At 52.3% G+C, this 142,016-nt stretch overlaps 1 protein-coding gene and 3 long non-coding RNA genes across 6 annotated transcripts in view; 2 read left to right on the forward strand and 2 right to left on the reverse strand.

Annotated features, from left to right (window-relative positions):
- Nucleotides 1-2,605: 2,605 nt before the first annotated feature.
- Nucleotides 2,606-51,857, reverse strand: FAM20C (FAM20C golgi associated secretory pathway kinase). Its single transcript, XM_025415972.3, has 10 exons — nt 51,100-51,857; nt 49,061-49,239; nt 39,364-39,442; nt 14,416-14,508; nt 13,345-13,460; nt 6,243-6,423; nt 5,561-5,670; nt 5,327-5,408; nt 4,245-4,304; nt 2,606-3,605 (listed from the first exon to the last, which is right to left on the reverse strand). Exons 1-10 carry the CDS (start codon nt 51,696-51,698, stop codon nt 3,356-3,358), a joined length of 1,749 nt encoding a protein of 582 aa, XP_025271757.1. The 5' UTR covers nt 51,699-51,857; the 3' UTR covers nt 2,606-3,355.
- A 39,590-nt stretch (nt 51,858-91,447) lies between these two features.
- LOC125755259 (uncharacterized) lies at nt 91,448-104,358 on the forward strand. 2 transcript variants are annotated; one of them, XR_007411202.1, is made up of 4 exons: nt 91,448-91,554; nt 92,896-92,988; nt 93,391-93,428; nt 103,858-104,358. It is a non-coding gene; the product is annotated as an uncharacterized LOC125755259 (long non-coding RNA). The 2 variants fall into 2 exon arrangements; XR_007411201.1 differs by lacking the exons at nt 92,896-92,988; nt 93,391-93,428.
- Nucleotides 104,359-130,807: 26,449 nt separating this feature from the next.
- LOC112640152 (uncharacterized) lies at nt 130,808-137,934 on the forward strand. Its single transcript, XR_007411203.1, has 2 exons — nt 130,808-134,694; nt 137,388-137,934. It is a non-coding gene; the product is annotated as an uncharacterized LOC112640152 (long non-coding RNA).
- A 3,197-nt stretch (nt 137,935-141,131) lies between these two features.
- Nucleotides 141,132-142,016, reverse strand: part of LOC112640151 (uncharacterized) — a 2,379-nt gene continuing 1,494 nt past the window's right edge. For both annotated transcript variants that reach the window (XR_004817005.2, XR_003123858.3), the window contains exon 2: nt 141,132-141,298. This is a non-coding gene — a long non-coding RNA (uncharacterized LOC112640151). The remainder of the gene's footprint in view (nt 141,299-142,016) is intronic.

Here is a 142,016-nt window from a genome sequence, read left to right on the forward strand (position 1 = left end):
CTTCCTGGCCACGGCCCTCCCACACCCTGCTCTGCCCGCTAAGCCAGGGTGGCACGGACACTCCCCTGCCCACTTTCCTTCTTCCTTGGCTTTCTCCCTGGGTGCCATCCTCCAGCAGTTCCCGTCCAGGCCTGCGTCCTTGTCCAGGGTCCAAGGTCTCCTCGCTGGGTGGTTGGCTGGCCAGGCTGTTGAGGGAATCACCACCTCCCCATAGCTTCCAGCATCACCACCATCACATCCCAATCGTCCAGCTTTGGGAAGTGTTTCCGTGTGTGCTGGGAGTGAGGGGTCTCCTTTCTACCTGACCTGCCTTCCTCCCAGCCAGCTGTCTGCCTTCGAACCTCCGGCTCTGCTTTGCATTGGCCACTGTTAGCAAGAGTCCTTTGAAGTGACTTGAGTGAGAGCCCTGAGCACTCCTGATGCCTGATGGGGGTCCCCATCCTGCACACCCAGGTGGTGTCCGGTTGCCCAGACCCTGCACTTCCTCAGGGGCCTCCTGCCCCTTGTCTGTGAATCCCCACTTTCTGAGCTGTGTCTGAATGGAGCCCAGGGCCACATTGAGGTCTCGTGACCACCGCCACCGTCCTGAGCTGGTGTTCCTTCAACACATCTGCATGTTCTAGTTTCCTCGTGAAGCTGCCTGGCTTTTGAAGGGAAGCAGAGTATGTCACCCCAAAGTGGGCCTCTTTGGCATAAGGATTATTTTGAGCTGGTTATTTTGAGAAATAGCAGACACAGGAGATGCTCTGAAGCGGAGCGGAAGTGACCCTGTAGAGTGGGATGTTCGCATCGAAAAAGGGCACCTCCACATGTAGGGGTGTGTCCTGCTGTGGCCGAGGAGGACCCAGGACTACAGGTCACAGAGGCAGGTTCTGGCTTGAATCTGCATGACAATCACGTGCTTGCTTTCGGTCTTTGCTCAGGCAGCTCCAAAGGACCTGGGGGTTCTGTGTTGGGACCCGAGGAAAAAGGCCAAATGTGTGTTTCCCACGGTGGCACAGGCACGCCGGGCAGCTTGCATGTGGATGTTTATTCTCGCAGTCTGGAAGCTGGACTCCCAAGAGCAGGTGCAGGGCTGGTTTCTGCTCAGGTCTGCTGCCTGTCCCCACATGGCCTGTCCCCACGTGGCCTGTCCTCTGCAGGTGCAGAGAGGGATCTGCAGTGTTCCTTCGTCCTCCTACAAGGACGCCAGTCTTCGGGCATTGGGCCTCACCTCTTGACCCCATTCAACCTGAATCGCCTACTTAACGGCCCATCTCCAAATGCAGTCACAATGGGGGTCGGGCCTCCACCCAGGAACTTGGGAGACGTCTTTGCACGTGGCCTGGCCTGGTGTCTCCATTTCCTCTCTCCCTTCCCCGTCCCTGTTGTGTGGAGGGGTCTAGTTTGTGGTGTACGTATGAGTTGGTCATGTGTCACCCCCTCACTGTCTGGTGGCGAGTCAGGGTCTGCATATAACAGCCGCCCAGCACGTTCTACTGGACTGATGGTGAGTGGACCAAGGGGGCCAAGGAGCCCCTGGGTCAGAGGCTGTGAGAGCAGCACTCTATTCTCTCTGGATGGCCTGGGAGCTGGGGGGATGCGTTTTCCGGGGCAGGGATGGGGAACAGCGGAAGACTGGAGAAGCATGGTGGGCAAGGCCCAAGGTACACAGGTGCCAGCTACTGGCAAGAAGGGGCAGGGATGACTCGGCCAGGGATCACTGGGTGAGTGGTGGGTGGGAAGCCTGCGCCAAGCGGGGGGCTGCGGAGAAGCTGGCTTTGGGGGCCACATTAGCACACCCCCCACTCACTGCCTTTGTAGTCGAGGTTCTTTTGTATTTCTGTGGCAGGCAGGTCTGCCGTACACTGAGTGCAGCTCCAGGTGGGATTCAGGGATGGAGGGGAGGCCTCTGGCCCTGGAGCCAAGGGCATGGCCGTTCCGGAAACCTAACCTGACTTTTGGGCAGAGTGTCAGCCCCTCACTGAGCTTCAGTGTCCCCACCTGTGAAATGAGAAGAAAGCCGACCTTGCAATCTTGCTTTAGAGACAGTGATAATTTATGTTGGCTGGTTTGCAAGGTGCTGGTGCACAAAAAAGGGGCTGCAGGGGGGCTGGGGCATAATGGGATGCAGAGCCCAGGAGGCACCAGCGTGCTCTGCTCCCAGGGATTCTTGAGCTCCAGGGTTTATGTTGGCCCTCAGGGGAGTCCTCTTCTTGGAAGCCCTGGGGCTGGCCTGTCATAGAATCCTGTGCCCACACGGCGCCCCACGCAGACAACAGGCTTGGGGGAGCCTCCAGGAGGGCTCCCGGGAGCATTCAGGCCCTGAATGTCCTGGCTCCTCTGGGCAAACACAGTATGCCCACAGGTGCCAGGGCTGTGTAGGCATGATGCTTACCCTCTGGGACTGACCCTCACCCAGCTCTGTCTGCCACACCAGAAGTGGGACATGTGGCTCGCCCCCTCTTCTTCCTGCCTGCAGGCCCTCCTCCCAGCCACGGTGCCAGCCACGGTGCCAGCCACAGCGCCTGGAAAGCTGAGCCTTGGCTCCACCCAGTTCCAGGACTTACTTCTGTGGAGGGTGGGTGGCAGCGGAGCTCAGGGCATGAGGACCCAGACTCCAACATACATTTGCTCTAGTTTTATTGCACTTTTACCACATTGCAAACTATTCCACAAAAATGCTGCAAAATTCAGCCTGTTGCCGAGGCCCGCAGAGGAGCCCATGTGATGTATTTACACCAACTATCAAAGCAGAGTCAGAAGATGAGCAGCACCCTCAGCCGCCGAGAAAAGTCCAGGTGCTGCTGGGCGGCTCTGAGAAATGGAAGACGTGGTCATTGGCGTCACTCTGAAACTGGGAGTCTGTCCGTCCACCAGCCCATGATGACACCGGGTGCCTTCTGCACTGAGACGGGACTCAGCCATGGGGCTGGGGCCCCAGGAGGGAGAGATGGGGGCTTGTTTCAAGTTAGGTCCAGAGTGAGTGCACCTGGGGGGAGAGTCCGGCCCCAGTGGGCGCGGCCCTCTTGTGTGCATTTGGTAGGTGGTCTGGGGTCTGCATAGGTGTCACTATTTATGTACATAGACACCATGTATAAATACAAAATAGTAAATAAAGGCTTCCTTTCCGTAGAAAAAGGGTGGGTCGCCCCCGCCGCCAGGCCGCCTCGTCCGTGAGCACAGAGCGCCCCCTCCCCAACCTTCTCTGGTCTTGAAAGCGAATACAACGTGTCTTGTCAGACCCACTGCCGAAGGACCTCACGTTCCCGTGGTTCCCCAATTCCCGGAGTGGCCTGTCTGTTCCTGAAATCACCGAATTCACGGTGCAGATGCGCGTGTCCCTCCTCCACGGCAGGCTGGCGGCTCTCGGTCACTACCTGCCGGGGGGCGCTCTGTGCTCGGGGTCCAGGTCATCCTCCACCACGCTGTGGGGCCCGTCCTTCTCCACGCAGTCCCTGATGGCCTGCAGCACGATGCGCAGCCGCCGGTCCAGGGCCTCCAGGTGCGGCCTGTACAGGATGGGGGCCACTCGGTCCTTGCGCAGGGACTCGGCCATCAGCAGACTCAGCCTGTACTCCTCCTTGGCCAGAAGCTGCAGCCGCAGGTAGGTGGACTTCCTGATCCTGCAGTGTAGACAGAGGTCAGTACCTGACCCCCAGAAACTGGGTATGGGGAGGCCGGGATGAGGAGCCGTGTTGGCTCTATGTGGGGTGGTCCCGGGTTGGTCCCTGACCTGCTCAGAGGCACCGTGGTGAGCGTCCTGCCCGGCAGCGCAGGTGGCCACTTGAGACCCGAGGGGTGAGCACAGGGACCCAATACTCCAGGCAGACACAGGGTGGGGAGGGACAGCCCACCCATCCAGGGGACGGTGCCCAGCTCAGCTCTCCACACCTGCCCTGTGGCCTGTTTCATCAACCGTAAAAGGAAGCATGGGTGGGGAGTGTGGGGGGGGTGGAGCCCCACAGAGAGGGTTGCAGAGTGGCACAGAGCGCTGGGGGCAGGACGCTGTCTGAGCCTCACTGTCCTCATCTGTAAGATGGGCCGTTACGGCTGGCATGAGCTGCGTGCCAGGAAGAGCTTTGCAGAGCCGTAGCTCCTGCCGCCAGGTCTCGGGGTGCCAGCCTGTGTGCTGCCGTGCAGTGGGAGTGGGGCTTCGGGGGAGCCCCTCTTCTCTGTATCTTGGCTGGCAGGGATCGGGGGACTCTGCCCAGCCTGTGGCCAGGCTGGGGGCTCCCTAGGGGGGCAGAGGGTGGACACCGTACCTGCAGCACTGCTGTAAAGGCACCAGAATGGACAGCTCGTCATGGGAATATTTTCCAAACCTGCCCAAGGGAAAGCGGGATTGTTGAGGGTGCCATGGGCAGCAGGACTCCTGTGTGCACCACCTCCCACACGCATCCCCCGGGGGACCCCAAGCACTGCAGTGAGCAGCACCTCGTGTGTGCCCTGCCAGGCCACCAGGGCCACGGAAACCAGGCAGTGTGTCCCTGGCAGTCTGTCTCCTGCACCCCTGGGCGTATGTCCTCTAGCAGTGTGTCCCCAGTGCCCCGGGCAATATGTCCCCTGGTAATGTGTCCCTGGGCAGTGTGTCCCCAGCAGTCTGTCCCCAGTGTGTGTCCCCAGCACCCTGGGCAGTATGTCCCCAGTGTCCCAGGCAGTGTGTCCCCGGCAGTCTGTCCCCAGTGTGTGTCCCCAGCAGCCTGGGCAGTATGTCTCTGGGCAGTGTGTCCCGGTCTCTGCTGTCCCCAGCAGCACACGTGGGGCTTGGGATGAGAGAGGCCCCTGAGAGCTGCTTGGTGTTCTGGCCACTGCACTGGGCAGCAGCTCATAGATGTGGGACCTGAGGCAGGCTGAGGGGAGAAGGCACCAGGGTGGGGCAACCCAGGGTCCAGCCGCAGTGCTGTCTTTTACAGCTGGGAATCTGTGGCCCCCACATACAACTGTCCAGGCATCTGAGACCAGCAGCTCTAACCACTTAGGAATGTAGGTCCCTGCATGCACCCCTCTGCTCATAAGGCAGAGGGCTCTCCTAGGTGGCCCAGGCCTGCCCAGAAGCCAGCCAGCAGTGGCCCTCTTCGTAGGGCAGGGAGAGCCATTTGTCCCAGTGAGCCAGTCCCAGATGACTAAGATGCCTTCTGGGCAAGTAGCCTCTCTGGGACTCAGTTTCCCCAGGGTAACAGGAGGACATGACAGGACTCAGCACACAGGGTGACCCTGATGGTCAGGAAGAGTAACACTACAGGCCTTTCCTGCCGACAGGAGCTGCATCACACACAAAGCGTCCCCAGGGGACGGCCACCACCCGCACTCGGACCCCGAGTCCTCCCAGGTCCAGAAGGCTCACCCTCTTCCGTTGTCTAAGTGAATGATAAACGTCTCATTGCCAAACTTCTCAAAAGTCTCATAGTGATGGCGGTCCATGTTCCCTGTGGAGAGAAGCAGACCGAAAACTCAGGGCTGTCCCCCACTGCCCACGTCTGACCCCAAGGCCAGAGCCACGGGGCAAAGCAGGTGTTTGGCCGCAGCAGGGTCACATGTAGGGTGGGAGCTCCCAGTGCAGGCTGGGGCTGCGACATACCCATGAGGAAGTCAAAAATGGTCATGTCCATGATGTCCAGGACGCGGTGGCTGCTGTCATAGGGGGGTGTCTGCTTCACCTCCTCACAGTAGTCAGGGTCCACTTCCCACCTGCAGGGAAGCCAGTGTGAGAAGGCCAGGTGCCTCCTCTGTGTGGACAGGGAGGCCCCAACCAGCTCAGCACAGCAGAATTACTGCAGTGAGGACTGGGGGTGGAAAGAGGTGTCACCACAGAACAGTGCTACAGCTGAGGCTGCATCAACAGGAGTGTGGGGCTGGGAGGTGGTCAAACCACATCTGGAGGGTTGCCATTAAGAAACAGGGCCTGGACAGCAGTCACAGAGATACCTCCATGGCCACCCTTCTGCACAAGGGACAAGAAGGGCAGGGAGTGTGAGTGGAGTTCAAACTCGGACAAGCTGTGTTTCGGGCTGCAGCAGGCCAGTCCGCTCCACTGCGGGGGTGCATCTGATTCTCACCGCCATCTACTCACAAAGGGGAGGTGCCAGCCACGCAGGGGGCAGGCAGGGGGTGTGCCTCCCCTCCCTGATACTCCTTACCCCTGTGGCTGTCAACGGGCCTGAGGCCCCTCTGAGCAAAGTGGGCAGAAGCCTCTCAGACCCCGGGATGTCCGAGTAAGGAGGATGCGGGCCACGCGCAGGGCCTGTCCAGCCGACACTCACTCTGCCTTCTTGCGCTTGTGGTACGAGCGCCGCCAGGGATTCCTCCATGTCTTCCTCTTGGCCAGGGACAGGTCTGGCAGGAAGGCCGCCAGCGAGCCCTCTATCTGGTCCGGCTTCCCGCACAGGGCGTGCTCGGTGGAGCAGTAGTAGGAACACTCGCCATAGAAGCAGATGTTGTTGGCTGGTGGCAGACGGACATACTGGTGAGTGGAGCGGGGGCGGGGGGGGGGCATCAGTAGGGCGGGGGGGAGCATCACCCTCACGCCAGCCCTCCCCACCTGTCTGTCTGGGGCCAGGCCCCGGGGCACACCTTCTGGCAGGCCAGGCTCACCCACCGTCTCACCCCGGCTCTTACGAATTGCTGCAACCCATGCTACAGGACACAGAGGCCCAGAGACAGGAGCTGACCTGCCTGAGGCCACACAGCTGGGGGAGCTGGCGTTCGGATCTCAGACTGGCATCTACTGAGATTCTAGAGTCAGTGTTCAGTGCCTTAAAAAAAAGGCACTCTCACCATGAAGAAAGTGTAAACACTCTACAGTGGGAGAGGATGTTCAAAACTCGTAGCCCTGACAAGGATCTAGCACTCAGCACAGGAGAACTTGTACAACCCCATAATAAAAGGGTAAATAGCCCAACTAATAAATGCCCCCAAGGAGTTCAACAGACTTTTCTCCAAAGAAAATATAGAAATGGCCAACGAGGACATGACAAAGATACTCCATGTCTTTGGTCATTCGGGGAGTGCATGCTGAAACCCCAGTGAGACACTGCTTCTTACCCACCAGGCTAGGTTCAGTCGGGGGAAGAGACATGGACCAGTATTGCTGAGGGTGTGGAGTAGCTGGAGGCACACACGGTGCTGGAGGGACACCAAGTAGTGTAGCCCCCCTGGGAGCCGGGTTGGCAGCTCCTCACTAAGTCTGCCGCACAATGACCACACGACGTGGCAATTCTACGCTCGAGCATCCACGTCGTACAGAGAGGGTCCCAGCAGCTCAGTTCAGTGGCCGAATGCAGACAACCCGCGTGTCCCTCCAGAGGCGAGTGGACAAAATGTGGCTCATCCATAAAATGGAACACTGTTTACCCACAATGGGAAAGTGTCAGCCTTGCTGACACAACAAGGCTCCATCGTGGATGAGCCACAAGAGCGTGATGCTCCGTGACAGAAGCCAGACACGAGGGACCCAGGTTGGCACGCTCCGTGTGTGTGACGTGTCTGTAATGGGCAGATCCATCCAGAAAACAGTGGTGGTCCAGCGGCTGGGGGACCTGGGGGGGGGGCTGCTAACAGGGATGGGGTTCTTTTTGGGGTGAGGATAATGTTCTGGAACTAGTGGTGATGTGGCACTGTATCACGGATGTACTCAAAACCCCTGAATTGCACACTTCAAAATGATGAGTTTCATTAAAAAAATAATAATAAAGCAGGGCAAATTTAACTCAATCTAAGCACAAACGATGGGCACATTATTTAAAGAAAAAGAATAAAGTGCCATGGTCATTTTGTTGCCAAAAAAAAGATGACCAATTGTATAGTATCTGACTCATGTCTCAGTAAGACGAGTCATTGATAAATCGCGCATCACTGGCTGCTGTGCTTTGGTGAGCTGTCGCTGGAGACCCCAACCAGTTGTCCCTGATGTGTGCTTCCCGACGGAGTTCAGTTGCTTTGTGGGTACGGGGGAGAAACCCTCCAGAGCCTGGAGTGTGTAGTAACTCGGCAGCCAGAGGGGCAGGCACCACGCACAAGCCCCCAAAGGTGCAAACAGCCAGTTTCCCAGACGAGGCGTCTCCTCTGCTGCTGCCGCACACCCTGCCCAAGCAACACTCACGAGGCTCCCAGGGTCTTCCAGCCACAGGTTCACTCTCCTCATGGAATGAAAACATGCACGGCAAGGCCCTGCTACGTGGTGGGGGGCACTTGTCTGCTCTCCTGCAAGTGAAGAGTCTCTGCGCCCGGTGAGCAGCCACCCAGAGGAGACGGGAAGGCGCCCTGCTGGCATACGGCGCGTCCCTGCTTGGATCGCCTGTCTCTCTTCCTCCCAGGACCTCGTGACCCCAGAGCCAGCGCTGGATGATCGCCACAGAGGACGATCCAGGAAAGATCAGTCTGTGACCTCGTTTGTCAGCATCCTACCAACACCCAAAACAGCCTCAGCCGAGGCAGCGGCTCCACTTTCAGGAGGAAAGTCTTTCTCTGATCCTGTTGGCCAGAGCCCTGGGGTGTCTAATCTAGGAGCCGGAGCTAGTTTTAGATGGATTCACGCTGGGAGACAAAGGCATGTTGTGAGCACACGGCGTTTTCCTCCTCGGAGATGCAAGTCTGGTTTCTAAAGGGATATCCAGGGTAGGCCCGGAAAGTTTCCCAGGGGTGCAACCCCGGTGGGGTGCTTCTGCCCTGGGCTGCAGTGTCCACACCTGAATGACGGCTCCAGCAGCACCTGCTCAGGGGGCTGGGTGTTAAACACAGTAACCAGGTCAAGTCAGATATGTAGCAGCAAGTCAGGGGCCACTGCATGTGAGCGGTCATTAGCTCGCCCCTGCCCTTGGACAGAAGTGGGCGAGGGAAAGGAAGGAGCAGGGGCCTGTTTCATCTCCGTGATGACAACTGAGATAGACACAGGAAAACCTGCCTTCCCCAGCACTCTAGGCCACTCCTCAACACCTGACACCTTGGGGGAAGACAGGCTGGTCTCTGCACAAGGACTGACGCGTTCCCCCCACCTGTGAGGCCTGAGGGTGGAGACCAGGAGCATTTCAGGGATCTGCCCGGCAAGAAGGTGAGTCCCAAAGAATGGGACGCTTGCTATCCTTGTCCAACCTGGGTGGCTCTGACATGTTGGTGGCTGTCAGGTGGGGCTGGAATGCTGGGGAGCTACCGTCACTCAGGAGTGGCTGAATTTTTCCCACTCATTTTATAGAGGGTGACAAAACATGAGAGACTCCTAACTCTGGGAAATGAACAAGGAGTAGTAGAAGGGAAGGTGGGCAGGAGGATGGGGTGACTGGGTGATGGGTGCTGAGGGGGGCACTTGATGGGAAGAGCACATGTTATACTGTATGTTGGCAAATCGAAATCCAATAAAAAAAATATATATATATATAAAGGAGTGGCCTGAAGACATCTGGGCCCAGCCTGGGACCCCCTCTCACCCTCCACGTGCATTTAAATTGGACATTGTGTCCATAGTGTGTGGGCAGGGTCCCCAGACCCCTGGCCCATGTGGCAGGAACAAGAGCCACTTTAAAGATGTGGGTGGGGGCTGAGTGGCTGGGAGGGGTTCCCAGCTGCTCACATTCTGTGTCTCATCCTGGAGGTGGGCTCCCCTATGGAAACCCATGGATGTGGGCACCTTCCAGGATGTATGAGACGTGTCCACAGATATTTACCGAAAAAGCATAAGGAATTTGTGGGGCTCAGCTCACTGGGTTCTGACCTGTCCTGCCTCTGCACTGCTATGTGGCGGGGGGCACTTGGCTGCTCTCCTGTGAGTTCTGCATCCTGACACCATCCTCCGTACTGACAGGGCCCTGTCTCTGGCGCACAGAAGGACCGCAGTGTACTTGAGCTCAGCCCACCTCCTAGGGTATCAGTCCTCCTGCCAGAGGCTGGCATCAGGCAGGGCTGGGCCAGAGGGTTGCCTGTACCTGCCACAGGCCCCTCCGGCTCTCAGCTGGTGCCAAGCTCCCCTCTTGGTGACTGTGACTTTCCCCTTTCATGACTGACCCCAGAGCAGAACTACTCGGGCCTCTGAGGTGGGAGGAAGATTAACCTCTCCAACATGTGCCTGAAGCTCAAGTGAAGCTTGGCCTCTGTGGCTACTTTGCGACTGGATGGTTCTAGCAATGCAAAGCAGAAGGGGTGCAAGTGAATCTGAATAGACTTTGTTTTCTAGAATGGGGTCGACGCTGGCTCCCACCATCCAGCTGCGTTACAGAAAACCACACACTTCAAAGGGCTTTTGGGAAGAGATCCGGCTGATGGAGTGGCGCTGCGTCCCATCAGGTCCAGACACCAGGAACAGGGATCCAGCCATCTGAGTGGCACCATGGAAGATTCCGGCAATCATGGTGCCGAACGCAGGCATCCTCGCTATCGCCATAGGACACTGGGAACAGGCCAGGGCTGACAGTTGCAGTGCACGGAGCACCAAACCACCACAGTGGGCAGCACGTGTCCTAATGTGCCTGCTCAGAGGAGGGACTGACTCTGGCTTCTGTTGACAGAAAGGAATCCACAACCCATCACCCACCACACGCAGAACATCAGTGCTGGGGCCCTGGATGCTGTGGCTCCGCGGCCCCTTCCTTCCTTGAGAGCCCTGGCACGGCAGCTCCTGAGGGGAGGCCCCTCTGCCCTGAGAAAACTAAATATGGAAACATCCTGATGCATTTTCCTCTCTTGACACTTCAGACTGTAGTTCCTCTCTTCATTTTGGGCAAGTTACTGAGTCCCTTCTGGATGGTGCCTTCAACAGATGACTGCATGACAACGTGCACTGCATCCGTCTGGTGCAACCGGACTCTGACTTAAAAACCAACATGCTGGATACCACACGACCATGCGGATGGATCTCAGAATGGTGCTGCCGAGCCAGAAGACAGACAGACAGACAGACGACAGCACACACCGTGTGCCACTCCCGCTTGTGCAAACTGCAGAAGCAGCGAAGTCACCCTCAGAGATACATAACAGATTGTGTTGTCTCGGAGGATATAGGCCAGGATGGGACCGGGAAGGATGGACCAGTTCTCTGCTTATCAAAACTCATGCAACTTCTCACTGTGACACTATTTACAAAGAGCATGTCAATCACACCTTGATAAAATCGGTTAAAAACGGGGATGACGAAACAATCTGCCCCCCGGTCCTGCCTGAGAGTTACATGAGGAATCCCACAGCGTGCACACAGCAGTGCCTGGCAATAGCAGGTGCTCAGTGATGTACGTGTCCCGTCCCCACCGTGTGATGACTGAGGGGAAGGACGCAGGGCCCAGGGAGCCTCCTTGCAGGCCCCACTGGCAGGCGCAGCCCCGTCTGAGGGGCTTGGGGGCTGCCCACATGGGAATGGGCTAGTTTCTGCCGAGGGGACACAATCCAGCCTGAACGGCCACTCCCCCAAGTATGCCCTTGGCAATAACAGGCATTCTGGCCCATCTCTGCTGACCCTATGTCAGTCCCTCGGTGGGTGTGGGTTCTGTGGTGAAAGCCCCAGAACTAGTCCAGGACAGAAATACAGAGCATCCACCTAACATAGAGGGACACTGGTGAGTGATAAACTGGGCGGTGGGTGTGGGAAGCAGGTATGTTGTAATTTTTGAACACTGAACAACATCACCAGGAATGTTACAATAAAAACCACAAAACCACGGACAAGGAGCAGCCACAGAGCCTGGGCGTCCCGCGGTGTGACCCAGCCTGGACTCGGAAGGCTCGTCAGCACTTGGGGCAGCATGGGTGTGGCGTGTGAGGGTGTGGAGGCCGATCACAGATGCTGGGAATAAGAGCTCCTGGGGTAGGCTGTGGGCAGAGGGAAAGGAGCAGCTCGAGGTCTTGGGGTGGGGGAGGAGGGGGGCGTAATTCCAGCAGAGGGCACTAGAACCCAAGATTGGGGACGCAGGTTTCCACCCTTGCAGAAGGACCTTCCCAGAAGCTCAGGCTGTGCAAACAGGAGCTGAGTTCCCAGTGAGCCGATGAGCTCCCGTCTCTGGGTGTGTAAGCTGCCCAGGATGTATGAGACATGTCCACAGAAATTTACCGAAAGGGCAGGCTTAGACAAGGCTGACCGAGAAGCACCCTTTGGTCTCTGGTCACGGGGTGAGCCGCTGAGGCACAGAGAGCAGGGGCAGGAGATTTCTGTCCTATTTCCCTGTTATGGGGTCAGAGAGGAGGAGCCCCGTGAGGGTGTGCTGAGTTGCGGATGACCGAAATGAAGCCTGGTTAAGCCGTGGGCCTCACCCCAGGCAAATCTGTGAATGCTGTTAAGAAACCATGCAGCCCAAACCACCAGCAGAAGCCAGATGTCGGGGACCCCCGGGCACAGCCAGTCAAGGGCCTTACGTGGGTTTGATGTGCATGAACTAACGGTGTGGCCACGGCGTTCCCACGGACAGGCCCTCACCACCAGGAGGGTCTCTATCCCAGGGTAGGTCCATGCTCATCCTGTGCTCCACTTCTCTGGCATCCCCTGGACACTCTGGCACCTCCAGGAACCGCATACAAGGGACAGATCCCTGAGACTGAAGGTATTCCCCACGCTCAGGCTGAGCAAGCCTGCTAGCAGCCCTGCTGGCTCAAGTTCTCTCAGGGACAGGGATACCTGCTGTCACACAGCACCTGGGACCCATGATTCTGGAGGGTGTGACTTACATTTAGGTGTGCGCTGGAGATTGAGGATATAGTCTTAAAGTTTTCCATAAATGTCAGCCCCTCTCTCTCTGTAGCACATGGTACACGCAGGCCCCTGCCACCCTTGAGGGCACCAGGAGGCAGCCCAGGCCTTGCCACTGGGTGAGGGTCTTGCCAGGGTGTTTCTTACTCCAGGGGACATTTCAGAGAACAGAGGTTCCTCTAGCCCGGCCACCTGGAGAAGACTCTCCAGAGTGGCTGGGAGTTTTCAAAAATGAACTCATTTGGGCAGCCCCGGTGGCTCAGAGGTTTAGCGCCGCTGTCAGCCCAGGGCGTGATCCTGGAGTCCCGGGATCGGGTCCCACGTCAGGCTCCCTGCATGGAGCCTGCTTCTCCCTCTGCTTGTGTCTCTGCCTCTCTCTCTCTCTGTCTCTCACAAATAAATAAATAAAATCTTAAAAAAAAAATGAACTCATGTTGTCTTCGAAAACAAACAAATGGTAGGAAAAACCTCTATACCCAGACCAGGGGATTGATTTAAGGATGGTAACATGGCCATTTGGCAGCCTTTTAAAATTACGATGTAGACACACCCCAACACATAACTGTGTTGTCCAGCAGAAGGGATGCCCTGCATGTGGCCCCATGAAAGCAACGGGCTGGATTATACAACTACTCTTTATAATCCTTCTTCTTCGTCAAAAAGGTAAGTACACACTGGTGGTTACCATGTCATAAGCTGGTTACCTGGGGAAATGAAGAAGGTCCTCCACAGCTTCTTGTCTCTTGTCACATCCCGGATTTCCTTGGTCATGTTGACCATCCTGCCAGCCACGGGGGGCACCCGGCGGAAATCTAGGATCCTGGCGGGAAAGTGACAGGGAAAGGGTTCATGCCCGGGCTGGGGCAGAATGAATACCCATCTCTCTGCGTTGGGCCTAAGGGGTTAGGCCCAACTTGTAGCCCACAGTTCTACCTGGTGCTGTCAGCGACCAGAAGACATGGGCTCCATGAGACTACTTTATTTCTAGCAGAGGCCTGCCAGGTGCCCAGACCCTCCTTTCAGGTCTCAATAAATTAAAATTAATTTGGCCACTTTTTAACGGAATGCCATCTGAACTGCACTGCACTCACCCACTTGCACAGATACGAGCCCCATGTGCTGCCCCCAGATGCCCTCCGAGGGAAGGTGGCTGGGCATGGGTTGCCGGGCGTCCTATATCCCCCTACACACTCCTGCAGGCATGCCCTGCCTGCTATATTTGCCGCCTTGTGTCATAAACAAGCTCTACCTCCCAAGTGAGTGACCCCTGTTGCCTTTGTGGCAACTACTCTTCACAGAAGGGCTCTTTGCTGGGTTTGGGATGCTCAGTAGCTGAAATTGTTGAAAATCTGACTTGGGGTTTCTGTGGCTGCCAAACAGGATTTGTAATCTTTAAAAATACAAAACAAAACAGGCCTTGCAAACTTCAATGTATCGGGGGGTCTTAAGAAAACCCTCATCTGCAAGTCTGGGGGGACCCCGGGGACTCTGCTTTCTACCCAGCCTGGAGGACCGTGAAGCTGCGGCCTGGACTACACCCCAAGCTGGAGGTCCCTGCCATGTAAGCAGGGTAGCTCCAGAAGGCCAAGATGGGGTCCCCCGCCCCCCGGATGCTGGCCCGTGACAACCTCTGGAGGGCACACCTACACGGCCACCCATTACCGCCTGCCCAGCTCCCCAGCAGCAGGCGGCAGTGCGGAGACCAAAAAGGAGTTCATGTTGTGCGCGGTAGAGCCATCCCAGAAGACGGGCGACGGATCTGGGGCACAGCTCACCTGTCCAGGTGGAAGGCAGCGATCTCTGCATTGTGCCTCTCATAGTCAGAGAAATAAAAGAAGTCAGGTGGTGTTTCCTGCTCCCTTGTTTGCCTGGAGAAAATGGGATGAAACAAAGGATTTATCACCGTCAAAACCCTCCAGTGAAAGGGTACAGGTGGCTTTTACCGGCTGGCAAAAACAGACTGTCAAACTTCCAAGAATGTTCTGAGCCAGTTGTTAAAGTCATCCTTAAAAATCAGCTTATATATAAACACACAACCACATAAGTTACATTTAAAAAGTAATAAACATTTAAATCTCATCACTTCCCAGTTATTTCACGGCATCCTACTGTCTGCTCTCGAGGCTGGCTGCTGACTTCTCCTGCGTTTGCAGGTGCAAATAGCATATGATGAGTTGATGCATGTCCCCAAGGCCACCTTCAGTGACCTCTTGCTGGGAACTTCAAATCAGCCAATGAGGAAGTATTTGCACCACAGGATGGGCTTCTTCGTATGGCCCCAGCCCCAGCCGGTGCTGTCCAAACATGCTGTGGAGAAGACCACGTTCTACGTATCACTAGCCACGTGCAGCTCTAGACACACAGTGTGCTAGTGTGGCTGAGGCACCGGCTGATGTGTCTCATTCTGGCCGATCTGGATGTGAGTGGGCGCACCTGGCTAGGGGCCACTGTCCTGGACGGTGCAGCTCTAGTGGGTGAGGCCTGAGGCCTCCCTAGTCCTCGTCCTCTGTGCTGCTTTCCTCACCTAAGCGGAACAGTGGGCCTACCTAGATCCTTCTCTGCCTGCTGTCTCTCTGGCTTTGCCTCTCCAGGGCTGTTTGCATGCCCTTGACCCCGGCAGCTCCTCTGGCCTGATGTGGTTTCTGTCTGCCCTCCAGGTGGGCCAGCTCTATCTGTGGCCACCACCTCCAGGAAGCCCCTCCAGAATAGTTTTTTTCCTTTCAGAGGCCTTTCCTGGTAAATGCACCTGGGGTCTGCATGCATGCATGCTAAGATGGGAGACCCCTCCTGGCTCCCCCAGACCCTGTCTGCAGGAGAACGTTTGTCAGATCTGCCTCCATGGAACAGAGAGCACGTCCCCAGGCCCAGCTCTGCCACTGGCTGGTGTGTGACCCCTCTGGGATACCCAGTTCTACACCCTGAAGGGACAGTGGGCATAGCTGCCTCTTGGGGCTCTGTGGGATGAGGTTCAGTGTGGGCGGGCCTCCAGGGAGGGAGGGTGGGCCTCAAGGACCTCGTCTTCACAGGAGGGCCACTGAAGCCCAGGGAGGGTCACTGATGGCGGGGCCAGGGTCCTGACTGCCTGCTACAGACCACACACGCACACATGTGTACACACATACACACTCGCAAGCACTCCTCGCCAGGACAGGGTGTCAGAAGCATCTCCAAGAGAAGTAGGACCTGGTCTGTTACCTTTTCTCTGGCACAGCCACCCTCCCGCAAAGGAGCCTGTGGTGGCACAGAAGATAGTTTGGCTTCCTTGTGGCAAAAGAGGCTCCAAGCTCAAGCCAGAGATGAGTGACCAGCACAAATCTAGGCATAAGCACATCCCACTGCCCACTGCTCTGCTCTTGGCCTAGAAGCAGAAGGGCAGCCAGGGGCAGGTCCACCCCAGGCTCTGTGGCCAGGCCTCAGCTCCTGCACCCTCAGCCCCAAGGCCTTCTAGCCAGATTAGCATACCTAGGGTTGCGAGCCCTGGGTGAGCACTGAGGGTCCAGGCAGGAGGGAAGCAGAGGGAGCAGCCATGAGAGTGTATGGGGCAGGTGGCCACAGGGTGCTGGCCAGGCTCAGCCTCCCCAAATGGCCCTCATCACCCCATCTCCTTGGTGCCTACCCCCAACCCAGGATTACTGCCACCAGAGACCTCCTGGCTCCCTCTTCAGCTCTGCGCTCCTCTCTCCTCACCCCGGCGCTGCCTCCAGCATCACCACACCTCTCCCAGACCCAGCTCCCCGGACTTCCCCACCTCTGCACCTTTGCCTCTGATGGGCTTTCCACCTATACTGGCCTCCTCCGTCCTTTTCAAGATCAGCCTCAGCCCCCACAGGCTTTCCTTGGCAACCCGGCAGGCCTGCGCTGGCACGCACCTTCTGCAGAGGAACTTGGCATTGCTACATCAGAGCATTGTTCGCAGGGCCTGGGGCAGGAGTGCCTAGCTTTAGAACAGGTGTGCAATAAATAAATGAGTTGATGGAGGGACAGGGAATGGGCGCAAATCGGTCTGCAGCCTCGAGCTCTTCCCTCCCTCATTTCTTCAATATCTACCATCACCACCATCAACACCATCACCACCACCATCATCACCATGTGCAGCGACTTTATCTGTGATGCTAACAAGTGAGCATTTCTACTTGCCAACTCTTTGGCTTTTGTTCCCTCACCCTCACTCCAGCTCATCCCTCTTATCAGGTTGCACACCTGGAAAGCAGGTGGTTCCGAGCCCTGCTACCTGGGAAGCGCCAAGACACTTCCTGGAGGTGGTGTCATCAGGTTCCAGGACAGTTCCTGGTTCCCTCCTGTCTCCCACCTCAGGGCTTTCCAGTGACCTCTGTCCCCAAGCTGTCCACACAAAGAGACAGCTCTTCCCCCCACCCCGAGGCCACACACAGGCCTTCTGCTTGGCTGTCTCAGCTTCCAAATGCCCCTCCCCAGAATGAGGCCGAGTGCAGAGAAGTGGTGATGAAATGCTGTTTGTCTGTATGCTCAGCGACTGTCTTTACCCCTGAGGTGCTTGAGGGGCTCCCGGGGCCTGTGTGCTCCTTGAGCAATGCCTCCAGATGTGTGAAAGACCTGGGCATGGTCTTAAGGCTCCTGTAGGCTGTGAGCAACTTGAGGTAGGGGCTTAGCTTAACCTGTCCTGCTAAGGGTGGGGCTGGGAACTCAGGAAACACCCAAAGGGGAGAGGGCATGTGGCAGGGACGGTGGGCTCTAGGGTGGGCCTCCCCAGGCTTTTGTTTCAGACAGAGTGCCTGTGGGTGGCAGTGAAGGACCCTCGGTTTCCCCAGCTGTGGAATGGGGGTAGTTCTGTGAGTCTCTATCCCCACGAGGTGAGCAGGGCTCTGGGTGCGGCCAGCTGACCCTGGCTCCTGTCATCAGAGTGGCCAAGACTCACACACACAAATGGGCTTGAAGCAGGAAGAATGGCAAGAAGAGGCCCGGACTAAGTGGTAAGGGTACTCGAGACGGGCAGGCTGGCTCTTCCTGCTGACTATCTGGGGAGCAGACACTTGCTAGCTGTGCCCGCCACCCACCTGCACGGTCTGGTGACACGACATGACCCATCAGCTTGCCTCCTGCAGGACATCCTTACCAGCTAATCCCCGCCTGAGAGGAAAAATCAGGGGGTCCCAGAGCTCTTCTCAGGGCTGGGCTGTGGAGCAAGGCACAGCATCAGGGCTTTGGAGGAGGCTCTGGGCACCAGTGGAGGGGAGACAGGGATTTCTCACCTCACCCTGGGCTGGGAGGAGCTGGGCATGGTCCCCTCTGGGGAGGACTGCCAGCTTCCTGCCACGTCCTTGGTGGCACTGGAGAGCAGATGCTGATGCTCACTCAGCCATCTGGGGAGAACACTTTGGAAAAGTTCTGAACTCACTGCACCCGGCAGGAGACCGGACACGGTTGAACCTAGTCGCCTGGCGGCCTCTCCTTCCTCCAGGTGGGTGGCGGAAGCTGGGCCCAGGCAAGGGAGTGGTCTGCCCGGGGTTCTGGCCTTCTTCCTGGGGCGCGGAGCATGGAAATGTGGAAAGAAGATGCTATCAGACAGTCGGGGTTGGCTCGGCACCCGGAGCTTGTGCCTGCCCTGACGAGGGGCGGGGAGCCCAGGCACCTGGGGACGAGTGTGCACCCGGAAGCACAGTGCCAGCAAGTCGCTGTCCTCTCCCGGGGACTGGGAGGGCCCAAGGCGGGCGGCAGCCCCTCCGAGGGGCGCAGGCACAGGAGGAGGCTCCTGGTCTGGCCACCCCCCCCGGGGTCACTGCCCCCACGCAGCGAGCAATCAGAGCTTGGGAGCCCCACTCCAACGGAGGAGTGTCAGCTCACTTTCCTCGGAAAATAGCAGCTAAGGAACCAGGCACCAAGCACAGCCAAGGACATGGTTTCAGGGAAAGGCCCTGGCAGCAGTGACTCAAGGTCAAAGCAGGAAGACGGTGAACTCAGGAGGCCCGGACCCTGGGGGAGGTTATGGTCCTGCTCTCGAGGAAGGCCCCCGAACCTCGTACCTCTGCCTGGCTGGACAACCACACTGAGCCCCACAGGCCATGAGAAACAGGCAGTGGAGGGCAGCCCCCAGGGGAATGCTGAGCATCCTGACACCCTGAAGTCCAGGCCTGCTAAACCCTGACAAGGGGCTGCTCAGGACCAGCTCTTGGGGCCTCCCACTCTTCCACATTCCCTCTTTCCCTCCTCTCCAGAGCCAACCACACCCAAACTCCCTCCCTTTAGAGGAGACTTCCCTTAGCTCAGGAGGAAGCACAGTAAGAGCTGATCATGCATTTTTATACTAAAGTGAGAATGACTACTATGTTGAACTCTCTTAGGAAATCTATGGTCTGAATTTCCTTAAAGGGCAAAAGGAACCTTGCTGATGTGATTAAGTTAGGCATCTTGAGATGGGAAGATTATCCTGTATCATCTGGGGTGTAACGTCATCCCAAGAGTCCATATAAGGAGGCAGAGGGATATCTAACTGCGCAAGAGGCCACAGTGGTGGCTTCAGAGAGAGGCACTGGGAGAGAATCTGTTTCCTGACCTTCCAGCTTCTAGAGGCTTCCTGCCTTTCTCTGCAAGCAAACACATGGCCTTCCAGAGCCTTCAGAAGTAGCACAGTCTGCAGACCTCCAAAACTGTAGGAGAACACGTTCGTGTTGCCTCAAGCCACTCAGCTTCTGGTAATTGGCCACAGTAGCACAGGCCACTGGCACAGAACCTTTGGCACAGGAAAGCACCGGGGAGGACACGGCGATTTAGCAACCTTGGCACAGTTGTGAAATCCGGTCTCTTTCCTCAGATTGGGTCATGCCATCACTGCTACGTTTATTAGACTTTTAAGAACTGATGCAGAACATTTTGAGAGAAGGTGCCTCTGAAGAAGCCAGAGAGGCAGGATCTAGTACAGACCACGTGAGTCCCTCAGGGCTCTGGTCCTTGTTCCCATTTTAATGACAAGGAAATCCAAGGTCAGGAAGGGGGAAAAGCCTGTGCAGAATCACACAGCCAGAAATAGCAGGTCCTGGGTTCTTTCTCCAGGGAGCACCAAGGTCACACGTGGCTCCCGCTGGCCCTGCACGTCTGCCTTTCCTGCCGGATCAGAACCACCTCTGGGGACTAGGACTGGGTCAGGTGCCAGGCTTCATTGGGGACTTGGGGAGGCCATGTGCCGGCTTAGAGGGCTGGCTGCAGGAACGGTCCCCGAGTCCCCAGAAAGGCCCTGGCTCCCAACAACTGTGATTTCTCCATCCCGCTGGCCCTCAGCGCAGTGGGACCACTCCCTTCCTCCCCGCCCAGTCCCTACTGTCGCTATTCACATCTCAATGTTCTTTAAGTTGTGGGAAAACAGAAAACTTGTGCTTGGTTAAAAATAGAGGAAATTGGCAGCTTTTTACTAAAGCCTGTGGGGGAAGAAAATCCAGCAGTATCCAGCTCTTACTATGAGCTAAGCTGTGTATGTGGATCCACTCCCCGCACCTTCATGACAGCCTGTGAAGTGTCCCCATCCACAGCCAGGACACCGCCGGTTAGAAAGGGCTCAGTTTGGGATCCCTGGGTAGTGCAGCGGTTTGGCGCCTGCCTTTGGCCCAGGGCGCGATCCTGGAGACCCGGGATCGAATCCCACATCGGGCTCCCGGTGCATGGAGCCTGCTTCTCCCTCTGCCTGTGTCTCTGCCTCTCTCTCTTTCTCTCTCTGTGACTATCATAAATAAATAAAAAAAATTAAAAAAAAAAAAAACATGTGCGCACTAGAGATAAAATCCAAAAGGCAACTAAAAATCCAAAGAAAGAGTCTTTAGAGCCACAAATCCCCTCCTTAAAAAAAAAAAAAAAAAAAAGAAAGGGCTCAGTTTGCAGATGGCCTTACAGAGGGGGACAGAGGTATGCAGTCCCATGTGAGGGAGCCAAATGCCTGTCCGGTCAGTGGGTTCCATATGGCAGGCATGGGGGCTGAGGCCGATCGGATGGGACACAAGAGCCAGAACAGAGCCAACTGCAAACTCTGAGGTCAGGCTCTGGAGCAGGGATAGCTGTGGGACTGCTCGGGGCACAGACAGCTGTTCCACAACTGTTTTCTCGTCAGAGCTGAGGGCCCCTGAGGTCCCTGAGTGCAGATGGAACACTGAGGCCCGGAGAGAGGTGGGCCACACATGCACCTCTTGTGTATCAGGGGAAAAGCACTCCTAGCCAAACCCGCAGGGCAGAAGCAGAGAAAGAGAACACTTGAGGGGCCCCAGAGAAACCGCTGGGAAGCAAGTTTGCAGATATCACTGCACCTCCACTCAGCTGGAAACGCGCGTGTCCATGCTGGGGCACACAGCAGGCTGCCAGGACTCCCGTGTGCCGGGCTCCCTGCTCACTCTATTGTAGGAACTAACAGAGCCAGTGCTCTCCAACACCCTTACTAGCTGGGGACGTGCAGTGTAGCTGCCTGGATGGCCCCCTCTGGAACCCTCCACCTAAGAGGATCCCATCCAGGGCATGTCCCTAAGCACCACCCACCAGTGTCTCCTACCTGATGACCATGAGCAATGCTGCTCTTGCCACTCCCACTTACCCTAAGAGCACCCACTGCACTCCAATGGACCCCATTATCACGATGTGCACCACCCCCACCCCCACCGCTATGGTCCAAATCCCACTTCTCACCATCTGCCTATTGTGCCTCGAATAGGCTGAACTTGATGGGGTCTCTGTGTTGGAGCCCCAGGCCCTTTGCACTTAACCACTGTTCCCGCTGTCCCCGGAATGCTCGGGCCCCTGACCATCTTTGCTAATGAAAGGCCAAGGCAGGTGTTGGCCAGCTACTACGGTGGAGCAAATCAGCTGGTCTCCTGACCATTGTGTGAGTAGCTTCCTCAGGGCAGTCCCATCACCGTCCCTGGTTCCCCTGCTTCCCTCCTACAAGGACACACAAGGCTGAATTCAGGGCGATCCCCTCACGTCCCGGCACCTGGGACCGGGGTCTGATTCGCTGGGGGCCTGGCTAGCCTCAGGCAGGGAAAACACCAGATAAGGCAAATGCTTTCCCTTTCCTCCTAAACACATAGCACATCCCTGACTCACCAAATGAAGGCAGAGAAGCAAAAATTAGCCTTTCTATCCTGGATAATTTTCCCATCACTCACACAGCAGAAAACAACCACCTTGTCATTAAAGAGATATATTAAGCTGTTTAATATCAGGTTTTCAGCTGGCACATGTTCTAGAAGGGGAGAGAAGGGCCGCTCCTGGCAGCTCCTTCAGCGTGACCTTTTAGCCTTACGGCCCACTGAGTATTTCCTGCCAATTCTGGTCCCATGCAGGTGTGGGGCAATCTGTTTATTTGGTAAAACGTGCCTGTCCTATTCAAAACCTCTGGCACCTGTTCATCTACCTAGACTCTCTGGATCAGACCTGTGTTATTCTGGAGACTCCGTGGCTGCAGAAAGGACAGGCTACCACCCCAATCCATGCCCCCCAGACCTCTCCCTATTCTCCACGCCTGCGGCACGTGCATGCCAGATAAACTTGACGGCCACAGAAAACCCTGGAGGAATGGGCGAGGTACAGACTCGTCATGGGGCGGGAAGACCCTGCATAATGAGTGCCGAGCAGAAGACGCACTCACGCACACTCAGCCCTGGAAAGCATGTCTGTTCCACAAGAATCTGGAGGTGTGAAGGTTACAACGAGAACTGCTAATCCAGGCGTGAAGACAGGCGGGCGGACTGACCTCTGTGGGGCCTGGCGGGGGGGGGGGGGGGGCGGGGGGGCACCCAAGGTGGAGAGCGAGCAGGGCTGCAGGCCGGGCTGTGCCCTTGTGCTGCTCAGAACCTGGCTCTGGTCCTGTCTGTACATGAGACAGTTGGTCGAGATTCCAGTTCAGGATGAGGTGGCCTAGGGAGGGACCTGTACGTTCACGGGACTTTAACCTGTCAAGGCGGCCACCCAGGCCCTGACCATGCCATCAGCTGATGCGGCCTGAGTTGCGGCGCTGTCCAGCGGGCGCAAGCTGGTCTTGGTGGAGGACATGGTGTGTGCCCAGGAGGTCGGCACCTATAGGAAGGCCTTGGTTCTGGCAAGTGGTGGCCAGTGCCTGCTGCTTCCCTGTGGGACACATTCATTTCTGTGGCTCACACCAGCTCTGGAAACCACTGAGAGCCAGTAGCGTGCAGCCACTGTGCACACTGTCCCTGCCACCCTCTCAGGGCCTTCCATGGTACTGGCACCTCAGCTGTGCAGGACAGGGGAGGTGACCTCCAGTCCAAGGGTGCAGAGCTGGCCTGTTGTTGCCATGCTGAGCCATGACGCTGGCCCCAGTGGCCACCACCAAAGTGCCACAGACTCTTGGGGCCTCCCTGACCTGCACAGGGGACCTTAGCCCTCAAGGAGCCGGCCCTTGACAGAAACCCTTGGCATCGCACAGGCTGGAGAGGTTTCTGAGCTTAGCTGCTGAGCCCTTCTCTCCAGAAGCCATGGGATGGGAGTCGCCAAGGCAAGGCAGTGCCCAGGAGTGGGGCTTCCTACCAACTTGGCTTCTATTTTTGTCAAAATTTCTCTGATGGTCATGGGCCTCATCATGACCATAGCTGGTGGATGGGTCCTCCTCCTGCCATCATGTTACTTGGGCACACACCTGCACATGCTCCCAATCAGCTATACTATGAGCCTTGGCCACCTGGGCTTCAGCACCGTAGGTAACTTGCCACTATTCAAGTGACCACAAGGAGCCTCCAGACCTCCCCACAGGTCTCTTCAAGGTAGGCTACATAGGAGAAAGTCACACCTGCTTGGGTGAAAAAATTAACCATCTTATGGCCAACTCAGTAAAAACCAATGTAGAAGTGATTCAAGGTGGGGGGCTGGCTGCTCAAGTCAGTTGAGCATCCGACTCTTGATTTCAGCCCGGGTTGTGATCTCAGGGAGTAGAATCAAGCCCCAGGTTGGGTCCATGCTCAGTGAGGAGTCCGCTTGGGATTCTCTCTTCTTCTCCCTCTGCCCCTCCCTCCCCACTCTCTCTCTAATAAATAAATATTCTTTTTTTTTTTTTTTAAGTGATTCATGGGCAGCCCAGGTGGCTCAGTGGTTTAGCGTCGCCTTCAGCCCAGATCCTGATCCTGGAGACCCGGGATCAAGCCCCACGTCGGGCTCCCTGCATGGAGCCTGCTTCTCTCTCTGCCTCTCTCTCTCTTTCTGTCTCTCTCTCTGTCTTTCATGAATAAATAAATAAAATCTTTAAAAAAATGATTCAAAGATTTGGAACTGTAAAGAAAGCCATTTGATTTCAAGTCAAGGAGGAAAACAACTCATTCGAAAGTTTAAGATCCGCTGTGTTTTAAATACCCTCCTGCCAGCTCATTCAGCGTTCACGGGGATGACTTAACAAATGAAATTAGCATGGACATGGATACACCTTCTGCAGCAGCCCCGAAAACACAGGTGTGCAAGGCCTTGCGGTTCAACACTTTTTTTTTATAGGGAATAAGACAAGATGCTACTGACTCCCGATCCACTAAACCGTGGATATTCAGCACCAAAGTGACTGCTCTGAAAAACAGAAAAACAAACTCATCCAGAGGATGGGGACATTCCAGTTCATTCTCCAAGCTTGTTTTAGGAGACCTAAAGTCTGCAATATTTCCTTCTGGGGCGTAAGAGACAGCTGGACTTGAGAGAAGTCCCTGGCTTCCACTTGCTTCCCCAGCACAAGGAAAATGAAAATCGTATTTTCTTACCCGCCTTTTAATCCTCCCTCTCTTTCAAGACAATTAGAATGACGGCCCACACACTGGCAGGCACCCCAGAGACCATGATAACCACAGAAAAATACAAAAAGACACCCTTGATATTGCTGTTTGGGAGAACATTTTTGGAAGAAATGACTTCCCTTTAAACAAAAGGGATCTTTGCCAGACGCCCCCAAGGAAACATGTGCCGCAGCGAGCCAGGAGCCTGGCTGAGAGGTGGGGTGATGGGTCCTGCTTGGAGTTCCCCACACGGATTTCCACTTCTCCATCTGCACCACAGGGGCAAAGCAGGTGCAGGTTCAGAACCACGCTCTCTGAAGGTTTTATGATGTTTTTACCATTTATTCATCTTCCGCCAGGTTTCTGCAACTGCTTTAGAATTGTTAATAATTTCCTTTCCTTTTTATTTTGCTAAGCAAAGGAATTCCCAGCTGCCAAGTAAGCGCAGGAGAGGATGGTTAGCTTCTGCGGGCAGCCTGAGTTAATGCAGTCTTGGCTAACGGTACAGCAGCAGGGCGCTTGGGGAAGCTGCAGTGACCTCAGCGGCTAGGGAGGCCTGGCCGTGTTGGGACCATGGAAGGGTGAGCCAGCATGAGCACCTGTGGGTGCCACGGAGCAACAATCCCTCGGGGCCACAGCACTGGTGTCCAGCAGCTCTGCCCTTCTGTGGCCGTGGGCAGCAATCTCCGTGCTGAGACTCTGGGTCCCCTCTGTGAACACAGTGCTGAGACATCTGAGCCAGCTCCCAAGAGCTCGAGGCCCTCTTGTAAGGGATGTGCCACATTCTCTGAGTGGGCAGTGCCATGCCAGTCTTCCCGGTGGGCTCAGTGGGCCAGGGGCAGAGCAGGTCACTGTGTCCTCCTCAGTCATGCATGGGGACACTAGGATCCCAGGGAAAATGCTTGCAGGGGACCCCAGGGGAGCTAAGCCGGGGTTGATGGGACTCCCCATATGGCTCCTGGTCACAGCCCCCTGCAGATCAAGAGAGCCCCACTCTGTCCCCATGGCTTCTTATCTTGCTGTCTCTTCTCAGGCTGATGAAATCCAACTTATTCTTGGGGCAGCGGAACTCAGGGTGAACAGTTGTCTTCTGAGGGTGGCACTAGCAAGTGCTATCCAGCAATGGCTGGGGAGGCCCAGGAGAGTCTCCCAAAAGCCTGTTTTGGGTTGTAACTTACTTGTTTTTCAATTAGGAAGGTCCATTTTTTTCCTGACTCTAAAAATAACCCACAAAGCTGGAGACAACCCAAGTGCCCTGCAGCTGAGGGACTATCAAGTAAATGACCATAGGAAATGTGGCATCTGCTCATCACTCCCAGAGACTTGGGAGGTTTGCAGGCTGAGTGCTCCAGAGACACAGGCCAAAGGCCCTAGTGGGACCTGGCACCGCAACAGAAGGGCTCCCACCTGTGCCTGGAGCCTGCCCACAGGTCACTTGAGGGGCCTGTCCATACCCCATATCAGGGACCTCCACCTGCCCCAGATCCAGAGCATCAGGTCCCCGCAACTCTGATTGCTGTATGTGCATGCACTCCCCCATGGCCAGGACAGCCTGGTAGGGTCCTACTCCTTCCAGCGGGGACCATGTGTGGCCCATCCGGTGATCCAGATACCAGGGGAGCCCCATGCACCCCTCACTGGTGGGCTATGCACATTAAACCCCATCAGGTTCTTTGTCCTTCCGTTCATTCATTCACACACTCATTTTATTTTGCACCTACCATGTGGCTTGTGCTACAGACATAGAGTTGAGGAAAAGTAACACAAGACCTGCCCATGTTGCTCCTGGTCTAAGAGAGCACAGATAACAGTTAGACCCCCGATCCCTGTTACTGTAACTGCGTGTGTGCAGGGAGGTACTTGGAAGGATCGAGTGTTCAGTGGGCACCCCCTGACAACAAGACGCTTGCTGGCTGAGCTCTCAGCATCAAACTGCCCGTCTGGGTGGGAGCCTGGTTGCTGCTCCAAGAGAAGACATAGCCCATGTGTGGCCCTAAGCCAACAACCAGCTTCAGGCCAGAGAGGAGCCAGTCCCACAACCTCTGAACCTTGGCTGGGGAGACGAGTGCTGGTCTTGACTTCCTGTGTGCCTACCTGCATGTGCGTGTGCACACATGCACACTCTTGCACTGGGCTGCTCACCATCCCTTGGATGGCCACCCTGGAGCCCCCTCCACTCACCCCTGCAGCCAGCTGGAGAGACCCCTGCTTAGGGCCAGGCCCCAGGGTTTTAGAGCCTCCCAGAGGGTGGAGCGTCAGAAGAAATCTGACTGGCCTCCATCTGGTGCTCAGGTCACTGGGGTTTGGAGCCACTCCCCGGTGGCCCTCTGCTCCCTGCATGGGGGCAATCAGGCCACTTCTCAAAGATTTCCAGGATTCAGGGCCCTGGTGGGAGGCTGATGGTGTCAGCCCACTCACTGCTTTGGACATGTCCAGCAGTGCCTCCTCACCATCAGCCCCCTGGACCTGGCCGGCCCTGGGTTCACACCGCACCAGTGCCTCCTGCCCGTTGCCCACACTAGCCTAAGAGCTTCCTCAGAAACACATGGACCGCAGCACGGCCCTCATCGCTGCTCAGCTTGTTGAGTGGGTCAAGTCTGACCAAGGGTGCTGGCCCGACTCCCCACAAGGGAGGATGCTGGAGCTCCTGGAAGCCAGTCAGAACGAGGGTGGGAAGTGAGCTTGGAGATTGGCCCGAGCAGAGCAGGGACACAAACGGGTCCTTGTTCACCTCTGGTCGGGCCAGGCCTCTGCTGGCCCCACACCCGGGGACTGGCTATTGGGCAATCAGTTTGCCTTTGGGGCCTGGGTCAGTGTACCAGTGCAGACAAAACGTGGATTATTTTGCAGCAGAATGACAAATCCTTGAAACTCCTAACTGCTCACTCACCGAACCTCAAAATCTTTTTATTTTCTGAGCCTTAGTATGTAGGGCATGTGCCTAGCACCCTTCCTGCCTCCAGGAAGAAGTCCTATATACCTATATATACAAGACTTGGCCCAAAGGTCATCTTCATGGTGGTCTGGCAGCCAAGAACCCTTCTTTCCTGCCCTCCCACCTTGTCTGACCTTGTCGTGTGGTCTTGCCTGGGTCTGTGCCACACACCAGCCTAAGCTTTCCCCTCCAGGAGCTGTTTTAGCCCTGAGTCCAGCACAGTGAACACAGGACAGGACAAGACCGAAGGTTCTTACAGGATCAGTGAATCATTCTCAGGATCACCTCTTGTCAGAGTCTCATCTGCTGTTTACACGGCCTCAACTGTGTCGACCCTCAGGCCTCTGGGGTCTCACTACCCACAGAGCCCTCCTGTTGTACTTCTGGGCCTCAGGACCGCGGTGTTCATGGAGGAAACCTGTGGCTTGGGGAGGGTCAGCCTTGCCCCTGCCAGGTGGGTTCACTGTTTGCATCTCTTGCTTGATGAAGGGCTTTCTGCTAGGACATGTGCTGTGCTGTGTGCCTGTCTCTCCAGTTGCTGTGGGTGGGAGCACTGGGGACTCTTCCCTTCACAGCCTGGCCATGCTGTTCCTTCAGTGATTCTGAGGTCACCCCTGGTTCCAATCTGGGCTTACACATCTGTAAGATGCGGGCTGGGCCGGGTCCCATGCTGACTCCTGTCAGCGACCTCACCCCCCCCTTTCCTAGCCCTGCCAGTCAGTAAGCACTGACTTACAGTGGACCCTGGGAGGAAGGAGTGGCCAGCCCCATGCCTGGGCTGAGCCTTGGCTATTGAACATGGGCCGTGCTTGGAGAGCCAGGAGGGGTCAGAGCAGCAGCTGCATGATGCTCACCGATAGGAAGTGTTCTCAGACCCCTGTCACCCTGAGAGACCAGGTATGGAGTTTGGAGGCTGAGGCTCCTCTGAGGTCCCTGGGCCTTGTGCTTACTGGGGACATTACACAGGTCACGTAATAGTGTTAAAGGCCACTCCCAGGGCTCGATGGGGACCAACTGGACAAACTGAAGGCAGTGGGCAGGCCAGTGTGCAGGGCTGAGCTGGGGCCCTCCCTTGGGCAAACAGCTGGCAGAGGTAGTGAGGCCAGGCCAGTGGGGTCAAGACCACCAAAGGGCCCAGCTACACTGTCTGTACTGAATCCTCCTGTGGCCTACGGGTCTGACTTGGGCTGCCTTAATGATGTGTCCCAGCATGTCCCGTGGTGCCCCTGGTACATGACCCCAGTTCACAGAAGAGTATACTGAGGCCCAGGGAGGTTTAGGAGCCTGACCACAGTGGCATCTATGTCTCTGCAGCTATGTGTCTGGACATGAGCTATGTGGCTCAACTAACAGGAATGTGGAATGATGCTAAAAATTGGAGAGATGGGGCAGCCTGGGTGGTTTAGCGGCGCCTTCAGCCCAAGGCCTGATCCTAGAGTCCTAGGATCAAGTCCCATGTCAGGCTCCCTGCATGGAGCCTGCTTTGCCCTCTGCCTGTGTCTCTGCCTCTCTGTGTGTGTCTCTCATGAATAAATAAATAAAATCTTTAAAAAATTTTTAAAAAATAAATAAAAATAAAAATTGGAGAGATGCTGTTTAAGGCATAAACTTGCAGCCAATAGATAGGTGGGTCCTGGGTAGGTAGGATGCAGCCAACCTGCATCCTAACCCTCAGGCTTGGGAAGAAATTAGATCTTAACTGCTCCCACTGCACGGGGTGGTCAGGCCTGCTGACCTATGTTGCCATGTGAATGTATCAGATCAACATGTCGAACCCCCTGAAACTCACATCATGCCACAGCCCAATACTATCACGGTAAAAACGGAATTAAAGCCCATGGCTGTATGTGTCTTCCTCCAGGATGACCGGGCAAACACAAGCTTTCATGGGGCCTCTCTGAGTCCTTGTCCCCATGAACGTGGTAAGGGGAGACAGTGTGCACGGTTTCATGCTTTTACAAAGAAGCTGGAACCCCAGGTTGTGGTTAAATCTGCCGACGGGGCAGGCATCGTGGGGACCATGGAGAGCCCACCACAGCCTCTCTGCCCACGCAAGCCCAGGGGAGGCAGGGGGAAATTGGCACCTCCCAGCCACCAGTCTGTGTCAGAGCTGCAACAGGGACAATTTCTACCCCCTGATGGCCCCAGGGTAGACCCTGCTCTTCTCAGAACTTGGAGTCCCCTGAGGCCTCACATTACACAGAGGATGGGCCTCAGCAAGGGGTAGGCCCCTGCATCAGCAACCCAGAGGAAGCACAAGCACAGGAAGATGGGCCCTGGTGGGCTACGGGTCATGCGGGAAGCCCAAACGTCAATGGGGGGGGGGGGGGCGGATGGTAGGTAAGTGGTCTCCAGTGTGTGGCCCCTTGAGTGGCCCCAGGGCCCCTGGGAAAGTCGATGCTAAGTTTAAGAGTCTCCCAGCTGAACCTGCTTATCCCACAAGGGAATGGGCTGGCCCAGGTTCACTTGGGCCCTCAGTTCATTGGGGAGGCACATGGTTGCAGCCCAGAGCAGGGCCTGGGTCATGAGGAGGGGTCCTGCTCTCCTGCCGGCATGCACTCTGCCTGGTGGACCACACTTGGTCAGAGCATTTTAAGATACCGTCTCGGCCTGCACATTTTCTACAGCTGCCTCTGTGTATGCGTCTTGGCTGCTAGGAATTCCTCGGCCCCAAACAGCTGTTGGCAGATGGCTTCTCTGGGACACAAACACATCCACACACACGTTTCTGTTCTTTGTAAGAGGAAAGAAAAGCAGATGGCCAGTTTGCAGGGTCTGCAGCATGCACAGAACACATGGCCGAGCTGCATCCCCAGCCACAGAGAAGAGGTAAATCAAGGCAGATCGGACATGCAGGGCTGGAGGCCCTGCCCTGCACACCGTCAACACAGCAAAATAGCAGACAGGAGACGAATCAGAGTACTGAGGCCTCTTCACCATGTGTGGTGGTTCCGGAAATCTGCAGGCTGGGAGGATAGCCTAGTGAGTGCCTCCCTGTGGGCACCCCGGTCCCAGCAAGGCAGGCTCCAACTCCCAAGACGGCCCTGCCTCAGCAGCCTATTGCCACTCAAAGGGCCAGGACCTAGTGTCCAAGGTGCTGGACTTGTGCCCTGGCCACCTAGTCACTCCCTGTTGATATTTAAACCCTCTGGATCTTCAGTTTCCTCCTCCTTAAAGGAGAGTTGGCAATAAAAATAAAGCCTACCTCTGTGGTTGAAAAGGTCAGACGACTTGATGCGAGCCACGTAACATCCCCTGTCACCTGCTCCGATGCAGGCCAGAGCAGAGATGGAAAACCCTGATGGACATGCAAAGATGAGGAAATGGCCTTCTTGAGTGTGAGGGTCAAAACTCAGCATGGCTGCCTGGGACGCACGTTCCTTCTACAGCCATGTCAAGACATTAAAGAGGAGGAGGAAGAGAAGTACATGGTGGGGGAAGCAGGGGCACACTCTCCCCATGGGGACAATCGCCACCAACACATGTCCACACTGCACCAAGATACGTGGGTACGGGGTGCCCCAACACCATCCAGTAGTTCTCTCAGATGCAGGAGCCTAGAGCAGGACAGCAGGGAGCCTCCCACCCACCTAGGCAAGGGCAGTGGGGACCCAGGCCTGACCTGGGGATCAGCACATTTGCTGCCTGTGACCTCTCCAGGCTGTGTGGACAACCTCTCATGGGCCTGTGAGGACCCCCTGCAGCCCCACGGCCAGCAGAGACCTCAGCATCCAGCCCAGGCACAAGGCTCCATCCTGGAACCCTCATGCTAGGCTGCTGGAGCACAGACTACCATACAGCCTTTGGACAACTTTGGCAGGACCTACCATAGCCCACTACCACCCCGCCCTGAGACCAAGCACTTCACTCTGAGCATATTGCACCTCCCAAAAACAGGGTCCTCCAAAAGTACAAGAGTGGTCATAGTAGCGTTATTAATAATATTCCCAAACTGGAAGCAAGCTGCACATCCATCAACATGGGGGATGTACTCATACAACGGAACCCAGTTTGGTAAGGGGAGCAGATGTGCTGCAGGTAGCGGCATCTTGCAAGCACAGCACTCAGCATAAGGCATCTGGCATGTTCCACACAAAAAAGGACCAGGGTAAGCTGTCTGCATGCAGGAATTGGATTGTAGCAATGCTTAGGATATTTACTCTTGACCTAATCTAATCTCTCAACACACAGAGAAGGAGGTTGGGGGGTTGGAGGGTGAACAGATGAACAGCAGAGATGAAGAGTCTTTAGTACCTTTGTCAACCCTGATGCTGAGAAGAGGTTTTGGTGAACACGCAGGCCGTGTCTTACCCGGGGGCGCTAACAGGTTGAATTGTCCCCCAAAAGGTACGTCCAAGTCTGAGCCCTGGTACCCACGAACGTGGCCTTACTTGGAAGCAGGGACTCTGAGGTGGTGATGGTTACGTTGAGGTCACGCTGGAGCAGGGTGGGGTCCTCGTGGAGGAGGGGAGCATGGATGTGCACGCATGGAGGAGGCCACGCAGCCAGGAGCTGGACAAGGCAGGAAGGACCCTCCCCTGGAGCCCAGAGAGGGAGCGTGGCCCGGACACCTTGGGTTCATACTTCTGGCCCCAGACACTCAAACAGGGGTGCATATGTAAGTGTAGAATTCAAGTATCATCAATGAGGAATTAGGAAGTTAACCTACATTTTAACAGTATCAGGGACGGTTGTGGTCCTGGGCTGGGGTGCGCCTGCCTTGAGATCTGAGTAGCACCCCAGCTGCGCTGGGGTCAGTTATCTGCATAGCCTATTCCAGCCTCACCTCCTGACTGTGTGGCCTTGGGTGACCTGGGTGCCCTCAGGCATGTCCCCCTGCCACCCTAAACTTTGGTCTGTTCCTCCATGATGGGGTTCTTCAGGGGATCTGTGATACCCTTGCGCCACACCCAAGACCTCAACCTTGTCCACCTTCAGGCCAGGTACAGTGAGCTTCCCGTGGGGAGCTTCCTACCTTCCTCCCGAGGTTTTAGGTTTCCCCAAGCCTTGGATGACAGTCATTAACCCAGCCTCAAAATGACCCATCCCAGACTTCACTGAGCCTGACTTGCAGGGTTTTTCTTGTTTCTCTCTCTCTCTCTTTATTTTTTATTTTTTTGCAAGCAAGGCTAGCCCTCAGAGCACCAGCAATCATAACCCCAGTAATGTCATTCCTGTTGCTGAAGTTAGTTTTCCCTGAGAAGCTACCAATGGGTCATGATATTTCCCCTTCCTCACGGCCTCTGAAGACACTTTGATCCCAAACCGCATATAGGCACAGGAGGCGTTCTAGCCTCTGGTGTGCACTTCACTGAGGGCCTCCGATGCTGAGGGACAGCCCAGTAGTGCTGGTTATGATGGGACCCTCACACTGGCCTCCCGGGCACTGGCTGACCCTAGGAGAAGCGTGTCTGCACTCCTTTTCTGGCCTGCCTGCAGTAGCATCAAATAGTCACCTTCCCTGGGATAGTCAGAACCCAAAACCCCAGAGTGCCCAGAAATCATTGTAGAGCTCGAGTTAACGCTATGGAGGAAACTGTAGGTGACTCCCTGGATCTCCCACCAAACCCAGCACTCAGCCCATGCTGGGCATCAAGTCCTTTTCCTCCCAAGACATGGAGGGACCCTCAGCCTCATGGAATCCAACCTGGGGCCATGTAAGGAAACCGAGGGACAGAGCAGACAAGGGGCATCTGTAACATCACAGGCAAGGGAGCAGCAGATGACATTTGATGCAGGCACGTTTGCTCTGCAAGGCTCCAGGCCACCACATGCACCTCTCTGCTGGGTGCTCCTGCCCCCGGGCAGAACCCTTCACTCACCCTAGCCCTGAATCTACACCACCGCCTCGTCTGACACCCAACAAAGCCCTCCCCCACTCACCACTTGCACCCCTCTGCCAGCAGTAGGCATGGACCTTCTTGCTGACTGGTGCTCCCTGAAGGGAGTCCAGCATTCACCCTCTTCCAGCTCTCAGGTCCCCAGGTCTGGAGTGCTAGGACCTCAACCTCAGGCCTCAGCTGGAGGTCCCTTCTGAGAAGCTATCCAGCTGCCTAACATGCACTCACCAGCCCCCCGTCACACCTGGAGGTGAGGGTGGCTGCCCACATGCTCATGTCTGCCACTGTCCGCCCACCCCCTCATTTGCTCTGTACACACGTACACAGCACCAACTCTGAGTTCAGCCCCCACCCCCGGGGCCATGGTAGGAGCAGACACACACTGCTCTCCATCCCACCTGAGCAGCAGGAGAGTGGGGTCTGCACAGTGTGGGTCCGAGGCACGAGGCCAGGCCCCAGGGCTCTGTGGGCAATTGTGGGATGGCTGTGCATGTTTCTGCCAGGAGGTGCTCACAGTTGGCATCATGCACCTACCTGTATGGCCGTTCTTCAAGAAACAAGTTGGAATTGTTGCAAAGTGCCCATACTCTCTGGCCTGTCCAACTGTCTCCACCTCACATTGCTAAACCACCAGCTCCTCACAGTTGCCTTTGAGAAACGTGGTGCCTGTGGCCACACCACCACCAGGCCTGCTGGCTCTGTGGACAAGCCAGCACTTGCAAACTGCTGTCACTCTCCTCACCTGCATCACGGCATACCTAGTTCACAGAACACTTACATGCTACACTAAAAGCACAGGCACTACCATGCCAAAATAGGCACAGTGGACCCTCAAAATAAAAAGCTCGTGCTTTGAAGGACCCCACATATGTGATGAGGGCTTCATGTGCAAAATAAAGAACTCTTACAACTACTAACCAAACAAGCCAACCAAAAAATAGCAGATCTGAAGAGGCATTTCCCCAAAGAAGATACACAAATGGCCAACAAGGACATGAAAAGATACTTAACATCACAAGTCATTAGAAAAACGTGGGTCAAAACCACAAGGAGAGGATCCCTGGGTGGCTCAGCGGTTTGCGCCTGCCTTTGGCCCAGGGCCCGATCCTGGAGTCCCGGGATCGAGTCCCACGTCGGGCACCCGGCATGGAGCCTGCTTCTCCCTCCTCCTGTGTCTCTGCCTCTCTCTTTCTCTCTCTACATCTATCATGAATAAATAAATAAGTCTTTAAACAAAACAAAACACAAGGAGACACCACTTCACACCAGCAGGGGGGCCAGAATCAGACAGGTAGTAAGTAAGAGGTGCTGGCCAGGGCACAAGGTCGCCGTGCAATGTAAGCGGTGTGCCCCGTGGGAAACACTCTGGCAGCCCCTCAGTTACGTTCAGTTATTATCAGATCCAGAAACTCCAGTCCTAGGCTTAGACCCAAAAGAAATGAAAACACAGGTTCACGCAAACACATGGACATGAAGGTTCACGGCAGCGTTATCTGTAATAGCCCCAAAGTGGAAATAATCCAAATGCCCATTAACTGGTGGAAATACAAATAAAACATGGCCCATCCACAGCATATGCAGTACCATTTGGCCGCAGACAGGAGTAGGGCACCGCCGCCCGCCGTGCGTGGATGAGCCTGGAGCGTGCGATGCGCAGTGAAAGAAGCTGGTCACAAAGAACACATATCCTAGTGTATGTATATGAAATTCCAGAACGTGACTCCACAGACACAGAAGATGGATGGGTGGTGGTCCAGGGGGAGTCGGGGAGGGATGGCAACACAGGGTTCCTTCTGGAGTCACCAAAAGGTTCTACCGTGGATGGTGGTGGTGGACATGCCCTTCTGTGAATAGAGTAAAAGCTACTGAGTCGCAGGCTGTAAGTGGGCGAACTGTGTGAGAGGAGAATTACGTCTTGATGAAGCTGTTGGAAAGCTTACTTACTTAATCCTAAAGCAAGAATGTCCAGAAACAGGAAAAGTACTTCATAATATGCTACTGATAACATAAAGCCATTAGGAGCTCATAGAAGAAAGTTTTTCTTAAAAAGAACTATTAATCATGGATTTTAATTTTGTAATGCTATGGTCATAAACCACAGCTGTTTTCATGTTCAGACCGCAGCACTGGGGACGGGAATGGCGTGTGCAGCCTCCTCAGGTCGTGGGCCTGGGCCCCGGGGTTCCTCAGGGGAGAGCAGGGTGCTGGCAACAGGACCACGATCAATGCCAGACTCAGGACATGGTCAGCGAGGAAGGTCTGGGTGCGAGGAAGCGCTTGGGTCCAAGCCAGCAGAAATAGCAAGAGAACCAGGCGAGAGGGACATCAGAGACCCAACGTGTGTCCACTCTGCCCGGGGCGGGTGGCGGAGGGGGGCGTCGGCTGCCCAGGAACGAGCTGACCTCAGAACACCCACCGTGGCTCTGCCTCCAGCAGTCCAGCTGGCAACCATAAGCATGTGTTTGCCCTTCTTGGCCTCAGTTTCCCCAACTGCCTAGAGACTCTCAACCCTGTTTCCATGGCTACCACTTGGCCTCAACATCCCCATTCAGCCCACAGGTCACACTGGTCTTTGCCGAGCACTGGCACAAGCCCTGCCCCAGACTGTCCACGAGTGGCCTCGGCCTTCGATGCTGGAGAGGCAGGACCAGGCATCCTTCCTGCTCTAAATGGGCTGGGGACTGACAGTTTAGGAGAGAAGGGGCAAAGGTGAGCCACGTAGGCTTCCCAGGGACCCAGGAGCCTGGCTGTCCTACCTGCCAGATCTCTACACTCAGCTCCTCCCGTGACCTTGGGTGCTGCCCACCATGGCTGCCGCAGCTGGGGGTAAGGAGACAGAGAGGAAGGCTGGGGCAGTGGGGTGGGGAAGGCAGGTGGGGGGGGTAGTCAGGGAGACCAAGGGGAGGGGGAGGTGAGGAGGGGGGAGGCAGGTAGAGGGTGGGGGAGGAAGTCAGGGAGATGGGAGGAGGGGGAGGGGGAAGGGAGACTGGGGCAGTGGGGTGGGGAAGGCAGGTGGAGGGGGGGAGTCAGGGAGACCAAGGGGAGGGGGAGGTGAGGGGGGGGAGGCAGGTGGAGGGTGGGGGAGGAGGTCAGGGAGATGGGAGGAGGGGGAGGGGAGGGGAGGGGAGGCTGGGGCAGTGGTGGGGGGAAGGCAGGTGGAGGGGGGGAGTCAGGGAGACCAAGGGGAGGGGGAGGGGAGGGGGGGGAGGCAGGTGGAGGGTGGGGGAGGAGGTCAGGGAGATGGGAGGAGGGGGAGGGGAGGGGAGGGGAGGCTGGGGCAGTGGTGGGGGGAAGGCAGGTGGAGGGGGGGGAGTCAGGGAGACCAAGGGGAGGGGGAGGTGAGGAAGGGGGAGGCAGGTGGAGGGTGGGGGAGGAGGTCAGGGAGATGGGAGGAGGGGGAGGGGGAGGAGAGGGGAGGCTGGGGCAGTGGTGGGGGGAAGGCAGGTGGAGGGGCGGAGTCAGGGAGACCAAGGGGAGGGGGAGGTGAGGAAGGGGGAGGCAGGTGGAGGGTGGGGGAGGAGGTCAGGGAGATGGGAGGAGGGGGAGGGGGAGGGGAGGGGAGGCTGGGGCAGTGGGGTGGGGAAGGCAGGTGGAGGGGGGGAGTCAGGGAGACCAAGGGGAGGGGGAGGTGAGGAGGGGGGAGGCAGGTGGAGGGTGGGGAGGAAGTCAGGGAGATGGGAGGAGGGGGAGGGGGAAGGGAGACTGGGGCAGTGGGGTGGGGAAGGCAGGTGAGGGGGGGAGTCAGGGAGACCAAGGGGAAGGGGAGGTGAGGGGGGGGAGGCAGGTGGAGGGTGGGGGAGGAGGTCAGGGAGATGGGAGGAGGGGGAGGGGAGGGGAGGGGAGGCTGGGGCAGTGGTGGGGGGAAGGCAGGTGGAGGGGGGGAGTCAGGGAGACCAAGGGGAGGGGGAGGGGAGGGGGGGAGGCAGGTGGAGGGTGGGGGAGGAGGTCAGGGAGATGGGAGGAGGGGGAGGGGAGGGGAGGCTGGGGCAGTGGTGGGGGGAAGGCAGGTGGAGGGGAGGGGGGAGGGGGTCAGGGAGACCAGGGGAAAGGGGGCGGTGGGGGAAGGGGGAGCTGGGCAGAGGGGGAGGCCGGAGTGGTGGTGGTCAGGGAGATGAGGGCAGAGGGGGAGGCCAGGTAGCCTGGGCTTTGGGCTCCACCTAGGGCAATCTACGCCATTTCTCCAAGCTCCGGCTTCCTCCTCTTTATGTGGCAGAACAGCAGCAGGAGTAATAATACTTCCTATAACTCCCAGAGGCGTGCTGACGGAACAACAGACCTGCAACCCTTGGCACAGGGCCAGGCCCAAGGGACGCACACGGCAGCCACTCAGGCAACGTTACCATTCCTGCTGTTGTTAGAGCCTACACTGGGCATCCCGACCACAGGTGCTCACACAGGTAATCCCACGGAGGGGCGGGAAGAGCATCCTCGTGGCATCAGGGACCCGGAAGTAGTCCTTCTGCCTCAGCTCCCCTGTGAGAGGCCACACCCTTTCAACTATTTTCCTCAACAGAGGGGCTGAAATCATGAAGAAGCCCAAGGAGCCTAGGATGTTCCATGAGGAGCCCATGCCTGCCCAGGCCTCATTTCTTCCAGAACGTTCCATGAGGAGCCCATGCCTGCCTAGTCCTCAATTCTTTCCAGAATGTTCCACAAGGAGCCCAGGCCTGCCCAGGCCTCATTCCTTCCAGAATGTTCCATGAAGAGCCCATGCCTGCTTAGTTCTCAATTCCTTCCAGAATGTTCCACAAGGAGCCCAGGCTTGCCCAGGCCTCATTCCTTCCAGAATGTTCCAGGAGGAACCCACACCCTGCCCAGGCTACATACCCTCCAGCTGTGTGGACCCTGCCCCAGTCATCCTTCTGGAGGGGGGGGGCTATATGAGCCATGCTGATTGTCCACATTCCTGCATCCAGCCACCTTCCCAAGACAGCCAAGCCCACTGCAGCTCCTTTTTCTATACTGATTCTCCTGAAGGCTCTGTAAAATTCCCTTTCTGCACAGACCCAGAAAGGAGGGGCCTGTACTCACAGACCCCTGACAGCATCACGGGTAGCTTCACTACGCCTTAGTGTGGGGCATTTGCACCTTATCCCAGCAGCCCCAAATCACCCCTTTGGTAACAAGTTACCAACTAGTAGCTGTATTTTGTTGGGTCTCTAAGGTATTTGGAATGTTTCTTAATTAGTTACCAACCTTTTTGAAATTTGAAAATTAGCAGAGAAAGATATCTGTATTTCTAGCTTATCCTGAAAACTGGATATCGGGACAGATGGCCAAGATCTGGCGAGCACAGGCAACTGCCCCTTCTGGTGGAGCCCAGCCCCGGCAGCTTGCCATGAGCTCCCACCACCAGCATGGTCCTCGTGGGCACTGGGAGGTACAACCCACACTTTAAGTGCAACGAACTCTCTCTTGTCAGTTCACAAATGGCCTTGGTGGGGCTAACAGGAGATGGCACAGCGACCTTGGACCACACGGGATACCTATGCCCCAGCATCCTCGGAGCGGACACCAAAAACACGGATGCTCCTCATGAATTTTCTTGCGGTGGCCTGGCTTTCAAATACCCCTTTCTACCACTCCCATAAATTTTCATGTGCCAACAAGTGCCTTAATATTTATTTTGGTAGCACGGTTTCTATTTTATGGAACAGGAAACTACAGTGGTGGGGGGTTTCGATCCAGCCCACCGCTAGTTTTATAAATAAAGCTTTACTGACAGACAGCTATGCCTGTTCATTTATGTATCATTTGGCTGCTTTTGGGCTAGGATAGCAGAGCTGAGGCATGGAGACACAGACCATATAGCCTACAAAACTTAAAATACCTATCAGCTGGCCCTTTATAGAAAAACAGTCTGCTGATCCCTGAGGCATGCAGGAGAGGCGAAAGCCGCCTCCTCTAGGAGCATTCTTTGGTGTCCATATTCAGGCTCCTTGTTTAAAACATTTATGATGCTCACTAGGGTAGGAATGATCTGCCAGTGGGTGAAGGTGGGGATGGGGAGGACTGGGGAGGCCTGGGAGAGGAGGAGGTGAGGATGCAGGACCCCTGCGTTAACTTCTTGCCTTGATGCAGAGAAAGCCCAGAGCAGTCACCCAAAGTTCACCTCAAAACACCTCTGGGAGGAAACACTGCATTTTCCACCAGAAACTTGGTGCTGCACATGCTGGTACAGACCTGTCTCTGCCCCTGGCATCCCAGTCCCAACCAGCCCCCAGCACTTACTTCATGGGTTTGAACAGCGCTTGCCCATAATTCTGGAACGTCATGATGAGCTTGAGCTGCGTGCCCCCCGACTTCATGGCTGCAAGGGAGAGGGAAAGAGATATGGAGTCACTTGCTACCCAAGACTCCTCCTATGGGCAAGTGAGGCCAGCTCCCACTCTGCTCCAACGGCCACTGATGCTGATACACACTCCCACCTGATATTTAGGTGCTGGTGCTGGAGGCAGGATCTCTCAGACAGTCTGACCCAGACACAAAGGGACTGGCTTCTAGAAAGGATGGCCAAGTATATGTACATCCCAGCAATGTCTCCCTCCCCAGACACCTGGATGACCTACTTATACGCCCCCCCCCAACCCCTCCCCACATTACTGCTTGCCCAGTATAAGTTTCTGGGGTTCGATTGCAAGTCTGAGCAGGGTTAGTCTGAGGAGACCCTGGAGACCCCTTGGCCAGAAGCACCTGACTCATCACAGAGGGCTTCAGGGGCTCCACATGGACACTATGGGGGTAGAAGTCTCCAAAAGCATCATTATGGCTTCCCAACTGCCACACCAGCTCAGAAGCTTAAAGATTTTTTGAAAATACCTGCTCTTCCCCAGACTCTGGATCTCCTATATGCTGATGGAGTTGAAGGAAGGAAAATATTCAGGGGTTTCCACAAGATGTGGGGGTGAGAGGCTGGGTTTGGTCTCTGGCCACCTTAGAAGCTGAGCTCACTTACCCACCCCACCTTCTGCATGGCAAGAGCCCCAGACCATGTGAAAGAGGCCACATGGAGGGCCTCTTGCATCCACACCAGGCACGAGCTGTGCTACTGTCACAGGTATGACCAAGGAAGAGGCAAAGTATCCCCACCAGAGTCTGTGTCTGGTATGGCATGACAGCAAGATGACTTCAGGCTTTGGTACAAGAGGACAAAAGGCCCTGGGGAACCCTTAGGAAGGCCTCTCTGAGGAGGTGACACCTAAGCTGCTCTGAGGGAGGAGTAGAGGTTGGCCTGAACACACTACGGAAGGCAGAAGGAATGCACAGGCCTTGAAGAAGGAGAGAACTAGGCACATTTATAGCCTTCGAGGAAGCGCGTGGGCCCCCCCCCCCCATCCCAGTGGGTAGGAGGGAAGTGGGTTGGGGGCCTGGGTATGCAGCAGCTCTCAGAGGGGTCCTTCCAACATGGGGTGAGTGGTTGGTGCTAGGCTGCAGAATAGCCAGGAACCAGGTAAATGCTGTCCCCCACAGTGTAGAGGGCTGGCTACAAGGGTGTAAAGTAGAAGCCAGGGGAAGGAGGCCAAGGCAGCCATAGCAGACAATGGTGGTTTGGATGACAGAGATGGGGATAATGGAAAAATTTAAGAAATATCTGAGGCTCCAAGGAACCATTTAGTGGAGTAGGTGTGGGGTGTGGAGGGGAGAAAGGAACCTAGGATAACCCTTGGATTCCAGTTGGAGCAGTAGATGAATGGGGAGGAATGTGCATGGAGGTGAAGATCAAGGCCAGATGAGTAGAGATGACTGAGGGGTGCCATATTGGAGGGGCACCATACTGGAGGGTGTCATACTGGAGGGCACCATATTGGAGGAATGTCATTGGAGAAGCACCATACTATAGGGCACCATATTGGAGGGGTGCCGTATTGGAGGAGCACCATACTGGAGAGGCACCATACTGGAGGGGCACCATACTCAGAGGGTGCCATAATGGGGGGCTTTGGTATGGAGGAGCCTTGAGGCTGGAGTCTCTGCCCAGCTTCCTATGTCCAGGCGCCTGAGAGGGAGTCTTCACTCTCCCTAATCTTGGTTTCCCCCTTGTATTGGATGGAGCTCAGCAGATGCCTGCCCAGCCTTCTTTATGGCGCTATGGTGAAGGTCAAGACAAATGAGAGCAATGTATTATTTGATCTGACAATGCCTCAGGTTGACCACATGCAGCACGGGGATGACAATCACATCTACCTCGCAAGACTGCTGTCATAATTAAGTGGGTAATGCTTGTGAAGCATCCGGAATGGCACAGGGCACATGGCACATTCAAGATGGCAAACTGCCCCATGAGTGCGAAGAATGACCAGGAGGTCTAAGTTCCCTGAGTGTTTTGAAGGGCTCTCATGGCCTCTGACCTACTCCCTGGGTACCCAACCCAGCCACTTGGCCATTCCTTCCTCTGGAGAGTCTGTGGCTGTGGCAGGGACAGCCTGGCTGCAGTCGGACACGCCCTTGTCTTGGGGTCCAGGAGGTGGAGCTGAAGGCATAGCTCCCCCAAACCAGTGTGAGACTTAGGTCTGTCGGTGATGCCCTTCCAGCCTGTACCCTCTTCAGGAACACAAAGCCAGCGATAAATTCCACTTCACTCCAAAACACTAGAAATAGCCTTTTTAGGCTTTTTCTGCCCAACCCTGGGGGCAGAAGTACAATGCAGGGTAATCTCATGTGAGGGAATACTCTGTAGCCCTCTTAACAGTACCAAAGAATTTCTAATGACACAGCAAAGCAGCTTATGAAGCATTTACGCTCCGTGAGCTGCCTTCTTTGGAAGGTGTGTACGTAAGCGGGTGGGAAAATCTGGATGCAGATACGAAGCTACAGCCCAGTGGTTACCCCCAAGAGTAGAACCACAGATGATTTTAATTTCCTTTTTTCCCTTATCTATGCTTTCTAAATTTCTACAATGAACATTTATTACATTTTTAATAAGATGAAAACAGAAGTGATCATTAAGAAAATTAGTGGCCCGATTAAGCCCCATTCGATGTCCCCATTTCCATGTAATAACTGGGGTCACCGGATTTAATTATTCCTTCCCGGGCCAATCGGGGACAGCACATCAGCTCGTTCCAGGGCCTGTAATCCTGGTTTTCTTGAATAATAAATTATTATGCAAATCTGGTCGGTTTAGTCATTCTTGTTCTGGAAGCGAATCTCAATGCACTGTTGCCCCGTGTTTTCCACTGCACTGCCAGCTCCTCTCCGCGGAGCAAGCACGGAACTAGAGATTAATGGGCCTTAGAGGCTCCGGGTGACTAAGGACTCTGGAAAGGCCAGGATTTTGCTAACTGCCCTGGACACTGCCTTCCTCTTGTCTGAGGACGTGTGCCTTCCCACCTGGGTCCGCCGTTCACTCTGCCAAGCTGGAGTCCAAAACTGGAAGACACTTGGAATTCTGCTTGGAAATGGGGGATGGTGTCCCTGCAAAAACCCACATGCAAACTCCAACTCCTCGAGTCATGGCAAAGGCCAAGTGTTCATCTGGGGTGGGTGACAGGCAGATGGAGCGAGTGGCTTTGCTCTGCTGCTACTGAATGAGCCCAATCTGAAGGCCCAGGTGGCAAAGCCAGGACACTAACTAGGCCTCCAGAAGGAGGCTGTGAGTTTGGGGTTTCTTCCTGAACACAGGCTTGAGGAATCTTGTCCGCCGTGCAGGGTAGGGAGGCGCTGTGGAGCAGAGGCAAACTTCAGAGAGGAGCCCATGTGGGCAGCAAGGACCCCACGTGAGAGGTGGTGGACATGCCCCCACCTGGTCAGGTTTCCGGGTTTCTCGGGGGACAGACGCCTGTCAACACCTGGCCAACCTCAGCCCTGAGGACACCTGGGTGCAGTGAGCCCACCATGGACTCAGGGCCAGGTTAAGACTGGGGCTGTACTGGCACACACCCAGTGGCCATGTCCCCAGAAGACACTCACCCCAAAGAAGCCCCATTTGTCACCTTCTCTCCATCTCCATGGTCCCACCCAAATCTAGGCCTCACTGTCACCAAATCACTAATACACGGTGGCCACCTACCTAGTTGCCTGGCTCCTTTGAGCCTCTTATATAGGCTCTCACCTCCTCAGCCGGCTCCTACAGGCACGTCCCACCATTCAGACCATGGATGTCAGCTCTGTCCTTCCTGCTAACCCTCGAGAGCCATATGCCCCAGCTATGCATTAACATACATTAATTAGCACTGATTAGTGATGATTAATGACACGCAGTAATTATACATATTCATATAAGCTAACAGGACACACTATACTTTGTTCTAATGTTCATGGATGCTATAAATCTCATGACCACTAAGACACTCGGACACTGTGTGGTTTTGCTGTCTTTCCCAAGACACAGCTCCCCTCTGAAGAACTAGAACGGGAACTGCATTTCTTAGGATCCTCCAAGGAAGCATCAAGTAAACCAAGCAAGAAGAGCAGCCTGAGGAGGAGAGAGCAGGGAAGGGAAACGGGGTGCCATCCTGGCCGGGAACCCGAACACTGCCACACCAAGGAGGTGTGAGTAGTGGGAGACGCAGGGCTCTGGGCTCTGCTGTCAGCTATTCCTGCGTCACACACCTTGGTGATTGCAGGGACAAGTGACCTGGGTCCTGACTCACTGGCTGCAGCCCCCACTCATCAATTTGTTTCCCCATGGAAACCAGGGTCAATGCTGCCAGGCTCCCTATTTCTAACAAGAACCCCCAAGTCATATTTTCATTAGCCACCTCCTGATTTTTAAATAATGAATTCTATTCTTAAGACACTTGTGGGCCACACAAACACGCCCACGGGTAAGGCGCTGCCAAGCCACCAGTGGGGCCCTCTGACGTCACTCTCCTTGGCCTCTGTCACCTCGTCTTGGAAGTGGGATCAATGTTTGTCTTCAGGGATCATGGTCAGGCAAGCGCTCCAAATATTTTCACAACCACTGCCTTATTTTTAAGTGTGAGAGGAAAGAAGCGCCTGGCCAAGGATGGCTCAGATTTGAGGACTGTGATGCCAGGAGCACTGAGGTCACCTGTTCTTCTCCACCCATCCCACATGCCTCACCCTTGGTGGGACAGGGATCTAACCAGTGCTCTAGATCCCTTGCCACACAGAGCCCCTTATCCTGCCTGCGGGTATCCAGGATGAGGGCCCTCAGAGAGCAGCGTGGTGTGTGTTCACTTGTCCGTCATTGGTGGACACCCAGGGCTGGCACTGAGGGGGCTGCTCCAAGTGAGGGACCGGAAGAGGCTCTGAGGCCGGGGTTCTCCTGCCTACTTGCTTAGCAGACCTCTACTAAACTTTAGTCCCTCACAGGCACCCCTAGGGTGTTTGAGCTGTCACCACCCCCAGCTTAGACAGCGGTGTAGCCAAGCTCTTTAAGACAGCTCACTTGTGTTATGATAATTAAATTTACTTCGAAAGTAGAGCGCTGCCCTAGCTGGAGACCAGCACCTTCTCTGGAATGAGAAGGAACGCAATCGGAATACATGCCTGTTGGATTCTGGAACCCCCAGTGGCCTGCTCAAGATGAAAAAGCAGGTGCCCAGGCACTCGTGTGGATTTTTGTTCTTGATCTTGGACTAGACAGTGGGAAGGAGAGCTGAGGAAGGGCTCAGCTATTTGCCACCTTCTCTGGTGCACTGCTGGCACCAGATTGTCCTTCCGGATGGTCTGGGGTGGGCTACGTCCTTCCTCCCGGATGACCCTAAATGCCTCCAGTGACTTGAGCATTTTTGGTTATTGGAGAGCCAGCACCTGGAGACAGGGACCCACTGCAGCCACCCACTGTGCCGTCTCTGGGTCTGGAACTGCCTTCCCAAGGAGTCTGCCTCTGACCAATTACACAGGGTGCCCCCCCGGGGGGGCCCTCAGGCAGCTGCCCACCCTGGGCTACCCCAATGACAGTCTTTATTCCTGGAAGCTAGCCGGCCAATTAGTCCTGGATCCTAGCTAGATCATTGAGTGCCCGGGACTTTGGTCCTGTGGAGCGGTTCTCCTTTGTTCACGCACCGACCACAGCTGTGTCCAACCTGGATGGAGCTACGGGGGTGTCTTTCAGCCAGAGGCTGCCTGGATCCTCTCCGTGTTATGTGACTTCTTTTCCTTTTTAAGCGATTCCAAGTACAGAGCAGTTAATTGTGTCATTTATTCTTTGCATCCATAATTGTGCACGATAGCAATTTAATTATCGGCGGCCCGAGCTGAAGGCGCCGCATGCCTGATTTCAAGCTGAATAGAGGTAGATAACGTCCCGAGCCTCTTTAAAGGCAGTGAATGGCCGTTACCAAGCAGCCAGGAGCCCGGCTATAAATAAATCTCTGTCGGCCACAGCAGCTGTACCGAAGGCCACACGTGCTTCATGAAGTGGATCAAGTGGTTCTGAACGGGGAGAGTTAATGGAACCCTTCCGACAGGAAGCTCTGGGAACCTTGCGGCAACTTTTCCCCCTTCCAACAACGTTTCTGGGCTCACGCCTAACAGCGGGATGCACACCTTGGAGGTTAAAGGGACTACTATGGCTGGATGGCTAGGGGACAGAGCTCTGAGCTGGGAGCGGAGATTCGCAAGCCACCCCCAACCCAGGGCCTGTTTCTCTGCTTGCAGAAGGGGTGTTAGAAGTGGGTTGGATCTCCAGTTCTTTAAACTTAGGCTCTTCTCTACACCACCATTGTGGCTCAGTGTGGCTTCAATGTCTCTCTCCCATTTCACGCTCAGGAGGGTGGCGTTGCTGAACCCTGACCCTGAGGCAGCCCTGGGCTCCCCACCACCAGGCCTTCAAAGGCTACATCCTGCTCTGGGTCACAGCCATGCAGATAGCTCCTAGCTAGGGCCTCCATTTCCAAACCTGCCCAGCTGGCTCTGCTAAGCCAAGGGCCCAGCCAGGGGCTGCTATCTCAAGCAGAAGGTTGGGTTCTTGGTCAAAATATCCAACTGGATGTAGGGCAGACTCTGCCCAGAGAGTGTGCATCTCCAAGGGATGCCTGCAGCCTGGCCCAGGGCCAGCCCCTCTCCTGCTGCTCCCTGTAGACCAGGGCTTTTTCACAAGCATGAACTCACCTGGGACCCACTGCAGCCACCCACTGTGACCTCTCTGGGAAGGCAGTTTCCAAAGGGTCCGCCTCTGACCAATGACACCAGACCAGCAGGGACAGTGGGGCCCAGTGTTGGCTGAGGCCTCCCATTGGCTTGTCCGGCACAGGTTGCTCTGGTCAAGGAGGCTCTGGCCTGCCCCCGAAACCCTCGTGCCACACATACACCTACTGGCAGGGACACAGCTTAGGCTCTGTTTTGACCTCTTTCTCTTATTCACTCGCTGAGGTCTCTCAACAACCCCATGATACAGGTTTCACGGGTCCACGCCCGTCATCAAAATCTCTGAGGACAGAAGTACTCATAGATTTCAAAGATTTCAAAAATTTCAGATGACAAAAGGCGCAGGTAATGTGTACATCCCACATATTATGTAACGGCCCAAATGGGTCTGGGCAGAACTCCGTAATTAAACACACTCCTATTTCCTCAGAGGAACATGTGAATATTCGCTCCAAGTGAGAAAAATAAGGATTTATAAATAGCTTTGTCAATTTAGGTTTTGCTCCCATATAAGTTCAGGTTGAGTCAGATTTTGCTGAACAAGTTATGTTTGGATTTCAGATTTGCAAGCCAGAGATGATAGGTACTAGGTTACACCATCTTTATGTTCCATGTGAGAACCCAGAGCATAGAGGTTAATCCACTTGCCCAGACTCACACCACACACAGATGAATCAGTCAACCTTCCAGTACCAATTAGGTCCTACATGGTGACTGGGCAGGACCAGCTTGGCCAGGGCAGTCCAGGCGTGAGTGGCAGAAACACAGACAGCCCACCAGAGACAATGGGCAAGGACACATTCCCAGTCACACCACCAAGCATCCCGCCAGGATGGGATCCCCAGGCACAGGCTCAGTCCACTGTGGTCAGGCAGCCTAGGCACCACTGCCCAGGGCAGTCAGACTACTGTGGGTAGGCGGCGCCTCAAAGACAGGCCCCTGGGGAGACAGAGAGAGGAGGACACTGAGGGTGGGCAACATGCCTGTGAGCCCCAGAGGTCTGTCTTCTCACTCTAGCTGCTCCCTGAGCTGCTGGGCCCTGTCCTCTGCACAGTGGGTGTCCAGGGAGAGCTGCAGGCTGTTTGTTCCCTGAGGGATATGGCGAGCTTGGCCAGCCCTTGAATCCCAAAAGCCCTTCCTCCACCCCAGACCCTGCACTTGAGAGTGGTGACCCTCCAAGCACGCAGTGCAAAAAAAAAAAAAAAAAAAAACTAGTTCATATTTACAAGCTTGGTCATATGCATCATCTTATTAGAACAAATGCAATGTACCTGAGTAGCCACAAGCCCATTTGACAGATGGGGAGACTGAGGCAAAGAGAGGTGCCACAGACAGCAGCAGCGCAGGTTCCTTTAACATTGTACTTCCCTAAAAACATTTCTAATTTTAATATGTTCTCATTTTCCCAGAAGCCCCAGCCCTCCAGATCCCTGTCTATGACAAGTGCCTGTACTTCATTTAAGCCCTGGGTCAGACATCTTTTCTTATGGAACATGCTCCATGCCCTCCTTCTAGATGGAGGTCACCTAGATTTTATGTGAATGGTGCTCAAAGCATTCATGCCTCCTCATTGTGTGTTCGTGTCCTGCTTGCCCCCGGACGTCTTGGGTCAGCAGCATCAATCCTGCTGAGGTTCGTTCATCCTCAACCCGCTACCCAGAAAGTGGCCTGACATCCAGGAGATGGTCAAGAAAATCTTCTGAGTGGATGAACCAGTGAGTCAACGCCCTGGATACTGGCCTCGTCTATTATCAAGAGTGAAAGGGGCACCCTGGCCGTGGCTGTCCACGGGATGGTCTGTGTTGTACGCATGGCAGGAGGGAGGCTGAGCTTCTCACGGGGAAGGCCGAGGCAGGATGGGGGTCTGGGAGGTGCAGCCAGTTAAGAGGAAACACCAGCTTCTTCCTGTTCGCTCCCCTTCCCAAGGGTGAGCAATCACAGGCTAGAGAGAGGCTACACAGCAAGTAGATGCCCAGCAGACACCTCAGTACTGGGCAGAGCGAGCCAAACACAGTCCTTAAAGAGCTCTGGAAAACCCACTTGTCAGCTGCACTCCCCTGTGTCAGCAGCTGGACCGAGCCCCAGGGCATCAGCGTTGCTTAGGGGAATGCCAAGAAGACAGTGTCTCGGACTGTCTGCTCCACAGCACAGGGTGGGGGCCTACACTCGCCTTAACCCCGACTGGCCTCCCTCCACCCCTTCCCGCGGTGTGAACTCAGCCCAGCTTCCTGCAAAGCCCCCAGACTGTTCCCTCCACCCCAGGGCCTCAGCCCATCCCTCACTGCCTCTTGGAAGCCACGGTGACTAATGAGGATCTTCACAAATGATCGCCTACAGGCCTGAGAACAATGGCCCCAAACCTCCGTGCTCAGAAACTGCTGCTGACACATTTCCCTGAAATCAGTAATTGGATGCCTTTTTTTGTCCAATTCAGCAGATCCCAAAGTACTCGGTGATATTGCCTCTGAATTACTAAGCGCATGGGCCTCCACCCTAGCAGAGCTGAGCCCTGGTCACTCCCTGTGCATGGAAACGGCAGGGGCAGGAGCAGGGCAGAGCGGGTCTCTGAGCTCTGCCCGCTGTCTTCCTGCTGTGCCGAGGGAGGCGCCCCAGTCAGCAGGGGTGCCTGCTCCTTCCTCGCCCCTGCAGAACGCGACAGCACCTCTGCCTCCCTCACTGGCCTTGCTCAGAGGTATCCCTCCCCTCCTTTACAGGCCTCGCAAGCTTGTCCCTCTAGAAGGCTGCCCTCATAAATCACTCCAGGAGGTAATGTTCCAGCAAGGAGCCATGGTTTCCCAGTTCTCCTCCACAGGAAAGCCAGCCCCCACCCAGCAGACCCTACCCCATTGAGAAGCACAGTGAGGGCACCTACCGACACTGGTTATCTTCTGAGCACTCAGGTCGCGCAGCAGGGCTTCGATCGCAGGGTTGTGTCTGGAGTAGAGCTCGTACCGGTTAATGCCGATGTGGAACTTAAGCCAGTTGGGGTAGGAGTCCACTGCCGCCTCCCCCGTGGGCAAGAATTCTTCATTTTCAGTGCCTTCACGTGGCCTACAGAAAATGAAGGTGACCCGGAATCAGCAGGGAAAGAACAGGGTGGTAAAATCTGGATGAATAAGAGGGAGTTGGTGCCAATGCCAAGGTTTTAACTTTGGATCTAAACAAATGCAGATTTATTCAAAGATGCCTCTGCTCAGACAGGACCCTGCGGACACCCTGTACTTTTTCCGCGGCTGTTGTTCTACTAACTAATAACATATCTAAACTGTAATTCTTACTTACCCTCGGGAGACGCCCAGACAGCTATAACTAAATCAAGACTGAGCCCAGAACATCAGTGCCAGGCCCTACCGCGTCTGTCCTGGGGTCACGAAAACAGCCCAACAAGTGTTATGTCAGCTTGGGGTAGGGGAGGCTGTCACTTCTTCCTGGGGGCAGACAAGCAAGCCATCTTTGACCACGAGCTGTGTGCACATCACAGACACGCCCCGCCTGTCAGAAACCTTCCCTGGACGCTCTGTTTTGGTTCCAACAACCAAGCGTAGAAATGATGCAAGAAGCTAAATTTGATTTTAACGAGAGCAGTCTTGGGTGGGGAGAGAGGAAAGAGTCAGGCACTCACTCCAGCTGAGGCCCAAAGTGAGGACCTGCCGCCCACGTGGCCCCTCCTCACATCTCTGGAGTTGAGGGGCCAGTCTGGGGGAGGACAGAGCCTATTTGCGGCTGGGCTGGAGGGAAAGTGGAACCTGTCTTAACTCTAATTCACCTACGGATGAGGCCCTTCTGGCCCCGGGTCCTGTCCTCCAGAGGCCACATCACTGACCCCCAGCCCTGGGCTGTCTCTCCTGGGAAGAGCCCCAGGCCTAGGTCACTGCTCTGATTCTCAAGTTTCTAAGCATTTCCTTGAACCTGGCCAGCAGACAAAGCTCAGAGGCCACCAAGCACCTTGGTGTATTTAGACAGAAAAGCCTGGGCCTGGTCAAATTTCAGGGTAGAAAGGATTTTTATAAGATGTTTTGGAAAGCTGGCCTTCCCCCTGAGTTCCTTGGGTAACCTTTTGCAGGTAGGTATTTATTCTGGCCTTGCTGCTAGTTAATATTTCACTACTCTGGGCTGTAGCATCCGTTTATTCTGATCTGTGTGGCCGAGGAGGGCGTGGGGTGGGGGTGGGGGATCCTGTTTAAACCAGGACAGTTTAAAGCGATGCTCCTGAGGATGCTTCTCACCTTTTATGAAGCTGTCACCCAACGCAGCTGGCACCGTTCCAAGGGCAGCTGCTGTCTGCACCCCGGCTGGGAGAGCCCTTTTGTTATGCCTCATTGGGGCCAGCACGCCCCTCTGCTAATTTTGTTCTCAGCGGCTGGCTTACAAGGCTCATTAGGCTTTTGCAGACTTTCCTGACGTGTCCACTAGAGAAATGTCGCCGAGAATCTAAAATCTTAGCAGCCAGCAGCTCCCCAGGGAAAGGTAAGGGGCAGTCTCTGTCTCTCATTCGCTTCCTTGCCAGCTTGGGCATGCATTGCCTGACTTAGTTTCTAGAGCCAGTGACCAGGACTTTGCAGGCCAGCAACTGCTCTGCTATAGAGTCAGCACTGACCCTCCCTTGACTCCACAGGGAGCAGCTCCCAAACCACCCAGAGGCCCTTCTCAAGGAGGCAGTCACTCCAGAGACAAAGGCACTGCCCTGAGTAGGAGGCACCATGCTGCCCCGCCCCACAGAGCTCTCCTTGCCAGGGTGGGGACTCTGCCACAGGGGTCCATCCCCCCTGGGGGTTCCTGAGCCCCTACGCCTCTTTAAACAATGCCTGGATGTGCAAGGGCATCTGCGGGAAAGGGGAGCACAGGCTGATGGCTGCTTGAGGGTTCGGGGCCTGCAGGCACCCACCCTGAGCGGCCTCCGGCCTCACTCACCAGTCAGGATTCTCAGCGGCCGCCTTGGGGTTGAACCTGATGTCACTGTTCACATTGAAGAGGACGTCGTCCTCGGTGAGCGGTGGAACGGACACCTGGTAGAGCGGGTGTTCGAACAGCTTCGCCAGGAGAGAGCTGTCCCCGCTCGGGCCAGGGGGCGGCACCGACCGGCGCGGCCCGGGGTCTCGGAGCAGTGGCCGGTGCGCGGGATCGCGGGGCCGGGGCCGGCCGGGATCCTGCCCCTGCAAGGCGCCTTCGGCCGGGTCGGCCGCGGCCGGCAGTTTCTCCAGCGAGTGGGACGTGAGGTTGGAGGAAGGGTCGGAGCTAAAGTCCTGCAGGATACGCAGCGTGTGTTTGTTGGGCCAGCCCCCGTCGCCCGCCGCGGAAGCGGGCTCCCCCGGGCGTCCCCGCGCCTTGGCCCAGCCCGGCGCAGCCGCCTCCACCGCGGGCTGCGCGCACGAGCACCCGGGCTCCCCCGAGGGCCGCACGGCGCGCCGCTCCAGCTTGGGCAGCAAGTCCAGCACGATGTGCAGCGCGCAGGCCACCAGGAACACCATCAGGATGAGCACGCGGAACCTGCGCACCAGGATCATCTTCATGGCCGCGCGGGCGAGCGCCGCCTGGGACTCCGGGAGCCCTCCCGGGGCGCGCTCCGCCCGGCCCCGGCTAGTCTTGGCTTGGCACGAACGCACTGCCGAGGCACAGGTCAAGGTCCATCTGGCGGCGGCCGGCTACCAGCTCCAGGGCTGTCCCCCGGCGCGCACCACGTGTGGGGCGCCCCCCGCCGAAGAGCCCGCTCGCCGGGCCATCTCGGGGGCCGTTCCCCCTCGCCTCCCCGGAGCGGCCGCGCCCTCGGCGGCCGGGCCCAGCGGCCCTCGTCCGCGGAGCTGGGTGCGCAGCCCGGCGAGGCCGCACGCACGCAGCGGCCGGCTTGGGGTCTCTGCGCTCATCCGGCGCGCGGGGGCCCGACGCTGCGGCCCATCTAGGCCAGGGCGCGGCGGCCTGGGGGTGGCGGTGAGATGGCTCCGCGCAGTCCCCTCCGCCGCTCCGTGGGCCGGCCCGGCCGAGAGGGGGCGGCTCCTCCGGGCAGGGCTGGTCTCCCTCCCGCGGCGGCCCGGAGGCGGGGACCTGGGGGGGGAGCCGGGCGCAGGACGGCGGGGACCGGGCGGGGGCGGGCACAGGGCGGGGGGCGCGCGGGGCGGCCGGGGAGTCCCCAGGCAGGTGCAGCGGCCGTCCCCCGAGCGCAGCGCCCGCCCGGCGGAGCCTCTCGGCGCCCCGCGCCCGGGCCGGCAGATATCCGAGAGCCGCGGAGCCGCCCCCCGCGTCAGCGCCCGCAGATTGGCGGAGACGCCGCCCCGCGAGTCACGGCCAGACCCGAGCCGACTCCGCTCCCTCTTTCTCCTCCCCTCGGCCGCGCCCCGCGCCGCCTCTGCAGCTCCGGGCCCGCGAAGGAGAGGGCGCCTCCTTCCCGCGGCTGCCGAGCGAAGACGGAGAGACCCGAGAGACGAAGGCCGGGGGGCGCGGGCGCAGCGGGCCGGCTCCTGCGGGAGGGGAGCGGGCGCGGGCGCTGGGGAGCGGGGGGCGGGGGTGCCCCCGGGCCGGGCCGCCGCTCGCGGGACCTCGCCTGCCCGGGCCGGCGGCCGCCAGCTGCAGCCGCGCGGCTCCTCCCCAGATGAGCCGAGGGCCAGAGCCCAGGCCAAGTCCCTCCCCGGAGCCGCGGGGCGTCTGCGCCGCCGGACGAGCTCCCCGCCGGGCGGCGACCTGGTGCCCCCCGCCCCCGCCCCGGGAGGCCCCCGCGCGCCCCGCTGCCGGCCGGGGAGGAGGGGGAGCCCCGGCGCCGCCGCGAAAGAAACGCGAGGAGCTCGGTATTCGGCCCAATAGCAAATCCGGAGGGGATGCCGGAGCTGCCCCTGCGCCCGGCCGGGCCTCACCCCACCCCAAGGGGACACGCCTGCGCCTTAACTCTGGTGGCGCGGGCGCCCCCGTGCAAGGATTCGCCTGGCACTGAGAGATACCTGGCGTTTGCAGAGGCCGCACCTCCCTGGCTGGTGTGTGTGCGCCGTTTGCTTCCTACGCGCAGAATCACCCACCCATACCCAGGGGCGGGCCACTTCTACGTGGCCTCTTCTGGGCCCCCAGTGGGGAATATTCATGTGAATGTCTAAAGTCCTGGTGAGAAGGGTAAGTGACCCTGGCCGGGGAAGGCAGTCCAAACACATCCGCAGCCAAGCAAACAGGCTGTCTGCCCCATGCCCTCAAGGCACTGTGAATTTTCAGCCTCTCTGTGGAGAAGCAGTCTCTGGTGGGGAGCCTGGCGGGGTGCCCCCACTGTCTGGTGCACTTGCAGTGCTGCCTGGGCATCTCCCTGCCCTCTCTGGACTTCAGTTTCCCCTTACCTGCATTCACAGCACTTCTGCGTCTGGCCCAGGGCCCAACATGCAGTAGGCACCCACTAGCTGCTTGTGGTGAAGAAGAGGAGTCCCCGCCCAGCTGGTCAGTGAAGTAAGTGAAAAGGTCACTCAGCCCTTCTGGAGCTGGAAATGGAAGTTGGACGGGCAGAGTGTGAGCGTGGATCTGATCTGGAGATGGAGCTCCCCCTCCTTCCCACACTGACGGCGCCATTTGTGTGCCAAAGAGGTCACTTTGGGCAAGGTTACCCAGAGAGGCCGAGGAGACGGCGTCCACGCTGAGATGGAGGCTCCCTTTCATGAAGGGAGCAGGACCCTGAGCTCCACACGTCTTCCTTGGCCTTGGGATTCTGTAGCCTCTGGCTGCTTCAGCGGTCCCCTGGTCCATGTCCTCAGGGTGGCTGTGGGGTGGCCTGACCCCATGAACTGTAGACATCATGTAGAGGGGAGCTTATTTTCATGCCCCTCCCCTGCTAAATTCTTTGGGGAGCTTAGTTGGACTTCTGTTCACCACTGGATGGCTCCCTTGCATAGTCCTTGGTTCATTTCAACTATCACCTTGAAGAAGCATTATCTCGCTGACCACATGGTTTCAAAGTATCCTCACCCCCTTCCCTCAATGTCCCACCATTCTATTTTCCTAACAACACCCACCACTATTGGAAGGCAACATCTTCTGTTTTTGTTTATGGCCTGTCTCCCCTAAAAGGCACATGCCCCACTAAGTAGGAGCCTTCCATGATGCCTTGTTCACAACTCTGTCCTGGTGCAGAGCAGGTGCTCAGAGCAGACCACAAGCCACCATCCAACTTGGGGTCAGGTGTTAGCAAGCTAAGGTGCACACATGAAATGGCCTTTGAAAACGGAGCACATGCTATAGGGGACGGACCATGAAAACCCTTGGCTGAATTTTTATGCCTAGTGTCTTTATACTTTGCTCTGAGGAGTAATTTGATTTGGTTCAATCCATTTATCTGTGGAAATCACAAAAAACAAACACACACAGACACACACAGAGAGGCACATTCACACACACATATACACAGACAGATGCACACAGACACACATGCACACGTGCACATAGTGCCTGAAGCTCCTCAGGCTTCTGCCTTATGGTCTCTGGACAAAGGCCTGGGGGCCAGGCTGGGCTGCTCTGGGAAGGGCCCCAGGGGACTGACATGAGGCCTTGTCAGAGACCAGGGAACAGTTCTGGGGGCTGGAGCTCCAATGAACTGATGTAAAATAAGTCAGGTGGTAACAAGAATTATGTCGAAAATCAAATTGGTGCAGCCGAGAGAGTGAATTGGACATTCTGGCTGAGGTGAAGGAAGACCCCTGAGAAAGTGACATTTGGTCAGAAATGTGCACATGAAAGAATAAGCAACTTGGAGGTCTGTGGGAATGGGGTCTGGGTGGGGGGCTGAAGGTGATACGGTCCTAGGATGGGATGATGTCTGGCAGTTTCCTCAAGGTTGGAATTGAGTGATGGAGACAGCAGGCTAGGGCAACCCACAGGAGGCCAGCAGCCACCAGACGATAGAGACAGAGAGACGTGGTAGCCTCAGGGCAGGAAAGGCTGGCTTGGGGCTGTGCCCACATGGCAACAGCAGCACAGCCGTAAAGGTGGGAGGTGGCAGGTCAGACCCGGGTGGGGTGGGCTCCCCATGTCCTGGGCTCAGACATTTGAAAGTAGAATAAAGAATCTGCCATGGGTAAGGAAGGGGAGTGCCCCAGGATGGGCCCTGGAAGACCAGGTTTGGGTGCTAGGGTTGAGGAGTCTGATTTTGGACTGTGAGTTGCCGGTGTACACAGAGCCATAGGTTGTGCCCAAAGGATCAGGAAAGAATGGGTGGCAGGGCCGAGACTTGGGCCCTGGGACCTCTGCCCCTGAGGCCAGGAGGGAGGTGACCCATCTGGTAAGCAGACAAGGAGCACCCCAAGCCATGTCGGCCTGCTGGTGGTCTTACCCACAGGGCCCTGGTGGGGCCAGGTGAGGCAGGCAGGAGTCCTGAGTGAAGCAGAGGGTGGTGGGGACCATAGGGCAGACGTGACTTTTGAAGAACTTTGTGCGGGAGGGAGTGTAGAAATGGGACGATGGCTGGGGGCAAGGCAGGACCAACCTCCCATTTAGACCAGCTAGAGGGCCTGGACTCTTGGGCTCTGGGTTTCTGAGGATGCCTCAGTGAGAGTACAGTCCCCAGGGTGCCATCCAATGACATCTGCCCAGGAGGCCTCCCAGGGGCAAGGAGAAAACGATGGGCTGCAGCAGTGGGGATGACAGGGTCTGGGCCAGAGGACAGATGGAGTTCCCCGGTGGCTGGTGGAGGGAGGTGTTTTCCAGGCAGCGAGGGAGCACGTGGCCTGGGCACAGGCCCAGGACTGTGGACTCTGGGTCTTTGGGTTTTGTGGCTGGATCCCTGGGGACAGGCAACACGAGGAGATGCCGCTTGCTCTAATGTGCTTAGGGCAGCCGAGAAGTCTGCCCAGATTCCCCCAGCGGCCAGTCAGTCCTCAGTCCTGGTTAAGGCACAGAGGAGGTGAGCCTCGCACCCTGAACATCCCCCTGGCTGTGGGAAGCCACAGCTGGCCTGGCTGAGAACCACCATGGATACAGGGCTCCTGTGGGTGACTGAGGTGAGGTCCAAGAAGAGCGGCAGTGTAAGACAGGCATAATGGTGACGGTTGTGTGAGGGATGGAGGGCGGTGTAGATGGAGGGCGGGTCAGTACGGCGGTCACCTTGACATGGAGCCCCCACCACAAGGAAGAAGGGCGGGAGGGGGCTGTGCAATGAGGTGAAGAGACAGAGCTGCTGGAGAAAGACTGTCCTGGAAGCTCCAGGCCCATCAGGGGAGGATGACAGGTTTTCCTGCCCAAATGACTAGAGAACATTCCAGGAGGGTGCAAGAGGGAGGCCCAGAGGGACCCACCCACTAGGTCCTGGCACCTACACCTCTCATACCCTTCGATGTTTTCCTAGGGATTACTCATCCAGGACCCACTGAGGAAGCTTCTGGGGCTGTTTACCACAGGCCAGCCTTGGCCACAGGCTATTCTGGGAGCTGGGGGCGGGCAGGCAGCAGAGAGGAGGAGCAGGACATGGGCTTCACTGGGCACCTGTGTTCAGACATCATGGGATGTGTGGTTTTAATTTTTGTCTGGTGGAATCAGAGAACGTGGAACTGGACTTGTCAGGCAGGGGTGATGGGATAATGGGCCAGCAGAGCTTACACAGGGACGTGCCACCACCAGGAGAGATGGCCCCCTCCCCAGGAGAAGGCGAGCTGAGACCAGTGTCCCTCCAGTCTGGGTTTGAGGATCTCCTGAGGCAGCTTGGAGCAGGGGGAGTGGGGAAGCATTCAGTGGACCAGGAGGAGCCTCTGGCCCATTCATCCGCAGCCTCGGGGGTCTTTGGAAAATAGGGTTTCTTTGTCCTAATTTAAAGCAACAGTTCAAAAAGCCAAAAATGAACAAAGAAAACAATAAAAAAGCTTGACTTTATTTTGTATGTCTTGAATTGCTCAAATACACGATTTATATATATCATACATGGAATAGCCATAAAAACTGACCATCTGTGGACCATAAGGAAAATGTCAAGAAATTGCAAAGGCAGATAATCTGCAGTCTGTTCACTGAGTGTACGTACATATGATACATTCATGCAGAAGCATATGCATACATGATCTGCAGTCTGCTCACTCAACACAGCACAGTTTATTAAAAACAAGAGCTCACCTTTAAAAATATTTCTACCTGGAAATAAATACCACAAATAACAACACTCATATATAATTTGGGGCTTATGAAGGAAGCCAGAAGAGAATTTGCACACTTTTCATTTTAAAATGAAAGCAAGTAAGAGCAGCACCCATTGAACCCGCAGGCAGCCACTGAAGGGTGCTCAGAGGGAGGTTGGGGTGATGACCACACTCACTCCAACATGCTAACGACCAAACGTACATGAACTGAGCTTTTTTGTTCCAAGAAACTAGAAGAGCAATCTTTAAAAATCCCAAATAAAGAAGGGATGAATTAATGCAGAGCAAGCCAAAAGCACAGCCATTAGCAAGTGAGCAGTGCTGGAGGCCGCTCAGAGATGGAAGAGGTGGGGGTAGGTGGTAAGAGGTAAGGCCTCGGAAAGGGGCAGAGGGAACACGTGTGGGCACCCCCTGCCCCCGAGAGAGGCACAGGGCTGGGAGTGGGACTGGCTGCAGAGTCCCTAAAGAGATGGTGCCACCTGCACCAGCTTGAAGGTACAAAAAAAAGGCGTGTTTTTTAAAAAAGTTTCAAAGGAAGGCCTAGAAAATGGGGCTAGACTCATCATTGTGGGAGAAGTTGAAAATGGTCAAATATTTATTTATTTATTTAAAAGTCAGGCCTGTGTTGCCTGACCTTTATCAGACACTTAACGAACAGATACTTAATATGTTATGGAAACTGCTCCAAAGTGGATGAGAAGGATGGGAAGTCACCGGCCACTTCAGACACCCCAGATAAGGCCATCCCATCTCTAAGCAGTGAGCGCTTCGTTCACTTCACAGATGAAGGAGAAAAATCCTGTGATCTTTTCATAGGTGCTGAAAATCCACTTTGTAAAATTCCATACTTATCAGTGTTAAAACAGCTTGGCAAACCAGGAAGGGTGGGAAATTGCCTCTCTCAGACCTGCTGCTCCATCCACTCACCAGAGGTTTGTTATAAACACTCCACTCAACTAGAAGGAGCTTCTGAAACACATGTGTGGCCGTGCCCCCATGGGCTTGGGCTTCCACAGCTCTTTCTCCCCATCTCCCCGACTCTGGCCCTGAGATCCAGACCACTGAGCAGATCCCAATCCCCTCCAACCTCCCACCGCATGTCTGCCGCCCTCACTGGGCAGTCCCATGGCTGGATCCTGCACTTGGAGATGTGAGTTCAGGCCCAGGACCCCTGTCTCCATGCACCCCAGTGTCTCCTCCAGTCCCACTAAATATCAGTGCACTGGCAGCCCCACATCTGCCCCTGCAGAACTCATGCCCTAGTGGCTTTCTCCGCTGGGATGACCAATGAAAATCTCAAACCCAGTATGTCCACGACCAAAGTCCCCCTGCTGCCACAATACTCCTCCTGGTCAAATATTTGCCTGGGCCAAGATATCTTGGAATCATCTTGGACATAAAGCCTGTTAATGCAGTTTTCAAAACATGTTCTTACTACCTCCAGGGCTGATTGAAGCTGGCGTTGATTGCCTGGACTGATGGGATAGCCTCTTCCCTGGTCTCCTGGCTTCTGTCCTTGCCCTGCCCTCCCCACCCCCCGCTGTATACTGCAGATGGCATCAGAGTGATCCTATTAAGACAAATGAAACATGTTGGTTTTCTGCCCAAAGCCCTTCAGTTACTCTCCATCCAAAGCACTGCCCATGGCCTGCAAGGCCATCCTGGATCTGCCTCCACCCTACCTCTCTGACTTGTCCTGTATTTCTCTCTCCACTATTTCCTAGGCAAGCAGGTACCTACCCCAGGGCCTTTGCACGAGCTGTTGAAGGACTCTTTGCCCAGAAGTCTGTGGGCTTGCTCCCTCATTTGTTTTAGATCGTCATGCCTTCACTTGTTACCCCTCACCCTGCTTCCATGTTCTGCATACCCAGTTGCCACCTGACATCATTTATGTGAGGTCTGACTTTCCATTTCCATGCCACATACTTAGTCACATCACTTTATTTCCATCCACCTCAGAAGGAGCATGATGAAAAAATTCACTGTGTGTCCTGCTCTGAGCCAGGTAGGGCCAGACCCAAGCTTCCCACCACTGCCTGCAGAAGGAAGTAACTCAACACAGCAAGGCATTCTTGAGAGGCCATGCCCATACCCTGTGTCTCTACCTGTGTCATGGAGGAGAGTGGGTTTGCAGTCATAATCTTACATGATAAAACAATGCCCTTGAATTTATAAAATAATCACACTTTCCCTGATGGAAAATAGAGCGAATGTAGAGATTCATGGGGCAGAAGGCAGGGAGCACACACCAGTCTTGATTGCGGGGGTAGGGTGACTCACAGTCCAGATACTCAATATGTAGTTCTTAACCAGTTATCAGGTTGGTACAGGTTACAAATATGAAAATGTGCTCACTGATGGTTAACCAAACTGCCCTCAGCCGACTCAACTGGTGTCAATGAAGCAAAAAGCAGCTGTAATCCCTAATCATATGGCAAACGCTGCGCCTCCCAGCTAGGACCCAAGTTTATCCATCGGCTGCGGCCCAGGGCTCTTTCCGTAGCTCCGTGGAAGAGCACACATTTGAGTCCTGGAAGATTCTCATGGTGTGTCACCCTTTGGTCATGGGAGCCACACTTAGTGACCAGTAGGACGCTTATGGGTAATGTGTGATCCCGTGGAGAATCCTAGAGTCCACGTTGTCAGCCCCTAGAGACAGGAAAGGAGGAGCACGTGCTTGAAGATCTGGGCTGAGTCTGTTGGAAAGACCCTGGTGGCTCAATAGGGCTGGGACCAGGCTGATGTCTGCTCTGGCCAAAGTGACCCCTGCTTCTAAGGTCACCTTGCACTGCCTTCTCTCATTCATCTCCTGAGGCCCCGGTTTGAGCTTCACCTTCTTGGGACCGTCTTGATGAGTGTTATTTCCTGCAGTGACAGGTGCTTTCTTCTGGAGGCTGGGACCCTACTTGCCTTATATTCATTGTGTCTTGTCACACCACCCACCCAGCACCCAGTGTCTGGGGCACTCAGTCTGGCGAGGATGAGGGGGAGTACAGATCACCCAGATCTGTTCAAGTCTGCCATTGTTTGCTGAGCACCTACTGTGTGCCAGGCCCTCTGCTAGGGATTCAAGGGATAGAGGAATAAGCCAGACAGGGGCCCTGCCGGAAGGCTCCACATAACCTTGTCACCCTGGAACTCATACCAAGAAGCTGCTTACAATCCCTGAACTTTGAAATCAGCAAATTACAATAATCTGAAATATTTCAAAAAATGACCAGAGCCTCTGCTTCCTGAGCCCTCAGCAGGACTGGGCAGCCAGGGCATAATGGGAAGGAGTCAGGGGGCCTCAGGCCTCTTCCTGCTGTCAGGGAGCCAGGTCTTGCCTGGGCACATAGCTGAGTCGGCCTCAGGTGTGGAAGAGGACTCCTTATCCTGCAGACACTGGCCTCTGAAAACAAGGAGGCAGCTCCCCCCGCCCAGGCCCTGTCACCTGTCCGGATGGGACCCCAGATGCAAGCCCTGGAAGGACAGAGGACCTGGAGGTGGGACCAGCCAACAGCCACCAAGAGCAGCCACATAGCGAATCACCCTTACAAAGCAGAGTTCCTGTTACTGCTTTTTATGAGGAAGCAAGGCCTGCAGAGTCACACACTGTCTCCTATAGCTGTGTATGCATTGGGGCAGGACTAGGTGGTTGGAGGGAGGCTGTGGGCACAGCTGGCTGGGGCCACCTGGGGCCAGGTGGGGCAGGGAGCCCTGCAGACCTGGGTTCAGCCGGGTCCATCTCTCACTGGCAAAGTGATGATGAGCATATGGATACATTTCTGGGGCCTCAGTTTCTCTGCTCTGAAAGGGATGTGTATGTGGCAAGCTGCCTTGGAAGTGCCTAGTGCCTTTTACATGCCATCACTGGTGCTCAGAGTTCTCCTATCCCACGTGAGTCAGTCCGTGGAGCTGGAGCAACTCTGCTTTGCCTTGGTGGGTCACTGGGAGCAGGGCCCTGGGTCTTGTTAGCCAGGTTACTATCCAGCTGTGGTCTCATCCCATCCATGAGTGTGTGACAATGCTCGGACTCCTGAGCCTGGCTTCTGCCCTGAGCAATAGTGGTTGGGGTACCCTTCGTCCTCCCAGGGCTGTGGGAAGGATGCGGGAGGGCAGGGTCAGCCTGTCTTAATGGGGAGCCAGAGCTCTAAGCCCTGTGCATAGCACAGAAAATGCTCAATAGACATAGGGGACTGCTTCTGCCTCTCCTTTCCAAATGAAGGCCTTTCAGCTGAGTGCCATCACGCAGGAGCCACTCACCATTTAATAAGCATGCACAGGCCTCCCCAAGGAAGCAGAGGCTCGGGCCTCATGGAAAACAGGGTAGAGAGTTGTAGAAGCTGGTAGCACGAGATCCCTGCTGCTGGGAGAGCTTGGGAGGTTCCTCTGCAGGGCCATGCAAGCAGGCCTGGAAGCAGGACCTGGTCAAGGAAGAAGGTGGTAACTGGCACCTGGGCAGAGTGTGCAGACAGCTAGGGGCATCCTCAGCGCTTGGTCTCCCAGAAGCCCTTGTGCAGCTTTTGTGGGTGCGGGGCTGGCTAGACGCTGTTGGCTGGATTGGCCCAGATGTGGTTCGCAGCCGGCAGCAAAATGCACGCTTCCTTGTAAACACAGACATTACAATGCAGATGCCTCCAGATCCAGACTGCAAGGCCTTGGGGTGCTGCCTTGGGACTACCCGATTCATCTGGGGCTGAGGCCCCTGATGAGGGAAGGGTCAGGGAGAGGAAGGGGACAGAGTAATCGAACCTGTTACCAGCCAGACAGTCCCCCTCGTCTCAACATTTGGGGATGTCACTCTGAGGCCCAGCAAAGCTTGCTAGCCTGAATGAAGAAAGCCAGAGCAGTAAAACTTGCAAGACATTTCTATCTCCAAGTTTCCATTGACATCATTCTGTCTCTTCCTAGGTAGAGGGGAATAATTTTAGGAAGAGGCATCTTGTGATATTAAAAGGCATTCATCAAACATTATTTTATGTGTAATGGAATCTACAGCTTTGCTGAGCAGAGATGAAAATATAGATATTAGACAAATAAGTTCTGATATTTGGAGGCAAATGCAAGATTCAAATGAGAGGCTAAATTACATCAAAACTTCTTATACAGAGCCCTCAAATTTCCAGGTTTAGAGCACAAATCCCATGCTGCTACTCCTCCTGGTATGGGGGTGTCAATTCTCCAGGGGTAGGGGGCAGCATGTGAAGAAGTGCATTGACCCACCCCTATAGCCAGTGCTGACAACCTCCTCAGCCAAATCACGAAAATTCCAAGTCTCCTCTGTTTATTGGGTGCAAGCCCCAGGTCTGCCCCAAGCAGTTCCCGGGGGCCTCTTCCCCTGAGGCTCCCTGTCCTTTGCACACCTCAGGTTCTGCCCGGGGCAGGTGGTCAGAGGGGTCCCCTACAGCCCTGGCCAGAGAGGATGCCTGCCCTCATCCAACAGAGACAAAACCAGCTGGTCTTGCGTTACCGTAGAAACAGATTCAGGACAGGCTGAGCTCTTCCTCCCTGGTAACTTTGGAGATCCTGAAGACAGTGGGTGTCCCCCCAGGCCCCTGCGTGCCGATGCATCTGATGGCAGAGGGCATGGCCCATGAGCACAGCACTGCCACTTGTCACCCAGGGGGCAGGATCCTGTGCTCACAGGACCATCAAACACGTTCTAGACACTTTACTGCTGCCTATGAGGGGGTTGCTGAAGGGGTACATCAGACACTGAGCCGGTAATCCTTTTTGGGTATAAAATTACTGCACACAGATAAGTTCTAGAAACAGCTGCCTAGAATATTCTTTATATTGAAAAGTATGCTTTGAGGCCGTTACTCAGGATTTTATGGGCCATTTCTTGGCTGAGCCCCAAGATGGCTTATGGCTTTGCAAAAAGGCGACGTCGCCTTTTTATGAATGACAGATGGCTTTTATCACACCTCTGCATTATTGCTTATGGTAATAGGGCCGTGGCGATGCCCTGTGGCCTTGGGCACCTGCGCGGGTACAGCGGGCACAGCCTGCAGGCCTGGCCTTGACGAGGTCCCTGGACCACACTGACTGAGGTTCATTTCCCACTCTGTTTTCCTGCCAGTCAAGTCACAGCAGCAAAGGCAGCTGTTGGTGCCCCTATATCTGGGCACAGCCCTGGCACAGGCCAGTCTCCACAGGGATTGGTTGCCCCCCAATCCCCCAACCTGGACCGAAGACCCTGCACCTGTCCTTTCTCTGCTGTCCTCTGTCCCGTGGCCATCTGCGTGGACCCCCCTGGCCAACCCATTCTCTTTATCAGAAGACAAAAGTCAGTGTTTGTTGCACTCCTCCCAGTGAGGCCTGTGTCTAGTGGTCAAGGCCAAAAACTCCATACTCTCCTATCACTGCCTTGGGTCCCTGCTGGAGGGGCACCTGTCTCCTAGGAATCCCATAACTGTGGCTCCAATCCCCAGCCTCCTGGCACTGCAAAAGAATTTGAAAAGATTTCTCAGTCCAGGGAAATCACTGCATTTAGCCCAAAGAAGAATGGCATGAATGCCACCAAATGCATGGCTCCTCATGCAAAGGCTTAAAGGAGAGCTCGGCCCCCTGAGAGAGAGAGGCCAGCTTCCAGGGCCCACACTGCGCTGCTGGGACAAGGATAAGAGAAGACTCAGGAGGGTCAGCTGGGGTGAGTGAGGCAGGGCAAGTGCAGGATGAAGATGACCTAGAAGCTGGGAGGCAGAGGGGCTATGGTGGAAATAGGGATTGGGACAGATATGTGTGGGGAGTCCAGAAGCTTCTTGAAGGGATCTCACTCAGGGGCCAAGCTCATGTTACCGACACCCAGGCTAGAGGACAGGCAAGCACCGAGGTAGCTCACTTTCCTTTGGAGCACTTTTGTTAGCTGGGTCTCAGGATCAGCACCCCAGGGACCCCATGCTCCCTACCCTGTGGCCAGGTGACATCTCCTCCATCCCTCTGCGCAGGACCTGCTCCAGGCTGCTGTCCTTCAGATGGGATCTGAACATGGTCCCTGCTGGTGCCTTTAAGGAAGTTTTTATTTTCTCTGTGGAGCCAAGGAGGAGCCCTGGAGAGGCTGGGGGGACACCGAGTACCCTTTAGAAAGCCCCTGACCCCAACCCTCAGGGGACCCCAAAGGGGCCCAGGCTGCCTTTGACCCCTCCCTGGAAAATGCAGCCTCCTTCCAGAGTCTGTCTCTCCTACCCACTACTCTTCAGTGTGCCTGGCCCATCCCTTGAGAAAGCAGGTGCAAAGATGTCCATGTTCTCAGAGGCCTTGGCAATTTGGACTCCGAATATGGTAAAATGAGAAGTGGAGATGCAGGAACCAGGGAGTGGAGGTATACTGGGTGCCCATGGTGACCCCACAGCAGTGCTGACATCCGTGGGTCCTGGTCCTTCTGCTTCGGTGCTGGGCTCCCCTACCCTGCCAACATGCCTTGCTCTGCAGATGGACTTGGGGGACCCCCGGAATTGGTGGGGTGGGGCTTCCTGGGACAGGTTGCCCAGGGTTCTGGAGCTGCCCCAGCCTGATTCTGGGCTTGGGGGAGGCAACAGGCCAGCACGGCCGGGCAGCAGAAGCCCAGGTGTGATCTGCGGGCATGCATTCCTGACTTCCTGAGAGGTGACCACTGGAACCGCCCAGCCTAAAGAAGAGCCCTGGGTTTTGAACTCTGATGCTGCACCCCCACCAGGAAGACCCCAGAGTGGGAGGAGCAGCCTGCACCATGGACCCAATTCCACTTGCTAAACCAGGGACAAAGTGAGTATTTGGGATATGGCTCTTGTTATTTTAAGCACTTACGGATCAAAATCACTGAATGTGAAAGAAGCAGACTGTCCATCCCTCCTTCTACACTCTGGTCCCGAGCTCCCTCATGGTCTTTGTTGATAAAGCAGGTGGGGAGATCCAGGTCTGCAGGTGGGGCTATTGCCACTGCCTGCACCCTCCCGGCAGCTCCTGGTCTGCCCACGGTCCAGCACGGAGGTCATGGGCTGGTCCAGCTTCAGACAGGACGCCCACTCAGGTGGCTGAAGGCTGGGCGTTCAAGGTTGATGCACTGACCACCATATTTGATATCTGCTGAGGACTTGCTTCCTAGACACTAGATGGCCGTCTTCACACTGTGTCCTTGCATGGCTGAAAGGACAAAAGCTCTCTGGGGTCTCTTCCTATAAGGGCACTAATCCCTTCCATGGGAGCTCCACCCCATAACCTAATCACCCCCAAAGGCCTTACCTCCTAACACCATCCCATTGGGCATCTGTTTTCAACACATGAATTGGTAGGAGGAGCGAACACAGGCATTCAGTCTATAGCAAAAGTGGTGCAGGAAATGCGCTGGGGTTTCAGTTCACCCCAGAGTCCAAATCCATCAGTTAAACAGAAGATGGTTGACCCCTGCCTAGGCCAGCCACTGTCCTGGCCACCTATCCTATAAACAGCATAACAAGGTACAGAGGTGCCAGGGTCAAAGGGGAATCCACTGGGTTGACATGGCATCAGAGGGACTAGAAGGGAGAGGCTGGGAGTGACGGTGGAGGGCCAGCACCATCCTCTTGGAGGAGAAATCCATAGGGGCTTCCTGGGGAGTCTCCCTAGGAATGGGAGCCTTCCAGCAGCCATAGGCCCTGGGCCGCCTGCCGTGGCCAGACTCCTGCCTGCGGCCCCGTGGTCTGCGGCTCTGCCTCTTCTCGGGAGAGGAGTCACCTGCATTTGCACCATCCTCAGACCCCCAGCCATTTCTCTGTCCCTGTGAGGGTGAGCCCAGCTAGCCTCATGGACTTGGTACCCCAAACCCAGGCTGCATTGGGACCAATTATTCCCAGGTCCTATGGATCTGTCATCTTTCCTCTGCCGACAGAAGGCTGGAGGAATGGTGGTGTTGGTCTCTCTGGCCTTTCTGTCCTGAGGCTTTAATTTAAACCCCAAAACAGGAAATTTGGGTTTCTGCAGTAGACAGGGGTCACGGCTCTTCTGTGAATAGTTAGGCTGTCAGCCTGCCTCTGTCACAATACTTCTGCCATTGCAGCCAGTGACAGAGTGCCTATGTCCCAGTAAAACTTTATTCATGGACACTGAAATTTGAACTTCCTATAACTTTTAAAAATATTTTATTTATTCATGAGAAACACACACAGAGAGAGAAGGCAGAGACATAGATAGAGGGAGAAGCAGACTCCTCGCAGGGAGCCCGATGTGGGACTCGATCCCTGGACCCAGGATCACGCCTTGAGCCAAAGGCAGACGCTCAACCACCATGCCACCCAGGTGTCCCTGTATTTCCTGCAATTTTTATGTGTCACAAAATCTCCTTCTTTAACCATTACAACATATAGAAATCATTTTCAGCCCCCTGACAAGAAGGATGGCCTTGGATCTGTGGCTCCCGCTCCAGCGTTAGAGGATTCTTCCTAAAGGGATAGTTGGGTTTGCATATTTTAAATACTGAGTATTTGGTAAAGTTTCCACTGATACACATTCTGTAGAGGACAGCTGTGTTGACGTAGGGCCATACCTCTTGCTTGATTCAAGTGTGTGGCTTCCCTCCTGGACTTCAGAGCCCTGGGCCCCACCCCAGCAGCCAGTCCCAAGAACCACACACACCTGGTGGGCTCGCACACAGGAGTCCCCTGGCGGGGGTCAGTCCTGCCCTGATGCCCCTTCCTCCCTCTGGCACAGACCACCCAGAGGATCCTCAGGCTGAGTAGGATCACCTTCGAGTGGGGTGGGGAGACGTATCCCTGGAGCCTCTGAGGGACCCCCCCGAGGCAGAGGCAGCGGCCACCGGCCAAGGACGAGGCCAGTGCCACGTCTGTGTGAGCATCCTTGCTTTTCTGGGTTGACTTGGCCCCTCTGGAGCTCAACCCAATGGCTATGTGTGCAGCTTGGAGTTCTGGGCCTGGATGGTGGAGTTCTGGGACCAGAGTGGGGCCTCAGAGAGAGTAGGGAAGGGTCAGTGTGGGCAGGGAAGCCTCTCGGGGCGCTCTGAGTTTGTCCCTTGACTCCACCCCCCATCCCAGATCTGTCCTTCCTCTTTTCTCCCTGTCTCTTCCTGCCCTGGGGTGGGCTGCAGGTGACATTCCCTCATCCCCCCAGCCCCTCCTCAGGTTCTGCACAGAAATATTGGGGTCCAGGGCCTCCCTCAGGACAGCCAGCCCCTACCTCCTCCGGGCAGGGTTAGGACCTCTGACCTTGGACAGTCTGCCCTCCCCTGAGCATGAGGCTGATCCCTGCAGACAGGTCCAGGCTCTCTCCGGTGAGCATGCCAGGCTAGGGTGCAAATCTTAAAGACAGTTTGCTGAAACCCAGGAGAGGGAAGTACAGTGGGATACCTGAAAAGACCCTCCAGGGCTCTGGGGATGCAAGCCCTTTGTTCACACTCACCCCATGGCCTGGCGGGCCCTCCATTGCTTTCCTGGGAGACTCCTACACACACCTCAAGAGCCTCTTCAGGTATTGTGGCACCTATGAGCCCTCTGTGACTGGGCTGGCTTGTCCCTCCTCCTTGTTCCCTCCTCCCCCCATGGGGCCTGACCCTGAGCATGTCACTGGCTGGGCTCCACTGTCTTCCCCGGCTTAGGGGGCAGCCTAGAACCAGGGTGTTGGGGGAGGGCCCAGGCCAAAGGCAGCAGGCACTGGGTGGCCAGGGCCGACAGAGGTCCCAGGGCAGTAGGGATCTGGGAGGTAGCATGTACTCAGCGTCTGCTGGGTGTGGGGCTGGGTGCCTCCACTCTGCTATGTCACAAGACACCCCACAGGGGATGCCCTCACTGTGCCTGAGATGAGGGACCCGAGGCTTGGGTGCACCATGACCCCAGAGCCCGTGTGTCCCCACCATGGCCCTGTAGAGAGGGCGGTGGGGAGGGGTAAGCAGAGACCCTTCAGAGTTAGGGTCACATCCAGGGCCGTGAGAGTGGACAGTGGGGACCTTCCACTGCTGACCTTCCAGGAGGAAAGAGGGCCTCAACCTCAGAGTCTTCTCAGTTGGAAAGAAGAGCCGTCACAGGGGGGTTCATCCCAGCAAATCCAGCGTATGTCTAGCCTGCCCTCTGAACTTGCACTCATGCACACTCCCACTGGTACATTGTCCTCTTTTGGGGGCTCATTGCGTCCACCCCTGCCACCACCCTTCTGTCCGCCTGTCCAGGGGCTGGGGCTTTGGGCCCCACCGAGATTGGTGGGAAGGGCCGTGGCATGGCATGCAGGCCAGCAGCCTCAGGGATCCCCGAGGCCATGTGGTGTCCTGAGCCGGAAGGGACTCCAGACCCCGGCCCAGCTCTGTGGGCTGAAGCCTCCATTTCCAGTCGGGGCACAGGAGCAGACCTGCAGGCACATCATGTGTCAGATGTCCGAAGGTGCTCAGAACAGGGAGCCTGCCCAGAGGGGACCCAGCAGTGTTGGCAGAAGGCCCACTGGGACGGTTTGGGGTTGTGCCTGGGGACTTCATAGTCGAGAGAAGTCTTTCGAAGGAAGGAGACTGATGCAGACAGCATACGGTGGGGTGTCCAGTTAGCATGGGACCCCAGGAGGGGCCTCACCCCCCCCCAAGGAAGAGGAGGAGGGCGCTCGCACAGTGGTGGTCAGGCCTCAGCTGAAGGATTGCGCTGGGAGTAGCCTTCCCCAGACCGCCTGGGGGAGACACCGGATGCCTGGGTCCTGCCCCTGCATGATGCCAGCCTTCGCTTCCGTGTGTCTCCAGTGGCACGTGTTTGCATGTGTTCTGTTCCTGGGCGATCACGGTAGCAGGAGGACAGGGAGGCTGGACAAAGCACGAAACAGGCTGTCTCTGCTGAGGCTGAGTCGCAGACGCCTGGCCCCTTCTGGACTTTGGCTCTTCCTTCACTTAAACCCTCTGCTCCTGGCCCAGGGTACTTAACTGATTTTCTGTTTGGGGCATCAGCAGATGCCTTTCTTCCTTTTCTTTCTGTCGAGCCTGGATGTGCTAACAGAATGGCCCTCCATGCACTGATTCTGGAAGGGTCAGAATTGGGGTGGTAACTGGAGCCGACTCCACAGCAGCCCTGCTTACTGGAACCCACCTGGCACCTACCTCCCTGTCCATCTTGGGTAGATGATGCTGATTTTGAAAGCAAGACCACTGGACGCCTCTCACCAGCCTACACCCCTGGAACACTATGTTAAAGCCTGACGGGGCCTCTCCATATTGTCATCGTCCTGGCTGACAGAGGAAAACCTGAGAATCCCCAGATCGGAGGTGTAGTTCCTATTCAGTAAGGACTCAGAGAGCCACTCTGTCCTGGTGGCAGGATGTACCTGCCGCAGCCTGGGCCTCAGCAAGACTTACCCCCAGCTGTCAACTATGGGGGGCCCAGCGGAGGGGGACTCAGAGCAGAGAGTGCAGCTGAGTATCTGGGCAGGTCCACACACATCTCTCCGTAGTCTGTTTCTGTGTATGCACATGTGACACATACAGGTGCACGCAGGCAAATATGTGGGACGTGCATGCGCACATTTACACACACTCAACACACACACACAAGTACATATGCACCCTCTTCACTTTAGCAGGAACCACACTGTGAATCTTGAATTATGCAAAAGTTAAGGAGGCAGGACGGGGGGAACACCCATGCCAAAATGCCCCCTTGGTCACAGCAGATAGGTGCAATCAGCCATTGTCCCATCGCTCCTGGGACTGATCCAGAACCTGCCTTGGAGTAATTTATAAACGACAAAAAGTTAAATATGCCCATCCCATCTCCAAAACATACCCATGCATTCCCTCAGGCCAGGGTTTCCCACCTGCCCTCCTGCATGGATCCACGCTCCCCAGCCACATCCACATGCCTTCTCCACACTGCAACTTGCAAGAAAGCCCTTTGGTTTGAATCTCTCCCTGTCTCAGCACCTGAAGGCGGAGGTACAACTGTGAGCTTTGAGCAGCGTCCTGGATTTTAAAAAAGAAGCTCTAAATCTGTGCAGACCTAAGTCCAGGATGGGTACAGCATCTCAGCTCTGTTCCAGGTGCTGTGGGTGGTGGATGCAGGCCTCTCTCAAGATCTCCTGCCTCTCTCTATGACTCATGAGGGGTGGGGGCGCCTCTTGTCTGGGAGAGGTTAGTAGCATGGGGCAAGGGGTGGCTGTGTATGTGGGAAGAGAGTGGAAAGAAGCTGCTGTCCTGAACCTTCCTGGGTAGGAGATGCCAAGGGCCTTCCAGATGCAAACTTCTGTATTTTCCAGAGTAGGCCTGCAATAGTCAGATGCTGGAGTCCCACTACCTCCCAGGCCCTGCCCTACGGCCTTTTTGTGGAATCTCGGGGAGGATAGCCCTTGTTCTATGGACAAACAGCCTCCCAAGGATGCTGGAAGATCCTCAGCCTTCATGGTCCCTTTGCAGGGGGACGGGTCAACTCAGGGGAGCAGGAATATGTCTGGTGGGCCTTGCTGGCTTCTGGCCAGCACAGGTGGCATGATGATTCAGAGCACCTGGGTGAGCTCCCCCCAGCACTGCCAGCCAGAGAGCACCCAAAACAGAGCAGGCAAAGCTACTGGTCCTGAAGCACCTTTCCAGCAACATCCCCTCAAAAAAAAAAGCAAGCAGAAAACTTTCTCTCTCTCTAGGCCAAGGATAAATTAGCTAAGGACACATGCTGCGCGACCATCATCTATCATCGTGAGCCGGGAGGATACTGGGAACCTGTCCTGGCCTCGTGACTCAAGGTCAGAAGCTTCTGCCTTCCCTCATTATTTCTATTTTTAACAATTGCGTTCAGGCCTCTTGCAAAAATAGCAAGAGGTGAGAACATTTCAAGTGCTAGCATGCCCCTCTTTGTCAGAAAACCACAGGGATGCAGGAAAAACTGGCCAGGATTTGGGTAGCATAGGGGTGAGTCCTCCATGGCTGAAGCTGAAATAACCCCACTGATGCTCTGGTCCAACTGCTTACTGTGGGTAAACTGAGGCAGAGTAGGCAGGTGCTCAAGGTCGGTCAGGGAGTGAGCTCAGGTCTGGGCAGGGGAACAATGAGGATGGCCTGTTCCCTACAGGTCCACAACTGCACAGAGGGGCATCTCCCAAGAGTCCCGAGACCTCAGAGGCTGCACACCTGTCACCTGTCACAGGAAACTAGGATGAGCCCCTTCGGGAAGCTCTCAGGGATGAAGAATGCATTCTTTTGTTTACGTGCATGCACACATATGTGTGTGTGCACGCATGTATATTTGAGTGCACACGTGTGTTGGTGTGTGTGTGCCCATGCTTCTCTGCAAGGATCGGGAGACCCCAGCCCCACCCAGAAGTGTGTGCATTGGCCCCTTTCTTGGAACAGCTGCATTGAGGTGTATAAGCCCCAGGGGCAGTGGCCTGGTCTCACTTGTTGGAGCGTAGGAGTGACTGGTCCAAGCCAGCGAGGCTCAGTGAGCCTCCCCTGGCACACCCCAGCGTCCACACATCCACACCCTGCTTCTCTTCCCCTCTCTATCTTCACTGAATCGTTTGGCTTCAGGGCCTTGGACGGAGAACAGAGGAGATGCCGTGAGAGGACAGCAGGCAAACCCGCTGGCAGTCCCCAGACCCATACCTCTGGCTACACCGTGGCCTCCTGGCCCGGACCCTTAGAAACAGTCCTCTGGGGCTGACAGTGGCCTTGCCCTTACATGGAGGCCTCTGGTTGGCCTGCTAATCCCTTCACCCCTTTGTTAACTGAACAGGCATCCCAGTGCTCCCTCAAGGTACCAGAAGAGTGCACAGCTGCATCCAGTCTGAAGTGGAAGAAGGGCATGCAAATGCATTGGGCTCCAGGGGATAAATGCATGGCCTGGAGAAGCCGGTGGCTGACATGTATTGAGCACCTACTGTGTGCTGGCTCTCTGAGATTCACTTGTCTCTCCCACACATACCACCAGCCTGACAGGGGAGTTAGGGAGAGCTCAGGCTCTGTTTACAGAATGAAGCCAGGGTTGAGTAGCCCAGAGAAAGTGGCTCTGAAGTGTGGGATGCTGCCTCTGCCTGGCATCAAGGTACCATCTGAGTGTGGCTCCTGACAGGGGTCTTAGAGTGAGAGAGGGGTGCACCATCAGAATTCCCCCTGCAGGCCTACAGTCAGGGAAGACAACTACCCCCAACCCTGGCCATGTCACAGCTTGGACTCTGGGAGAGGTCACATCCCATGCTGGTTCTTCAGTGCCTCTGTCGGAGCCCCAGGCCCCTGGTGATGCTGCCCTGGGTTCTGGGCCATGTGGGACTCTCTGTCAGCTGCTCACAACAGGATGTGGGCTTCCCCAGAGGGAACAAGCTGGGGGCAAATAGGAGGGACAAAAAGGCTTAGGAGGCACAGTCTTTACCACCCAATCTCCAAGGAAGAGCCCACCATCCATTGGAAGCTGGGTTCTGGCCGCACAAAGCGGAGGGACTGCAACTGGGAGGAGTTCACAAAACACGGGAGTGAGAACAAAGCGAGGGGACCCATCTGACCCCAGAAGTTGTTCTAGGGCCTATCACTCAGCTCCCTCCAGAGAGATCCCCCCTGCACAGCCTTTTTGAAAATCTAGACCCATAAATCTATTCAACACAACTGACCCCACAAAAAAATCATCATCTGAAGAAACAAGCAAATAAACACATAATAACAACAACAAAAAGGCCAACTTCCATTCTTAAAGATATTTGTGGCATTATCTGTTGAAGTATATCAGGGGAAGAAGAGTATTTCAGCGTTCAAGGGATGGAAGGTGCATTTTGACTTACGAGTTTATTGGAATGTGATGCAATTGTTTGCAATAATAGTTTTCAAAATGACTTAGATCTTGAGAAAATAGTGCCAATTATATATTAAAACAGTATTATATGCACACTGAAACAGAAACCACTTAAAAAGTCTGCATGTACTAAAAATGCTACTTGATGTAAGCAAATGTAAAAAAAAAAAATGTGGTAGAGTAACAGATTTGGGGTGTGCGCTTTTCTCACATTTCTCCTTAATGAAAAGATACAGGCTTTGTTAACACAGAGACTTGGGCCAGCTGTGTGGGGCCCTGACTGGCAGGAGAACGGAGAAGCTGAGCAGGGAAGCTGACAGGGGAGCTGGGTCCTCAGGGAAGGAGGTAGGGGCTGGTCCTGAGGAGGAAGGCCCAGCCTCTGGGGGAGCCTCCCATGAGGATCTATCATAATTAAAGAAACAAAGATCAATGATGGTAAACATTCTCTCAAAATGATGATGGAGAAACTAATTACTGAGAAAAATTTTTTTAAGATAATGGAAAATAAGGTGGGTGCATATAAATATTTTTACCTTTTAATCAATTGTGATTAGAAAAGCCAGTGCCTTGAGCTGCTGTCTGGTGACAAGATGCATAGCCTCATTCCACCGGCCTGGCCATTACTTAACCAGGGGCTTGATGGCAAGAAACACATCACCCACTGGTTCATTTTATGGCTCATTAAGCAAGCATAGCAGACACCCATTACTGCTTTTTGGCATTAAGGAGATTTTGAAACGTATGCACTGCTAATGATGCTGGAATTAGCAAAGGTCAGAGCAAACGTTAATGGAATTCTTAGAACATTAATGGAATTCTTATCTGCACAGAGTAAGTGGGCCCATTTCCTCCTCCTGGTAATGGTGTGGGTGCTATTAAAAGCAAGGCTGGAACCCACACAAGGAGGAAATTGCAGCCCCTGGCAGGAGGCATGTGATGACTGCCTAATGCACAGGTCCCCCCCACACAGTCTAGGTGCTCTGGAGGAAGGGGCGACAGGCACACCTATGCACTTGGGCCTCAAGACAGGGCTGAACTGACAAGGTGTCCTGCTTCCAGCAAGGCTGCATTTAAAGACTTCGCAGGCAGGGTCTCCCTTGAAGCAGGGGGCAAGTCAAGTCCATTTCCCTTTGAAATAATCCTCTTGATTCCTAACATTGAAGTGATTTAGATTCAAGGATTTTTTATTCTATTTTTAATAAAATAGATTTTTAAATAAAATTTAAAATTTTTTAAAAAATAAAAGCAGATAAAACATCACAACAAAGTTACTAGGGGGTTGCCGACGAAAGGGGCTTGGAATCCACTCCTCGACCTTTCCTCACCCCTATTGGATGGTGCCAGGGACACCTCTATCACTCTGCAGGATCTAAGGGACCCTGTTAGAGACCCCGACCTCCCTGGTGCCAGCAGTCCCTTCACGTTGTGCACACCTGTCTGACGACATGGGCATTCCCTCCAAGTGGACCCCTCTTTGGGAGGGCTGGCTGGTTGGGCCTTGAGCACCTCGTCCTATAAGACAGGCATGGTATCAGACGATGTGTGGCTTGGCCAGACCATGATGCAGGACGGAAGCTCCCACCCACAGCATTGGCAATCACCAGCCCAGGAGGTCATGACCTCATCAGTGGCTGCAAAAATTAGAGAACAACCTGCATTGTTGGTCCTCATCACTTCCAACTCAGGACGAGCCAGAAAAAGCCAAATATGTTCCTCTAACCATTCACGCAGGGTGCCTGTGACCAGGTAGTCACCTCACTTCCCAGTCGTGTGGCCACCACCAGGGCCTTCCTGGGGCCCCTGTTCACTACAATGCCAAGCCCCTCACCAGAGCAAACTACAAACGTGCAGCCTCTGAGTGTCCTCATGTGGGGCATCTTCGTGGATCTGGTCAGGGGTGATGATGAGCGTGTGCCTCAGACAGGAGACAAGAGCACCCAGTGAGGGGGAGAGGCAACACCCTCTATTTATTAATTGTCTTTGTCCTTGTCATTGGTTATCCTGAATTTCTAATGGGGAAGTGACTGTAACAAACCAGGACAGTGGGGATGACAGTGTCCACAGTCCTCCAGCTGGGGGCTCTGATTAGGCTGAAAGAAAGTGCATGTCCAGTGGGAAGATGGCTGGCGCTGGTGCCATGAGAAGCTCATTTTTTAAAAAATTGTAAGAGATGGCTGTGAGCAGCCAAAGAAAAAAACAGAGGTTCTTTCCCACTGGGTGCTTATTGGGGATGTGGCTACCTCTGAACACTCCCAACCATTTGCTGACTTAACCAGACACCTGCCACCACCACCACCACCACCTCCCCACCACCACTACCACCGAGCCCCATTCATCCCATGTTCCAGAGCCCGGGCTTACCTTGGCCTGTCATAGAGACCCCGTAGTCTCTGGGCTGGGCCACAGGCAAGAGCCTCAAGTCTGCCTCTTGGCCTTCCTCAGATGCTCTGAGATTGGCAGGCAGGGTGGTCTCACACTGTCTTAATGGCTCTGCCAAGGAGTGGCAAAATCAGGGAGTCTGGGGACAACTTAGGAGAAGAAAGAGGAAGCCCATGAAGGTTGACCAGCATCTCCTGCATGTGGCTCTAGTGGGGCAGAGGACAGGCAAAGCCACAAGCTGGCATATGCAACAGTCACAAGACATAGACAACCAAGTGTGGGGTTTTATGAACACAGGGGGTTTACTAGGACCCACTCCTCAGAAGGCTCCCTTACTCCCTTAGCCCTTCCTAAGCACAAGACCCCTCCCCAGAGTGAGACAGCTCCTTTCACACTGCCCTTCCATCCTTCCCCTGGGGACCATGGCTTCCAGATCAGAGCTCTGTGGGGTGGGGTGGAGGTGGAGGCAGTGTTACGGCTGGACCTCCTGAGCAGACAGAGACTGCAGTCAGTGACCGACTGAGGGGTTTTGCTTATCTACCAAGATAAACAAAGGGATTCTCAGAGCTGCAGTAGGCTGAGAATGAGGGGTTTGATGAAACAAATATCTTTGTCACCAGGGATACAAGACAAGCATGCATTTGCAAAGGATCAGGGCTCCCAAGGTGTGTGGAGGCCATCTGTCATTTTGTCATGAAGAGCCAGGTCCCAGAGATGTCAAGGGAGGACTGGCACCCTAACTGTGCTCCTGAGAGAGACAGGCCCTCAGAGGGCCACGCTCAGGTAGCCTCCAGGCCCTTCCACATGCTCACCTTTGATGAATATCTGTGGGCCCCACCCAGGTGCAGAGTGAGTGAATGAAGCTGCCTCTGAGCATACCTCTTCACACCCTTGATGAGCCCAGCACTTTCCCCAATTGGTCATGCCCCTCCTTGCCACTTCTGTGCCTCCTTTCACACCATCTCTTCTGGAAACATGAGAACACTTGCTCCTCCCGTCTCCACTGTTAAAACCCAACCCCACCCCCAAGGCCTATTCAGATGTTGCTTCCTCTAAGCAGCTGCCTTCCACCGACTCAGGGACTTAACCTTGTCTAGTGGCCCTCACCCCCCTCTGTCTGCTTCTTGCCAAAGTCTCTCCTGAGGTTACTGCCAGACCCTCACAGGTGAGGTGCACCATGAAAGGATGGACAGATGGACATATGGATGGATAGATAGGTGGATGGATGAGTGGATGGGTGGGTGATGGATGGATGAATGGATATGGGGTGGGTAGATACATGGATGAGTGGATGGGTTAATAGATAGATGAGTCAGTGTTCTACAAACCAGCCACTCCTCCCCTCCACATCACAGTCCTGACAAGACTACCCAATGGCCTTTACTCCCTTCCTTCCTTATCCCAGCCTTTGAAGTACACAAAGAGTTTAAGGTGGTATCTATGTGCACTCTAAACATAATTTTTTAAAAAGCGGGGGAGGACCTGGGTGGCTTAGTGGTTGACTGTCTGCCTTTGGCTCAGATCGTGATCCCAGGGTCCTGGGATTGAGTCCTGCATCAGGCTCCCCACAGGGAGTCTGCTTCTCCCTCTGCCTATGTCTCTGCCTCTCTCTGTGTGTCTCTCATAAATATGGGTGACGGGCACTGAGGGGGGCACTTGACGGGATGAGCACTGGGTGTTATTCTGTATGTTGGCAAATTGAACACCAATAAAAAATAAATTTATTATAAATAAATAAATAAATAAAATCTTAAAAAAGAAAATTCAAATAGCAAATAAATAAATAAATCTTTTAAAAAATAAAATAAAATAAAAATAATTTAAGATTGCCAAAATATAATTTTCAAAGAGATAAAAATCACAACCCTCAAGCAAATAAAAAATATTCATGTGTCAAAGATTTCAGTTAACTCACTCATTGAGAGGAAACCAGGAAGACGTTATGATTGGTTGCTGAGAGCATTTTGAAGACACACACCTCCCAGCCCTTCCTGGTGAGGCATATTTTCACAGCACACTCAGCAAGATGAAGTATTTGGTGACATGTGACAACCCGTGCCACACCACACCGTCTTCTTGGAGCTTGATGTCCTAAACACCATACCAGCCCCTGGGTCCACCATCCGGCAGGCAGGCGGCCTTCTGGATTTCCCCTTCTCTGAGGCCAGGAAGGGCTCTGTGCAGGTTTACAGCCAGGAAACTGCCAACACGGCCTCATGAAATCACAACTGCCTGCTGTGGCCGTGGTGGCCTACAGGAGAGTGAGTGAGGCCACGTTCAACTGATGGGCAACTCTAACCTCAGCTTCCTTGTACATATTTAATCCTGTGATTTTGCCTTTTCTTTGCAATCTAGATTCCAAAACTTTGTGCTGAAGTGTCTATTTGTTCCTGATACCCACCACCATGCTCCATCACCAGGCATGCATCAGACTCCCTTCTTCCCAGGTACGGGGTAACGTCTTCGTTCTCAGATGCAGGAATGCTTTGAGATTACTTCAGCTGATACGGCTTTGAGAAGCCCCAGGCCTGACCACGGGGGCCAGATGGTGACCTGTCCCAGCAGTCTCTGGGCACTTCTGTAAGTAACGGGTTGGGGATGAGTTGAACTTCCTTGCAAGGGAATATTTGGGGCTGCACGGGGTTTTACAAATGCTTGATGTCACCAGACCCGGAGACTTGCCTTGCATTCTGGGAGGGAGCAGACTGCTTAGTCTCTCGAAGGCAAGGTGGCAGATCCCAGCACATACGGTCACCAAATGCAGAGGCCCCCAGAAGAGCTGTCTTAGGAGCCACCTCTTACCATGACCTCTGTACCTGGGGAGCAGGCTGTGTCAGTCTATGGTTAGCTCCCTGTTGCATGGTCAGGAGGATTCTTGGAGGTGGGGAGGGAGCTAAGTGTGATAGCGTTGTTGGTTCCGTGGTTGGGCTTGCCAATCTGGATCCAGAAAGGGGCTATCCCATGTCATCTCCCAATCACCCAGCCAGGAGGGATTATTTTGCCCAATTTAAGAATAAGTAGACAGAGGCTTCGGGAAACTAAGGTGGGTTTTCCAGGGTCACGGGGCTGGTATGTGTCAGAGCCTGGACTATATTGTGACCCAGGATAGAATCAAGTATACAATAAGCACTCATACATGCTGATTCTGTTTTCCCTCCTCAGCATGAATGCATATAGACATTGTTTCTCCACCTGACTTCGTCCCCAAGAGGGGGACTCTCTGTCCTCAGGGCTAGCAGACTATGGTGAGTGGCTGGGATGGGACCCTGAACTGCCCCCCAGGAGACTTTGCCCTGGTGCCTGGCAGCCAAGACCTGTCACCCAAACCCCTGAGAGTGGTCCCCCTCACCTGGGCTCTGGTTCCTGCCCATGAACATAATAGCTGACCCCTGGGCAGGTGCCCGCTGGGAAGATCCCTTGACCACTGGAACCCACTTTCCCCACCCTCCTTCCTACACAGAGTCAGGAAGGTGTGAAGCCTCAGAGCGGGAGTCGCTAGACCACCTACTCCATGGCCTTTCTGCTAGAATTACACTCCCTCAACCCCACCGCCCAGGGACTGGAACTTAGCACCCTCCCCACAGGACCTTCCTCACAGCATTTTTACCATGAGGGCTGGAGCTCAGGATGAGGCCCTCTCCAAAAACACTTTGCTGATTTAACCAGCCTGGAGGGTTACTAGAACATTTCCAGGTGGCAATGGAAGGCGCAGCGGCTCCGTTGGCACAAACTGCACACCACCGTGCAGACGTGTCAAGCTGGGATTGCATATTCGGGTTGATGGAACAGGTCGTGCAGGACACTGGGGCAAGTGGAGGCAATGCTCAGGGGGCTGCTTCTCGCCTTGGGGAGCTCTGGAGAGACTTAATCCTGGAGGCAGAGATCCAGGAATGCAAGGTCTCACTCAGGGTGTGTTCACCAACACCCCGGCTGCTCCAGGCACATGACTGCAGCAGGTACTGAGGTGAGGTGCCCAGGCAGGGCAGACTTGATCTTGTTCTGCAGGTAGCACTCCTGCCCTTGGCTTCCACAGAAGGAACCTGTCTCTCAGTGGGGTTTTGGTGGGTTTTGATGCCAGCCAGTCCTGCAATGTGCATAAGGGGTTGGGTTTCTCTTCTTGAGCTTCTGCTGCCACCATGGACCCAGAAGAATAAGACACATACACATAGAGCAGACCTAGACTCAAGCAAATGCCTGCACCCCCAAGCCCGTGCTGACCCACAGATCTGTGAGGAAGGGATCCATGATCTTTCACTGAAGCTGCTTAATTTGGGTCATTTGCTCAGTAGCATTGTCGCATCCACAGCCAATAGAGAGGAAATTCTCCAGTGCATGTCTAGTTAGAAGGCAGCACCCCCACCCCTCACTCCTGCCCCCTCAACCGTTCAGCCTGTGAGCCTCAGAGCAGCCTCCCAGCCCAGGCAAGGTCTCCACTGGTCTTCTTGTCAGGCCCGTGCAATGTCTGCTTGTCTTTCCAGCAGCTCAGAGCTCAGGAGGGCCCTGTGTGCCTCACACGTGGCCACACCAAGGGGAGCTCCTGCACAGCTGCTGACAGCAGGACTGAATGAAGAAAGTCAAGGGGAGACACTCTAGAACAGCCTCCTCCTGCCCACCCTGGCTCTGTGCTCCTGTCGGGCTGGGCCAAGGGTGGCCAGTCACAGAGAGCCCACAGACCTGGCCCACATGGTTCCCACTGGTGACAGTACAGTGAGAGCGGTCGAACACTCCTGGTGCCTACAACGTGGTTGGGGGTGAAGCAATGCCCTGGCGGTGGCAGTGGAGCTGCTGATGGTCAGGCCAGCACTGTGTGAGCAGACTCCACCATGCCTCCTGCCTGCTGCCCAAGCCCCTGAACTCTCAGAGGTGGGAGCCCTTGCTCGGGCTTCGAGAGTTATATCTGGGCCATGCTGTGTGGCTGCCAGCCGTTGAGACAGCACCTCGCCTGAGCAGATGGTGTGAAGCTAGTGGCATGATTTGATATGAAGCCCTGGTTTCAAGAACACCCGAGAGGGAACACTGCTATAAACATCTCAATGCCAAAGCAGCCTGGTGGTGCATGGGGGCAACTTCTGTGGTTGGCTTCACCCTTCCTATGATGCCTGCCAATATTTCTGATTTGTAAAGTGCTCTCTGAGCACAACAGTTTGAAAACCGCTGGCTTGTTTTCTGGGCTAAAAGGTACCTGCTGTGGCCCAGTATGTTCACCTAATCCACCTGTGTGGGAGGCTGCTCAGCCCTGTCACACCCCCGGGGTGGTGCTGAGGGGCTCCACCAAGGGGGACAGACCGAGTAGCACCACACTATGGGAACAGTCAGACCGGGCTGGAGGCTTGGCAGTGGCCAGGATCCTTCCCAGCTGGCATGTTGCCTCCTATAAGAGGGTGGGTCAGGGGTGGGGCGGAAATGGAGGGGGTCAGAAGACACACATGGCACGTGGCCAGAAGCAGTATGTCTAGTCCCTTAGAGGGGGAATCCTGTCCGGGGCACAGGGAAGTCCTCCAGCCATGCAATGAAGCTCCAGACAACTGCCATCTATGTGTGCTCTGACTCCAGAGCTGAGAGTCCTCCACAAATTAACCTCACAGCTGGGAGACCACTGTCATCTCTTCCGGTGGGGAGGCAGAGCGGATCATAGCTTCCTTTAAGAAAACCTGCTCAAAAAAAAAAAAAAAAAAAAAAAAAAACACGAACAAAAGAAAGAAAGAAAGAAGAAAGAAAGAAAGAAGAAAGAAAGAAAGAAAGAAAGAAAGAAAGAAAGAAAGAAAGAAAGAAAGAAAGAAAGAAAGAAAGAAAGAAAGAAAGAAAACCTGCTCCTGGAACCCAGTTTGGCTCTGTTAGGCTGAGAGCTGATTGCTCAGTTTGCTGAAGAACTGGTAGTTCCCCCAGCTTTGCCTTGGAGTCACGACTCTAAGGATCCCATGAGTTGAAGGCAATGTAAAATGAGGGGCTCATGTCCCCCGAGTAATTCCAGTCCCCATTGACAACAGCTGTCTGTTCAGAGCACACAGGACACAGTCCTTGCAAAGGGCTCAGGCCCCATGAAGAGAGGCCCGTGTGGGTGGCACCACGAAGGAGAACATTGGGCCAGTGACAAATTCAGCTCCTGAGCCCCGGGAATCTGCCTGCCAGAGAGTTGAGGTGCGTGCTGGTGGACCCGGTTCTCGGGGATGGGCCCCAGCAGGTGCTGCTGCCGACGGAGGTGGTGTCTTCTCGCTCCTGTCGGAGTGGTGCTGGGCAGCAGAGCTCTCCTCCTCCCGCATCCCTGTGAACTGTCCTCCAAGGTGGGTGTTAGCTTCTTCTTTTTTTTTTTTTAAGATTTTATTTATTTATTCATGAGAAAGAGAGAGAGAGAGAGGGAGAGGCAGAGATACAGGCAGAGGGAGAAGCAGGCTCCATGCAGGGAGCCCGACATGGGACTCGATCCGGGGACTCCAGGACCACGCCCTGGGCTGAAGGCGACGCTAAACCGCTGAGCCACCGGGGCTGCCCTGGGTGTTAGCTTGTTGTGTGGCTGGCCAACAGAACCAGCAGCTGAGAGAAATGCCCTGGAAAACGCTTCCATCAGGAAACATTCAGACACTGTAAGTATACAGCTCGTATCGAGTTAAATGACTACTTTGCTGTCATTGAAAACTATGATTTTTTTTTACCTTCCTGTAAACAGGGACCTGGGCTTTTAATTTTTACTTCGCAGAATAAAAGATTGCTCAGTGGACCCTTCTCCAGGGGCTGCCAGTACAACATCTCTGGCGGGCGTCAGGGGAGGGGGCAATGCATACCCTTGCGAGAGGTCTCTGCCTCCACTCCGGGTACCTACCCCCACATCCAGCAGGGACGGGAAACCTACCTGAGGAGCCACTAGAATCAGAAGTGAGTGTGAGAGTCTTTGCTCCAGCATCTCCCACTCAGGCCCGAGTGTCCTGGGAATGCCACTGTCACGTAGACCTGTGAATGTGACCAGGCCCATCTGCAGGGCCTGAGGGCTCCAAGGGCTCCGAGGGAGCAGCACCAAACCCTCCAGCAATCCTGTGTGGAAATCATGCAGTGCTGAGAACAGCTGCGACCCTTGCAGCCTGGGCCAGCTCTGCTGGGGCACTGTCTCTTCTGTCCCTGCCACCTGGTGGGATCTGGGGGCGCCTCGTTGGGGCAGCTCCTGGCCCATCCGAGCTCCTGGTCCCTCTGGCCACGCGCTTGGTCTGCAGTAAGACCATCTTCCAGGCTGACATTAACACACATCTGGGGGCAGAGGTCACCAACTCCAAGAGTGACACAAGCCCAGGGCTGCCTCGCTGCTGTCTGTGAGGAGCTTCCTGAGTGAGGCAGATGCACAGAGTGGGCCCAGGGTCACAGTTTGGATCTCTAGGAAGTTTTCAATGACCCAAGCCAATACAATTATTATGCTTTAACTTCTATTTTGTCTGGTGTAGTTTGGCTTTGATCTTTGTTACTTGGAACCAGGAGAATCTTTAGTTCTAAAACATGTAAGAGAGATGTTATTCCAGTTTGCCTCAGAGAAATTTGAGGCTTAGGCAGTGCATTGGACTGAATGACTACTGTGTGCCCCAAATTCATGTGGTAACTCTTAACACCCATGCACTGGTATTCAGAGGGGATTAGCGTCTTTACGGAAGGGACTCAGAGAGCTCCCCTCACTTCCACGAGTGAGGAGTATGGTGAGAAGCTGGCCCTCACTCGACCATGCTGGTTCCTTGATCCTGGGCCTCCAGAACTTTGGGAAATAGATGTTGTCTATGAGCCACCCAGGCTGTGGTATTTTTATTAGAGCAGCTAGCATGGAATAGGACAAATGGGCAGGGGACTTGCCTGAGTCACCCAGCCGGAACAGGTGCAGCCTCCCTGACCTCCAGTGACCTTGGTCACTACTCAGAAGCTGTGGCTCTCAAGCTTGAATGCACTTGGGATTCACTGAAGGGGCTTGTTCGATGGGCTCTCTCTGTGGGTTCGGGCAGGTCCAAGGAGTCTACATCTCCCTCGAGCATCCCGTCTCAGCAAGGATAAAATCTTCTGTGTGACATTGGCTGCTCCGGTCCCTGTGTGATCTCTATGCCTTCTCATCCGATCTGCACTGATGAAGGACGAGGGAGAAGTAGGGGAGCTCGCTGCCCCATCGGCCTCCCCACCAGCCCTGAGGCAGCTCTGTGCAGGCAGTGTGCGCACGCCGCCAGCCCCTCTGGGGCCGCACTTGGGAAGCCCAGGTGACGGATCTGAGGCCGAGCACCACACCAGCAGTGTCCTGGCGCCGTGACAGGACTCAACCCCCACAGGCAGGCCTGCTCTGGCAGCCGGGTGGGAATCCAGGAGAAACACGTCATTCTGTAGATATTTCCTCTTCCCTTTGATCCTCTCAAGTCTGTGCTTCATCACGCACGTTGTGTGCGTTTCTGAGAGGCGCCTCCAATGGGTCCAGTTTGAGATAAGGATGGGTGTCAGAAGCAGGCCACCCCATAATGAAGGAAGTCTGTTGAGACCTGAAAATTTGCTGAAAGTGAACAGCATTGATGACCAAAACTTTGTCATTAGAATTCATATTTCATAGGCCTTTCCTGAATAAAAGGGCAACAAATAGCTTAGTTTTAACTGTTCCCTAACAGCTGAGTAACACAACATAACTGTATGTTAGCAGGAGTGGGAGTAAGAGGGTGAGAAGCGCCTTGTGTCGGACACACATGCCAAAAGCACAGTTGGGTAGGGATTTCAGAGTATTTCTTTAAACATATTTTAATTTGTTAAATGTTTATTGTTTGAGAGAGAGAGAGAGAGAGAGAGGGAGGAAAGGCAGAGGGAGAGAAAGCATCTTAAGCAGACTGCACACCCAGTGCAGAGCCCAATGTAGGGCTTGATCTCATGACCCTGAGATCACCATCTGAGCTGAAACCAAGAGTCAAACGCTCAACGCACTGAGCCACCCAGGCGTCTCTAAACAATTTTTTAAAAAGTCATTGACCAGGCTGGTGGCTGGGCTCAGAAGGAGTAAAAGGCTACTCAGGTCGAGCGCGATGCCTCATACAGACCCACACATCAGGCTTGCCCGTGACCATGAGGTCCCTCTCCGCCACCCTCCCTACCATGGATCTCATTCCTTTCTGAAACCCCCCACACTGGTTCCTCCCTTCTCCACATCCCTGGTGTGGTTTGCTCTAATCTGGCTTCACTGGCTCCCTTACCCAGAGCCCTCGGCATCAGAGCCCCGGGCCCTAGCCCTGCACCGCCTTCCCCCTGCAGCACTGCTTCCTGCACTCACATGCCCCCGAGGAGCCTCCTCATGGGCTCAGATCCACACACCCCCTGCCCATGCTGTGTCCTGTTGGTTACAGGCATGCTGACGGCCTTCTCCCACATGTTGCCCCAGCCTGGCCTGCCACGGTCCTCCTCTCCAGTAAGTGGCAGCTGTCCTGAGAGGCACCATCCCCTCTTGGTCCACTCACACCTATCCTGCCAGTGGATCCTCCGCTCTGTTCACAGGATCCCTCTCCTTCTGACCTTTCCACTGGTAAGAATTGTTGTCATCTGCACAGCATGGCTGTGGCTGCCTCCTACCTTCCTCTTTCTGCTGCTCTGACCCAGCACCTGCTAATCGGCTGCTTGCCTCCCTCAGGGGCCTTCTACTTCATCAGAGGAAAAGCCAAAAGCAAAACAAAACAGAGAGAGAGAGAGAAGAGGAAACACTGAGAGGCCTGTGACACGGGGGTGTCCGCCCAGCCCATGTCCAGAAGAACCCCTCACCTGTAGCACTGACCCCACGGGCTTGCCTACACCCACCGAATCTCCAATAGCAGCTGGGCATCTAGTAACTAAGTTCAGTGCTGACACTGTCTTCCAGAAGTCGATGCACACTCACAGGTGAGAGGCTTGACCCCACAGGGCTGCCCTCACTTCCGGCCTTTGTCATAAGCCATGTCACCTGTGCTTCTGTTTGACCACTATACAACCCACGACCCCCTCCTTGGGTTTAGTAATTTGCTAGAGTGGCTCACAGAGCTCAGGGAAACACGTATGAGCATTTACTGGTTTATCATGTGATAAAGGGTATGAATGAACCAGATGAAGGGGCACACGGGATGAAGTCCGTTACAGTCCCGATCATAGGACCTTCTGTCTTCGTGGCATTGGGGTGCACTCCCTCCCTGCAGGTGGATATGTTCACCAACCTGGAAGTGCTCCAAACCCTGTTCTATCATGGTTCTTATGGAGGCTTGTCACGCAGGAATGATCAATTATTCACTCCATTTTCAGCCCCTCTGCCCTCTCTGGAGAGTGGGGCATGGGGCTTCAAGTCCCAAGCTTCTGATTAAGGTTTGGTCTTTCTGATGACTATCCAGGACCCACCAAAAGCCACCTCATTGGAACAAAAGATGTTCCAATAACCCAGGAAATTCCAAGGAGCTCTGTGCTGGGAACTAGGGTCAAAGTTCAAATATTAGAACAAAAGATTCTGGCACCGTCACCACTTAGGAAAGTACGAAGGTTTTAGGAGCTCTGGCTAGGACCTGGGCATGAAGACCAAAACAGATATTTTTCATTATATCCCAACATCACAAGCAATATCGATACCCCCTTCTCCCACCTGAATTACTGATGCATTTCCCAGAATCCCTTGCAGTCAGTGCAGGTGGGCATCTAGGTTGGGGAGGAATGGTGTCTGAGAGTTTCTGGAGGCCTCCTTGAAGCCAAAGAGTGACCAGATATGAAGGCTGGAGCCACTATGGAAGGGAAAACAGAAGCCGCACACAGTGGGATGTAGGAATTCCTGCTCGCTAGTGACCCCTCTGCAAATTTCATACAAGCAGGGAATGTTAACTTCCATGCTTCCTTCACCAGAAAGAGAATGCACTTCTGGCTTATTGCAGCCAGTGTTATTTTGGCTTCCTGTTGATGCAGCTGAACCAAATGATAGGGAATAACAAATGCCAGTGACCACCTTTGCGATTATCCCAAGGCCCATCCCCCCTACAGTACAACATTGCTCAGCATCCTCTAACACATCTCGATTTTTGTGGTGACTGTGAGTCTCCAGGCTGCTGTCTAGGAACAACAGCTGATCGCTCTGACCATGCTGCTTTGATATTCAGGACACATCTCTCCTGTGTTCCAGGAAATCCACAGCACCTGTCTTTGGTTCTGACTCAACATCCCCTGATTTGGTCCACCCTTCACTCACAAGTCCCCCTCCCCCACCTGATTAATGTAAAGTCCCACCTCTCTGGTCTCCTCAGTTGGTTCCACATCTGGCTGCTCACCTCTTGGAGTCAGGTAAGCCCTGGGCTCACCAGGTAAGATCTCCTGGACCCAGGTTTTCTGCCGTGCAGACCCTGCCCTCCTATCACAGGCCTTCTGTGCTGCTTATAATGCTGAGGTTTAAACAGAAACAGAACTAGGGGGTTCCAGTAGCCAGAGGAGCCTGGAAGAGGAATGTGTGTCACTGCCACCTGCCTACCGGCTGGGTTTATGCACACTCTCACACTAGGCATCTCACTATGTTGTACTACCTGATGGCCCTCTGAAGTGGGCGTGATCACCCCTGCCTAAGGTCATGCAGCAGGTTCATGGCAGATCTGTCCTGTTCCAAGCCCGTTCTCTCAATCACTGCTCTGTGTGCCCAGGCTTCGGATCCATGGGAGAGTCTGTGCCCAAGAGGTGCTGTACACTCACAGGCACCTGTAACCTTTGTGTCCTCTGACAGAGTGTGTCACCTGCCCGTGGGGCCCTGAACTCCATGTGAACTGAGCCCTGGCCAGCTTGGTCACCTGCACTTGGCTCCAAGTGCACAACCATGCTGCTGCCCAAGAAAAACATGTCCCGCATAGAAGGCAGGTTCTGGAAGTCTCTAGGGCACTGGCTGTAGGACATGAAGGAAAAAGAACCGGAAGGCTACTGAGAAAACCCATGTTCTCGGCTAACCTCTTTTGGAAAAAGGCCAGGCAATCTTTCTCGACCTTCTGTGTCACAACAATTAAGCAGCTGGTTTATGAACCATTAAGCTGACGGTGCTCATTGATGATATTTTAGGTTCTGCTGAAATTCATAAGCTAGTTCATCTTTCATAATAATCCAACAATGGGTCATCCATCACGTTTACAGCTTCAGAAAGAGGGCAGCAAGTGTCACATCCTGTAATGTCTCCAGTAATGTTTATTTTTTCCTTAATTACAGCCTGAAAGCAAGGCTGCCCATATGGATGGCAGAGAATTGGTGGGGAAAACTCCTGCAGCTGCTGATAGGACTTGAAAGGGGTCATATGGGCTGCCTACTTACTCCAAGGAAAAGTGATCAGAAGCCCTTGTTCCTTCCTTCCCTCCAGGCTCCACGGTGCACAGCTGTGCAGTCTCCTGGGCCAGTCCCAAGAAGAGGCTGGCTGTGGCCAGGTGGCCTGTGAGGACTGTCAAGAGCTGCACAGACTTCCAACGACCAGCCCCACTTGACATCTTTGGGCATCATGAGTTGCACCCATGTCACAAACACAATCCCTGTGTATTTCTTGGGGGGCTCCATTCAGAAGCAGCACGGACAAATACTCCTGTCCCACGAAGCCTTCAAATCTTCTATCTCTACTCTGGGGGTGAGAAGAGCCCAGCCTGGTCTCCGCATTTGTAGAGGTAAACCTCACCACTCACACTCTGTCCTGAGCAGGGACTGGCCGCGTGCCCCCAGGACCAGCCTTCTCCCACCTTAGGAATCCCAAGAACCAGTGTTTTCCCAGATGTCTCCAGAAAGACCAGACCACTGGGGTGCAAGCAGTAGGCCTGGTTGGCACTTCTCAGCTCCTGCCACAGGAACCTCCCAGCTCCCTTGTGAATGCAGATGTGGAGCATAGCAGGTCCCAGACCAGCAGAGCAGGGCTGTGGGAGGGAAGGGATGGCTCAAGGCTGGTGGCAGCCACAGTCCAGGGTCCTGGAGATTCTGGACGGTGAGGGAAAGCATGGGGTCACTGGAGAGGTCCAGCCTCCTAGAGGATGCTGAAAAGGAGACTGTGATGTGTCCGCCTTATTTAATCTCTTGCCCCAAAAAGAATAGCAATTATAATTTTGAGAGATAAAGTTATTAGTGTAAATGTAAAGAAATTTAGATGTGGTGTGATTTTAAAGAAAAAAATGACTCCTACAGAAAAGGTATTTGGCCTTAGTGCTGGCAATGTTTCCTTCCCACTGGCTCAGGCTCCTGCTCCTGGGCCTGCAGGGGGATGGGGTGGGGGCCTGCTCTCCTGGTCCCTAAACACATTGCCTCACAGACCCCCCAAGACTAAGAGAGACTTCATTATGGGTACTCAGCTTCGCAATAGAAAAATAACCACCTGAAAGGAGCTGGAGAGGCAGAGGGCCAGGCAGGGCACCAGGCTCTTTATGTTGTCAGGGACAGACAGGACAGATGAACTGCTCCTAGATGTGTGGGGATCAGCTAGCACAGCCCAGTTCTTTTCCTGGGAGGCACCGATGCTGTCCTGCTGCAGATATGTGTTCACTCCTGTCTTGTTTTCAGATGCTCTCTCTCGGCCCCATGGGCCGCCCCTCTTGTTTGTTAGCATCTTCTCTGTACCCTTATTTGCCAAGGCCCACTTGTAATGTGAACTCAATAAGCGCTTTTCTCTATTATAATCCATTGATCCCAAAGTGCTTAGGTAGTGTTATAAATATTGGATTAAAAAATTAGCCAGAGACCTCACCTCAAAAAATTAGCCAGAGGATTACTGATTAAACAGAAACTATTTCCCCCAAGAAATTTCATCTAAAAATAGCAGTTTCCACTCTCACCTATTGTAGGAGAGCACATTGGAGGAAACACTGAGACCTGCATCCAGGTGACCATCATTTCTTTTTTTTAGATTTTATCTATTTATTCATGAGAGACAGAAGGAGAGAGAGCGGAGACACAGGGAGAGGGAGAAAGAAGCAGGCTCCATGCAGAGAGCCTGATGCGGGACTCGGTCCCAGGTCTCCAGGATCAGGCCCTGGGCTGAAGGCAGCGCTAAACCACTGAGCCACCCAGGCTGGCCTTCTAATGCCTCTTCTGGTTATTGCCAGGAATTACTAAAAAACAGATGATAGAAAAAAATATGTGACAATAGAGGGATTGTCTAAAAAGAAATGTGCATATAAACAGGTCTTCCCAACTAGGCAAAACCAATTTTCTGCACAAATAATTCAGATAAACAGGATAAAACGTCTATTGATAATGAGGGAACTCAGGAACAAGCCATCTGGGCTGGATCTTGAAAAGATCCCGCTAAAGGATCCTGTGAGCTGTCTCATCTATGTCTGTCATTATTCCCTTGATCCTTGAAGTGCTTTCAACTCCCCAGGATTGAGTCTGGGGCTTCTGGTAGGGTTGTGGAGGCAGTTCAGTGACTGGGTCACCCACCCAGGGCTACACTATGTGACCCCATTAGAGTGGCCGATAAGGAACAGATTCTGTTGGCGCCACATGCACTTGATCTCACTCTCCACTGGCAACAGTGGAAATTGCATAATGGCATTGTTAAGTATCCCAGAATTATAATTAATTCTAATTAGCCAATAAAATATTGATGAACCAGAACTGAGATAGCTAGAATTGCCATGTTGTATTCCATTTTTAAGAAAAAGAGATCAAGCAGAAATATAATCTAAAACTAAATTAGAATAGAAATTCCAGGCAACATTCTGGGATTGATACATGTCTATCTTGGTCTAACACTGCTCTCGCCCATAATGCAGGACACATTCAAATTTGCTTATGGGGACTTTGCTTTGGTGGCCTGACCCCCTTCAATCTGCCAGGTCCAAGTCTCCCTCACCCCTTCCCACCCTGGAGGTGCCAGGTCCCCTGCCTTCCTCCTGGAGATCCTCCCTCCCAACCTACATTTATCTTGAGCATGGACTTCTTGTTCTCATTCCAAACACTGGGTTGCAGGCCTGGCTGTGATTCTCTGACCTTTGTTTTCATTGTCTTGTATGAATGCATCACTCCTGCATATACAGTGATTAGGACATGACATACTCCCATCCCCTTCCCCGTCCCAACACCCAGGTATCCCATAGTCACAGGCTCCAAATCTCAAGAAACAAGTGGTGAGATGCATGGGTACCTCAGGGGGCTTGGGGGTGTGAGGGAGCTCTGGGCACCTTTGAGTGCCCAACTCTGACAGAAGTCTTTGCAGTCCCACCCAGCCCATCTCCCACCCAAAGGGAAAAGAAGGCATCATTCTGACCCCTCAGGTCCTGACTGCACAGTCTGTATGGCCATGGCATTTACCTTCTCTCCCCATTATTGTACAGGTAACCTTAGCATCCCAGGGATTGACACTGGCCCCTCTGTCCCGCACACTGGGCCATGCTCTCGGGTTTTTCTGAACCAGCCTCTCCCACCCACTTCCTTGACTGTGCATGCATCCTTTGTGGCCTCAAAGGAAGGCTGCCCTTTGGAGGGCAAGGTCTCAGAGCTGGGGTTGGAGCAAAGGTGGTGGTGACTTACTCTGGCCAAGCAATCATCCCTGCAACACCTCTAGCTGGCGTCCCAGGGCCAGTTTCCCCATCTAAAAGTGGAAATATTCCACATAGTGCTGAGCTTGTCAGTGAACTGGCCCTGGGGAGACCCCGCACTCTCTGCAAAGTCCAGGAGGGTCTCTTGGCGGGGGTCCCCTACAGAGAAGCCACCTCCCCTGCAAACAATACAAAGACAACAAGGCAACAAGGACCTCTGTTGGCCTCGGGCTTTTAGAACCAAAATGAGCCAAGATGATCAGTGGTACCCAGGCCACAGGAGAACATTCAAGTGTGACGTCCCCAAGTATGTTCAAGGAAGAGCATTGGTGTGGGGCACCTGGGTGGTGCCGTTGGTGAAGCATCTTATTCAGCTCAGGTCAGGACCTCATGCGTTGTGAGATGGAATTGGGCTCTTTCCCTCTGCTCCTCCTTCAACTCATGCTCTCTAAAATAAATCTTTTTTAAAAATCATGTTTATTTAGGAAAACATAATTCTCGTGACGTCCTTGTTGGAGATACTTTACGCTAAAAATGAAAACCCTGCAAGCGCCGTGTAGGGCCACCCTCGCTTAGAGGCGCTAAACCAGGAAAGACCTTCCGGGCCGCGCACGCGCACAGCGCTCTGCCGCAGAGGCCCGACACCACCGCGCAAACCGCCGGGGGGCTGAAGGGGGGAGGGGCCCGCGCACGCGCAGAGCTGCACAACATGGCGGCTACGAGAGGTCAGGGAAGGGAGAGAGAGGAGAGGTAGGTCCTGCGCGCCCAATCGGAGACACTGGGGGCAGCGGGGCAAGAGGGTCGCTAGGCGAGATGAGGAGGGCCCCTTTGCAGGCGGAAAGCACAGGTGCAGCGTGTGACGCCGAACTGGGCGGGCCAAGAAGGCCTCGACTTGAATCGCCTGGTCCCCGCGGCGGTTTAGCAAAGACTCCAATGTGCCCGAGGAGAAAAGGCGATGAAGACGGCGCAGGCGCATTGTGGCGGCTAGCCTTGCGCAGGCGCGGGCTGAAGGACGGAGGCTGGCCCCCTGCCCCCCAGCGCGTGTCGCCTGTCTTGTCCGCGGAGTCCCGTTCCGCAGGTGTTTACTGGTGCGTCCGGCCGCGGCAGCCCCTGGGCAGGAGCCTGCGTGCACAGCCGGCCCCACTTTTGAGTATCAGGGCCCGCGCAGGCCTGTGACGCCATCGGGAGGCGACAGGGCTGCGCCGCCGGCCTTGTCACCTCGCGAGAAGGTGACTCCCAGCCCCCCGCCCCACCCCGTGAACGTGGCAGCTCTGCTCGCCAGCCGCGGCTTCCTCGTTGCGCGGCTGTCCCGCGGCGGCCGCCTGGAGCCTGTCCCTCCCCGGCTGCCGGCGAACTCTCCCCGGCGCGTGAGCGCCCGCTCAGGGCTCCGAGAGGAGACGGGCGTCCCACTTCCTCTCTGGGGGTGTGGGCGTGGCCCCGGAAGTGCGTCACGTGCGCGTCACGGAATCCAATTGGTTGAGAAAGTCTTCGTGGAAAAGGGGAACACTGCTTTCTGTTATCTCTGATCGCGAGTGTAGAGGAGGGTTTTATTTTTTTAAAGATTTTATTTATTTATTCATGATAGACATAGAGAGAGAGAGGCAGAGACACAGGCAGAGGGAGAAGCAGGCTCCATGCAGGGAGCCCCATGCGGGACTCGATCCTGGGATCACGCCCTAGGCCGAAGGCAGGCGCTAAGCCGCTGAGCCCCCCGGGGATCCCCTAAGGAGGGTTTTAATAGCAATTTCTGCGGCTTTTTGTAATTAGCCATGCATTATTAAGCCACGTGACCCCGGCGAGTCTGCTCCCCCCACACGCCCCCAGCGGAGTCCAGAGTCGGCCTCGCGGTCCTGGTCTGTTCCTGCCCCTGCGGAGGGGTGACTGGGGTGGTCAGGTGGTGGCCCGGTATGTGAAGTAATAAAGTTGTGCTTTTACATTCCCGGGTGACAGAAACAAGTGGTGTGGGAGGCGGCGTCCCCTCCCCCCTCCGTCTCTACCCTATTTCTAGCCCCGGGCATCCCCCGGCTCCCGTAATCCCTTTCCCGGGCTCTGATGTCCTTCCTGTGCTCCCTCCCTCCGCACCTGCCTCAGACAGCCTCTCTGCACCCTCTCCTCGCTCTGGAGAAGGCCTGGATCCCTTTTTCGTGGTCATGCTGTGCTCCGGAACTTGGACTTGGACAACCAGTTAGTGATGCCATTGTGTACTTATTTCACCTTGTATCTCCCTATCTCCTCTTCTTTTTTTAATTTATTGATTTAACTTCACTTAGCCTACATATAGCCCATTAGTTTCAGAAGTACAGTTCAATAATTCATCAGTTTTGTACAACACCCGGTGGTCATCACACTACTGACCTCCTGAATGCCCATCACCCAGTTACCCCCCCCTCCACCCACCCCCCCCCCCAGCGACCCTCAGTTTGTTTCCCAGAGTTAAGGGTCGCTTATGGTTTGTCTCCCACTCTGATTTCTTCCCATTCAGTTTTCCTTTCCTTCCCCTATGGTTCTCTGCCCTGTTTCTTATATTCTTCATATCAGTGAAACTGTATAATAATTGTCTTTCTCTGATTGACTTATTTCACTCAGCATAATACCCTCCAGTTCCAGCCATGTCGATGTAAATGGTAGGTATTCATCCTTTCTGATGGCTGAGTAATATTCTATTGTATATATAGGCCATATCTTTATCTGTTCTTCAGTTGAAGGGCATCTCCGCTCCTTCCACAGTTTGGCTATTGTAGACATCGCTGCTGTGAACCTTGGGTGCAGGTGTCCTGTCGTTTCACTGCATCTGTATCTTTGGGGTAAATACCCAGCCGTGCAATTGCTGGGTCATAGGGTAGCTCTATTTTTAACTTCTTGAGAACCTCCATACTGTTTTCCAGAGTGACTGCAGCAGCCTGTATTCCCACCAACAGTGCAGGAGGGTTCCCCTTTCTCCACATCCTCGCCAACATTTGTTGTTTCGTGAGTTGTTATTTTCAGCCATTCTCACGGGTATAAAGTGGTATCTCATCCTGGTTTTGATTTGTATTTCCCTGATGGCAAGTGCTGTGGAAGCATTTTTTCATGTGCTTGTTGGCATATGTAGGTTGTTTTTTGGAGAAATGTCTGTTCATGTCTTCTGCCCATTTCTTGACTGGATTATTTGTTCTTTGGATCTTGAGTTTGATAAGTTCTTTATAAATCGTGGGTAGTAGCCCTTTATCTGATTTGTCATTTGCAAATATCTTCTCCCATTCTGTAGATTGTTTTTTGGTTTTGTTGACTCTTTCCTTTGCTGTGCAGAAGCTTTTTATCTTGATGAAGACCCGATAGTTCATTTTTGCTTTTGTGTCCCTTGCCTTCAGAGATGTGTCTTGCAAGAAGTTGCTGTAGCTGAGGTTGAAGAGGTTGCTGCCTGTGTGCCTCTAGGATTTTGATGGATTCGTGTCGCACATTTAGGTCTTTCATCCATTTTGAGTTTATCTTTGTGTATGGTGTATTGCCCTATCTCTTCTAAGATATACGGTGGACATTGTGTCTTATTGATACTTCAAGCTTCACTTAATACAGTGCCTGGAGCTAACAGACACAATAAACACTGGTCACTGGTTGCCTGACCAGCTGAATGAATGAATGAATGAATGACCGAATGTACTGTTTTCTGAAGTTTCTATCTTGTCCAGTATACGAAAGAGCAGCAAAGCAGGTAACTACAGAGAATGAAGAGGATGTTGATGTTGTCAAGACAGTGCTCTGAGACTGTAGACACAAGGCAAAGCTGTGACTCAGTTGGTGGTGCTGCCGCAGAAGAGGGGAATTACCTAAGGAAGATGTATTGAGCCAGAAACAGTATTTATGTCTTTTTAAAGATGAGCTCTATTGAGGTATAAGTTACACAAAATAAAACGCAGCCACTTTAGGTGTGCACTCTGATGAACTTGGGCAAATGTGAGCACCCATGTAACCAGATCCCAGTGAAGATCTGGAACATCTCCCTCACCAGAGATGTTGCCCTTTGCTCCTTCCCAACCAACTCCTCATATCCCAGTCCCAGGCACTTCCCATCCTCTTTCTGTCCCTGTGGAGATTTGTCCTTTTGTTCATGCACCTGATGTACAGTGAGCCAATGATTGGAACACCAATTTTGAAGCACAGCAAGCTTTATTATTGGAAGGGCAGCCCAGTGAAGAGGCCAGACATCATTGCCAAAGTTGCCTTGCCTTCTTGAATCTAGGGGCAGTTTATACATGATTGTTTAGGGATATGAGTATGTGAAAGGAAGGTAATGGGCTTCTTGAAACTTGAGGGGTAGTCTTGAAACTACTGAAGGTTCACAGTCTTCTGGACAGTGAGGCACCATCTGGGACCTGGTACATAAGATAGTTTTAAGAAAAATATCACCTGTTTTTCATCAGATTCTTACAATCAGTGTGCAAACAAGGGGTAGGGTGACAAGGGCAAAGTTAGTGATGAGTCATGCACTGGGCTTAAGGAAACACAGGAAAAGAACAGAACATGGTGTTAGATAAATAATACAACTGTATAGTACAGCTTATGTTTTCAGAACAGGTCCCAAAACTAAGTGGAATCATGCAGCGTGCCCTGGTTAGTGGTGTATTCACTCAGCATGTCTTTGCTATTAACGAGTCCTCCTGTATTGCTGAGTGCCATCGGGCAAGTTTTCTAGTCATTCTTCTGCTGATGAGCATGTGGGAGTTTCAGGTTTGGGCTGTTGTGAATGCTTCTGTTCAGGCTTTTGTGTGGACACATGTGTTCTTTTCCCTTGGGTAAATCCTCTGCAGGGGAAGCAGCTGCATGGAAGTCTTTGTGTAGCATCTTAAGCTTCCAACTTGTTTGTCTTATTGATAAATTGGACTTCACTACAATGTAAATGAGGTTCACTATAATAAGATGCTACCAGACACTACACACAGATAGGGGTGTGGAGTGTAAAATGGGACAGCCACTCTGGGGAAAGTTCTGGCAATTTCTTACAGAATTAAGTGCATACCTGCTTTGTGAGCCAGTAATCCTACTCTTAGGTGTTTACCCATGAGAAATGAAAACCCATGTCTGAAAAAGGCTCGTACAAAAATATTTACAACAACTTTGTTCATAATAACCAAACTTGAAAACAGCCCCCGTACCCATGTAGAGAATGGCTAAACTGTGTTCTGTCCACACAATGGGCTGTTATTTGGTGGAAGGAAACGAGCTACTGATGCGCACAATGCAGTCTTAAGGGAGGATGTCCCATGTGATTCCAGTTACATAAGTCTGATCAAAAAACTCTGGTGGGGAAAATTCAGGATGCCAAAAAGGTTGACAATGGGATACTTCAAGTATTTTTCCCAATATTTTTAAAAGGCTTTGGAAATTCTAGCATTTATCCATACATCGTTGGCCACACTTGCTGATGTGTCCACTGTATTTTGATTTTGTTTCAGCTTGTTGGAGTCACCATAATGATCTTGTGCACCAAACGTGTTCAGACTGTGTGTGGGCGGGTTACCCTCGATAATGAAAACTGGGGCGAGTCATATGTTTGGTAGATTCCACATCTTAAAATGTGTGTGGGGTTCATGGGTGAGAGATGATGAAGGGGGGTGGTCATGTGGAGGAGATGTGACAGTGATGGGGATTTGCTTACACTGGGAGTGGTGCCTGGGGCTGGGGAGACCATAAGGGCCACCTGTAGCTCATACAGACCCTTCATGCAGTTGGAAGAAGCCCTCCCCTGCGGAGATGGCTAGACGATACCTGTGCACTCCAGACAGGTGTGCCCCAGGGTAAGACAGGCTTGGTCCTCACCCTCTTGCAGTTTGTATTTAGGGGCGGGAGCAGACCAAACAATGGGTAAACAAAGGTTGGGAATGGTTTCAGTTAGCTCAGGGAGAGACCTGAGGAGGGGACCTGGTGACATAATGGCTGGTGTGGCATGATGTTGTGAATGTGGAGCTTAAAAGGCACAAACCAATTTTGTGTAGTGGACAGTTGTTAATGTCTTCATTTTTTTCCCATTTTGGTTTTAGTTCATCCTGAGTCTCTTGCTTTTCTGTGGTTGTTTGACAGGATCATTTTGAACTCTGTCAGCGTGGCCAATGTCTAGTCCCACTCAAGTCATGCTTGTTTGGGGGGAGGGGGTAGGAGCAGAAGAGTCTGCTCTTCTGCTGCAGACTGAGGTGCTGGACCCCCTTTGACTCAGTTACAGCCTGTGTTCTTTTTTGTTTGTTTGTTTAAGATTTTATGTATTTATTTGAGAGAGAACACAAGTTGGGGGGGGGGGCAGAGGGAGAAGCAGACTCCCCACAGAGCAGGGAGCCCAACTTGGGCTGAATCCCAGGATCCTGAGATCGTGACCTGAGGTAAAGGCAGACACTTAACCAACTGGCTACCCAGGTGCCCCACAACCCTGCATTCTTGATGAAAGGGAATACCAGCTTCTGCCCTCATTGCCCTGGACCTGCAGGCTGGCTCAGGCAGTAGATACCAGTGGACTGCAGCATCTCAGGCAGCCCTAGGTCCCTCCATAAGCTTAGGAAATTTTGTTTTTGAGACTGAGGGTGGGGGATGGCAAGGCAGAGGGAGGGGGAGAGGGGGAGTCCTAAGCGGGCTCCATGCCTGGCACGGAGCCCAAAGCAGGGCTCAGTCTCACAACTCTGAGATCAGGACCTGAACTGAAATCAAGAGCTGAACGCTTAACCAACTGAGCCACCCAGGTGCCCCAGGAAAAAGGTTTCTAATCAGAGCTCACCACAAAGCAACGGAAATGGGATGTAGTAAGGATACTTTGACTTTAAAGTACATGGAGACATGCCCTTGTGTGCACTTGGGATGTTTTAGAAAGAAATCAGGTGATCTCTTGTAGCCTAGATCGGGGCATCTCAGTGAGGAATCATCACAGGACCTTTTGACACCCAGGGTTGTGTAAATTATATGTCAAACTGCATGTTGGTTCATGACACACTCTGGGGTAGACGGCAGATCCCCTCTCCCTGCTCTTCCCCTGCCGTGTTGTTTGAGGATTTCTCTTGCAGAGGCTGGGGACCCTGCAGCGTCTGGGAAAAGAAACTGGACCATGAACAGGATGTAGGCCACTGGAATGCTAGCAGCCTGTGGTCGTGCCCGGTATGGATGCACAGGACTGCCCTCAGTGGCATGAGGCCACCAAACTGAAAATGAATTTCTGCAATTTCTTTCAGGCTACAAGGCCTCCCACTGTGTGAGGATTCAGAAACCATGCATGGGTGTGGCCATCTGGCCTTCTCAGGGGTGGTGATGGCTGAGAGGGTCCACAGAGGCACAGGTGCACAGACGTCCCCAGTCCTTGCCGCCCACATTCCTGCACACGCTGTGCTCACATTGCATGCCCTTGGCTTTCCTTCCACACCCTGAGGATCAATCCAAGTTCTTTAAAATTTTTTTTTATTTATTTATGATAGTCACAGAGAGAGAGAGAGAGAGAGGCAGAGACACAGGCAGAGGGAGAAGCAGACTCCATGCACCGGGAGCCCGATGTGGGATTCGATCCTGGGTCTCCAGGATCGTGCTCTGGGCCAAAGGCAGGCGCCAAACCGCTGCGCCACCCAGGGATCCCCTCAACCCAAGTTCTTATCCCATGTCTAGACTCGGGAATGCTAAGACAGAACCACAGCCCTGTACACGTTCCTCCTCCCTCTGGAGGAGCCAACTTCTTTGGTACCCAGCGCTGCCCACAGCAGTTAGGCCTGTCTGGACATGGCCAGAGTCAGACCACAAGCCCCTGCACCTCAGCCACGCAGACTCACAGAGCATGTGCATATTCTAAGTCTTCATTCCAAATCGGAAGATTATCTTTAATATGAAGTGATCACCAGTAATTTGAAAACTAGACAGAGGCCCCTCTGAAAAGGCTGTAATTCTGGCGATGCCAACACTGAGAAGGGGCCTGGTCAGACGGAGTAGCTGCCGTCCTTCCGCGTCCACTGTGTGTGACCTCCTCTCTTGGAAGCAGTGTGTTCCTGCAGAAGCTGTGTTGGGAGTCAGGGCGGCCCCTGCTGTGGGGTGTCTGCAGACAAGAGGCCCCAGCTGCACAGTGCAAGGAGAACCCCAAGGAAGGGAGGGAGTTACCCCAAGAAGAGATGCCTCTCATAGCTGCTCTCTCTTGGGATGGTCCTTGGGCATGGGGTCCCTGTGTGGCAGTATGTGGGGACTTGTGCTGAATCACCTCCATAAGGTATTAGCTTGAGAAAAGGCTCGGAAGGGCATCTGGGTGCCTGTGTTTCATCCCCACCCCACCCTCACAAGTGGCAGGAACTTGCTGATGCCCTCTGACGTGAATCTCCAAAGGGGGTCCCTCTTGTGGCACCATTGATTGGGCCTGTCTCCAGACATCTCTCCACACTGACCTCCTTGATCTCCCTGGTCCCTGACCCTGGGATCCTAGAAGTGCACGGATTACCACAGTGTGAGCCCAGCCCAGAGTAGCTGCAGAGGGATGGGACTGCGGGCCTCAGCCCAGCCTGGCATCAGCAGGTGGCCAAGAGCAGGCACTGCTATGCTGGGTCTATGCGAAGTCTGTGGGTGGGGAGGGGTCTACACCAGCACAGGTGACCCCTACCCCACAGGGCATGGGCCTGCACCCAGCACCTTTCTCCCATCAATCAGGGAAGCATCTTTTCACTGCATTCCTTCTAGGCCACATCCTGGGTCCTGGGGTAAGGCCAGAGTCAGCCCCGCAGGCAAGGCTGGGCTGTTTCCCCTGGGCAGCCTACTTGAGGGGTCATCTTGCCTCAACTCCTGAAAAGAGTGAGCCTGTCCCATCAGACCTCACAGAACTTCCAGTAGTATCTAAACTCCAGAGTGGGCAGAGTCTCAGTGGCTAGAAGCCCCCTTTCTGGGAGATGGAGGATGGTAAGTGATCCTTTGGGAGAGCATTGCCTTCAGCTGCCCAGAGCACCAGCCTGGACTCCATCCTCTGCTCCCTGTAAGTGTGGAGCTCCCTGTTAGTCTGGGCCACTGAAGGCCCAAATGCAGTGCAGTGTCCCTGCCAGAGATGTGCCAGGGTCTCAGACCCAGGACGACCACCTCAGCCTCCAGAGTTGCAACCATCTGTCCCATCACCCTGTGTATCACACTTGGGCTTTTGGACAAGGCACTGACTGTCTCAAGTGCACAAGACTCCCCCCCAGAAGTCAACACCACGCACGTGAACTTGAAAGCATACCAGGGAACCCCAGTGAAAGCAAAGCAGTGTCTCTGGCCAAGTTAAGCCTGCCCTAGGTCCTTCCCTTCAGTCTTCAATAAGAGAAAGCTGTAATCATTGTCAAGCCTGGTATTGGGTATGTGCAGCCCCCCAGGGGCCTGGGGCCTTATTTCTGAGGGAAAGATGAGAAGGGAAGTCTGAGGCAGATGCAGAGGGGAAGAAGGGGATCTCATGGCACACATTTGCTTCTGTGGTATCTCTGCAGACCGGCTGCAGTTAGAGGCCACATGTCTGATTGGAGCAGGTACAAGGGTGAAAATGTCTCTGCAGATAAGCAGTGTTTAATAGCATTTTCACATTTGTATTCATAACATCACCACTGCTGACAGTGGCAACTCCCTGCCCAGCAAGGAGGCCCATGTCCTGGCCCTGGGTGTGCTGCTAGAGAGCTTGGGCCAGGCAGGCTCCCCTCCTGGGCACTGATCACCATTGTGAAAGGAGGGTGACGGTAGGTTTCTTCCCTCTGCATCCTCTGCCATGTTAGAATTCTAAAAGATGGGACGTTTTCTATATTTTAGGCAGCTCTCCAGGACACATATATGCCTCAACTTCAGATTTCTAATTGGAAAAGTTCTTATTCTAAGGTGGATAGTCTTTTCCTTTCATGGAGGATCCTGCCCCCACCCCCGTTGGTGATGAAAATGATTACATTTTACTTTATTTAGCATGCATTTATTTCTGGGGCACCTGGGTAGCCCCAGACACTGGCTCAGTGTCCAACTCTTGGTTTCGGCACAGGTCATGATCTCAGGGTCATGGGGTTGGGCCCCACATTGGGCTCCGTGCTCAGAGGGAGTCTGCTTGAGATTCTCTCTCCCTCTCCCTCTGCCCCTCCCCCTGCTCTTGCATGCTGTCTCTCTCTGTCTCTAAAATAAGTAAATAAATTTTTGAAATACATTTTTCCTTTATTGTGAAAGTAACAGAAGAAACACTTTTCTGAAGCCAGCATGATCTGTCAGTTAATCATAAAAACTGGTAAAAGCAGGTAATAAGAAAATAAGGAAGCAAACATACCTTACATATATTTTTAACTTAAAATTTGTGGCCGTGCATTAATTTTTAACAATAAGTTTAATGTAATATTTTTCATACAGTGAAACCTTCAGGTTCTAATACCATCTGTTGATAAGTTTTGACAAATGTAGAACGTCCCGTTAGCGTGCATAACAGTTTCATTGATCCAGAAAGTCTTCTTGTACCTCACTGTACCCTGCCCAGAGGCCACCACACTGCTGGCTGCCATCCCCAGGTGGCCACTTCTAGCTCCAGTCACCACTCTGGATGTTTCAATATGGAGCCAAAGGCTCCCAAGTGAACACCGTCTAAGGATTGGATTTTTATTTAGTCTTCATTTTTAGTATAAACCACATCCTTAATTTGTTTTCCTAAGATGTGCAGTTACAATATTTTTCTGATGTGAACAGAGAAATCGAGTGTTTGCAAAGCAATCTAAGACCAGAATGCTTCCAAATATCCAAGAATTATTTTCTATTTAAGAGTTATTTTGCCTGTACCTAATTCAAAAAATCAATTTTTAAGGCAAGTTCAGTTTGCCTTTATCTTGATTTTCCAAATCACTTTATCTTGGTCTTCATAGAAACAGCTTTCTTTTCATTTTGCACTGACAGGTGATTGGTTTACATAATCTCAAGCTATGCAATAGGGAGAATGTCAGTAAGCAGCACACATAGGTTTAGGTGCAAACTAAAGTTTCCAGCTGCACTTATGGTAGAAAGTGGTCTACTGCATTTTGCTGAGTGATAAAGCAGAAGTGGGACTTATAGACGTCCCTGTACTGTATCCCAGGGGTGTCTATTTTCAGGATGTTTCCGGATGGTTCTTCAGCCTCACAAACATTGTCGTGTATGTGGAGTTAACATTATTTCAGGGTTGGAGGGAGCAGTGCATGTGCACACCTGCACGTGAAGATTCCCTAGGAGGCCACTCAGAGCTCACGGAGAACTGATACACTCATGGCTGTGGTTTAGTACAGCAAAGAGGTACAGGTTAAAATAACCCATGGAGAAGGCACCCAGGGAAGAATCCAGACTCCAAGCTCCAAGCTCCCAGCCCTCTGCAGACGGCACTCCTTTCTGGCAGCCACATGTCCTCACCGGAGCTCAGCTGCCAGTCTTTCCTGGGGCTCTGTCACCTGCTGCTCCTGTACCTGATGTTTCTACAGCCCCTCTGGAAGGTGCACTGATGCTGAGTGACTCAAACCCCCCCCCCAAGTCACAGACTTTCTCATGGGGCTCAGGCATCCAGCGTTTAGCCATCCCCCCTCGGAAGCTGAGGGCAAGGCCAAGCCTCTCTCTGGGCAAGGTTAAGTTGTTTACCACACAGTCCTATACAATGCTTTCTCCCCCCCTTGGAAATGGAATCACATTCTATACTTTGTTTTGCAACCTACTTTTTCTTTGTTCTAACTGGATCCCTTTCCTTGGTCCATAGGACATTTCTTGGCATCATCTTTTTATGGACTCATGGTATGACAGCTTTGTTCACTTAGATGGTCTCAAGTTTTCCATCACCATTCTCTACCTTCTCTGATCACCCCACAGGCAACTTTTTTTTTTTCCCCCCACAGGCAACTTTTTGGGAAGAGAATTCATTTACTGGCAAGTGAATGTGGGTGGGTGTCTCCTGTCTTGGGTTTCAGAAGCAGACTCTGATAGTTTGGAAGTGATGGCATGCCAGGGGGAAGCAGATGGGGTGGGGGGAGAGACTCTGGAGACTACAGGTCACAGCTCACAGGTGTCTCTGTCTAGAGGCAAAGGCTTTGGATTCAAACCCTTCCTGTCAATGACCAGTTAAGTGTTGTAATCCCCAGACAATTCCATCCCTCCAGGAGCTCAAGGGAAGGGGGTTCTTGTGGCCAGAGGGCAGCCCTCTGTGAAATACTCAGAGACTGGATGTTGAGAGCAAAAGACCTGGAGCTTAGGTGCATAGAAATAGTAGATGGACAGTAGGAAATGGAGGTAGAACAAGGACAACATCTACTGCAACCAGATCTAAAGAGAACATGGCATTCAGAGGGCCACAAGTGTTTGTCTCTTGGAGTAAGCGCAGGCCCTTAGTGGAGTCCCCTGACCTCAAGTCCTAGTGGGGTGAGCACCTAGACCAGAAGCAGAAGCTCAGCAACCATCCACTATCACCTCTACTGCCCCTGAGCCATGTTTGCTTTGGAGTTGGCTTCCAGCATCCTGGACAGGGATGGTGGGGGAGTGTCTTCTCTCCTTTAGATGCCACACAAGCTCAGACTTTGCCCAGATACTGTTAATAGACAAGTAGAACATGATGACAAAGATGAAATGACTGCTGCCTGCAGGAATGCCCCCTCCATCAGCACCACCCAGTGCATACTCTCCGCCCTCCCCATCCACCCCCCCATCTTCCCTACCTGCCCCATTCACCCCATTCTCTCCATCCATACCATGTACCACACCTGCTCCATCTGCCGAGTTTGGCATAAGGTTATTTGAGTAAAAAACAACAGGTTCAGGGAGAGCATCCTTATCTCTCCCTTTCTTCCTGAGAACAAGAGACAGACCCCATGACAGGTACCATTCTTGCCCCAGGAGGAAGGAAATGGCCTTGCTGAGGGGATGGGAGTCCAGGCCAAGAGAGTTCTGAGACCTTTTTAAAATAACTCCCTCTCTAGGTATTTCAGATACTTTCCCACAGTTTCCCCTCTTTGTTCACACTAGCATGGAATATTTCAGTTTCGCCATTTTTCTGGGTCTTCATTTTCCTTACGAGGGCTCCCATGTTATAGAAAACTTACGTTAAATAAACTTGTGTCCTTTTCTCTTGCTAATTCTCAGGCCTTGCCAGAGACCCCAAGAGGGTTGAAATACGGTTCCTCCCTATACCAGACTGGATTCCACCAGAGCATGTCCTGGCTGTCTTGCTACCTTCCCGCTGCATCTTCAGCCCCAAACAGCATTATTCTTGCCCCAGCCCCTGCCCTGGGGAGCCTGCAAGTCTTCCCTTCTGCTGTTGCTTATTTGTGTCCTTCAGGCCACAGGTCAGGGTCTCAAAATAACCCATGTTCAGATGTCCCTGAACGTGGCCTTCTACTTCAGAACCGGACCCCATGGGGAAAACATGAAGGGTTCGTATATCTAGCCTCCCAGTTATAAGAGCAGAGCAATGGTGTGGTGGGACCATAGATTCAATATTACATAAAACATTTAGGACCTTTACTGAGTAAAGAGCTTTGAGAGAAAACTCTGGTGGACAATGACATAGAGACTTGGATGGTGCCTCACACATGAGAGATGGTTTCCCTGCACAAGCCATTGAATAAATGCAAATTGAAACAAGATTCCTTTTCTCCTATCAGAGGGCTAGAGATGAAAACATCATAATATCCCTTGTTGACAGGGAGGGATGCAAATGGGCGTCCTATCTGCACCAAAGACCTCAAAATGAGATGGCCCTCATCTGCGTGGTTCTGGGACCCCTTGTCATGTAGAGAAACATCAACCCTCATCCAAAAATAAGAGAAAAGCATCTGTAGTCCTTGTTATGGCCTTTCAAGAAAATACCAAAGGGGAACTTCTCAAATTATAGCTTCTCTCCTTTGCCCTCTGGTGTGTGGATCCTGGGGAGGCTGTCTCTTGTGCCCCTCTTCTCCTGGCTCCTCTGGGGCAGCTGGGTGGGCATGGGCACCAGGCTCAGTCTTTAATCTGTTCTCTAGCCCACCATGACCTCACTCCTCATGAGAAAGGGGCCAGAGCCTTACCCTCAGCCCCTCTTGGGGGCCTGGGGTCAGTGGTGGGTAAGATGCTGAGATGTGTGGCTGCAGGTGCTAGCCCGTGTTTACATGTTTCCGTTCGGTCTCATTGCATGTGGTGTGTTGTACATTAGAATCACCCTGAAGTTAGCAGGTAAACCAAACTCTCATGAAAAAAAACGAGGTGAAGGAAAAGAGTGCAGGGAGAGTGCTTTTGTGAAGCTCTGATCTAAAAATATGTGCAGAGCAACCATGTCTCAAAAGCCCCACCCAGAGCAATGGTCCATACCTTGGGGGAGATGCTTCCCGGCGCTGCCAATGCTGTTTCCCCTCAGATTTTTGCCTAGTGGCTAGAAACTATTGTTATGATGTTGTGTGCCTAATGGTGATATTTTACTTCCTTCATCCCTTCTACATTTATTAACAAGAGCTTTCCTGTAGGAAAACACTGTTCCTTCTCCCACATTTATATACTTATTTGGATGTTTATATCAGTATGATATAAACATAGCATGATCTTTGTGGAAGGAGGGGAAACTTTTGTGCTAGGCCTTCATTTATGTTTTTTTGATCCTTTAGTGAGTGTGGGGAACACCTCTGTTGTTTCTAGCTCCCCCATCATAGATGGCAGGCTAGGATGGTCATGGGCTCGTGGTGTCAGTGCTGTTCCCTGCCCTTTCTTCTCACTTGGTCTATGGATGATTATCTAACACTGTCATTATTAATGACATATTCAAAACCATTAGTTTTTCCTCAAATTATTCTAGCTGTGGTCACTGGGAGCTCTTTCAGATATTTGCTTTGTGAAATCCTCAAAGCTACTCTTTTTCCCAGACCTCCTGTGGGCAAGGGGAAGGACATGTGGGGTCGATTCCCTCAAGGAAGAGGGAGTTTCCAGACTGCTGGTCCCTGCAGAGCTGATTTAGTGCATAAATACCAGTATCTAAAGATAAACATTGATGGTACAATCACAAGCAGTTCCCATTACTGAGTGTATCAGATAGTGTGCCAAGCATTTTGGGTACTTTTTCTTATGAAATCTTCATTATAAGCCTAAGGTCTCAGTTTCACTATCCTGGTTTTACACATAAGGAAACCAAGTCTGGGAGCTACAGGACCTTAACTGGGTTCATCCCAGAGCAGGTGTCCTTCATTGTTACTGGTGAGTTCTGTTACGTAGACCAGTAACTCATTGTTACTGGTGAGTTACTGTTACTTAGACCAGCATTGACACGGGTGAGAATAAGGCTTTGCTTACATGCATCCTTTCCAAAGGCACTTGGATGGCATGGGTTGAGCAGCTCATAAGGACCTCTCTGTGTCTACACTGGCACTTGCTACCATCCCATTCCCAGTGGAGCTCCAGAAGCTAAAAATAACCATGTGTTTTCTGTTTTATACAGAAAAGAGGAAACATGCAGTTTATTTTGTAACATACTATTTCTGAAAACCTGAATTTTCTCCACATGTATTTTTAAAATGTCTTTGGATATGCCCTTGGAAAAAAGACACAATGCAGATTTCACCAAGGAACCCTCCATTCTGTAATCCAGATCTTCAGGAAACAATTGCTGGAGTTCAGATCCCCTTGATCAAGAGGTGGATTTTCAGGAAGCCACCCAGGTACAGATCTCACTGGGGGTCATCGAGGAAAGACAGCTCCCAAAGGGCCCTGGGACCTTGGCGCCAAGGCCTCTCTGCCTGGGCTCCCCCATGCAGGGAGGGGCATGTGATCCCACAGCCACAGGCTGACCATAGGAGCCCAGGCTTCGGTGGTCCTGAGGGATGAGTGAGAGATGATAGTCAGTGAGTAGTGCTCTGACTGCCGCTGAGCATGATCTTTGTGGAAGGAGGGGAGGCATTTTTGCTAGGCCTTCATTTATGTTTCTTTGCTCCTTTAGTGAATGTGGGAGGATCTCCATTGTTTCTAGCTCCCCCATCATAGATGGCAGGCTAGGATGGTCATGGGCTGGTGGTGTCAGTGCTGTTCCCTGCCTTTCCTTCTCACTGGGACACTGGAATTTTAAGAAATATATAAAGAACAAATGAAGTAAAAAGACACAAACTGTCCACAGCACAGGAAGCTGGAACGTGGGTGAGTAGTCACAGACCACAGGGGTGTTTCTGGTGAGCAAAGAGCAGAGGGACTATAGCTAGGTGTGGGGTGGGGATGGCAGAAGAGGATCCCCACCTTCTCTGGAGAGACCACCATGGTGGGCCCTTCCCTGCCAGGTGCTCTTCAGGACTGGCCATGTGGCCGGCACCTGCAAACCTGAGCAAAAGTTTCTGGGGCATAGAGCCAGGGATGGGCAAGAGGCAGGAAGTAAGGGGGAAATATGTGATGAGAACATTGTCAACAAGATGTGTAAAATGAACTTTTTACATATCTATAGGAATGACTTTCCTGTAGAAGTCAGCAGTGATTTGGAAAATGTAATAGGGACAAACTGAGACCTGATCTCAGTAGTAACAACTCAGCAATTGTTTGGAAAGACAGAGGGTTAATGTGGAAAATGCTCACAATCTCACTGAGGTTGTTAGAAAAGTCTGAGTGAAGGAGAGACACACATTACCTGAAGGCAAAGACTAGTAGATGGATTCATTCTTCTGGGTTTTAAAAATTTCATACATGTTGAAACCAAATTATACCTGGATCTTCTAAATCTGCTAATGTGCAGCATTCCTGTCAGGGATGCATCTAATCCCAAAGAGACATCAGACAAACCCAAATGGACAGATGCTCCAGAAAATAGCTGACCTGTAATCAAATGCACCAAGATCATGAGAGTCAAGATGAGACGAAATACTCCTCCTAAGGAGAGAGAGAGTAAAGAAGCTGGCAGGGGCTCTAAACTGGACCCTTTGGTGGGGCGGAGGGTAGGTTAATGCAGTATAAGAGGATTAGCAAAGCATCAGTGTCCATTTCCTGGTTTGATTTTGATAGTTGTGCTGTCCTGATGCAGCACAGTGTCCTGGTTTGTGGGAAAATTTGGGAGTGATGGAACCTCCTAGTCAGCAATTTATTTTTAGAGCAGTCAGAAAAAAATCCTTGTACTGCCCTTGCAACTTCTTCTCAGGTTTGAGATTGTCGCAGACATGCACACACGCACACACACACACATGCATGCCACTTTGGAGTAAACAGACATGCTCTGGCCTAGCAGTTCTGCTTCAGGAATCTACCCTAGGACAATAACTAGAGTCCCCGCCCACACTGTACGGTAAGAAGTTTAATTCATTATAGTGAAACATTGGAGACCAGGTGAGTACCTACCAGCAAGGAGATGCATCCTGACACAATCGTGGTGAATATCATTTTGTCCCTAAGAATCATGTTTGTTAAGAATATTTGACGACAGTGGAACATGTCCATGGTATGATGTTTATGGAAACAAGTAGCAAAGATATTCTAGTTGAAACAAATGCCCAGAGAAACCTGGAATTCAGAAGGGTTCAGGAAAGCAGGCAGACTTTGTAGGAGATAAGGCATGCAAAGAGAGGAAAATGGAGGAGGAAGAGGAGGGGCAGACGGAGGAGGAGGAGGAGGAGGAGGAGGAGGAGGAAAGGTTATGGTACATTTAGGAAGGAGACTTTACTGCCTTATGGCTGGGCCTTCCCTTAGGAGACCAGCCCCAGGATTAGCTCAAACTCAGAGCCCAGTGACTTTTGGACTGTCCTAAGCCAGCCCAAGCTGGGCAGACTCCCAAGGCCACCCAAGGGTGTAGCTCCTGTGTTGCCCTGTGGCCCTTGGGCTGCAGCTAGGGCTCTCAGGGAGGGCTCCCCACCCTCCATGCTATTCCTTTCCCATGCAGCCACCCTCTGGAGGGATGACACTCTTCCCCAGACTCCCTCTGTTGCTCTCCTGTCTTCAGAGTGGACCCCGTCCCTCTGGAAGGGACCAGCCTCAGTGTGGGCCCAGGCTCTGAGAGGATGTTCCAGGCGCAGCCAGCGGCCAACGCAGGGCCATGCTGACAGGTGCCATGGACAGGTCGCTGTCGCTAGGTGTGTCCACCCTGATTAGTGTCTCTGTCACCAGCCCGGCACATCTTGGGCCCTGCCTGCACCAGCCTGTCATTTCCCAGGAATTGGAGACATGGAGATTCTATAATGGGAAGGTAGTTGTCAAGCTCCGTTACACTCCAACCCCTGAATCTCCTGACAAGGATTACAATCAAAACCCGGTACCAACCCATTCTCTGGCAGCTATGCTGCATCTTCTTGGGGTCTCTTGGTTCAGTGTGTGTGGAGGACGGGAAGGAGGCTTCAGGTGCAAGAGAAGCAGCCTCACAAGTGTCCAGGCATCCACAGCCTTGAGTGTTGGGGCCTCAGCAGGGCAGCACCCATGGCTGCAGGAGTTCAGAACCCAGTAGTCACTGACTCTCTCTGTGCCTCAGTGTCCCCATCTCTGCAATAGGTGTCATAACAGCACTACTACTTCATAGGCCTTTGCAGGAACAACTACAACATGTAGGTACCCCAGGGCAGAGGCTGGCATGGGGAGAACTGACTCCAAAATGCCAGCAGACTGTAAGACCAACCTTTTGTTCTCACAGCAGAGCAGGCACCAGACATGTGGGGCCCCTTGTTGGCCTGAGGCTGCACAGTGCAGGGCAGGTGAGGGGCTTGGGGCTGGAGGTGAGGCACTGCCTTTCAGTGACATGATCACCCTTTGGTCACTTCTGAAGGGACAGTGAGTGGGGTCCCCCTGACCAGTTGGCAGGACCTGCTCTGCTGCACCAGGTGGTCTTGTAATTAGATCTAATCAGCTCGGACCCTGAGAGGCAAGGGCGCTGACGTGTTAGCAGAGTTTCACAGCCAAGGAGGGACTAAGGGACTGAGCAGGCCCAGGCCCTTGGCGGCTCTCCTCAGTGGTGTTTTCTGACCCATCCAGGCATAAGGATGGACTGGACTAGTCCTCACAAAAGTATTGTTTCCCCTTCCTTGGACTCACAGGGCAAGCAGTGGAGTTGGGGGTCTCCAGGCTCCCAGGAGAGTCTCTTCCATGCAGGAGTCACCTGCATCTCTCACAGTGGAATAGGGGCCCAGGGGTGTGCACTTCCTTGTCAGATGCAAGGCCCAGGCTCGCTGACCAGGGCTCTTCCACCCGCCTTCTGCAGCTCTCCCAGGCAGAGCTCAGCCGGCAGAGATGCAGGTGAGGCTGGAACTAGAGGCAGAGTTGTAGCCCAGTGCACACATGAGAACATAGGAAAACCTAACACTGGTAAGCTCAGCATCTGTTGTGCATCAAGGAAAGGAAAATAAAATTATCTTGACCTTTGAACAACACAGGTTCAAACTGCACAGATCCACTTACACAAGGATTTTTTTCACTAAATACAGTATAATACTTTAAATGTATTTCCTCTTCCTTATGATTTCTTCGTAATGTATTTTCCCTAGCTTTATTATAAGAATACAATATATAATATATATACAGAGTATGTGTTAATCGTTTACACTATCAGTAAGATTTCTGGTTAATTGTAAACTAGTAGTTAAGTGTTTGGGGAGTCAGAGTTACACGAGGATTTCCGATTGTGTGGTGGGTTGGTTCCCCCCCACCCCCGTGTCATTCGAGGTCAACTGTATAAAGTAAGGCCAATACAAAATGAAGCAAATGCCTAAAATTACTGACAATACTAAAAATGAGCACCTGGGATTCTCCAGTCTTGTCAGTGAGAGTGGATATTTTTAAGTTTGTGGGATCTTTTTATTTCTTGATCTGAGTGTGAAGTACACAAGTGTTTTCAGTTTATGAAGCTTTTATCTATGTAAACTGCACTTGGGAAAAAAATGAAAAGGCACTCACAGTCCCTGCCTGTGCGAGGCACCTGTGTGACCCTGGCCAGCGCCTTCCTCGCTCTGACTCGGTTTTCACAATGGCAAACTGGAGAAGGCCACAGAGACCCTGCTGCTATTCTGACCAAATGAGGTGGCACCCCACTTACCACGGTACCTCTGAAGTGGGAGCGCACACTGTCCCAGGAACCTGGAGAGAGCAGGGTCACCCTAGACAACAGCCCACCTGGGTAGAGGGGCGCCAGCACACAGGAGAGGTGGCAAATGTCAAGGGGCCTCCAGGCTCTGGCCCACCTGTGTTGATACAAAAGCCAGTTCTGTATAAATGCCAAGCATCAGGCCTGGAAAATGAGACTGGTTTTCTCTTGCACCGTGATTATACAAGAATGTTCCCTTCACCATTGGCCCCGCAGAAGTCTCTTCTCAGTATTATCTACTCCTTTAGTTTTCCTCATTTTATGCCCTCTTGTCAGGGCTCCCTCAGGGCGCCTGGATCATCTCCGGCTCGTGTGCATGGACGCAGCAGCATTTCCACCCTGTATCCATTTGCATCTGGCCAGCAAGCAGCATCGAGGCCTGAGCCCCTGTTCACAGGCATCTTCACAATGACCTTGACCTCAGGGCTGCATGGCCCTCAGCTGCCTGGCTCAGTCGCCCGTGACTCATGGAGCACACAGACTCCCACTTGCTTTGGCTTGCCTGGAGTCAGCCCATCTGTCAGGCTGATCTCATTGTCCGCTTGGGAGCATAGAAGAGAGGGGCCTCCAAGTGAACCCTCCACTGCCGGGAGGGTGGTAGGAGGGCCAGTCTGGGGCATGGCCATAACCCTCACCCAGAGCACCAGAGACATCTGTGCCCATGGTGCCCATTTCCAGTCAGACCCCTCCCTGCAGCTGAGAAGGAGCCTCTGACCTTTGCTGAAACCCCCATTGGTTCAGGAGATGTCTTCATGATAGAAAAACACTCCGCATGTGTCAGGCAGCACAACATACTCACCATCCCAGCATCCCCATGCCGGGGTGGCCAGGGCTGCAGGTGACAGTAGCACGCTCTCAGGAGAGCAGAGACGGCTCTCCAGCTGAGGTAAGCCGCTCAGCCTCTCAGCGGTGGCCCTGGTGCTGGCCACAGTCCCCAGCATCCCACACCCGGCAGTGATCACTGATTCCAGAATTTTCAGGTCCTTTCCTTCACTCAAACAGCTTTCTTGAGTTGTAATTCACATAGCACCTAGTGCTGGTTCCGTGGTTGTTGTGTGTTCATAGATGCGTGCAACGACCAGCGTGGTCAATTTTGGAACATCCACCAGAGAGGCAACCATATGCTTTAGCTAGCACCCCATAATGACTATACCAGCTCAGTTGGCCGGGCTAGCTCTTGCTGGTACTCCAGCTCTGCTGGCCAGCCCTGCCTAGCTTTGGTTACAGAATGGCCACTTAGGGGCAAGAGTGTGGGACTGGGGCCTCCTTGATGTGGCCACATGAATGTAAACTAGTAATCAGACAGGCCGCAGCCTACCCACCAGAGTGTCACCTGCCCTACGTTCTCCAAGGTCATAGTCACTTTGCCTTAAAACTTCCCATGGTGGGTACAGGTGCTTGACCCAGCATGGGAACCCAGGGACCTGACTCCCAGTTAAAATAGTCCATATGACCCAAGGTGAATCAAAATAGGCCTTCAAGGATCGAGACTTCAGGCAAGTGGAGACACAACTATTCTATTTGATAGTGGTTGTGGCCTGTGTAGCCTCCGGGAGAGCGCCGGCACCCAGTGGTGGCTCCCTACGACCTCAGTGCCGTGGGCCCACGAGAAAGCCCCACACCCGGTGTTACTGAAGTGACTGACTCCGTGACAGCAGCGGTATCGATTTTGCTGTTACCGATTTGGCTGACTGGTTCTGTGCAGTGCCCATTTCAGCCACAGTGTGTGTGTCTCCATCCTGGCAGACATCTCGGCCTGTGCTCACCCCAGGCTGCTCCTCTGTGCCTGGAAGCCAGGGCTGCAGGGCCCGTGCATGCACCCCGCTGCTCTCTCCTTCCAAGAGACATGTCCTGGACATACAGTGGGGCCTCAGAATCATCCCTGCTCTGACATCCAGGAGCTGTGGCTCTAGAGAGTGAAGCACTCAGAGATTTCTCCTGGCCTCACCCCCAAGCAGACGGGGGCCTCATGTAGGGTGGACAGAGAAAGCACTTCCTGGGTCTTCATGAGCCACCAGCAAGCTCCGCTCCCTTCTGGCTATAGAGTGGTGCCCAAGGCAGGCACGGCCCCACCATCCCTCGCCCCCCTGTGCAGTCAGGCAAGCCTTGGTTGCTCTGGGAACGAGTCCACCTGGGGTGGAGTTCACGCTCTGTGTCACTCACCAGCCTTGGGGTCATCGGTATCCCTGGATGCCTGCCCTCATCCAATGCGGACAAAACCAGCTGGCCTTGCATTACCATAGAAACAGATTCAGGACAGGCTGAGCTCCCCCTCCCTGGTAACTTTGGAGATCCTGAAGACAGTGGGTGTCCCCCCAGGCCCCTGCGTGCCGATGCATCCGACGGCAAAGGGCATGGCCCACGAGCACAGCACTGCCTACCACTTGTCACTGGGGGGCAGGATCCTGTGCTCACAGGACCATCACACATTCTAGACACTTTACTGCTGCTAATGAGGGGGGTGCTGAAGGGGTGCATCAGACACTGAGCCCAGTAATTGTTTTGGGTATAAAATTACTGCACACAGATAAGTTCTAGAAACAGCTGCCTAGAATATTCTTTATATTGAAAAGTATGCTTTGAGGCCATTACTCAGGATTTTATGGGCCATTTCTTGGCTGAGCCCCAGGATGACTTATGGTTTTGCAAAAAGGCGACATCACCTTTTATGAATGACAGATGGCTTTTATCACACCTCTGCATTATTGCTTATGGTAATAGGGCCGTGGCGATGCCCTGTGGCCTTGGGCACCTGAGCGGGTACAGCGGGCACAGCCTGCAGGCCTGGCCTTGACGAGGTCCCTGGACCACACTGACTGAGGTTCATTTCCCACTCTGTTTTCCTGCCAGTCAAGTCACAGCAGCAAAGGCAGCTGCTGGTGCCCCTATATCTAGGCACAGCCCTGGCACAGGCCAGTCTCCACAGGGATTGGTTGCCCCCCAATCCCCCAACCTGGACCGAAAACCCTGCACCTGTCCTTTCTCCACCGTCCTCTGTCCCATAGCCATCTGTGTGGCCCCCCCTGGCCAACCCATTCTTCTTATCAATTCTTATCTTTCTCTTTTTCTCTGCCCACAGTCCAGGCCTGGTAAGTAGGGGTAGTGGGTGGCTGTGTGCACTGCCCTCTAGCCCAGCAGTGCCAGGGGACTCTGCCACAGCTGCACCCAGGGGACTCACACTAACTGTGGCTCAGATCTACCTCAGCCTTGCTTTCATTGCAACAGAATTATTTTTAATTTTTTTGAATTTTTTTTCAGAATTATTTTTAATAAATTTATTTCTCAGTCTGAGAGAAGTCACTGCATTTGGCCCAAACAGACATAACTTATGTTTTTAAAATCAGCTCTGCTCAAAAAATATTTAAAGAAAAGATGGGTGCACACAATCTGGGCTATTTCGATGACTTGGGAGAGCATCAGGAAGAAGCCCAGGGGCCAGGGACTAATCCAGGGCTGGGACTGCTGTTTTTCCAGCAGGTCACAGGGCAATGAGTCAAGAAACAGAGGTAGGATGAGTCAAGACCACAGCTCAGAAACTGCAGTGATCCATTAGCTGCTCTGGTGACCCCAGGGTCCTGGGGCCTGGGTGGGCAGGAGGAGGGAGGAAGGTGGCAGAGACAGAGGGCAAGGCGCAGGAGGGAAGGGCACAACAGGGTCCTGTGTCTATCTGGAGAATGTCAGGCATGCCCAGGTGCCACTCCTTCCCTGAGACTCAACAGCCACAGATGTGGGCTGGGTAAAACAAAGATGTCCAGTGAATACATACATGCCGCATTCATTCTGGAAGGTGGGTGGGCCCACTCATCCTCACAAAGCCCAGCATTTCCCATGGCATTGAACTGTGGCCCATCAGCTTTGAACAAGAGCAAAGTCAAATGTTAGGAATGAGAGAGCTCTTGGGTCCCCTGGATGCTCCTGAGAAGACAGGAGTATAGAGGTGGGAGCCGAGGCGCAGCTAACAACTTTCCAGGAGCGTCTGTGCTGCACCAGTCTGGCTGTTCCTCGCTCGAGGCATGTGGCCAGCCACACTGTTGAGCAGCCTCAGCCAGAGTGTCCCGTCTGTAATGGGGTGGCAAGCACCCCCACGAAGCTCATGCCCCAGGGCTGTGGCGTGGCCACTTGGCTCTCAGTCCAGGCTTGTCCTCCCACCTCCTCCCACTGTGTCACCCAGGCAGCTGAGGGGGACCGTCAGACAGCCCCATGGGGTCTGTGGGGCCCAGTACTGTCAAGCTTCCATCAGAGACAAGGAAACTGACCTCAAGGTCAGGGATAGTGGAGCAGGGTCTGCTCCCAGGCCTCCTGTGGGCTCTACTCTGTTCATTTCAGGATGGACTCTGATGGCCAGCAGCACCAGGAGCTCAGACCATCCCTTCCCCCAGAGGCTCCCTGGCCCAGCCGCTGGATCCTCCTCCAGGGAAGGCTAATAAGAAAGGCTCCGAGGGGCCACACCTGCTTTCACCTCTGCAAGCCTGTAAGGCTCAGGGGGACCCTGAGCATCCAGCTCATCAACCCGAGTCTGAACTTATACCTGGCCACGTGGGCAGAGCCCGGGTAGCCCCAGGCCAAGGCCAGGCCACATCGAGGGCCATGTGGGGAGAGCCAAGCCGGGGGGCGCCTCTCATTCTCACTGACCACTGCAGAGCTGTGGAGCCGCCCTGTGGCCCTCACTGTGAAGGTGCTGGCTGGAACCGGGAAGCCCGCTGCACCAGTGGCCACCTGGGTCTGAGACTTCCAGAGTCGACTGGGACAGCAGCAGTTCTAAGGAGAGCAGAAGGACCTAACTCCAACTGGGGGGTCCAGGCGGGCTTTTTGGGGTAAGGAACTCTGAAATAGTCCTGATGGATGAGGCAGGATGGGGCCCGGAGGCAGATCAGGGAAATCTCTGTGGGGGCACTGACTGGGAGTGGGTGGGGTGTTGTCTAGAGGAGCCTCCGGGTGTGGCGGGGAAGGGGCAGCAGGGAGCTGAGCAGGGGCCGGGCCAGGGAGCAGCCAGGAGTGGAGGGGAGAGTGAATCAGGGAGTTCCTGGTGGAGACTCTTCGGGTGGGGGTGCAGGGCAGGGCATTGAAGGGAGAAGGGAGATGGGCCCTTGGCAAGAGCTGGCGCTGCAGTGGAGACCTGCGGTGCGAGATGAAAGGGGCCTGTGCCTGGCCTCTCTCTTCCTCGTGTGCGGTCGGTGGCTTTCATGGGGCTGCAGTGTCCCCGACGAGACACTGTGTGTTTCTCACCCACGCAGGGAAACCATCGTGACCTCCGGAGCAGATGACACGTACGCTTTCCCCCAGCGTGACTCAAAGGATGTGAGGTTCCTGCAGAAGGCGGCCTAAAAGTGGATGGGTAATTGCTGCCTGTGCTTCCTGTAATGATTTTGTAAGATCACGCCACACTCCGTTCTTCACAGAAAAACAACTAGGAAATCTGTAGAGAAGGCAAACAGGAGCCTTTTGAGGGCTGGGGAGAGAGCAGCAGCAGCAGTTCGGGGGGGAGTTGTTCAAGGAGGATTCTCCTTTCATCCTGGAGTCAGATCCGGGAGGCAAATGGGTCTTTGCCGGCTGGAGAGTGACAACCTTAGGGTGGCAGGAGCTTGGCCACTGCAGGTCTTGGGGATTATAGGAGAGCAGGAAATGTTCAGGGAACCTGCATGCCAGCCTGCCCACCTTTCTACTGACTAACCACATGCACAGAACATTCTGGAAAGCAACCAGCCAAGGACAAGACCTGAGTTGAGGCTGGAGCTGCCACCCGGGGGCAGCTGAATTAGGTCAGCTCTTACCACCAGCTGAACCAAACAAGACACGTCACTGGTGAAAAATAACAGGATCCAGAATCTCCTCCAGAGCACATTCATAAGGTGGACACAGCCCAAAAGTACTACCCAACATGCAAAAGACCTAGTAAATGGGACACATTCCTCGGAGAAAGGAACGTGAATGGAGAGAGAACCCAGGATGCCCCAGGTGCTGAGACAGCAGATGGGGCTTGTGCTTTGTGTACCGTGGAGCCTGGTGACTAGGTGCAGAGGCATGTAGCATTACGTCCTCTGGATAACCGACCCCTTAGGAGCCACACATTGACCTTCTTTATCCCAGGCTGGACTCATTGCTCTGAAATCTACTTTATCTCATAAGAATACAATGACGCTGGCTCTTTTGGCTGGTGTTACTGGTAGATTTTTTTTTATCTCTTTATTTTTATATGTATCTTTATTTTTAAAGTGGATATGGGACACCTGGGTGGCTCAGTGGTTGAGCATCTGCCTTCAGCTCAGGGAGTGGTCCCAGAGTTCCAGGATCGAGTTCCACATCTGGCTCCCCTCAAGGAGCCTGCTTCTTCCTCTGTTTGTCTCTGCCTTTCTCTGTCTCTCATGAATAAATAAATAAAATCCTAAAAACAAAAAAAAAAGTCAAGTGGATGTGGGGCAGGTAGCACACAGTTGAGTTTTGCTTTCTTATCAAATCTGAAAAGTGATGACTCTTGATTGGGGTTTGGACAGTATTTTCATCAAATGCTACTGTTAATGAGCATCAGCCTTAACTCTGTGATCTTGCTATTTGTTTTTTATTGTCCATCTGGCTTTCATTTCCCTTTTCCTCTGAATTTGCCTTCTTTGGATAATTTGAGTATTTTTATGATACCATTTAATCCCGTTTTTGCTGGTTCCCTATAACTGTGTGCATGTGTGTGCATGCTCACATGCATGCTTTAGGGTTTGTAGTACACAGCTTTACCTTCATCCTTCTTCAAATAACATCACACTCCTTCATGGCAACTTAGTAACCTCACAGTGGGTGGAAGGGCTCCATTACCCATTGGGGTCTTCCTGGTGGTGTCGTTGGGCACTTTGTCCACCCCCTTCTTCATATCAGGTCTCCGTGTGGTGTCATCTTTCTGCCTGAAGGACTTTCTGAACATTTCTTAGTGCTGATCTGCTGGCGATGATGAATTATTGCAGCTTCTGTAGGTCTGAGAAAGTTGATGTTTTACCTTCTTTACGCCATTTGTTGCTGACTGTAGAGCCCTGAATTGGCAGTTTTTTCTCCTGGGCTTGAAGGGCCTTATTCCACTCTCCCCATTTCCACTTTGCCAATAGGAACCTGTTCTCATCCTTCCCTCTGTTCCTCTGTATGTAGCATGTCTCCTTATCTGAATTTAAGATTCTCTTGTTATCACTCTCTTTAGGCAATTTAATTAAGATAAGCCTTCTTCAGGCTTCTTGGGCTTGGGAATTTTTAAGTATCTTGGATATGCTGGTCACAGTTTTTAAAAAATTCAAATACAGAATATATTCAGTTATTTTTTCTTCAAATATTTTGTCTTGTTTCCTTCTTTTCCTTCTCTTTCTGGGTTGCTGACTACATGTATTTTAGGCCATTTGAAGTCATCCCCCAGTTAACTTTCTGCTCATTTTCTGTTTTCTCTCCCTATTTCATTTTAGATGGTTTCTATTAAGTGTCTTCAAATTCATTAATCTTTTCTTTCTCAGTGCCTGATCTGATCTTAATCTCATTGGTGAATTTTCATCACAGACATTGTAGGATTCATCCCCAAAAGTCTGATTGGGGTCTTTTTTATTTCTTCTCTCTGTACTCAACATCACCAGCATCCTCACTAGCTTCTTGAGCACACAGAATACAGTGACAGTAACAACATTCCATCTTTGTTTGTGAATTACTTCATCTGTGCCATTTGTCAGTTTCAACCAACTGATATTTCTCCTCTTCATATGATGTGTTTTCTTGCTTTTTTGTATACCAGGTGATTTCCCTTTGGCTGCTAGACACTGCATATTTTTCCTTGTTGGCTCCTGGATAGTTTTGTATTCCTAAAACTATTCTTGAGCTTTATTTCTGGGATAGAGTTGTGTGACTTTGAAAAAACTTGACATATTTATGTTTGATTTTAAACATTCTGAGTGGGGATCTGCGTCACCTCTCAGGCCACTCATGCTCTATTCCTGAGGTAAAGCATTCTGAATACTCCATACAGTCTCCTCTGTGTTATGAGGCTTTCCTGAGCCACCTATGACCTGGTTGGAACACAAACCATTCCTGGTTCTTCATGAGCCCCAAGGTTTATTCCCTCTAATTCTTGTTTGGTGTTTTATTCTGTGCCCTTGGGTAGTTCCTTTATATCTGCACATGGGTCAGTGTTCAGCTGAAGACTCGATGGGACCCATCAAGCATTGAAGTTCTTTCCCTCTGGTCACAGTTCTCTCTTTGCTGGTGGTCTTCCAGGTATACATGAGTCTCCTCAGCCTTCCAGCACTCCCAGGACCATCTCTTTGCCCAGGGAAACCACCAGCTTCTCCCCTCTGTGATGAAGCCCAAAACCTCTCTCTGCAGGCATCAGGGCCAACAGAAGTCTCACCTTGTCAGATCCTTGCATGCCCTAAGGACCACTGTCCTATGCAGCCTGAGAGCCACTGTCTGAAAACTAGTGCTCTATGTATCACTACCACCACCCTGAGTTTTAGTTTTGTAGGCAGAAGGCTGAATTTGTTCCCTTTTAACTTCATTTTAGCAGAAAGCAGAAGTATTAAAGATTTTAAAGCAGTTGTCATAAATATCCTCAATGGAGACAAATAACCATGCTTGCAAAAAATGAAAAAGTAGGAAATCTTGGCAGAAAAATCTGAACAATTGAAAAAAATTTAGGATTCAACGATACAATATCAGAAATAACAAAGTCTATACATGATCTTGACAGCTACACAGAGATGACAGAGAAGATAATGAACTTGAACAGAGCAGCAGAAATGGTCTAATGTGAAAACAGAAGGAGAAAAGGTGGGTACATAACAGTCTCAGGCACTCTTAAGAAGATCAAACTCTAATATATGTGCAGTTGGCTTCAAAAGAGGAAAGGACAGGGAAGATGGTAAACAAGAATATTTGAATAAATAGTGGCTGGAATCACCCAGGTGATGGAAGACAGATATTTGCAAATATAAGGTAACTAGTATCAAGCAGAATAAAGACATAGAGATGCATCAGAATCAAACAGATGCTTACCAATGCAAAAAAGCAAATATTGAAAGGAACAATAGGAAATGTGGCACTGTACATAGAGGGGCTAATGATTCGATCAACAGCCAACTTCTTATCAGACTCTATGGAGATCAGAGGACAATGAGATACTAGAGTTAAAGTGTAGAAAATAAAAAACAACAATAACAAAAACCTTTAAATGTAGAACCCTGTATCTCCTATGTCCTTATGTCCCCCACATCTCCTTTTATCCCCTATGTCCCCCTGTATCCCCTATGTCCCCTATATCTCCTATGTACTCCTATGTTCCCTATATCCCCCTATATCCCTTATAGCTCCTATGTCCTTTATGTCCTCCTATGCCCCCTATGTCCCCTGTATCCACCATGTTCCTCTATGACCGCCATATCCTTTATGTCCCTTATGTTTCCCTATATCCCTTATATTCCCATATATCTCCTTTATATACAGCAAACTTACCGTTTAAGAATGTTGAAATACAGCTGTTCTAGATTTTAGAAAGCTTAGAGAAATAATTACAGAAAAACTCTATAACAAACAATGCTAAAGGAAGCTCTTTGAGATAAAGGACATTATACCAGAAAAAGGAAATGTAGATCCTCAGAATGGAATAAGTAGCCTCAAAAATGGTAAGTATATAGGTATATATAAAAGGCTACTCGTTCTATTTTTCTTGCTCCTCCTAACTTCTGTGTAATACGCATAACTTAAAGTCAAAGCTATAATACCATTGGGGGTGCGGAGGGATGAACAGGTGAAGAACAGGATCTTTAGGGCACTAGAAATACTGTGTGGCACTACAATCATGGGTACATGTTGTACATGTGTCCAAATTCACAGAATGCAACACCAAGAGTGAAAACATTGTAAACTATGAACTTTGGGTGATAATGATGGACCAGTGTAGGTTCCTCAATATAACAAGTGCACCTCTCCAGTGGGGGGTGCTAATAAGAGAGGAGGCTGTGCATGTGGGAGGGTAGGGGGCATATGAGAAATTTCAGTACCTTAGTCTCCATTTTGCTGTGAACCCAAAACTGCTCTAGAAAAATTAAATCTTTAAATAAAACTGTACTGTTTTTTTCTGAGCTTTATAAGATGTGTAGATGTAGCACATGCATACACCTACTATACTACAGCATGAAGGATGGCAGGTGCAGTCCAATACAGCTGTAATATTTTAACATTGTACTTGAAGTAGTGAAATGTTAAATGTAAGTGGAATATGAAAAGTTAAAGATGGATAAGAAAATGGTATGACATACAGAAAACACATCTGAAGACATTCTACATCCATTCATAATTTTTAAAAAGTCCAGCAAAGTAGAACTTCTTTAAAATGATATAGGCATCTACAAAAACCTAGTTTTAACATCAATAGCAAAAGGCTGGGCAGCCCGGCTGGCTCAGCAGTTTAGCGCCGCCTTCAGCCCAGCGCCGCCTTCAGCCCAGGGCGAGATCCTAGAGACCTGGGATGGAGTCCCACGTCGGGCTCCCTGCGTGGAGCCTGCTTCTCCCTCTGCCTGTGTCTCTGCCTCTCTCTCTCTCATAAATAAATAAAATCTTTAAAAAAAAATAGCAGAAGGCTGAATGCCTTCCTTGTGAATCAGGACCAAGGCAAAGATGTACATTCTTGTGTTTCCTATTCAATATCATGCTAGAATTCTTAGCTAGTGTGAAATAGCAAAAGAAATAAATAAAAGTCATACAGATTGGAAAGGAAGAAACAAAACTGTCTTTTTTCACAGATGGCATGATGTCTATGTAGAAAATACTGGAAAAAAACCTCAAAGGGCTAGTAGAATTAATAAATGAGTGTAACAAGGTCATAGGATATAAAATCAACATACAGAAATCATTTGTATATCTATATACTAGCAATTAATGATTGAAATTTCTAAACTGCCACAGAAGAGTAGCAAAGATCATAACATGTTAGGAATAAATCTTATATGTACAGAATATGTATGCTGAAAACTACAAAAACTAATGGAAGAAATGGAAGAAAAATCAAGGAATTTGTCAGTCCATTTGGGCTGCTGTAACAAAAGGACTGGATGACTTATAAAGAGAAATTTATTTCCCACAGTTACTGGAAGCTGGACATCCAAGATCAAGGCACCAGCATGGTTGTGTTCTGGTAAAGGACTCTTCCTGGTTCATGGCCAGCACCTTCTCTGTGTCCTCCCATGGTGGAGGGGACCAGGGATCTCTCTGGAGCCTCTTCTATAAAGACACTGGTTGCATTCATGAGGACTCCACCCTCATGACCTCACCACCTCCCAAAAGTGTTTGTTTGATTCCATTGTTGACTTCTTGAGGAGCTTCCATACTGTTCTTCACAGTGACTGCACCCATTTGCATTCCCACCAACAGTGGACCAGAGTTCCCCTTTCTCCACATGCTCGCCAACACTTGTAATCTTTAGTTTTTTTAAAAAAATTTAAATTCAGTTTGCCAACATATTTAGTATAACACCAAGTGCTCATCTCATCATGTGCTCTCCTTAATGCCCTTCACCCAGTTACCCCATCCCCCCACCCACCTCCTCTTCTGCACCCTTTGTTTACTTCCCAGACTTGGGAGTCTTTCATGGTTTGTCTTCCTCTCTAATTTTTCCCCACTCAGTTTCATCCCCTTTTCCCTTATGGTCAATCAGAGAAAGACGATTACCATATTGTTTCACTCATATGTGGAATATAAGAAATAGTTTTTTGAACAATAACCTTTCTAATGTATATGAGGTAATATATTATTGTTGTTTTGATTTGTATTTCTCTGATGATTAGTTATTGAACATCCTTTCATCTGTCTGTTGACCATTTGTATGTCTTCTTTGGAGAATGTCTCTTTGAATCCTTTGCTTATTTTTAGTTGAGTTGTTTGTTTCTTGCTATTGAGTTGTATACAAGTTCCTTATATTTTCAGTATTTTTTTTTATTTTTTTTTATTGGTGTTCAATTTACTAACATACAGAATAACACCCAGTGCCCGTCACCCATTCACTCCCACCCCCCGCCCTCCTCCCCTTCTACCACCCCTAGTTCGTTTCCCAGAGTTAGCAGTCTTTACGTTCTGTCTCCCTTTCTGATATTTCCCACACATTTCTTCTCCCTTCCCTTATTTTCCCTTTCACTATTATTTATATTCCCCAAATGAATGAGAACATATAATGTTTGTCCTTCTCCGACTGACTTACTTCACTCAGCATAATACCCTCCAGTTCCATCCACGTTGAAGCAAATGGTGGGTATTTGTCATTTCTAATAGCTGAGTAATATTCCATTGTATACATAAACCACATCTTCTTTATCCATTCATCTTTCGTTGGACACCGAGGCTCCTTCCACAGTTTGGCTATAGTGGCCATTGCTGCTAGAAACATCGGGGTGCAGGTGTCCCGGCGTTTCATTGCATTTGTATCTTTGGGGTAAATCCCCAACAGTGCAATTGCTGGGTCGTAGGGCAGGTATATTTTTAACTGTTTGAGGAACCTCCACACAGTTTTCCAGAGTGGCTGCACCAGTTCACATTCCCACCAACAGTGTAAGAGGGTTCCCTTTTCTCCGCATCCTCTCCAACATTTGTTGTTTCCTGCCTTGTTAATTTTCCCCATTCTCACTGGTGTGAGGTGGTATCTCACTGTGGTTTTGATTTGTATTTCCCTGATGGCAAGTGATGCAGAGCATTTTCTCATATGCATGTTGGCCATGTCTATGTCTTCCTCTGTGAGATTTCTGTTCATGTCTTTTGCCCATTTCATGATTGGATTGTTTGTTTCTTTGGTGTTGAGTTTAATAAGTTCTTTATAGATCTTGGAAACTAGCCCTTTATCTGATATGTCATTTGCAAATATCTTCTCCCATTCTGTAGGTTGTCTTTGAGTTTTGTTGACTGTATCCTTTGCTGTGCAAAAGCTTCTTATCTTGATGAAGTCCCAATAGTTCATTTTTGCTTTTGTTTCTTTTGCCTTCGTGGATGTATCTTGCAAGAAGTTACTATGGCCGAGTTCAAAAAGGGTGTTGCCTGTGTTCTTCTCTAGGATTTTGATGGAATCTTGTCTCACATTTAGATCTTTCATCCATTTTGAGTTTATCTTTGTGTATGGTGAAAGAGAGTGGTCTAGTTTCATTCTTCTGCATGTGGATGTCCAATTTTCCCAGCACCATTTATTGAAGAGACTGTCTTTCTTCCAATGGATAGTCTTTCCTCCTTTATCGAATATTAGTTGCCCATAAAGTTCAGGGTCCACTTCTGGATTCTCTATTCTGTTCCACTGATCTATGTGTCTGTTTTTGTGCCAGTACCACACTGTCTTGATGACCACAGCTTTGTAGTACAACCTGAAATCTGGCATTGTGATGCCCCCAGATATGGTTTTCTTTTTTAAAATTCCCCTGGCTATTCGGGGTCTTTTCTGATTCCACACAAATCTTAAAATAATTTGTTCTAACTCTCTGAAGAAAGTCCATGGTATTTTGATAGGGATTGCATTAAACGTGTATATTGCCCTGGGTAACATTGACATTTTCACAATATTAATTCTGCCAATCCATGAGCATGGAATATCTTTCCATCTCTTTGTGTCTTCCTCAATTTCTTTCAGAAGTGTTCTATAGTTTTGAGGGTATAGATCCTTTACATCTTTGGTGAGGTTTATTCCTAGGTATCTTATGCTTTTGGGTGCAATTGTAAATGGGATTGACTCCTTAATTTCTCTTTCTTCAGTCTCATTGTTAGTGTATAGAAATGCCACTGATTTCTGGGCATTGATTTTGTATCCTGCCACGCTACCGAATTGCTGTATGAGTTCTAGCAATCTTGGGGTGGAGACTTTTGGGTTTTCTATGTAGAGTATCATGTCATCGGCGAAGAGGGAGAGTTTGACTTCTTCTTTGCCAATTTGAATGCCTTTAATGTCTTTTTGTTGTCTGATTGCTGAGGCTAGGACTTCCAGTACTATGTTGAATAGCAGTGGTGAGAGTGGACATCCCTGTCTTGTTCCTGATCTTAGGGGAAAGGCTCCCAGTGCTTCCCCATTGAGAATGATATTTGCTGTGGGCTTTTCATAGATGGCTTTTAAGATGTCGAGGAATGTTCCCTCTATCCCTACACTCTGAAGAGTTTTGATCAGGAATGGATGCTGTATTTTGTCAAATGCTTTCTCTGCATCCAATGAGAGGATCATATGGTTCTTGGTTTTTCTCTTGCTGATATGATGAATCACATTGATTGTTTTACGGGTGTTGAACCAGCCTTGTGTCCCAGGGATAAATCCTACTTGGTCATGGTGAATAATTTTCTTAATGTACTGTTGGATCCTATTGGCCAGTATCTTGTTGAGAATTTTTGCATCCATGTTCATCAGGGATATTGGTCTGTAATTCTCCTTTTTGGCGGGGTCTTTGTCTGGCTTTGGAATTAAGGTGATGCTGGCTTCATAGAACGAATTTGGAAGTACTCCATCTCTTTCTATCTTTCCAAACAGCTTTAGGAGAATAGGTATGATTTCTTCTTTAAACGTTTGATAAAATTCTCCTGGGAAGCCATCTGGCCCTGGACTCTTGTGTCTTGGGAGGTTTTTTATGACTGCTTCAATTTCCTCCCTGGTTATTGGCCTGTTCAGGTTTTCTATTTCTTCCTGTTCCAGTTTTGGTAGTTTGTGGCTTTCCAGGAATGCGTCCATTTCTTCTAGATTGCCTAATTTATTGGCGTATAGCTGTTCATTATATGTTTTTAAAATCGTTTGTATTTCCTTGGTGTTGGTAGTGATCTCTCCTTTCTCATTCATGATTTTATTAATTTGAGTCTTCTCTCTCTTCTTTTTAATAAGGCTGGCTAATGGTTTATCTATCTTATTAATTCTTTCAAAGAACCAACTCCTGGTTCTGTTGATCTGTTCCACAGTTCTTCTGGTCTCGATTTCGTTGAGTTCTGCTCGAATCTTTATTAACTCCCTTCTTCTCTTGGGTGTAGGATCTATTTGCTGTTTTTTCTCTAGCTCCTTTATGTGTAAGGTTAGCTTTTGTATTTGAGTTCTTTCCAGTTTTTGAATGGATGCTTGTATTGCGATGTATTTCCCCCTTAGGACTGCTTTTGCTGCATCCCAAAGATTTTGAACGGTTGTATCTTCATTCTCATTAGTTTCCATGAATCTTTTTAATTCTTCCTTAATTTCCTGGTTGACCCTTTCATCTTTTAGCAGGATGGTCCTTAACCTCCATGTGTTTGAGGTCCTTCCAAACTTCTTGTTGTGATTTAGTTCTAATTTCAAGGCATTATGGTCCGAGAATATGCAGGGGACAATCCCAATCTTTTGGTATCGGTTCAGACCCGATTTGTGACCCAATATGTGGTCTATTCTGGAGAAAGTTCCATGTGCGCTTGAGAAGAATGTGTATTCAGTTGAGTTTGGATGTAAAGTTCTGTAGATATCTGTGAAATCCATCTGGTCCAGTGTATCATTTAAAGCTCTCGTTTCTTTGGAGATGTTTTGCTTAGAAGACCTATCGAGTATAGAAAGAGCTAGATTGAAGTCACCAAGTATAAGTGTATTATTATCTAAGTATTTCTTCACTTTGGTTAATAATTGATTTATATATTTGGCAGCTCCCACATTCGGAGCATATATATTGAGGATTGTTAAGTCCTCTTGTTGAATAGATCCTTTAAGTATGAGATAGTGTCCCTCTTCATCTCTCACTACAGTCTTTGGGGTAAATTTTAGTTTATCTGATATAAGGATGGCTACCCCTGCTTTCTTTTGAGGACCATTCGAATGGTAAATGGTTCTCCAACCTTTTATTTTCAGGCTGTAGGTGTCCTTCTGTCTAAAATGAGTCTCTTGTAGACAGCAAATAGATGGATCCTGCTTTTTTATCCAGTCTGAAACCCTGCGCCTTTTGATGGGGTCATTAAGCCCGTTCACATTCAGAGTTACTATTGAGAGATATGAGTTTAGTGTCATCATGATATCTATTCAGTCTTTGTTTTTGTGGACTGTTCCACTGAACTTCTTCTTAAAGGGGAATTTTAAGAGGCCCCCTTAAAATTTCTTGCAGAGCTGGTTTGGAGGTCACATATTCTTTTAGTTGCTGCCTGTCTTGGAAGCTCTTTATCTCTCCTTCCATTTTGAATGAGAGCCTTGCTGGATAAAGTATTCTTGGTTGCATGTTCTTCTCCTTTAGGACCCTGAATATATCCTGCCAGCCCTTTCTGGCCTGCCAGGTCTCTGTGGAGAGGTCTGCTGTTACCCTAATACTCCTCCCCATAAAAGTCAGGGATTTCTTGTCTCTTGCTGCTTTAAGGATCTTCTCTTTATCTTTGGAATTTGCAAGCTTCACAATTAAATGTCGAGGTGTTGAACGGTTTTTATTGATTTTAGGGGGGGATCTCTCTATTTCCTGGATCTGAATGCCTGTTTCCCTTCCCAGATTAGGAAAGTTTTCAGCTAGAATTTGTTCAAATACATATTCTGGCCCTCTGTCCCTTTCGGCGCCCTCGGGAACCCCAATTAAACGTAGGTTTTTCTTCCTCAGGCTGTCGTTTATTTCCCTTAATCTATCTTCATGGTCTTTTAATTGTTTGTCTCTTTTTTCCTCAGTTTCCCTCTTTGCTATCAACTTGTCTTCTATGTCACTCACTTGTTCTTCCACCTCGTTAACCCTCGTCGTTAGGACTTCTAGTTTGGATTGCATCTCATTCAATTGATTTTTAATTTCTGCCTGATTAGCTCTAAATTCTGCAGTCATGAAGTCTCTTGAGTCCTTTATACTTTTTTCTAGAGCCACCAGTAGCTGTATAATAGTGCTTCTGAATTGGCTTTCTGACATTGAATTGTAATCCAGATTTTGTAACTCTGTGGGAGAGAGGACTGTTTCTGATTCTTTCTTTTGAGGTGATGTTTTCCTTCTAGTCATTTTGCTCAGTGCAGAGTGGCCAAAAGCAAGTTGTATTGGGAAAAAGAGAAAAAGAGAGGAGAGAAAGAAGGAAAGAAAAGAGAAAGAGAAAAAAAAAGGGAAGAAAAAGAAAAAAAAACGAAAAAAAAAAGAAGAAAAAGAGAAAGAAAAAGAAAGGAGAAAAAAAGGGGGTGGGGGAAGGAAACAAATCAAAAAGCAAAACAAAACAAAAACAAAAACAAACAAACAAAAAAAGAACCACCGGGGAGTATCTTCTGATTCTGTGTTCTTTAAGTCCCTTGACTTCCCCTGGACCTTGTCCGTCTAGCTGGTCTTCTGGGGGAGGGGCCTGTTGTGCTGATTTTCAGGTGTTAGCAGTTGGGGGAGCTGCTGTGCCCCTGCCTGGTGCAGGGCTCAGTGGGGGTTGTTTACCCCCTGAGGCCGCAGGAGGAACAGCCCCAGTGGCGGGGCAGCTCTGGAAACCTGGATTCAGCTCCGGCAGGAACTCCGTTTGCAGGGCCTGGAGGCTCCGGGGCGGGGCCGCTGATCTGCTCAGCTGGGGCAGGAGCGTCCTTGCTGTCCTGGGCCCTCCCAGCCTCTGCCTGTCCCGGGGGAGGCGGGATCCTGGGCTGTGTCCCGGCGCCCTGTGCTCCGGAGCCTGCGCTGGTGGATTCGCGCTCCCGGGCCGCGCAGCCCCTTCCGCGGAGCCGCCGCCCGAGCCCCTCCGAGCTGCTCCTGGAACCGCGCAGGCCCCTCTGCACGGAGCCTCTTCCTCTGCCCAAGCCCGGCCGAGCTGCTCCCGGGGCCGCGCAGCCCCCTCCGCGGAGCCGCCGCCCGAGCCCCCCCGAGCTGCTCCGGGTCCCGCCGGTCCCGCCGGGTCCCGCCGTGCGCGCTGCAGCCCTTAGGGAGCTCGGCGCACTCTCCTGGGCGCGCAGTTGCTGTTACTGTCCCAGGGAGCCCGAGGGCATCCCCGCCCTCCCGGGTCCTGCTCCACCTCCCTGGAGCCTCTTTCCGCCCGGGAAGGTCGGTGCAGCTCCTGCTCCTCCGGGACGGGGCTCTCCTGTCCTGGGGACACTCGCCCCGGCCTCAGCCCGGCTCCTCGCGGGGCCCCTCCCCCTCGGAGGCCTTTGTTCCTTTATTTCTTTTTCCCCGTCTTCCTACCTTGATAGAAGCGCGAGCTCTTCTCACTGTTGCATTCCAGCTGGTCTCTCTTTAAATCTCAGGCCGAATTCATAGATTTTCAGGATAATTTGAAGGTTTTCTAGGTAGTTTGGTGGAGACAGGTGATTTGGGGACCCTACTCTTCCGCCATCTTGCTCCTCCCCTCCTATTTTTACATAGGGAGTGAGTTAATGGTCCAATTTCATTCTTTTGTGTGTGGAAAACCAGTTTTCCCAACACTACTTGTTGAAGAGATTTTTCTTTCCCTATTCTGTGTTCTTGGGACCTTTGTCAAAGGACAATTTACCATAAGTGTGAGGAGGTATTTCTGAGCTCTCTACTCTGCCCATTAGTCTATATGTCTGTTTTTATGCCAGTGCCATGCTGTTTTGATTACTGTAGCTTTATAGTACATTTAAAATTGGGTAGTATGAAGCTCCCATGTTAATTCTTTTTGCTCAAGATTGCTAAACAACCTGTGCTGGTAGCTCCTATCCTGCCATCTTGATTATTATTTATTTTAAGTATTAGCCGACCAAGGTGCTCGATTAAAAGGCAGAGATTGTTAGGATGGATACAAAAAACAGGATGTAGGATGAAAACATGACAGAGAGGGGTTTTCCTCGTTAGAATGTTAAAACTCTCTCAGTAATAGACCATTTTGTAGCAGCCTGTGTTTTCCCACTCTCCTAATAATATTACTGAATTTGAATAATTTTAAGGGGGAAATACTTTGTCTCATAAAAATGCCGAGCAGAGGACCCATTTTAAAAGATATTATCAAGGTAACTCCAGGGCTTATTGTGAACGAGGACCAAGTGCCCATGCCCCAGATACTAGCTGAGGTCTTCCTGCCAGGAACATGGCCCTTGGAGGGAGGGGCGGCAGCCACCACACAGAATCTGAGGTCGGCCAATTGCAGGCAGCTGCCTGGAGATACAGGGACAAGCAAAAACTGTTCACCTAGACTGGGCCAAACCTGGGGCAAGGCCCCAGGAGCTGGGGTATGCCAGCGGTACACTGTAGACCAACACACCTCACTATGAGTTCTGGTGGGAAATCACGAGGGTAAAAGGAGGTACTGAGCAGGAAAGCATAACCCACAGAGCTGCTGCTCCTGCCCTAGCCACAAGCTTGGGAATAAGTTTCCAACAAGCCCATTCTCTTCTTGGCTGGGTTTCCTCACCTCTAGAGAAATGAGCTGGATGCATGCACATCAATGTAGGAACTGCCTACGTGAGAGAGGTACACATTTTTCTTCCTCTTCCGCAGAACATCTGCAAGACCCCAGTGCCACAGGTCACCTCTGCCCAACTTCCCTTTAGGAAGAGCTTCAGGTGCACACCCAGTATCTTAGGGTCCTTCACTGATACAATTTTAATGGGCTCCTAGCATTTGCTGAGGGAAAATGGGAGGGACGGTAGTTGGTTACAGTGGCAGATGGCGCCATACCAGGGAAGGCTGGGCACATTCGCTTTCGTTTAGCTCCTCCACATTCATTAGTGGGGCAGTGAATGTGATTTGTTCTTCCCAATCATGGTGCAAAATGTATAATTTCTCCCAAAGAAATCTGATTTTAATGAGAGGCTAGATCACAGGAGAGAGTCATTATTTAGATAGTATGCATGTGTCAGGTTAATTTTAAATCAAGTTTTAGGTCTATCTGTCTTAATTATTTCATTAACTGCTTTTGACTGGTAATTTCAATAATTGTATTAGCATAACACTTGGCAGTGTAATTACTTTTTGGATTCTGTTCCTTGTGATGCTGGAGTCAGCTCCTGGGCTCTCTCTCTGTGCTGTATTAAGTGTATGTATGTTAAGTGTGCGTGTGTCTGTGTGCATGCAGGCACATTGAGGATTTTTCCTGATTATTAATGAATTCATTTTCATGAGGCTTATTGATATAAGAGAGCCCTGCATTTATTTTAAAATTTAAAAAAAAAAAAAAAAAAAAAAAAAAAAAAAAAAAAATTTTTTAAAGAGAATTCTAATTTTTTAGTATCTTTAGATTTAGAGAAAATGATGACAATCACTTCTCATGTACTTCACATCCAGGCTCCTCTATTATTAATATCTTACTTTAGAATGGCCCGTTTTTCATAATTAGTTAACCAGTATTGATATGCTATTATTAACTGAAGTCCACACTTCATTCAGATTTTTCCTTGCTTTTTCCTTAATGTCCTTTTTCTATCCCAAGATCTATCCAAACTACCACCTTCCAGTTAGTCATCATATCTCCTTAGAGGTCTCTTGGCTGTGACAGATTCTCAGACTTCCCACTTTTTGGTAATCTTCACAGTTTAAAGGAAGATGGTCAGGTATTTTGACTGTACCTCAGTCAAAATTTGTCTGATGTTCTTCTTAGGATTATGCTGGGTGTGGATTTTTGGGAGGCAGACCACAGAAGTGAAGCAGCATTCTCACTGCGCCCTATCAGGCAGGGTCTTTGCTATCAACATGACTCATCACTCTGGACATGACCTTGGCCACTTGACTGAGGTCATGTCTGTCTGAGTTCTCCACTGTGAAGCTATTCATTCCCCCCTTTTATACTGTACTTTTTGGGAGGCAGTCATTATGCAATGCCTTTATTTTTACACAGCTTTATTGAGACAGACCACACAATTCATCCATTTCCCATTTAAAGTGCACAATTTAGTGCACTCACAGATATGTGCAACAATCACCACAGTTTTAGAACATTTTCTTCACCTCAACATTTTCTTCACCTTCAAACCTTTTAGCTACTCCCTGCCCCCAGCAAGCCCCTCCTCCAAACCCTAGGCAACCACTAATCTACATTTTGTGTCTATGGATTTGCCTGTTCTGGATATTTCATCTACATGTAAACATGTCATACATGGTCTTCTACGATTGGCCTCTTCCACTGAGCATGGTGTTTTAGGGTCTGTCCATGCTGTAGCAGATCCCAGCCCTTCACATCTCTTGCCTTTCCTTCTTTCTTTCTGTAAGTACTGAATTCCTTTTAATGGCCAAGGAATATTCTATTATGTGGCTGTACCATATTTTGCTTATCCATTCATCAGTTGATAGATACTGAGTTGCCTTTATTTCTCTGCTTCATGGACAGTGCTACTATAAACATCTGTATGCAGGTTGTTATTCGAATATGTGCTTTCACTGTTCTTGGGCATGTACTGAGGAGCAGAAGAGCTGGGTCATATGGTGGCACTGTGTGAACACTGAGCAGCCACAGCGGCCACACTGTTCTACTCTCCCACCAGCCACATAGGAGGCCTCCAACATCACCACCCTTGCCAACATCAACTATGACCTGTTCTGAGAGTAGCCATCTCACTTCAGAGTGAGTGAAGACGTATCTCAGCCTAGTTTTGATTTGCATTTCCCTAATAACTAAAAAGGTCCAGGATCTTTTCATGTGCTTATTGGCCAGTAGTGCATCTTCTTTCCAGAAATGCCTATTCAAATCCTTTGCTTTTTTGTTACTGAGTTGTGTCTCTTATGCAGTCTAGATACAAGTTCCTTACCAGGTATTTGATTTGCTAATATTTTCTCCTTTTCTGTGGGTTGTCTTTCTGTTTTATTGATGGTATGGCTTGCATCATGAAAGATTTTAATTCTGATGTGGTGTGATTTTTTTCTATTTTTTTCTTTTGTGATTGTGCTTTTGGTGTCAGATCTAAGAACTCACTGCCTGACTTAAGGCTGTGAAGATTTTCTTTACATTTTCTTCTGAGTGGTTTCTGTCCTTGGCTACCAAGACAGTGTGCTGCTTTGATTGCATTTTGGGTGTAGATTCAACCGTGCATTCCTAGGGTAATCTTGCTGGGTCCTTGTATTCAGCCCTTCTTGTCTGTTGCTAGATTTGGTTTGCTAGTATTTGGGGGAGGGTTTCTGCATCTAAGTGCTTACGAGGTTTGGTTTGTAGTTTTCTTGTAAAGTCTATCATTTCAAAGTATCATCTAATTTCCTTCATGATTTCTTCTTTGATCCATTTGGCTAAATAGGAGTATGTTATTTGATTTTCACATTTTTGTGAATTTTCAGATTTCCTTCAGTTACTGATTTCTAATTTAATTCTCTTGTGGGTGTACAATCTACTTTGTATGATTGTGATCCCTTTTGATGTACTGAGACTTGTTTTGTTGCCTAACATATGGTCTGTCTTACAGAATGTTCCATGTGTGCTTGAAAAGACTGTATTCTGCTGTTGGCCAAGGGCTCTGCAGATGCACACAGCTCAAGGCGACTTACCGTGTTGTTCCAAATCCTGCATTTCCTTGTTGACCTTTGGCCCAGTTCCTCTGTCTTGCAGTGAAAGTGTGTCATTGAAGTCCACAGTGTTTGTGCCTTTTTCATCAGACTTAGAGTCCATGTCTGAGCTCCTTGATGGAAAAATACTTACTTTGCTCTCAAGCTAATGGCCTCTCTTCTCCCATCTGATACCTGACATCCACTGAGTGGAAGCTTATAATGCGTTGGGCTTCATGTTTTAGATATGCTCCTAGTATTTGTACTCTGTAAGTGAGGAAATAGACCTACAGAGGACCTGGGAAGATTGCCCCAAGACACCTGGCTGGTTCAGAACTGGATTTTCAGGCACTAGAGTCTAGAATTTGTGCTCAGCACCACATTTCTAGATGTCCTCTTGCGGTACTTAGATGGTGTCATGAACATTCCCACACCAGAATAAGGCACTCAGTCGGAATGTTGGCCTGTTCCTAAGCTGCTGTGTAAGGAATTTCAATTTCTGTGGAAAAATAAAAGGGATTTTTATTGTTTCGAATCCCGGCCTCTGCCACCTTCCCAGGTTTGGGTCTGCACATGGCCAAGATGCAGGTCACATGTCTCCACTCAGCTCACCTTCTAGACCACAGGTCCTTGGATTTCCAGGTACCTTTACAGTGTTGTACTGGCATCACCTATCTGGTCTTTCCACCATTCATGCAGATCTCTCTCTCTGAAACTCTCCATGACTCTGTTTCTCCACTGTCTGACCCCCAAACCTCAGTGAATAATTAAAAAACCTTTGTAATCTAGATCCAGTTGTCCCCACAAACCCACCAAACTGTGTCAATGATGTCTGTGGCCCACAAGACCCACTCTGTGACTTTAGAAGTGACAGCTGGCTGTTGAGTGCTTAAATGTTGGCACAATTGAAATTCTAGAGAATTAAATCCCATCTAGAGCATTAGAGATCCTCTATGCACCTTTGGTTCCCTTTTGCCTTGAAGTCCACAAAGCCCCCAGGCTGTCTTTGCCACACTCTGTTTTCACAGGGCACTGGAAGGGCCACGTGAGTGTCTGGCTCCCTAGGCCCCTGCTGGCATTCTTTAGCCACCTCCTACCCCTGCACATTAATGGACCTGCTTATAATTGACATCCAATATAAGGCTGACGACAAGACTGTGATACACTTTGCCTATCAAAAGCATCCCACTAAATGTTTACTCACAGAAGCACTAAATAATGTGCATAATTGGGCAAAAAACTCTCCCCTAGTTTGTGATGCAGAGGATGGAGGGAAGTTGGAGGGGTGTTCAACCTGTTGGGCCCTGTGCTGAACGGAGGACTTCCTGGGCCGAAGGGCCCCGTGAATGGCTGGGGTGATGCAGAATTCTTCAGCATGCTTTTGGAATACTTCAGAGTCTTGGGCAGGAGCAGTGAAGGGACATACTTCAGCCTTTTAATGGGAGCACTGTGCAGGTGGGGCTCAGGTACCTTGACTGGTCATTCTTCCTGTGCAGAAAGGAAGGTCAGGCTGGGAGTGGGATCAGACTTGCCTGAGACCACACAGCGATGGAAAGGCTCTAATTTTCCTACAGCCAAGACTCAAATCTGGGTCCTCTTGCAACCTCAGTGGATCTGGAGAAGGTTAGTATACAAGCAGGACAAAATGATGCAGAGTGATAATTGTTTGCCCCCAAATTCAGCTCCAAGTACTAAATGTCAGGCTGGGGAGGTTGATATATCCAGGCAGGTTACCTGAGCTTGAATTTAGGAGATCCCAGGAAGCAGCTTCCCACGGAGGCCTGGCTCCTTGGAAAGCAGAGAGCATCAAAGCAGCCTGGAGGACAGAGATGGGGCCATGTGTGGGAGATGGGGGCCCAGGAAGGAAGGGGCAAGGTAAGAAGCAGCTCCGACTCACTCATGCCAAGATCCTGCCCTGAGCCAGAGCCACCACCCCAACCTCCTGAGAGTGGTAAGGGCCCAGGCAAGGAGTCCCTGTGCCCCCTGCCCCAGAGAAGAGCAATCTTCCTAGAAAGGGAGGTGATGGGTGTGTAGAGTGTCATCACACTGGAGCCTCGGACACAACATTTATCATCCTCGCTTCATGTCAGAACTAGGAGAGCAGGCACATGGCACTTACTGAGTCTGGCCTGGCCCACAGCAATCCACCTCGTGAATAGAGGCCCCAGCTGGTGTATTTAATGAGAGAAGAGAGATCTGCCACAGACCGAATGATTGTGTCTCCCTAAATTCACGTTGCTGAGACCTAACCCTTGGTGTGATAGTGTTAGGAGGTGAGGCCTTTGGGGCGATTAGGTCATGAGGTAGAGCTGAGCGCTCTTAGAAGCTCCAGAAAGCGCCCTCACCCCTGCCACCACACAGGGACACATTAGGCGTCGCGCTCTGTGAGCCCCACCAGACCCCATGTCTGCAGGCTCCTTGATTTTGAATGTCCAGCCTCTGGGCTGTGGTAAATAAATATCCATTGTTTGTAAACCCCCCAGGCTGTGATGTTCTGTTACAGCAGCCTGTGTGGACCCAGATGAGTTCCCCATTAAGTTCGGGGATAACTTATTACATAGACACATGGGGTGGCCAGAGCCATCTGTTACTTGGAGGGTTTGGAATTCTAATAAGAAAAAGCACCCATCACGATGTGTCCGCTCTCCTGCCCAGGAGCACCGAGCCCACTGTCTGCCCATTGCTCAGTGAACAACAGCTCTGAGTGCGTGTTGAGGGGTGCTCAGCACTTGGTCCTGAGGCAGATAGCAATACCTCGTTTTACAGACAAGACAATTGAGGCTCAGTTGAGCTCACATCACTCAGCTGAGTAGTCACGATGAGGGCAGGCCAGCTTCCTGGTCCGGGTCATGATCATGAGTGTGTCTGTGTCACCAGCTCTCTCTATCCGGGACAGTCCTATCCTCCCTCCCACCCTAACTGACCCTGCTCAAGCCTCTTGCTCCGTGCAGCCCTCTTGATGCCTCCTGACTTTCCATCTCCCCTCCTGGTCCCTGGAGCCTGGCCCCCCAATCCAAGCAGTTGCTCCTGATTCCTGCCCCTAACTGCCCTGCAGCGTGCACCAGAGTCTGGCTTCCCTGTGGTTCCAGCAATGGTGCAGGGCTTGGAAGACAAGAGTAGAGGCAGCAGGCATAAGCCCTAGGCCAAGGTGACCCATCAGCTTCTCTGGGCTGGGAAAAGAGAAGGTGTGATGGATCACACCATTTGGGGCCCTCTGGCCTGGGGGACAGAGAGAAGCAGGATCCCATGGAGCTGATGGAAGGCGTGCCCTCTGAGGCTGGCTAGTGGCAGCCTCCTGACTCCACCTCCCTGCAGTCAGCGGGGGTGACTTGTTTGGATGCAGATGGTAGAGTGTACACCAAGCATGACACTGACCCCAATAAATGTCTACGTCTGCCCTTTTGCTGAGCTTTATGCAGTGGCTACATTGAAAACTGTGGGTACCCTTATGCCCACCTTTCTGGGGCCTCTGTAGAAAAGCCCAAGGGACTGAATGCTAAAGGACCCTTTCTCACTGGAAAGATTCCCATAGAGAAAATGAGTGGGAAAAACTAGAGAGGGTGACAAAACATGAGAGACTCCTAACTCTGGGAAATGAACAAGGGGTAGTGGAAGGGGAGGTGGGCAGGGGGTTGGGTGACTGGATGATGGGCGCTGAGGAGGGCACTTGATGGGATGATCACTGAGTGTTTTTTGTTTTGTTTTGTTTTGTTTTGTTTTAAGATTTTATTTATTTATTCATGAGAGACAGAGAGAGAGAGAGAGGCAGAGACACAGGCAAAGGGAGAAGCAGGCCCCATACAGGGAGCCTGACATGGGACTCGATCCCGGGTTTCCAGGATCATGCCTGGGCTGAAGCCGGTGCTAAACCACTGAGCCACCCGGGCTGGCCAGCACTGAGTGTTATACTATATGTTGGCAAATCGAACTCCAATAATATATATATATAAAATCTTCAGGATATAAGACTAAAATAAATAAATAAAAAGGCAATCAGATGCTATTGATAAGAAAAAAGAAAAAGGAGAGATTCCTGGTGCACTTACTGACCACCTGTGAGCGTTACCCAGGAGCTTTGGTCCCCAAACAGGAGCCCTCAGCGCATCCTGCACAAGGCAAACGTCTGCAGCCCACGGGGTCAGGTGGCCTGCACAGCCTCGCCGTGGCAGGCACGTCCCGAGAGCTGCCCGGCCCCAGCCAGCCGGCTTTGTCCTCCTGGAGCCTGGGAAGCGGCTCATCGGGATCACTGCCACCCAAGCTCTGCGGGTCTTGCCTACCAGGGGCGGTTTCAGCACCCGGTGTTCATTTCTCTACAGGCGAAGAGAAATGGGAAACCGAGCTTGAGCTCCAGAACCAGGGAGAGGGGATGGGAGACCCCGACAGCAAGCCTGTCCATTCAGTCCGGATCAACCTGGAGCCCCACACGGAAGAATGGTTGCTGACCTCATCTCAGAACATGTCCAAGCCTCCCCCCTCACGTGGGTGCTGCGCATGCCTTCCAGGTTCGTTTAAAAATCACCTCTCGAGTCTCTGCCCACATCATTTGTGGGGTCTCCACCCCAGACTGGCATAGGAACATGCGTAGGGTGATGTCGCTCCCTCCTGTACACGCCCCACACCCCTGGCCTGAGGGGCAGGGCATTTCTGAGCTATGTGCCCCAGGACAGGACAGGGACCCGGGGCGGCTGGCCATCGCGGGTACAGCTGACATGCCTGGGCCCCTGGAGCCTTCCTACTGAGCTCACCTTCACCTCCACCCCTCCGCAAGTGCAACTGCCATCCTAGATGTGATGTCTTTAAAGAGGAAGCATATTTGATACCATTAAAATATGTACATAGTATAAAAATTGGTTTTCAAATCTTGTCATTCTACAGTAGCCTTTTTTTTTTAATTACTACATTTTGTAGTTTTAAGTTTGTGTTAAACAAAAAAAAGCACATAACAGAAAGTTTTCTCTTAGCCTTTTTAAAGTGAACAGTTCAGGGGCACAGAGCACATTCCCACTGCTGGACCACTATCGGGCTCCAGAATGTTCCATCCCCCTGACATCTTGACCCCACCTGCTCCCCCAGCCCCGGCCCCACCATCTACTCTCTGTGTCTGAGTCTGAAGATGCTGGGATCTCATATGCGTGGGGTCCCCACGTGTGTCCTGCTTCTGGCTTATGTCACTCAGCCTCATATCCCCAGGGCTCGTCTCTGTGGTGGCACATGACAAGATGTCCTTTTTAAAGGATGAATGATGTTCCATCATATGCTTATATTGCTTATCCATTCATCCATCACCAGACACTTGGGTTGCCTCTTGGCCATATGAACAGTTGCTGTGAACATGGCTGTACAAATACCTCTTCAAGACCCTGCTCTCAGTGCTTTTGGGGATAGACCACAAGTAGGACTATGGCATCATGTGATAATCTACTTTTAACTTTTTGAAAAACCTCCCTACTATTTTCCATGGCCATTGCACTACTATGACACCATTGCAACATTTTACACTACCACCAACAGTGCACAGGGATCGAAATTTCTTCATGCACCTGCCTGTTTTTCTGATAATGGTCGGTCATCCTAGTGGGCACAAGGTGGTGAGGTCCTTCATTCCCTTCCTTCCTTCCTTCCCTTTTTCTTTCTTTTCCATATTTGTGTGATAATCTTTCAACTTCAAGCACAGTCTGTGCTCAGTTCAGAGACCCTAGGATATAGATGAACATCAATACTAAATTACTTAGAGGAGCTGATACTGTTGTGGCATCCATCTTCCTGGTTCTAAGAGAACTGGTCCGAAACACTGGTGTGGTGTACTCATTGGGTTTTGAAACAGACATCACTATTGCAGTTCACCATAGCAGACCACACAGCACATTTCCTCCAGCATTTCTACACTCAACTGAAACACGATTATGGATGGATGTAAACAAATGTCCACAGCATCAAAGAAAACAGAGCTCCAGTAGAGACAGAAGTTATGAGCAAACTAGAGATTTCAACAGATTTCAAGAAAGAAAGATGTGTTCAGGATATGTTCGTGCAGAAAACAGATGGAGAGACCCCACACAAAATATGCTCCTTTCAAGAAGAGATGCCAGGCTGAGCTGTAAAGCACACTGTCTGGTCCATTGTGAAGAGATGAGAGCACAGCCTGTTTCACAGGCTGGTTGAGCCCAAAGAACCACAAAGCTATGGCATAGTTTGTTTTCAGATTTCCTGGATTATCCGTGAATCTGCTGACACTTGTGCCTGGGTCCACACAAGCAAACACCCAGCTGCTCTCTCTCTCTCTATATATATATATATATATTTTTAAGATTTATTTATTTATTCACGAGAGACACACAGAGAGAGGCAGAGACACAGGCAGAGGGAGAAGCAGGTTCCTGGTAGGGAGCCCAATGCGGGACTCGATCCCTGGACTCGGCATCAGGCCCTGAGCCAAAGGCAGATGCTCAACTGCTGAGCTACCCAGGTGTCCCCCAACTAGTCTCTTGACTCGAGGCTTTGGTGCCTTCAGATTCTAAAGACAAACTAATTAGGGGTGTCCAGTTGGTTTCCTTCTCTTGGGACCACGTGTGGGACAGTCCTGCTCGGTGGCCAAAAGTGTCCCCTGCCCTGGGATCTATCAGTGAGAACCTCCTAAATGAAGTTAATTCCCCTTCTGTACAGACGAACCTCTTCAGCCTTCACCTTCTGTCCATACCGGCCAAAGATGGGTGTTCAAGATCCTCATCTGTAACGACGTGCTTGCCGCACCCATTATGGTCACAGTTCTGTGGAGCTTTATCAATAAAATTAGACTGTGCAGACAAACTACAGAAAGCTCTATCCCCCTCCCTCCAGCAGCTGAGCCAGGCAGGCGAGGGAGCCCACATGCATGACTTAATCTGACTTTGTTAGCGTCCTGCTGGCTACCAGAGCGCCCCTCTCTGCATGGCTGCTTCAAATACCAGCTTGAATTCCAAGGCTGAGGTTGGAAGTGAAAGGCGTTTGCAGTTGCGGTTCGTTAAGAAGCACTTCCAGCCTGAGTGTGCAGAGGGGCCTTCGGGGCGAGGGGTTTCAGCTGCTCTGGGGACCAGGATTCTGCTGTGGGTGCCCACACCTGTTAACTCAGACATTCCTTCTCTCCTCCTCATTCACTCTGAGGTATCGCCCAGACGTGGACACCCCCTCCCTGGGGGACCTGCTCCCAAGGCTGCCTATGTGGCCCGTGCTGTGTGTCTATGGCCGGCTGGAAAAGGCAGAGGACCCCTTCTGAGCCATAGAAGGTGGAGTCCAGGAAAGGAAGGAAAGGAAGGGATAGTGCCCTGGGCTTTCCTGCCTGAGCAACAGTGGAGGAGGCCGAGTGGGTGGACTGGGCTGTGATGCTGTCCTGGAGGGGAGAGGGTGCCTGGAAGAGAGGCAAGCAGGAGGGGGAGCCGCAGTTCTGATGGACACCCGAGCTTGCTGAGGAGCTGGGGAGAAGACAGGAAGGGCAGACACTACACCTCGCAGCAAACAGGCTGCTCATTGCCCAGGCCTGGAACCTGCTCTTGCCTCTAAAACAGAGAAGGTTCTGGACTCAGTGTGAAGCCCCCCAGAGCTTGGGAGATGGGATCTGCCTCCAAAGGGAAAAATAGCATGTCTCTGGGAGCAGATGCTCCCTGTGAGGCCCCCCGGGTCTGCCCTCTGGCTCCCCACCCTCACCCACTCCCCGGGGCACACAGATGTGGGGCCTGGCATCTCCACACTCATGGAGAAGGGGCCTAGCTGGGTCTGGAGTGGAAAATCTACCAGCAGCTCTGTCAGACAGAGACATGTATGCACACACTCGGAGGCGAGCACATGCAGACACCGGGCGCGCACACACACACACACACACGCACACGCACATCTGTGCCCACGCCAGACACCCAGGCACACATGCACAGAAACACACAGCTTTCTTCAGCTCCTACCCTGACCTTGTCAATGGAAGGAAATAGAAAAACCACCAAAATCTGGCATCCATGGCATGCAGCTGATTGTGAAAACTGCACACTCCCCACCCCCCCCACCCCCGTCCCCGGAAGAAAGGGCTTCTCGTGTTTATTCTTCAGATTACAGTGTATTGAAATCAACCCAATCCCACTCCGGTTTTGTTTTGGAGAATTTCACATCGCCCAGGGTGTACATATGGGCTGGGAGCCCTTTGTCCATCTCCAAGGGTGTTTTGGGATCCAATTGCTCTTTTTTTCATGTGTGGTTTTCCTTCCTGCAAAAACAGAGCAATCACAGGGTGTGGGAAAGGAAGCGGGGTGCTCTCTTCGCAACACACACAGAATCTGCTCCACATGGATCCAGGACTAAAATTCAGGGTGTTCTTAAGAACTTTGCCTAGAAAGTGTCTGAATTATTTGGGACCTTGGAGTAAGAACTTCTTAAGTAAGCTCTAAAGAGCTCTACCTATAAAATAAGAGACCAATACTTTTGAATGCATTAAAAACCTGTCAATGAAAATCACCATAAAGAAACTGGGGAAGAAATTAAAGGTGAGATGCTCACACCAGGAGCCTCGGATATAAAGCCGTGGCTCTGTGCGCATCAGGTCCGGGAGCCACCAGTCACCCCTCTCCGCCTGGGCCTTGGGCAGAAAGAGAGGGCATTGCTAAAGCCCTGAGAGACCTTGGGACCCGCCTCCTCGCGGCTCCTCCCCATGTCCTCCACTGCCCTTCCCAGGACCTGATCCAGCTCGAGACTAGCAGGTGGGTGAGTCAGGCTGTGGCTCGAGTTGTGGGTGCCTGTGTTCCAGCTACGGGGGCGGGCGGGGGCAGGAGGAAGTGGCTCTGAGTCACAGGTCCTGTGGGGCTCGTTTTCCAGGACACTGACCTCCCTGTGGCCCCGACAGCAGGCCAGACGGAGGAGGACATGGGCTGTGGCTTCTGACTGTCCCGTGAGCAAGTAGACACACACACAGATGGACACACACGGAT

This window comes from Canis lupus, chromosome 6, assembly GCF_003254725.2.
Source record: "Canis lupus dingo isolate Sandy chromosome 6, ASM325472v2, whole genome shotgun sequence".
NCBI classification, from domain to species: Eukaryota; Metazoa; Chordata; class Mammalia; order Carnivora; family Canidae; genus Canis; species Canis lupus.

Bases quoted from the DNA above. Each gene is read 5' to 3' on its own strand.
- FAM20C (XM_025415972.3), bottom strand. From the start codon at position 51,698: ATGAAGATGATCCTGGTGCGCAGGTTCCGCGTGCTCATCCTGATGGTG. The intron at 13,461-14,415 runs GTGAGCTGTGCC...CTTTCCCGCCAG, and splicing joins GCTGCCTTCCACCTGGACAG to GATCCTAGATTTCCGCCGGG. The intron at 5,409-5,560 runs GTATGTCGCAGC...TTCTCTCCACAG, and splicing joins CATTTTTGACTTCCTCATGG to GGAACATGGACCGCCATCAC.